Here is a 144,179-nt window from a genome sequence, read left to right on the forward strand (position 1 = left end):
CCTGCAATTGTGAGGGATGCTGGCCCTGAGTATCTCCCTAAAACACTTGCCAGTTCTATTTGAAAGAAAAGCAAGCAGTTGATATCTGCCCAGCAGAATAGCAAAAGTGCTTTCACCAGGGCCAAACCAAGAAGACAAAAGAAGAAGCAATTAAACAGAATCCTAAACAGAATCACTGGCATCTTTTGCTCTTCTTATGGGTGAGGGAAATAGAAACTATAGCAAGCAGTTACCATGAGCTGTGTGACTGGTTTACTGAACCTGTGTGTCCTGCAGAACTTGTCTAGGCATCTTGTGACAGCTCTTGTTTCATTCCAGTGCACTGTTCAGTTGTCTGTAGAAAACATAAAAGGTTCACAATATCTCATAAATGGAGGAGATGAGATTTGAGGCCTTCACTCTCACTGTTCCATCGACAAAGTAATAAAGTGTGTGCAATCTAAGACTTTGCTTTTTTTTTAATTTTTATTATTGATAAAAGGAGAATAAAGAAAAGAAAAAAAAAAACAAATTTCCACCTCCTCCCAGCCTCCCATTTCCCTCCCCCTCCTCCCACTCTTCTCCCCCTCCTCCCACTCTTCTCCCCCTCCTCCCACCCCTCTCCCCTTCCCCCCACTCCTCTCCCCCTCCCTCTCCAGTCCAAAGAGCAGTCAGGGTTCCCTGCCCTGTGTTAAGTCCTAGGTCCTCCCCCCTCCGTCCATATCTAGGAAGGTGAACATCCAGACTGGCTAGGCTCCCACCAAGCCAGCACATTGCGTAGGATCAAAACCGCGTGCCATTGTCCTTGGCGTCTCATCAGCTCTCATTGTTCGCCATGTTCCGAGAGTCCAGTTTTATCCCATGCTTTTTTGGTAACAGTCCAGCTTGTTTGAAATCCTGTTGAGGAGTCTCTAAGCATATCACAGTGACACCTGGAGGGCAGGTTGTGAAATTCCCATAGTTGATAAGGGTCTATGGACACCTTGACTATTTTTTTTAACTTTCTATTTATTCTTTGTGTCTTTCACATGGTGCCTCCTAACCCTATCCATCTCCCTACCACCCCCAATAAAACAAAATAAAATTTAAAAGAAATAAGAAAAAAAGGAAGAAGGGAAAATCTTGTAATGGAAGCTGCAGTGAAATACAGTGAGTCATGCAATAACCCCCTGCAGGTGTTTGTTGTAAAGAATTACTGGTCTCCTTCGAGGTCCCTGGTCTCTGCTACTCTATTGATGCTGGTACCTCACTGGGACTCTTTCTGGGCATCCTGCTATTGCCCTGCTTGATACGACTTTAAATGCTCAGATATTTATGGGTTTTGCACTAAAGCAAGTACAAGGCTTGGCTCTCGTGGCACAAGCATCTCTTTGATTTGCATTCAGTTTTCCCCCTTAATACAGGAATAATCATTTATTGAAATCTCGGATATCAGAGCACTAAGAGTAATTCCTCTCTATGCATCAGGGCATGCACGTAGACCAATGTCAGGTGTTTTCTTGGAAAAACATTCTTTGGGTCCCATTTTCAGCTTTCCTGATCTCCAATACGTCATTGTGTTACATAATGAACGCATCTTTCTCTAGCCATCTTCATAGCTCCATTTTCAAAGACAATGAAGGGAAGTCATTGCTTATTATCCAGATAGAGTTGGTGGTTTTCTGTTCATTGTGAATCATGTTGGCCTAAATTGGTACATAATCAGTTTCCATTCTGCTAAGGTCATCAATCGGCTCTTCTGAGAATAGCTTTTAATTTTGTTTTGGCAGTTAGTGAATAGATTCTCAAAGGTCAGATTACCTTGCTTATCTAAAACTGGAATTTCTGGGTGCAGAGTTATGTGGTAATGTTTAGGCATTATTATTTGGAAAAAAATAATAGTAACATTTGAATGTGGCATGCCTGCCTCTGTATTGCTCTGATCAAGGAAGGTAATGCATAAAAAGATATTGCTAAAACAGAGTTATGCAACATGGCATTTCAACTTCTAAGGTTGAATTGTAGTGATTAGAATTGAATTACTGGAACTACATTTAAAAGTGGGTTTCAAGACACAGTTTATACTTGAGACAAGTTGTTTTTCAGCTTCATTTTATTGAAGAAAGAAAATTTCCATTCAGTAACATAAACACAAAAACAGACCAATTTATCAGGAGAATGCAGAAGATATTTTGTCAAACACTGATAGTTTGCAAAGATATACATTTTCTCTTACTTATCTTAGACAACAGAATAAATGTAATGTATTCTTAGTTGAACAGTCTGGGAAACATTTTTGCCTTACATATATTATACCTGCATTCAGTGTTATTATCAGGCTAGAGAATTTTAAATTGGAAAGGAACAATAAAATCATCTAACTGAATGCCATAACTTCACAAGTAAAAAAGGCATGGCTGGGAGATACAAAATGACTTCACTTAATAGTAGAGCAGGTAAGAAAAGCATAACTAATATCTGATCTCTTGACTACTATTAATGCAATTTCTACCACATACTTAAAACTATCTCTGTTTTGTAAGGATGTAATTATAATATTTTATTTACTACATTTATCTGTGCCTTTGCATTGCCCAAGAGAGCTGGCATATTCTCTAAGTAAAGACAAATGGTACTGTTTATTAATGCAACAAAGATCTATCACATCCCTGGGGGATGAAGAATAAACTTTAAAGAACTTCTTTACACGGGGAGACATTATTTTTCTAAATAAAAAGGAAGAAAGTAGGCAATTACTCATGAGCATGGTAAGTGATAAAATGTAAGGACGATGATTTGGTTAGGGACTAAGGGAATGATTGAAGCTTGCACACGGCAGGTGAGTCACATAATGGTTTTGTCTTTAAGTTGATTCTTACATGGTTTGGGGTTGTTACCACAATGAAAGAGGCCAGAAATGTGTTCTAGGATTAGACAGCAGAGTGTGCAAAGGCTCAGAAGCAAGACATGGTGGTCATACTAGGTATTGCTCTTTTTGCTGTGACAAAATACTCAACAGAACAATTTAAGAAAGGAGACAGGAATCTAGACTCGCTGTTGGAGGATGCAGTTTATCATATCAGGGAAGGCGTGGTAGCTGGAGGATGAAGCAGCTGATCACATCCTGTATGCAGTTGGGGAGCAGAGGCAGATAGATGATGGCTGCTAGCTACTCAGTTCATTTTCTCTTCTTTATTCATCCCACGATCCCAGTCCTGGCCTCTGCAGACAATGAGATTGAGTCTTCCCACCTCACCTGACCTAACCTTAGAATTCCCTCTCAATGTGGCTAGGGGTTTGTTTCCACGGTGATTTTAAATTCTACCATGTTGACAGCCATCATCTCTCCCAGGCCTACCATGCCCATATGAGGGTCATGTAGTCCTTGTTCTGCCGCTGTGTGGTCACCTACCTGTCTGGACAGATGATGCAGTCCTAGCTTTCACTGTGAGTTTAATGTTGCTAATAACCTGTTTGTCACATTTCCCCTTCTGCTTTCATTTCTGCTCTTAACAAAACAGGTCTCATTGTTCACTGCTAAAGATGAGTGCTATTTAGTATTATGTCTTCCATTCTGCAGCAGACCAGCAAACAGACCTTTCTGCTGGGCTCGCCAGATAAAATAAAGCACCTTAAGTTAAAATTTAAATTTTAAGCTTTTTTTTTTAATGGGGTTTCGCTGTGTAGCATTGGCTGTCCTGAAATGCACTCTGTAGACCAGGCTGGCCTGGACTCACAGATATTAGACTGGCCTGGAACTCACAGATATTAGGCTGTCCTGGACTCACAGATATTAGGCTGGCCTGGACTCACAGATATTAGGCTGGCCTGGACTCACAGAGATCCGCCTGCCTCTGCCTCCTGAGCTCTGGGATTACAGGTGTGTGCCACCACTACCCCACTAAGATTTGAATTGAAAGTGAGAAAATCTCATGGAAATTGCATGCACTGTACTTGTAATGTGTAATCTTGAAAGTCAGCCTGATAAGAGTTATCCTAATTACGTTGATCAAAGTGGAAAGACTAACTTTCTTTGCTAGATACCATTGCCTGAGTTTGGGTCCTGGACTCTAAAAATGAGACAGCGAGCCAAGGACAGTCATATGCTATTCTTTGCTCCTTAATTGTAGGAGGAACATGAAAAGCAATAACGATCATTTTGCTGTGACTTCCCAGTCATGATGGCATGTAACACTGAACTGTGAGCCAAAGTACACCCTGTTCTCCTTACCTTGCTTTTATTAATTGCAGGAAAACAAACAAAACAATCACCAAAGACAATACTCTTCCTAAACTTCTGTGCATGAATTTGTATTTGAAACAGAATCTTACTATGTAGTCCATGATGGCCTTGAATTAAAAATCTTTCTGATTTAGTCTCCCATGTGCTGAGATTACACATGTGTCACATGTTCAGTTTATTTTGATTTCTTTATTATTTCTCTGAAAGCAAAATGCCATCTTTTGGTCCTTCTAACCACATCATTTTACTTTTGATTTGTTTTAGATAGCAAAAACCCTATGTGACCAGTGAGGTTTTGCCTCCTATTAGTCAGATTGTTGTGAAGTTTGCAGTGCTTTCTGCTGGAAAGCCAAATAGCAAGGGTGCCTGTAGCAGGACGCCAGGGTTGAGAGTAAAGTAAGGGGTAGCACTTGGAGAAAGGATGTGGTGCTGATAGGAACAAGAGGACCTCATTTCATGAGGCTGGGGATGCAGGCAAGTTTTGACTTGGAAAGCCTTTTTTCTCTATAATTTTATCATTGAAGAATCATCATAGCCTAATAAGGGCATTACACTTTGATTAATTTTATTTCTTCTATTCTCCAATGAATACAAATCGACCTCTTCTCCCACTTCTCTATGACTTGCATTCCGGCTCTTTACAGCTGCCTGGAGGATTAGGGGATTAGAAGATCAAGTAGGATATGATTTTCAGTGATTAATGTTCTACCACTAAAAAACTCCAGAGCTCTAGTTGGAGACAACTGCTACAAAGAGTTTAATTTTATTTTCTTATTGGATTTTTCTCTCACATTGAGCATAATGTGGACTTTTCTCTTAAGAGGCATATGTCATAATGTAGCTCAGTCACGGAGAGTTATATGTGGGGAATATGTCTTTTAACCTTTTCCACAAAGGAGTATGAGAATGGTAGCTAGCTTGATAAAACCGACTTCTGCTTTTACAGATACAGTACATAATACATATAATGTATATATGAATGGTTTCCAACTTAGTCACAAACAGTAGGCTCCACACAGGTTCTTGAATCATGAAGAGGAAGCTGTGATATACAGAGGATGAAAACTGGATGCTTATTCTGGCTTGACTGTACATTTCTTCACATTGCAATGTTTGTTGACTTGTGAACATTGATGAATAATGAAAGATATACAGAGATGCTTCTAGAATCTATTTGCCTATGTGGGATGGGGGAGGTGAGGCTTTTTTTATTGCAATATCAGAAGAGAGATCATGAGTTTAGCCACATTAGGTTTTAGGTTGTGACTGCATGTCCAAGTATGGAAGACGCAGCATCTAGTACCTGGACCCGTACATTCAGAAGCCAGGGAGTTGATGCTTAGCTTCTAAAGGTAACTTATGGTTGTTTACAGAAAAAAAATTAAAGGCCTAATTGAGTGAAGATTAAAACAGATTGTAGCTTCTTTATCAATGACTTAAGAGCTAACATCCATATATAAGTAAGTGAATTCCACATTTGTCTTTCTGTGTCTGAGTTACTTCACTCGGGGTGTTTTTTTCTAATTACATGTTTTTATCTGTAAATTTTATGATTTCACAAATTTTAAAGTTGAGCAATATTCCATTGTATAAATACACCGTATTTTCTTTATTCATTCATCTGTTGACAGACATCTAGATTGTTTCCATTTTTGGCTATCATGAATAGAGGTGTAATGAACATGGCTGAGCAAGTGTCTTTGTACTAGTATTAAGTGTCATTTTTAGGTATATGCCCAAGGGTGGCATATTAAAGTAGATCATTTCCCATCTTTCTAATAAACTTCCCTATAGATTTCCATAGTGACTGTAAAAGTTCACACTCCTACCAGAAATGGACGAGGGTTATTCTTACTCCACACCCTCCTGAGCATAGACTGTCCCTTGTTTTTTGTTTGTTTGTTTGGTTGGTTTTTGTTTTTGTTTTTTTTTGTTTGTTTTTTTGTTTTTTGTTTTTGGATCTTGGCCATTCTGACTGATGTAAGATGAATTTTCACTGTAGGTTTAATTTGCATTTCTCTAATGACTAAGGATACTGAACTCTTTCTCAGATATTTGAGCTTTCTATTTTAAAGATTATCTGTTTATATCTGTACCTCCTTTTTAATTGGGTTAAGATTTCTTGATTTCTTTACTTCTGTTGGACTTGTAGTTGGTAAAAATCTTTTCCCATTCTGAAAGTTTTACATTAAATGATGATGTCCTTTGCAGAGAAAAAAACTTTTGTTTCATGAGGTCCCATTAACTAATTGTTGATCTTATTGCCTGTGATAATGGTGTTCTATTCAGAAACATTTTTATGTCACTGACTTCAACACTATCCCCCTGCCCCACTTTTTGTTCTATAAGATTCCATGCTGAGGTCTTTGATCCATATGGAGTTGAATTTTGTTTAGGGTGAAATTAAGCGCTATTTCTATTCTTTTACAAACAACCAATTGATTTGATCAGCATCATTTGTTGATGATGCTGTCTTTTTTCTAGTGTGTATTTTTGGCTTCTCAATCAAAAAATGTGTGTGAACTTATATTGAGATCTTCAGTTCTATCCCATTGATCAACAAGTCTGTTTTTATGGCACTACCAAGCTGTTTTTATTACTATAGCTCTATGGTATAATTTAAGATAGGGAATGGGAATACTTTTAACTGTTATCATTCAGAAGGTTTCTTTTTTTATCCTAATTTTATTGTGTTTCCATATGAGGCTGAAAATTGTTCTTTCAAGCACTGTAAAGAAGTGTGTTGGAATTTTGATAGAGGTTATAGTCAATCTGTAGATTGTATTTGGTAGGATGACCATCTTTGGCTAGGTTAATCCCGTGTTCATGAATGTGGGAGATCTTTCCATCTTTTTTATATAATTTTCAATTTCTTTTTTCAATGGCTTGAAGGTTTTTTTTTTAATCATAAGCCTTTTATTTGTTTGCTTGGCTAGAGTTACCCCCAGGATATTTTAAAGTATTTGAGGCTATTGTGGAAGGTGCTGTTTACCTGATTCCTTTCTCAGTCACTTTGTCATTAGTACATCGAAGGGATAGTGGGTTTTATGAGTTAATTTTGTAACCAGCCAGTTTGCTGAAAGTGTTTATCAGCTGTACCAGTCTCCTAGTGGAATTTTTAGGGTTACGTATATATACTATCATATCATCTGCAAACAGCAATACTTTGATTTCTTTATTTACAATCTGTATCCTCTTGATCTCCTTCAGTTGTCTTATTACTCTAGCTAAGACTTCAAGCACTATATTGAATAGGTATGGAGAAAATGAGCAACTTTGTATTGTTCCTGATTTTAGTGGAATTGCTTTGAGTTTCTCTCCATTTAAATTGATGTTGGCTGTGGCTTCATTATAAACTGCTTATATTATATTGAGAGATGTTACTTGGATATCCCTAATTTCTCCAGGACTTTTATCATGAAGTGCTTTTAGATTTGTCAAAGGCATTTTCTTCATCGAATGAGAAGATCATGTGATTTGCTTTCTTTCAGTATATATGGCAGATTATATTTATTGATTTTCATATATTGAATCATCACTGCATCTCTGGGACAATGCCTAATTGATAAGCTGGATGACTTTTTGGTATTCTTGGATTTGGGTTACAAGTATTTTATTGAGAAATTTTATATCCATGTTTGAGGCTGCACAATAGCACGAGCACAAGCAAGCTCATGCAAACTCACAGTGAATAAGCAAAATCAACCAAAACAACCTGTCAGCAGACCAAAAGCACAGTAAGTAATTATGCACACTCCTAGCCAACACAACACGCCTGCAGCATTGGCCAGTTTCAAAAGGACCAGCTGAAAAGGTTACTGCAGTAGCTTAATTTCCCTAACTCCATAAAAAAAAACCCCACAATTTTATAATGAAGAGCTTCTGTATTGAATCTCTCAGAGTCTGTGTTGATGCCTCCACATCTTCTCACTCCCGACTTTACGTACCCACACCCCCCCAACCCCCCATAAACAGGGATTCCACAACAGTCAGCAACAAGAAGCCAGCAACACATGTTGATGAGGGAGATTGATCTGAAATTTTCTTTGATGGGTCTTTATGCAATTTGACTATCAGAGTAGCTGTGGTGTTGTAGAAAGATTTGGGAAATGTTCCTTCATGTTCCTTCTGTTTCTATTTTGTGGAATGATTGTGGAGTGTTCACATTAATTCTTCTTTGAACGTTTGGTAGAATTCTGTGCTAAAACCATCTGGCCCTGGGTTTTTTGGTCAGAATACTTTTATTTATTACTTCTATTTTACTAGGGTTTGTAGGTTTATAGATAGTTAATTCCTTATCTAATCTTGATTTAACTTTAGTAAGTGCCGTATGTCTTGAAAATTATCTTTTTATTTGAGCTTTTCTAATTTGTTGGAGTGTACATTATTAAAATCCTTAAAATTCTTTGCATTTCCTCACGGTCTGTTGTTATGCCTCTCTCCCCATTTCCATTTCTGATTTTGCTAATTTGGATTTAAGTTTATTTGGATAAGGTTTTGTCAATCTTATTGGTATTCTCAAAGAACCAACTCTTAGTTTCATTGATTCCTTTTTGTTTGTTTGTTTGAGATGGGGTTTTTCTATAGCTTTGGAGACTGTCCTGGAACTCACTCTGTAGACCAAACTGGCTTCGAACTCACAGATATCCACCTGTCTCTGCCTCCAGTTTGCTGGGGTTAAAGGATTGCATCACCACCATCTGGCATTTAACTGATTCTTTGTACTATTTTTGTTTGTTTCTATTTTATTGATTTCAGTCCTGCATACATTATTTCATTCCTTTTTTTATTTTTTAATTTATTTATTTATTAAGGATTTCTGCCTCCTCCCCGCCACCGCCTCCCATTTCCCTCCCCCTCCCCCGATCAAGTCACCCTCCCTCATCTGCTCGAAGAGCAATCCCTGACCTGTGGGAAGCCCAAGGACCGCCCACCTCAATAGCCAGAACCTGGAAACAACCTAGGTGCCCTTCAACGGAAGAATGGATGAAGAAAGTATGGAATATATACATATTAGAGTATTACTCAGCAGTAAAAAACAAGGACTTCTTTAATTTTGCATACAAATGGATGGAAATAGAAAACACTATCCTGAGTGAGGTAAGCCAGACGCAAAAAGAGGAACATGGGATGTACTCACTCATTATTTCATTCTTTTTGGGTTTTATTTCTTCTGTTTTGTTCTAAAGCTTTCTGTCGTGCTAAGTCAGTCATATAAGATTGCTCCTTCTCTCACCCTCCCTCTCTAAATGTAGGAACTTAGTGGTAAAGACTTTAGAACCACTTTCTCTGTGTCCCATAAGTTTGAATATGTTGTATTTTAATTTTCTTTCAATTTTAAAAATTTTGATTCCTTTCTAAATTTCTGTCTTTACCCATTTTTTTTCATCCTATAACAAACTGCTAAGTTTCTATGAGTTTGTAAACTTTCTGTTCTTTCTATTTTGGTTGATACTTACTTAGCTTTAAATCTATAATCGTCAGATAGGATTAGGATGGTATTTTAATATATCTCTTGGGATTTGCTCTGTGTTTATATATGTGGTCAATTTTACAGGAAGTTCCGTGAGGTCTTGAGAAGAAGGTGTATTCTTTTATGTTTGAAATATTCTGAAAATATTTGTTAGGTCTATTTGGTTTATGATGTCATTTATCTGTATCATTTTACTGTTTAGTTTTGTATGGATGACATGTTCATTGTCAAGAATGGGTTTTTGAACTATTCATCATCACAGTTTGAGGGTCAGTATGTGATTTTAGCTGCGGTAATGCTTCTTTAATTAATTAGGGTGTCCTTGTATTTGGTATATTAAATATTTAGAATTTCACCATCTTTTTGATGGATGTTTCAATTGATGATTATGTAGGGACCTTCCTTATTTCATCTGATGAATTTACTTTGAAATTTATTTTGTCAGATATTTAAATGATTATATTGACTAGCTTCTTAGGTCAATTTCTTTGAAATATTTTTTCTATGCTTTTACCCTGAGGTGATGTCTCTCCATAACATTAAGGTGTGTTTCTTGGTTGCAGCAAAAAGATGGCTCCTTCTTTGTATCCAGTCTGTTAGTCTGAGTCTTTTTATTAGAGAATTGAGACAAAGAGATGTTGAGAGTTATTAACAAGCATGTTTGTTCCTATTTTTTGTTGTTTGTGTGTGTGTGTGTGTTTCTCTCTTACTTTGCTCTCCTGGCCTGATATTTATTTCTTATGTTTTCTTGGGTGTGGTTAACCTTCCCTTGTTGAAGTTTGTCTTCTATGGGTTTGGATTTGCAGAAAGACACTGCTTACATTTGATTTTATTATGGTTGTTGAGGGAGGGAGGCTGTAAGAGAAGACCTAAGTGATCTGCTAGAGATGGGGGCAGAAAGGAAGGAGAGACTGCTGTGGGTGATTGGTTCAGAGCTAAAGATGAGACTGTGGAACTGGATTTTGAGGTGAGAAGAAGAGATAGAAATTCTGAGGACTGCCTACCTATTTCTCTGATTGGCTTTTCTAGCTGGTGTGAGTTTTGGGTTTGTTTTTTTTTTTCCTTGAATTTTACTTTTCTTTACTCCCTCTCTGGAGACGTTTTTGATTAACACAAGGTAATAATTAGTGCTATAAGACAGGGGAAAAGTACGTATGGCTTGCATGAACTTGTGATAGAAAATTAATTCCAGCCACTTGTAAAGTTTAGCAAATAATGTTTCACTGAACAATTTGGGTTCCGTTAGGAGATTACTAACATAGATGATGCAATAATAAGATTGCTGGTGCTTTTGAGAACAGAATCTCTTCTGAGGAAATGAAATAAATTTGAATTTGAACAGTTGGTATGAAAATATGTTACAGCTGAAGTTATATGCTTCAAAACATGAGCAATGAGGCAGAATTGAATTTGCTCTCTTCTGCCGACAAGATATCACTAACAGGGTGACAGTCACAAGCACGTTTATTGCCCTCACTTAAGAAATGTCAAATCTGGCATATTCAGCAAAGTAGCAGTTTTCTTTATGTTTAGCTACTGAGATCTCTTACCAAAGACATATTCGTTTTAACAGGTTAATGCTGATTTTTTTTCCAAGTTGCTAATGGAAGGAGCCCATTGCTGCTGGTGTGTTTAGAATGCTTAAAGCTTGTGTGTGCATTCCTTCAACTCTACATACAATGTTCACATTTGTGAACATACACTCTCTTGTAATAAGCCGCTTGTTGGTTCCTGGCTGCCCAGAACTGAAATAATCACACAGAAACCATATTATTTAAATCTCTGCTTGGACCATTAGCTTTAGCTTCCTATTGGCTAACTCTTACATCTTAATTTAACCCATCTCCATTAACCTGTGCATCACCACAAGGCCCTGGCCTACCAGCAAAGTTTTTAGCAAGTCTCTGGCAGCAGCTCCATGGCTTCTCTCTCACTTCACCTCCTTTCTCCAGCATTCAGCATAGTTTTCCCCACCTAGCTAAGTTCTGCCTTGCTAGATCCAAAGCAGTTGATTTATTTATTAATGATAATCACAGCATACACACTCCCTTTGAAATGTTTAGCTAATTTCACCTGAATAACTATGTGTGTTGTGTAGTAAAAGGAGCAGCAGGCTGCATCCTGCCACTCCACTCCCAGCCACCCCGAAATAATCACACAGAAACTGTAGTCCTTTAAACACTGCCTGGCCCATTAGTTCTAGCCTCTTCTTCTCACACCTTGATTCAACCCATTTCTATTAAATCTGTGTATCACCACGAGCTCGTGGCTTACCGGGAAAGATTCAGCATGTCTGACCTGGCAGTTTCATGGCAGGCGGCTCTTTGCCTGCCTCCTTCCTCCCAGCATCCAGTTCTCTTTTTCCCACCTATCTAAGTTTTGCCCTATCAAAAAGCCAAGGCAGTTTTCTTTATTCAACCAATGAAAGAAACACATAGAAAGAAGAACCTCCTACATAGAAAGAAGAACCTCCTACACCATTGTTGAAAAAACTGACACAGAAACGTAAATGATTCAAGAAAACAAAACAACCCCTCCAACCTAAACATTAATCTATCTTCTTAGGAGAACCTTTATAAAAGTAAAATTTGACATGATAAAATAAATGAAAAATGATGAAAGGTAACATATCTATGAAATAAAATATTAATAAAATATTTGCATATGGTATGTGTTGTAGTATGCCAGTTTAAAACTTCTGAAATCAACAAGATTTAATATTATAACTTTCATAACTACATTAATGTCTCAGAAGGGAAGAACAGTGTTATAGTCATCACTATAGCCTCTGGCCTTTCTGGGAAGGAACTGCATCACAAGATGGGAGACCGGATGGATTCCCCATTCCCAGCTGCTGGGAGGTGTGTTGTGATTGGTCACAGAACTGAGATGAAACCAAGATTCACTGGCTGCATCTTCAACCCCAATGAAGATAATGGAGAGACAAGAAAGGTCTCCAAGTTCTGATTTCAGTGTATTTAGTGCTTTCTTGTATTAGGGTAGGTTTCTAAGATTCGATCTCTGGGAAAATGTGGGCAGAGAGTACATGATAAGTTTTGTATTATCCCTTAGACTTAACGTGATTCTACAATTATCTTAAAATAAAGAGAGTTTAATAAAAATTCTCAATTTAAAAGTTTTAAGTATATGTTAAGCCTGCAAACTTCCCTCTATACTTTTGGGATTAGGTTATCACTTGTCCAATGTGTGAAACTTGCACATGGAGTATTAGAAAATAAACACAGCAGGAGGAATGTAGAAATAGATGTGGGTTTTGCGCTTTGTGTTGCTGTTATTGTTCCTCTGCCTGCTTGTGAGCCCCTGGTTCCTTATGGTGTAACAGTTCTATATTTCCCTTAATTACAGGTATATAAAGAAAGAGACAGGATACAACCTAATGCTCTGCTCTCTGACATTGAAGTGTCCATGAGTAATTTAAGTTAGAAATTAATTTATTTTATAATCTCTCTTTAAAAGACTTATTTCTGTTGATTTGGTGATCAATTCACCTGCTGAGGATGCTTAGAAGTGACAAAAATAAAAAGTAAAAACCACCTGAGCATATTGATCAGAAGCAAATAGACGTGAGGGAAGATCAGAGGAGATGAGCCAGTATTCATCACCATGTTTCTATGGGAGTGCTATCGTGGTTTTTAAAAATGAAAATACAGCTATATGCCTGACAGGAAAACCAGTACTTTTGTTCTTTTCAACATTTCAGAAGGTCGAGGAGATGGGTTTAGAGTTAAGGGCACACCAAGAGGAACGGATTTGAAATAAAACATTTGAGAAGTACTTTAAATCCTTTGTACTGCTCTAACAAACACGCTGAGCTGTGAAGGTTATTAAGGGTAGAAACCCATTTGTCACAGTCTAGATGTGAGAAGTGCAAGGTCAAGGCAGATAAAACTTACAAGTGTCTGCTTTCTGGACCACTGATGGGTGTCTTTGTGCTAAAAGTTCAAATGTTTTCTGTGAGGACCCACGCATGTGAGCCCGTTCCACCTTTGGCGTTTAGTTTTGCTCTTTCAAAGTTGTTGACAGCAGATATGGCTACAAACAAGAGATTCTGACCTAGGGTGTGGGTAATTAGCATTTTAGGCATAGAGGTGGATCCACTCCACCTGGACGAAAGGTCGGAGAATTCAAGTCTATTCCTTATATCGTGTTATGAAATCTGTTGCCTTCTCCTCCCACTTTGAGGTGAAGTATATAAGCAGGTGGACAATGAACGAGGAAAGATTCAGCATTCAATGAAAGTCCCTCCCGATGCTGTTCTGTGTTTCTGTCTCTTATATCTCTTATATCTCTGTTCCTTTTGCTTAATAATTCTAATCCTCATGCTCCTACCCTGGAACATATGGTTTTCTAGGTTAAAAAGTTTATAAAATAATGTTGCGGTAGACCAAGGTTAAACTGCAGTAATATCTGCTTTTGATAAAGGAAGCGTCATCTATGTGAAGTGTTCAAGGAGTCTGCAGCAGTGAAGTAATGGCCTAGGTCTGAACTTTGTCCTTTTCATTCAATTTCCAGGGGAACTTTCAGAATCTTAGTACATAATGTCACTTAATTTTACAGGTATAATCATTTAATTTAATAAAAATATTAAAGTTTTGCATGTTTGCATGCCTTTTCTATGTTTAGACATACACATGTGAGCACTGTTGTGCTATACTTGGCCATGCTATGCAGTGTCATAATATGTTTGTGACTATAATCAATAAGCTATGCTATAGAGGCAGCATGTGTAATGTCATGTATTGTCGAAGTTTATATATTATGTTGACATATGTCAGCACCGCCTCACAGAAAAGTTGTCAGAATTTTTCTCTGTGATTAAATGGCACATGACTATAATAAAATAATAGACACACAAGGAAAGAATATAGTATATATATAATATTATAGATGGTACCACAATATTTATTCAGACATTTGAGTAGGGAAAATTATGGTTTTACATATGAATAGATTGAAAAACTGTAATCAATATTGACAGTATTACTGGCATATCTCTGTGTATGTGTCTGTATATATTTAGAAGAAATTCTCGAAAGAGTAAACATGATTTATTGAAGAATTTAATAAAGTGAGAGTGAAAGAAGATTAGAAAATGAAGTAAATTAGAATGAATGAATAATTATTTAACACACTCAGGATGATTATAAAAAAAACTTAGAGATGGGAAGAAAAATGATATCTAAAATGAAAGCATGGCAACTTATGCTTTTTTTTTAATCACCTGGAAGACAGAGTCCAGTGGATCTTCATGAAACCGAGGCTAGCCTTGCTTCTATAGAGAATACCAAGCCAGCCAGAGCTGGATAGTAAGACTATGACAAGAAAGAGGAAATAAGTAAAAAGATATAACCTTTGTATACCTGGAATTTGAAAGACAGAGAAAAAATGGAGCATAAAGAATACTTGGAGACAGTAAGACTTGCATCACTTCAGAGGCTGGGAGTGTGTAGCATGGGGGAAAAGGCCCCAGTGCTCCAAACAGAATTTTTAAAAAGTAAAAGGTTGCAAAAGATTTAAAGAATATTAATAAAAATTGGTGTAAAATGACTGAAATTTAAATATGACTAGACAAAATAGAGTCAGTTAGAAAAATACCATGATTACTTTCAAAAGAACAGCGAAAATGTTGTGAGTTTGCAACAGAAATAAAAGAGGATCCAGGGAAAATGAAATAAGTACTTGAAGCATTTAAAGAAAATTGTCATCAATCTAGAATCCAACAGTTATCACAATACTGTCTAAAAGTGGATGCAAATGAGATGACTCGGGTACACAGGCAAGTAATTTATGACCCTCCTATATATACTGAAGAATGTGCTAAAAGGTGTTCTTCAGGTAAAAAGTAAAACAAAGTAAATTCTATACTGAATCTCAGAGATTTGAAGAGGAACAATGAAAAGTATGAGATAGATAAATATGAGCATTGATTTCAAAATCATTGAAAGGGCTAGTCCCCAAAATTTGTAAGTTCCTATGTCTCATAAGGCTTTCCCAATCAGTAGATTAGATTTTGTATTTTTTTTTTTGCATTGAAATTTACGTTTTGACCAAGTTTCCAGGTGTTTACCAATGCTACTGCTGGGGCCCCTATGAGAAACATTGAGAAATCTTGAGCATATCAAAGGCTGTAGGGTTAAAATTTTATGTTAAATTAAAATCTAGGCATATATGAACAGTTATTTTGTGAAAATAGGTATCATATCTCTCTCACAGGGCAGGGAAGATAGTCTTCTCAATACATGATGTCTATACATGATGTAGAATCAACTGGATATTCTAGGAAAAAAAAAACATTTGTTTCTTTTCTCATGTCATTCACTATACATATTAGCAAGTGGACTGGAATTCTACATGTTAAAAGAAAGGATAAAACTTGTAGGTGTATTGGAGAAATTAAGTTAACTCATAAATCTAATCTACATTTAGCCATGCCTTGGTACCTTTATTAGCATAGCACGTTCATCTCGTGCACCCTCTTCACCTGACTGGAGACTCCTGACTCCTTCCCTTCTTCTTCCCATAATCTTTAGTTTGGTCACCCCACATATATTTCCTGCCTGGCTACTGGACAATCAGCATTTTATTAAAGCAATTTGAGTGGCAAATCTTTATAGTGTACAAGAGGATTATTCCACAACATCTACCATTCTGATAATCAATAAAACACTACCAGAGAAAGAAGAGTCAAGACAAAGAGTGGGAAATTCAAATCAAGGGTGCTTTGAGATTTCATCTCACACCTGTCAGAATGGCTAAGATCTCTTAGACAAGTGACAGCTCATGCTGGGGAGGATGTGGAGTAAGAGGAACACTCATCCATTGCTGGTGGGAGTGTAACCTCACACAGGCACTATGAAAATCAGTGTTGTGTTTCCTTAGGAGATGGGAATTGATCTACCTCAAGATCCAGCTATCCCATTTTTTGGGGAGGCATTTACATAAAGGAAGCTTCATTCTATCAGAAAGGCACCAGCTCAGCTATATTCACTGCTGCTCTATTCACAATAGTCAGAAATTGGAAACAAAACCTAGATGCCCCTCAGCAGAAAAATAGATAGAGAAAATGTGGCACAGTTACACATTGCACTATTACTCAGTCATTAAAAAACAGCAAGATCATGAAATTTCCAGGCAAATGAATGGCACTGACAAAATCATGCTGAATGAGGCAACCCAGACTCAGTCAGAAAGATGAGTATGGTATGTATTTGCTTATATGTGGCTATTAACTGGGAAGTCCATGGTAACAAAACTATAAATAGAACCAGAGAGGCTAGATATAGAGTCAGGGACTAGAGAGAACAGACATATATTACTAGCCAAGTGAAGCAGAAAGATAGTTTTGTATGGATGGACAGGGTGAGAATTACATCTAATGAAGTTGTGGACTGAAGGGTTCCCATGAAAATCCTCAAACAACCTAGCTATTGACAAGACAACATGGGTTATGCTCCACAAACTGACAGCAATGCCCCATTACTGCATGCACAAGGCCTGCGTGGGTCTGCACCAAGTCCTCTGAATATATATTATTGTTCCCAGTGTAGTGTGTTTAGGGATTCCCGCATTTGGGAACAAATGTGTTTCTGATTCTTGTGCCTTCTCTTTAGCTCATTTCCTTCCGTGGATTGTTTTGTCCAACTTTTATGTGATTATTTTTGTTTTATCTTAGTGTATTTAATTTTGTTTTATTAAAAAAAACAAGAATGGATGAATGAAAACCTAGCTGAAAGGGTAAAGGTCAACGAATGAACTTTTGTTTATACCTGCTGGGAGAGGGAAAATCATTTCAGTGACACTGGGTAGATGAACCACTCCAGGACAGGCTTCATGCTCAGGAGTAGTTGGCCAACATGTAATGGACTCCAATTTTTTTTTTGTCCTTTTATTTGCTTACAGTTTGGTGCTTTTGCTTTGTTTTGTTTTGATTTTTTTTGGACATGGTTTTATTGGTTTTGGGAATTTTGTTCTTGTATTATGTTTTTGTTTTTCAGAGGAAACTTAAAGTTGGATGTTGGGGGAGTGGTGGAAAGGATCTGGAATGACTTGAGGGGGAAAAGAATACGATCAAAATACATTTAAACTTAAAATTTGTTTTAAATAATAAAAATACCATGAAAAAAGTCTTGAGATATGTCTCAGTGGTAAGTAGAGTGCTTGTTAGCAGGCTTAAAGCTTTTGGTTCCAACACCAGCACTCCAAGGAACAACATTAGCAATAGAATTTCTATGTATCTATCTATCATCTATCTATCTATCTATCTATCTATCTATCTATCTATCTCCTATCTATCTATAATCTATTTATCTATTTAATTTAGTCAAATAGTTCTATCATAGGGAATGATATTAGAAAGCCTTTAAAATTGACCAAGAAATCCATGTTTTAATTCTTTAAGGTTACAAGTAAATTATCCATAGTTTCAGGGACGCCATTGGCAAATATGATAAATACTCCTGGGTTATTAACCCAGCACGCTATATGAGCATCCTCATGTCAGACTTTGGGTCCTTAGCTTCATCTCTACAGAGTTAAGAAAAAAGAGTCAGGTGATATTTGTACATCCAGGATGCACTTTTGGAGCAGTGTTCTCTAAATTCAGAGTATTTACAGAAGCTTGCTTGCCTTTTGCTCAATGCAGACACATTATAGACCCATGGCCATATATAGGCTCACCTTTATTGCAAATGGGGGTACTATTGTCTCCATCTTTCAAGACCCCTCCAAGGTGACTTCTATATAAACATCTGGGGAAAGTTAGTCTGCAAAATAGACAATATTCTTTTTTTTTTTTTTTTGGAAAACAGAATTGTAGCTGGTGATAGCTCAAACCTGTTTGTAAGTTGCTGAGGCAGTAATTTCTTCCACCTTTTAGATATTATCTAAAGCAAATTTACATAGATATATTAAAATAGTCATATCTGTGGTTTCTGTACCTTAAATATAGGCAGTCTTTTTCACCATTATTCTCTAAAGAATACAGCATGACAACTATTTACACAGCATTTGGATTTCATTATCTTAAGTAATATAGAGATGATTTAAAGTACATGGAAGATGTGTGTAGAATATATATAAATACAGTAGCATTCTATATATGTAAGCTTCTGCAGAGTTTGTTATCTACAGGGTGTGCGAATCAGTTTCCCATGGATCCTAAGGGATGTACAGGGACATGTAAACTATATACCACAGACACACACCAGGTACATGCATAAACATACACACAACTATTTATATGAGTAGTTTCTCATCTCTTGCATTTAAAATACTATTCAGGCTGTGTGTATATATGGTTTATTCCCCTCTTTCTGGTCCCTAAGTGATTTTGCAAGAATTCAATTAACAAATGGTGTAACATGCCATACCACACTCCTTTCTTTTTATCAATACAGTGCTCAAGCAAACAAAAATAATGTATAATTTGTGAGTCTAACAGTTCTAAAGTGCAGTAGCTTCCAGACCACCTCCTATCTGCAGATTTTAGAACATTGCCCCAAACTGAGTGCAGTAAAGAGTTGCTGCATCGGGTTTTTAAACTCAGGACCCTTTCTTACAGTTTGAATAACACACATGGCGCTTTGAAAATTGAAAACGTTTCTTCTTCCTTTTTAAAATACGTTTCCGGACACCATAAGCTCAAGGGCTCTTTTTATTTATGGTAATTCGAGTATAAAGATGCATCACAAGCGAAAAAGCATGTCTCTAAAAGTAACTGACAATAAAATTTATTAGGAGTCAAGTGCCTCCCCTTCACCCCAACACATCCTTTGACAATTGTCTTATTCTTGTGGGTATTGTTCATTTTGCCCTGTCATTTCCATTCACTTCAACAGGAATTTAGTGGGGAGCCTTTACAGCCCCAAACTAATCCCTGTAAGTTCCCTCAGGGGAGTAAACACCAGTAATGTGTTGAAACCTCTGTGGTCGTCCTTAAAATTAAATAGCTCTGTGTACAACTCAAGCAGAAATTACAAAATGTTTCTGTACTCCTTCTGCGTCAAAAATCACTCCCCACAGTGACCAGAAAAAAGATTTGTCAACCTCATTTACTGATCAAGAACAAGGGCTACTCTACCAGCACTCAAGGGTCAAACACACAAAGGGTGGGCGAGGGGTGTGGGGAGGTTGTGAGGTAGTAGCTGTCCCTCCCGGTCAGTTGAAGCCCGCCAGAATCGGGATCTGGGGACCTGAGGCAGGCTAAACTTGAGGATCGGGATAGATATTTGAATGCCTCCCAAATTGCGGTCCTACCCCTCAGAGGCAGGGAGAGGAGCAGAGTGCGTGCGCGAGCGCTTACGTCGCCTGAGCTCTGTGCTGGGATAATCAGGAGTTGGGCTGAGCGAAGTCCTCTTTTAGCAGCAGCAGACACAGGAGTGGCAGCAGCAGCCCCAGGGACGCGCGGGACCCAGCGGCTCTGAGCGCACAGGGGACAGCTGGTGCTGGCCGTGGCGTACCACCGCTTGGGCGCACAAAGGTAAAGGCGGCCTCAGCCCTTGTGGCCTGCCTAGTCCCGGCGTTCCGGTCCTCTTCCTCCTTCCTCTCCCGAAGGCGAAAATGGATGGGCCGGGCGAGGACCTGGGAAAGAAGTGGTCCTAGCTCAGCCGGTCCCCACCCTTCCTGCTGATAGAGGCAGCGGGCTGTCCTTGGATGAGGAGGTCCAGGCTGCTGCTTCCTGGCGAATCCTCAGCCCGGTCACCGCCACGGGCTCTTTCTCTGCTTGCTCCATCCCTCTGAGAGGAGTTGATGCTGGCATCACCCCCGCCGCCACCACCACCTCCGCGGAAGCCAGTGCTGATGGATGCTGGGGAGTGCCGCATTGCTTAGCGTCCCCGCCTCCGGGTTTGCTGGTAGGAGCTGGCTGCTCTTTCTTCTTTCTGGCTTTGGGGGCGGCTGGGGTGGGGTGGGGGGTTATAGCAAAGATAGAGGCATTTTTTTTTTAAATTTCATTTTCTACAACTCCATACATCCACCCTGGTTTTGACATGTATGCTTCCAGAGAGGTCTCCTTCAGTTCTTATCCTCACCCTCCACTCCCTTGGCAAGTCCTCTGAAATAAAGGGCTAGACTAGGCAGAAGTTGGGGGCGGGGGTGGGGGAGCCCACGCCCGTGTCAGCGGTACCCAAAACCAAGCTGGAGCCTTATGAGATCACGGTGTGTGGACGAGGGGCTGAGGGAAGGGTGCACACTATCTGCAGTCTCCCCTAATTGGACCACAATAACCTAAAGTAAAAATCGCACAAAGATAGCCTGTAAAAATAGCATCTCTGAATAAGCAGAAGGAGAAATGAGCTCCCTTCTCCTCCTTTCTCTCCTTTTCTTTCTGCCAAAGACTCTCCCTCCCCGCCCTGGAGCTTAGAGCTGTAGAGCCACCTTATTATTAATCAGAATTCCCGTCTTTATCCCTGGCAGGCACATCCTTCAGCAGGGACCGCAGCAGCATCACGGTGCTGGGGCTGAGATGTGCGTGGGGGTTGTTTTCCTTACATCGTACAAGACACGAGAAGAAGACAGACTCAAGACCCGAAGCTCCGATGCTAAGTGGAATTAGGGGTTCTCTTTTTCTTTTATTCCCTCCCCCCTTTCTTTTTATTCGGAGAGATAAAGGGCAAGAGGCAGGCTGGCAGGGCCTGCCCAGCGGCCCACTTCTAATGGGAGGCGTTGTTTTTTAGGGGGACTGGGGTTAGAAGTTTAAGTACTCTCCAGAAAAGCTGTGTGTGTGTGTGTGTGTGTGTGTGTGTGTGTTGGGGGGGAAACAGGAGCAACAGGGTACTTGACTGAACACGAAGAGGAACCATTTCCTGTACAGGAAAGGAAGCAGACAGCAGCTAGAACTGGGGGCTGGAGTGTGGTGTGGAGGTGGCAAAGGCCAGGTGCTTGTTGGACATACAAGGAGAGCTTCAGAGAGCACAGCTTGGGAGCAGGGGAACAATGACTCATTTGCAAGCTGGTCTCTCTCCTGAGACCCTGGAGAAAGCTCGCCTGGAACTCAATGAGAACCCAGACACTCTGCACCAGGACATCCAGGAGGTGAGGGACATGGTCATCACTAGGCCAGACATTGGCTTTCTGCGCACGGATGACGCTTTCATCTTACGCTTCTTGCGGGCCAGGAAGTTTCATCACTTCGAGGCTTTCCGCCTTTTGGCCCAGTACTTTGAGTATCGGCAGCAGAACCTGGATATGTTCAAAAGCTTCAAGGCTACTGACCCTGGCATCAAGCAGGCACTGAAGGACGGCTTTCCTGGAGGCCTGGCCAATCTGGACCACTATGGGAGGAAAATTCTAGTCCTGTTTGCTGCCAACTGGGACCAGAGCAGGTAAATCCTAAAGCCAAAATCTCATTTATGATCTTCTAATTTTTAGAGTCTACTCCGAGGAGTTTTGGAGTGGTGCAGCTTCAATGCTTTTGATGGTTTGGCTGGCGGCAAAGGGAAAATGGGACTGAGAAATGAGCTTTAGGTCGGGTCTCTGGGAAGGGCTTGTATTTTTTGCTTTTAAAACTTCCTACGCTGACACAATTCCTACTGTAGCTCTATGTGTTCCCCAAAGTATATTATTATGCTGAGAACTAATTAGCTACTGAATAGCGTTTGGCTTCTAAATCCTGATGTTTAATAACGGGGAGGGAATAGAGCCAACTTTTCCTTCTTCTTCCTCAAGAAATTCTTCAATTCATCATTGGCATTTTTGCCTTTGTTGCTCCCTCGTACTGGCATTTTATCTCACCCAAACAGGCTCCTGCTTAACCACAAACAGGCAGCTTTCTTGCTTGGGAACTTTTCTGCTTGGTGATGTGTAGATGAAGGCATCATGTGATCTGTGTCACTTCAATGAGAAGGAAGAGTTGTCCCCTCTGTCGCGGAGCATCCTCAGCGACACTGAAAATAAAGGCTGACTGGTGTTCATGGTCGACACCTGTCACTAATCTGAAGGGTATGCTTCCTGTCTGATGTGATTGCGCATCCTTTTGAAGTGGGAAACTTTAAGATACATGGGCTAGAAGGCTCTGTGAGCTCAGGTGCTGTTTAGTGGAAGAGAAATAATGCTCTTACTTCCTCTACTGTAGAAAAAGACTAACAGTGACGTTTCTATGTTTATCACAACTATTTTCTCAGACTAGAAGACATAAAACTTATATAAAAGGTTCTTTAAAAGGGCAAGGTAGTTTCTGCCAATTACAAAGTTGAACGTGTCTCATCAGATTTATGAAACCAGTTGTTAAAACATTTGGTCTCTTCAGTCCTGTGAGTAGTGTCTTTGGATGCATCTGGTTAGTTTAACCTATTTCTGGAGCAATGTAAATGATTCTGCAGTTAAAGAGAGATACAATAGCTCTAACAGATTCCCCGACAGACTTCTGAGAGTGTGTTTAGGAGCTCAAGACAAGATTAACCATAAAATGGGATGGAGTTCCCTTGCTATGAATCTTACATTGATTTTTATTTGAGGGGGGAGTCGGTAGGAGATTTTAAAAGACTATGAAATCACACCCATTAACTACATGTTTTCTTTGAGTCTTTTTCTCTGTTAATGTGAGAAGTTCACTATAGAATTATGCAAACTATTTTCTCTACCAAAATATAAAAACAAAATGGCACAGAATATCATATTCCTTATATCAGCTAGGCTGGAAAGGTATTCATTAAGTTATGATGTTATGCTATATTGGACCATGGTGATATGAAGACATTTTATATTTAAATATGCCTTGAATCTGTTTTAAGTCTTTAGAAAGGCAGGTTTCACACACACACACACACACACACACACACACACACACACACACACACATTTTTCTCTAAGTGTGCAAACAGTCACAATTTAAAAACCACACCAAAATGATTGTTCTTACAGTTCTTAGGTAAGAAGAGTATTTTGGATATAGAAAATAGAATGTGTTTTAGTTGCTTACTGCATGCATTAATATAAAAGACAGGCTATTAATCATCAAGACTCTCCTTGGAAATCTATAGTGGGAGGGAATTTATTGATTGGCATGTAGAATTATTTTCAATAAGCCAATATAAGATGATAAGCAATAATAAATGCATGTGTAGTTAAAATTAAAAATGAGAAGCCACCTTTTATGGACATGGACTCTCAGGGTCTATGCCTAGGGTATCATTTCTGTCTCAGGGTCTACACCTAGGGTATCATTTCTGTGGTTGAGGGGGCACTTCTCTCCTAGAAGGCATAGAACATCAACAGGAAAAGGACAAACCTGGTTTAGAGCTTTTCTAAATTCCAGGTATTTCCTCCTTCTTTATTCATAGACTACTCATAAAATCATTCCTTCTCTTTTCTTACCTATGCCGCCTTTCAAATCAACATGTACTGATGGACAGGGACAGAGATAAAGAGTTCTGAACCTTGGCGTTCTCTGAAAGCCTTCATCGTCAGATATGTGCTGAAATAATGTGATGTTTTCCCTAAAATGAAAGGAAAGCGGTCTCTCCCAGGGCCAGAGCCGCCCCAGTTCATTTCAATCTGGATTTCCTTTTTCTGTTCGAAGTCTTGTGGCTTATCTTACTTGATTCCAGCAGAAATCTCTGGGCACTTCTCTATATGACACTTGGTAATAATGCTCCGTTAGGTGCACATATCACAAGCTACGTTCTCCTGTTCCCCAGCCCTCTCCTGCTGTGTGATTCAGTCACTCTTTCCTTTTGTCATTTTGACAGTCCCAAATCACCTGAGTTCAATAAGACTGCATGTCTGAACTTAACTCTGACCACAACCCTTGCATTGAATAGCTATTGTTAAAAGTAATGTTCTTTTCAGGAAAGAACATGGGGAGTGTAACCCATTATACAGGGAAATTTCAGAAATTCAGAAAATTCTCCAATCAACATGATTTAAGGGAAAAAGACTTATGTACAATTTTCCAAGTACAGAGGTAAGAGGAAAATGTATGAATTAAAAAAAAAAACCAAGTCCACAGAAAGTTAATCTGGTGAGAGAAGCTAAGAGACTCAGAAAGAAGCAGAGTTGAAATAAAAGTTACAGCGTTTATACCAAAATTTCTAGGTGAGTTTTCTCCTGTACTGAATAAGGAAGAAAAGTTTTGATGTTCCCCAGGACACTGGACATTTAGGTGTATGTGAGAGGAAAGCATAAATAGAATAGTGACCTTTTCTATGGAAATATAGTACAACTTAGTTTGGATTCATTATGAAGAACTACAGAAGCATTTCCAAAAACTTTCTGAGACATAGAGTCATCAATAAGATTATGCGGGTCTCAGTATTTGCAGTGTAACCACTCTATAAGAAATCGAATGCAACTGAAGAGTCTAAAATATCAAGTGACTTTTGCTTTCATCTGTGGTTCTTTTAGAAAGGACTGATAGGCTCAGATGACGTGCATTTCATCGATCAGGCTATACCTTGGAAGAGTCACACAAATTTGTCTTCTTCCTTTCAGATTGCCTTACATAATTTTTGAAAATAGAAGTAAACACAAGGAAATTAAAAGCAATTTGATAGTCACGCTGCACCATCTGAATGTCACAGTTGTTCCTGGACCCCAGACATCACATGCCTCATTTGCCTCCTCAGTGATAGTGCCTTACTTGGGACTAGATAAATTCAATTTTTCCAGCCAATTTTGTCAAAAGTCTGGGGATAATGGTCCGTGAAGCTAAAAGAGATAGCTTCGAGTGGAAAGGAGGCTTAGAATCAAAAGGGAAAACATTCTAGACCTTAGATTGTAAGAACAAATATCTGAGAAATTGGAATCCATACATAACAGCTGTGGAGGTAGCTCAATGTGGAAAAGCACTAGTCACAAAAGCATGGTAACTTAAGCTCAAATTCTGGAATCCATGAGAAGGCTAGACATGGTGCCTGTGCCTCTGTAACCCCAGTGCTCTCATTTGCAAGAATATGACACAGGAGAATTCTTAGAATCTCGTAGATCAGCTTATTTTACACAGTGGCAAAACTGCCGAAACCTTCTTTCAAAGGAGATGGAAGATGAGGATTGACAGCACCAAAGGTTGTCAACTCTGGCCTTTACTTGTGTCTGTACATCACACATTTCACAGACATATACCCAGAAGGGAGGGCACTCAATTGATGGACAGTAATATTTACTGGAGATATTCATGAATGAGACTTTGCCATATGAAACGTAAGATGACATTTTTAGAGTTGGATTGTTTATTGTCAGTTAGCCCACTACTAACACATTTGTAGATAGCAGTGGTCTTATAGAACTGTTCATTGCATGCCAAACAGTCATTTATCTGGAAATTGGCTGATAGTCACTAGAAAATAATTAAATGTAACTATAGTTAAAACAATTTTTTAATAGTGATAATTCAGAGTGTGCAGCCATCCTGTCCCTGTCTTGTCACAAGGACTGACTATCACATACCTCTGGAAGAGGTAGGAAGCACACTGTCCAGATATGGCTGTGATCCTCTAAATTATCCAGAAATTTGCTTATTACTCTTGCATATTTGTTGGTATTGTGCAACTTTTTATTAGAAAAGAAACCATGCAAATAGACAACTATTTATGGCTTCTTTTCAAATTATGACCATGTACCTGTTTCTCCAAAGAGTGTAGTCAGCATTCAAAAGAAATACAGATTGTTCAGCCACCTAATGACTTAAAAACAGCCATAGAACACAGAACTTGATATATTCCAGGGGCAAAGATTTAGTCTTCCTTAAAGTGCTCTAAAAGATGTAAACTGAAGTAAAAAAGCAACTGAGTATAGATTGAAATAGTCATGGGCAATTAGCCAGAGAAGTTGGGAGACACACTGTTAACAATCCTTAAAAATGCTCAATTGTTTGGACTGATTTTTAAAAAGCTTCCTTTCTCAGCTTATTGAAATAGTTCTTAGCTGAACCATTATTGTTATGTGCAGTGCAGACCCGGCACCTTCACAAACTCGAGGGCACTGTTGTGTGGTGTTATGGGTTGGTTTTGAATAGGTTGAAACTATCAATGGGTGATGGGCATTTCATGGGACTTCTGTCTGGGAAGAATTTCCATAATTGTAAGGAAGTTTTCTCAACAATGTTCTGGAAGCAGCAACTGATGCCAAACGAAGGTACAGACCATAGAGAGACTGAAGGTGATATAAAAAGCTGTCTTGGGAAGTGGTAAAGAGATAAAGTGACAGATTCCTGAAAAAAAAAAATAGGACAGTCTCTTAAAACTGGGTCAATTATGCCGCAACTAGTGGAATAGTACTAAAATAGCAGCAAAGATGAGAGAAACAACTCTAGCTAGCATGCTGACTAGGTTTGGTCCAGGCTCTTCCCATGTTACAACTAAGCAGTATTAAACAAGGTTGAAGAGTAGCAAAGGACTTGCCTTACTACAGGATGACTCAAATGAGATGTTTAACAGTGTACCAACACAGGAGTCAACACTTAGTAGCTCGGCAGGTTATCTTTAGTAACTGGATGAGTTTCTTCCATTTGAGAAAACAAAGACTGAGCTTTTTTAATGTTGTCCAAAGGAGATACATAATTGTTATTATAGTGAGCGGAGTTAACAGCAGGAGGAAAATCTATTCTGGTGTGTTATGCCCTGATGATAGTAAGCAACAAAATGAGTTATTAACATTTCATTCAATTTGATTTAAAAATAATTTTTGTCAGTGATTTTTTTTATCTAAAGATGTTTAAGTATTAAGGATGAGCATAACACGTATCATCTGCTTTGTAATGTTAAGCGATATATAACTTTTCTGGAGAAAATGTGAAAGACCAAAGAACTAACAACCAGTTGGGCCCCAATTTATTTGTTGAAGATACTATAGATGATGCTAGAATTTGGGGCATCAGAGCAGCTATTACTCAGTTTGTGTAAGGAGCATATTGTCTATTTAGCTAAGTAAATTTAGTCTTACTGTTCGATTTCCTCCCTCCCTCCCTCCCTTCCTCCCTCCCTCCCTCCTTCCCTCCCTCCTTTTATCTATCTATTTATCCAAAACCACTTCTGCATCGTTTGTCAACTAGATTATGGACATCCCTGGCTTCCATTGACTACTAAGTGAATTAGTGATTTCCGTTTGTGAACAGATAGCTGCCAACCTGAATCAGCCTTAATATTAATTTTTAAAAAATCCATTTGTGATTTTAAAAAAATCTTGCTCAATCTTAAGAATATAGAGAAAAAGGGGGGCACAAAATGTTAAGGTGAAAAAAGTGTTCTGAGAGCAAACACTGTTTGTAGCAAGTGACATTTGCTTAGAGTAGCTAGTCCTGGAATTTTGGCTTCCTGATGTGCTTTTGTGTTGTCTGGAAGGAATCTTTTTTATTTTAGGTTGTGGATTTTTTTGCCTTTTTTTTTGTCCATAGAATGAATTTTTTTTTATGGATGTCACATCTCTGTGGTTCTCTTGTACAGTTAATTTGTACTCAGAGACCGAAGTCAGACATGACTTCTTTCATATTTCATCTAAGGCATGTAGACTTAGCCACTTCATCCTGCCTCCATTGAATGTGCTACTGGTTTTCCTCTATAAAATCTTTTACTCTGGCTAGGTTGGAGAGTGCCTGGCTCAATAGGAAGGTGCCATGTTGTATTGACTTTCCAATTTCCTATGTTCTGACATGTACATGCCAATAAGGCACACAAATGCAGATAAACTTCATTAAACTGTGTTCTAGGTATAAGACACTAAAGGAAGTGGAAACAGCCTTCTTCTAAATGGTGACAAAAAGACACTGACTTCTAATATACACTCACCTCATTCTTCCCACGAAGATTCTGTGAAAACTTAAGTTCTCCGAGACCCATACAAAATAATAGGCTCAAACCTGTACTGAGACTTCGTTATTATGTCAAGATTAAATAATATATTTGATATTGCTTTGAAAGTTTTAACTATTACCCAGATAGAAGTATTATTAGTAATCATTATTGTCACCATATTAATATAAAACCTCTAGATGGGTTCATCAGCTTTAGTACTAATGATATATTGCAGCATCAGTAAAGCAATTCTTTGTCTTTGTTTCAACCTCAAGTGCATTTCCAATAGGAAATACTTCTGACATTAGAAAAATGTGGTTTAATGAAAACTGGGGGTGGGGTGGGGGGTGGACTATCCTTAATGAAGAGTTTTATAATGGTTAATTGATTTAATGACAAAGGGAAAATGTTAGCTGTTGTGCTGTTCAGTGTGATACCGGGATGCTAGCTCATATTTTCCCCGTGATACTGAAAAGGTTGGAAAGAAGAGGACACAACCTATTTTGCATTTTAGTTGGTCCTTTTGCACTAAAAGCAGGGATGCTATAGACTCTGGGAGGGAAACATGGTCCAGGGAAAATACCAAAAATTGCTTGGCTAGAAGCAAAAGAAGAACCTTGCCTGGTCACCTTGAGTGTTTTTGAGAAGCACATTTTGTAATTCACTTCTTGTAATTCATTTCTTTAATTAAAAAAAAATCAAAGTTTAATTTTTCTTCCCTACTAAGCACTATTATTATATAACTCTTTCTGTCCTATATAGGTAACATTTCATATTGTTCTTTGGAGGGAGAGGGAAGTTTGAAGTGAATGACATAATCCACATCTTCACAACAAGTGATGGTACCTTGTTTTCTTCTGTGTGGGGGAATAAACAATATGCTTGGTATCCTCTGGAAATAATTTGACTTTTTGCCTATCATATTAGAGAACTGGGTGTGCAGGGCCTGTGTGAAAACACACCCGTAAAGGTAAGGTTAGACGTATGAGGTCAAAACACAAGCAGAGATTTCCTGTGAGATATATAGGTTTGTAGTGGAAAACAGTGCCAAAGTCTCCAATAAGTGGAGACAACCTCACATATCAGAACATACTGGAGGAGAGAAGGGTAAAACTTAGGGAAAATGAGAAGCAGTGGCAAATTCAATAGACTGAGGAAAAGGAAGGGGAGAGAAATATACCAGTGTTTTGGGAGGATTGCCATGTGACAAAATCTCAATGTCTGGAGTGAGCTTGTTGGATGTGAGTTTGTAAGGTAAGAAGCAAGACTTTTAAGGAAATGGTGGGATTTGGGAAGAGCCATGGATGACTAGTGCTATAGTCAGTTGGCAAGAAGAATAGATTCACACAAGAGAGTAGGTAAGATGTCTGGAAAGACAAAGAGAGGTGACAAAGAGAAAGAGGCACAGTGCCATTAGACAATGGAGATAGGACTCTGGTGGAAAGGAGTCATTGGATACCAAAGGTACATGAATATAAGGAAAAAAAAGAGATAGTTGAGTTTTGGTGACTAAATGTAGAGGTAAAAGGAAATTTAATGAAATATTATTCATTAAGTGCTCAGTGCAGGCAATCCCAGAGGAAAAGCTGGTTTGGGTAACACTGAAATAAGTTACATTAGTACCAAATATCTCAGTTAACAAGGGATACTGAAGTGTTTCTATTTACATAGCAACTGGGAGGATGAGGCACGCCTCAGGAGTGACACTGGCTCCGATTCCACCAATCTGGCTTTACCCAGTACCATGGTCAAAGGTTCAGACACATGACTCTGGAAGTCTGTGAGTTACCCCATGAAAAAGCTGGAGACCGAGTTCTATTTCTACATTTGGGAGACTGGAGGAAGAAGTGGAAGGGGAAAAGAAGTAGTTTAGTGTAATAATGCAGGACAAGGTAGTCTCAGCAGCAAAGATGATTGCAAATACTCCTCTTGTTTTCGTTACAGACCCAGCACCACTAATTGCCTGTTTACACTTCCCTTATTTCATTTTTATCCTTATAAAAATTTTGTGAAACTAAGACTATATACTCGGAAGGTCCAAATCCTGCGTGTAGAATAAGTGAGTTTAGAAAGAGAAGATGCCTGCAGGAATCCGAGAACGGCACACCTGAGTACTGATTCTGGTAGGCACAGAGCCGCACATCTTACAGTCTGTCCTACGGGGTCAATGGTATTATCTCAGACTTTTCAAAAGGAAATGAAAACTTAATGACATTTAACAGCTTCTTTAGTGCACAAAAGGAAGCTGGGATTAGAGAAATAAATAGTAGTCTGTGCTTTTATCTTGCATTTTGTATGGCTGTAAGTTTTACATTAAGGTTTTAAGTTAAATAAAAATGACCCCAACTTATGAATTCAGGGATGTATTATAGTCTGCAAGGAAGACTGACTTTTCTAACTGATGGGCTCCAGGAGAGGTTCAATGCTTTCTTACTACACAGTGAGTAAGGAGCTATGACTGTCATTGACTTTTTTTTTCTTTGAAAAAATTATTATAGGAGGTTTAATTTCCTTTGAGAGCAATGGTTTGCATGGTATGCTGCCCTTTGTTAGAAGTGTGATTTCCTCTTATTATGTGTTCTGCATCTTTCAACTGATTCAAGCTTTGGTTCCTGCTATTTTGGGAAGCACAGTTGGTAGTCAGGAGCTGCAACAATGTGCTAGTTTTTATTCATGACTCTTCCCTGGTAGGCAAGAGATGAACAGCAATGGCCGAACTCACACAGTTGAGGTCTATACCCCAAATGTGGACATGTAAAATATTCCATTGTGGTGGACTTTAATTTAAAAATGTCATCTGAAAATAATTTTAAAAAGAAAATGATGGGATGATACCTGAGGAAATGATTTTTTTTTAGTAGATGTTGTGTCTCTGTGGAGGGTATTTTCCAGGCAGTGGCGGGAGCCTGAGTAATAATGTTCTGTAAAGCAAGCACCTGCTGGGTTGCTAATGGGGAGAATATGACATGTTTGACAACAGAGGGCCAGAGGAAGTCGAGAGTGCTGTGGCTTGCCCTCCAAATGAGCTTAGCTTGGAACCTTTTAATGCTTCTGTTCTCGAACTTAAACATTAAAATGATTTGTTTATATCAGGCCGCTTAGTTCCCTTTTTGAAGTAAGACATTGAATGTCTTTTAAAAGGTTAGACTTTCTCTTGAAAATTTTGAGTGTCTGAGTCTTTCCCTCATTTACGCTGTGATTTGCCTTGTTTTGCTCCCTTAGGAATAATGATATGCATACATCTCTTGACTTTGATACAGGTTTGAGGGACCATACTCCAAGTGTGTTTCTTGAAACAGATTGTCTCTTGGTTCATCCTCACTGGAGCCATGATTGATTTTCACAACATACAATTTCATCACCCCTTTGAAGCATATTTCAAATTCAAATTACATTTTATAATGTTTTCCTATCAATAAAATTTGAGAATCTTATGGATAATGCAAGGATAAATCATCCTCATGAGGGAATATCCAAATTAGGCCTTTGCAAATGAAAATTTCTTTCTTCAACATAGTTTTATTGTGAATTTCAGAAACTAAAAATGAGTTTTTGAATAGGTGCCCAATTTTAGCTTAAAACAAATTCCTTCTGCTCAAACTTGCTGTGTCTGCAGGCTTACAAACTCCAGTTCAGAACACGTTCAGAACATTGTGTTTACAGTGAATGTGGGTCAGCCACAGAGTGGGATCCAAACCTACCAGGCACATTACACAGATTCCAGGCAGATGAGCTGCAGAAGTCTGCAGCTCTCCCCAAAAGTTTTCTGATATTGGGGACTGGCAAGATGGGTCAAGGTACAAGGGCACTTACCACTCAACCTGACATTTGATTTTAACCCCTGGGACCCTGTTGGTGGAAGGAAAGAACTGGCTTCCAAAGGTTGTTCTCTGCTCTGCACCTAAACTCTAGCATGTACACAGCTGTACCCACCCTGGCCCAGACAAATAAATAAGAATAATATAAATTTTGAGTAGTTTTATTATTTTACATATTCAAGGGCTATCTTTAGATTTTTTTACACTGAGACCTGTAGTAATCTGGATATATTCTAGGTAGTTGAAAATAATTTTGATGCTTACTTCTTTTTTTATTTTTTATTTTTTAAATTTATTTATTTATTAAGGATTTCTGCCTCCTCTCCACCACTGCCTCCCATTTCCCTCCCCCTCCCCCGATCAAGTCCCTCTTACTCATCAGCTCGAAGAGCAATCAGGGTTCCCTGACCTGTGGGAAGTCCAAGGACCGCCCACCTCCATCCAGGTTTAGTAAGTTGAGCATCCAAACTGCCTAGGCTTTCCCAAAACAGTATGTGCAGTAGGATCAAAAACTCATTGCCATTGTTCTTGAGTTCTCAGTACCCAAGAAAGGCCCTATCATACAACAAAAGTATATACTCAACTATGTTCATAGCAGCATTGTTTGTAATAGCCAGAACCTAGAAACAACCTAGATGCCCTTCAATGGAAGAATGGATGAAGAAAGTATGGAATATATACATATTAGAGTATTACTCAGCAGTAAAAAACAAGGACTTCTTGAATTTTGCATACAAATGGATGGAAATAGAAAACACTGTCCTAAGTGAGGTAAGCCAGACCCAAAAAGAGGAACATGGGATGCTTACTTCTTTTTAAAGTAGATAGTCTAACTTAAGATCATTCTTTTTAGTGTTTTCCCAACATATGTATAACACATTTTCTTTATGCTCACTTCCTTCCTCTTTTTATTTCCCTCCTGTCTCTATCAAATTAGAGAGTGAGTGGTTGACTATCTCCATAGCAGTCATGCATACCACTAGTGCACAGGAGTGCTTATCTTACCTTGTAGGTTGGCATTGTATATTAAGACTGTTGATAACTTTTCTCCTCTGGTACCCTGGATGGTGCCTTCTGGAACTATGAAAGCTAGCCACCAGGGAGGAGACTTCTAGCTCAGTCTGACATCTATATATCTTGAAATCAAGGTTTGTGGTGTCTTCAGCAACTGGCTCTTATTGAGTTCTGGTGTGGCAAGTAAGTGGAATAGCAAGAACTGTCAATTATTTTGCTGTTCTTTGGGGGTGGGTGGGTGATTAAGAACTCATAAAGAACATTTCAAACCTGACAGTGGGATTACATTTAATAATAGTCTGTAGCTTCTAGGAGCAACATTGTCCCTTCATGCAAGACATGTCCTTTCAAATTCATTTTAAAATTTGTACTTTTTAATTGGTTTTCAAGATAATCAATTTCCATATGATCATTTTATACAACTTTTGATTTAGTCAGCCCTCTCTCCCCACCCCTGGTTTTTTTTTTTTTTTAGTCAGCATTCCCCCCTGGTATTACCATTGTTCTATTATCTCCCCTACACCCCACCCCTGCAAATGTCTTCTTTCTAGCTTCCAGGTTTCTGTGGGCACTTCAAGTTGAACACTCAAAATTGGAAAGTTGAAGCTAAGATCTACATGTGAGAGTGAAATGTAGTGCTTGTCTCTCAGGGTCTGGGTTATTTCACTCAGTATAAGTTTTACAGTTGCATCAATTGGACCTCAAATTCCATAATGTCATTTTCCTGTACAGTTGAATAAAATCTTCATTGTATAGGTATTACATTTTCTTTGCCTATTCGTTAGTTGATGGGGCATCTAGGCTGATTCCACTTCCTAGCTGTTGCAAACAGTGAAAATAATGGTTATGGGTGAGCAGCCATCTCTGCAGTAGAGTCCTTTGGGTATACGCCCAGGAGTTGAAAAGCTATGTCTCATATGGCTACATTTCTACTCCATGTTGATTTCCATAGTGGATACACTAGTGTACACTCCCACCAACAGTGAGCAAGTGCTCTTTTTCCACACCTTCTCGGGTCTTGGTTGTCATTTGACTTCTTAATAATAGTTGTTCTGTAATGAGAGAGGTAAAAAGTCAGAGCAATTTTAGTTAGAATTCCCTTGACAGTCAAGGATTTAATGTTTTCAAAATGGGTATTAGCTATTTGTATCTCATTTCTTTGGGTCTCTTTCCTCAGATTTACAGCCTGATTTTGACTTGATTGCTTATTTTCTTGATGTTTTATGTTTCATTTTTGTGATTTTTTTCAGTAGTATCAATTCTCTGTCCAAGGGTACATGGGAAAATTTTTCTTTCCTTCTGTAAGCTGTTTTCCCACTCAGTTGACTCTTTTCTTTACTGTATAGAAGCTGAATTGGAGTTAGTTTTTATGGAAGGTGAGAGATGAAGGTCCAGTTTAATTCTTACACATGTAGATACCATCCATTTCCCCAACATTGTTGATGACACTGTATTTTCTCCAATCTGTATTTTTGGCTTCCTTGTAAAAAAAAATCAGTGGATGGGTGATCTTAGTTATAAATTTTCTACTCTATTTCATTAATATATGTATCTATTTTATGAGATCATCATACTGCTTTTATTATTATTTTGTGTTTCACTCTCAAGATTGGATATTATAATGCTTACAGCATTATTTTTTCCCAGGGTTACATTTGATGTACAGGTATTTTGTGTTTATATATGAATTTGAAGATTTTTTTTCTAGTTCTGTTAAAAATGGAAAGGATATTTTGTTTGGTATTGCATTGAATCTGTACATTGCTGATCGTCTTTATAATGTCAGTTCTTCTACTCTGTCAGTATAGAAGGTTTTTGCATCTTTAGGGCTAACTTAATTTCTTTCAAATATTTAAAATTTTTCTTGTTTTAGTTTTACTTCAAGTTCTTTCCTTTTTATTAAAAATACATATTTTTTCATACACTGTACTATGATTACAGTTTCTTTTCTTCCTACTCCTCCCAATTCCTCCCTACCACTCCCCCCATCCAGAGCCAGAAGGATGGAGAACACCAAGGAAATAAAGCCTTCTAAACACACCCTCAATGATGCACACACGTACTCAGAGAGACTAGGACAGCATGCACAGAACCTGTAGGAGTCTGCACCAGATGGGGTCCAGCCACAGAAAGAAGTGAATACACGCCCCTGTCTCTAATCCAAAAACCTATATCCAAATGATAACCACTTGCAAATAAAAACATTAGTTTTATCTAAGTGAGTCTTAGGGAAATAAACTATTCTTAAGGGCAGGTTTCATGCCAGACACAGATGGCCAACACAAAACCAACTCCACATCATTATTAGAAGTTCTTTGTCTCATATATATTGTATTTTCAGGTTTTGTGTTTTCCTCAGATTCCTGTGTTCAAATGTGTGTGCTTATGTATATATATATATATATATATATATATATATATATATATATATATATATTTCTTGTGCTTTTACTTTGTGTATGTTCATTTGTTTGTTTCATATTGTTTTTCTATTATGAATGAGAGCAATTCCCCAGTTTCTCATTTAATATATTTGGTCTTGGTATGTGGAATGGCTACTAATTTTTGTTTTAATTTTGCATCCAGCTACTTTGCTGAAAGTTTAAGGACTTCAAGAAGTTTTTGGTGAATTCATCTCATATTTTATTTACAGAAACAAATTACTGGCAGACGGAGAGCAGTACTTGGTTTCCTATTTGTATCCTTTTTAAATTCTTTGCAATCGTTTGCTTGAACTAAGACTTTTCACATTCTATTGAACAGGGGGGCAGCAGTGAGAATAAAGTCCCTTTCCATTCCTCATCTAAATGGACTGCATCAACTATGGTAGTGTGGGCTTTATCACGTTTATTTTGTTGTGGTATGGTTTATCTGAAGCTATCCTCTCTATGACTTTTATTGTGAAATGATGCTGGATTTTGTCAAAAGTCCTTTTGTGCATTTGTTAAAATAAGCATGTGATTTCTGTTCTTAAGTTCACTTATATTATTTATTACACTTATTTGTTTGCCGATCTGTGAGATAAAAGCAGAGTGATCATTTTGTTTTTGCAGTCTCAGCCCCAGTGATATACATAGTTACTACTATTTTTCTCAGATACAGGAAGTGCACCTCAGAATTATAAACCAGCGCTACATTGAGGACCACACAGATCAACTTACCATAGGTGTGGCAGAGATTCCATCTTGGAATTTTCTGAGATTGTGGCTTTGCTCTGACAGTTTTAGAATAGTAAGGCTGAGTCTGGTTCAGAGTCTTAGCTTTACAGGTAGGGAATGGGATCTCAAGAGGGTAAGAAATTGCTTGAAGATGCAGTGTTAACTATTTTTTCCTTCTAAACTAATATACTTTCTCTATTAGCCTCCAAATATTTTTTACAAGTAAAGAGAGAATGACTCCCTTTTAAGTGTACACGGTCATCCTGGCAATCCCTTCTCTTTCACTGAGTGATGACAGTTTCGACAGTTTCTTTCTTTCTTTTTTTTTTTTTTTTTTTTTTTTTTTTGGTTTTTTCGAGACAGGGTTTCTCTGTAGCTTTGGAGCCTGTCCTGGAACTCCCCCTGTAGACCAGGCTGGCCTCGTACTCACAGAGATCCGCCTGCCTCTGCCTCCCGAGTGCTGGGATTACAGGCGTGTGCCACCACCACCCGGCCAACAGTTTCTACTCCTAATTTACTCACTCTCCATTTTCTTCTTTGCCCCAAGTTCCCGGTTTCTTCATAGCTTTCACTGAAACTCTCCAGGTGAATTTATCTAGATAAAAGACTCAAAATCAAATACTACTGCTTAACAATTAACCTGCCAACATTGCTCATACATTTTCTGACTCATTTTAAAGTATGCAATTCCTAGCAATTACTTCCTTAGACTAATTTTTAGTGTTGTCTTATCCCTTAACTTATTTGATTATAGGGTCTATTTGCTTCTGATTCCAGTATTTTTAACTCTGAGCGCTTTCCTGAGTTTAGGATATACTTTCTCAAGTGCTTCTCCAATGTACCTTTCTGGGTACACCGTGTTTATCAACTACAACAGATTGTCTTCAAAAATTCTTTTCAAACCACCCCCTTGCTTTATTTATCTACACTGTTGGTTTTTTAGTAAAGATCTTTACTTCTTCTCGGTGACTGAAGCTATACTCTTCATGTCATCGTTTATTTTCTTCACTCTACCAACTTTTCATAAGACTACCTCTAAGAATCATAAGATCACCTCTAAAAATACCTGTCAAATTAGCCACATATTTCCTTCTTTTACTTTCCTCACTGAGGCCATGTCTCAACCTATAATCTAGTGTCCTTGCACTCACGTTTGATGTTTTACAGGAGAGTGTGTGCACCTATTGAGTTTCTAAATTGTGTGAAGGCACAATGCCAAGTATAAGGCAGTAAAACTGAAGATACTAATCCTTAAATTTGGACAGCTTAGTATATAATAGAGTTATGGATTTATTTAGCTTTTTCCTTTTGTTTTTATTTATTGTTTCTAATTCCATTCCTCCTGTCTTCTATTTTTCATATTTATGAGAGAAACACAGTAGAAGCATTAAGGACTTGTGATTTTTATACATAGCTCTCACATAGTGTTCTTGTTTTTTTGGATGAGAATCTGAAACTTCTCGTGTTTTCTCAAGTTTAGGTGTCTCTCCCAGTGTCTTTGGGCATTGGTTTCAGCATTTTACATAGGCACCCAAAATTTGAACATGCTTAAGTCTTTTGCTAAAATGCCAGTGTATTTTAGGTGATTTCTAAGCCTCTAATCTATATCTTAGTATACTATTTAAGTATCCCTTGATGATTTATAATGTCTAATTAAGTAAAAAAAGCTATGCAAATAGTTGTATTTATTGGATAATTAAGAGTGCCCATATATGTTCATGGTTGTAGACAGACTGTGCTTTCATTTCCCGGCCACCCAGACCCAAATAATCACACAGAAGATATATTAATTGCAACACTGTTCAGTGGAAGGTTCAGGTGTGTTTCTAGCTAGCTCTGGCTTAAGCTAACCCATTTCTATTTGTCAATATTTAGCCACGTGGCTTGGTACCTTTTATCTGTGCAGCATTTTCATCTTATTTCCACTGCATCTGGGTGGCAACTGACTCTCTGCCTTTCCTCTTCCCAGAATTCTCTTAGTCTGGTTGCCCCGCCTATACTTCCTATGTGGCTACTGGCCAATCAGCATTTTATTAAACCAATACAAGTGGCAAATCTTTACAGTGTACAAAGGAATTATCCCACAGCACATGGTTTAAACAGTAACAAAATGTATTTGATCCTCGGTTGAATGCTCAGATCCATGGACGGCCTAGAAGAAAATAAAAATACTACAAAATTTTAAATAAGCTGTACTGTTAAAAAGAACAACATTGCTATTTGTTAGGGTAGAATATATGCTTCTTTCTCAAAGTTTTTTATTATTTTAAAATATGTATGGGGCAGCATGTGCACATTTGTGCAGGTGCCATCAGAGACAAGAAGCATTGGGTCTCTCTTGAAATGAATTTACAAAAGGTTGTGAGCCACTGGATATGGGTGCTGGCAACTGAACTTGCCCGTTGTGCAAGCAAAATGCATGCTCATAACCCTCTTAACTGTTGAGCCACGGCTGCCAATTTCTACTTTGTTCTCATGGCTCATTTCAAGTCACTCTCTTCTTAAAACCATGCACAAAAAATCTTTTCATGGAAAATTTTGAGGGCTTTTAAAGAGAATCCTCCGTTTGCTAAAGAAAAAAGAAATTGGTCAATCAAACAAATAGACAACACATGCTCCAAACTCCACACAGATATAAAACCTCAATGATTTATACCCACGCAGCTATGAAAAGTGACTGGTAGCTTTAACTCAGTCCTTCTCTGTTGCTGATAGGTACACACTGGTGGATATTTTGCGTGCCATCTTACTTTCTTTAGAAGCCATGATTGAAGATCCCGAGCTGCAAGTAAATGGATTTGTTTTGATCATAGACTGGAGTAACTTTACCTTCAAGCAAGCCTCCAAGCTCACACCAAGCATGCTGCGACTTGCCATTGAAGGCCTTCAGGTAAGGGTATGCTGATATCATTTCCTTGTCTCCTGTATTTTACTTGTCTAATATGTTAGGATATTGGATGTCCTATGAAATAATGAACAAAAAGCAAAGGGGTATAGTTTTTTGGTTTTTTGCACAAATCTTAAGGACAATACTGGAACAAAAGATTGAACAAGGAAAGTACAAGAGCCTTCTAAGAGATCACCTGCTCTGATTCTACACATAAGCACTAGGGTTGAATGAAGGTTTTTGTGGTGACAGCCAGAACATGTAACTTTATATCTTTAGTTTTGGTGTATTAGTTTTTAGCCTTGCTTTTTGCTTCATTTCATTTTCTGTGATGTGAGCAAATTAATAAAACTTTACTTAATGACTTTATAAACTAGTGAACTTGAAACTGAATTATGCTCTCTTGTTTATAATTAATAATCAATGACTTTACAGCTCCTTAAGGTATAGTAATCCGTTTTGAAATATTTCTTCAGATGTAATTGGAGTTATTGTTTTCTTTGTCAGTAGAAGTGGTGGTAATATGTAAGTTATGCAGCAATAGTGAGTCTTTCTAAGGAATAGTATTTAACTTGTACAGAATCATAAAGTGGGAAATGAGTCCTTATGTGTGCCATTCATAATCCTGCTATTGGTAAACTCTTGCTAACTTTTAGGATACTCTTTGAGGAGGCTCAAAAATGTGAATCTATTTTCACCTTGTCTGAAGGTCAGAGAGTTTTAGCTTGTTTGAAGTTTTTAACATCAAGTGTAGCTACATACTCTGACCTAAGTTGTGGTCACTTGGTGTTTTGGACATTAAGATGGCCTCTACAGGTAGATCCACTCCATCCTGACCAAAGGTCAGAGAATTCAAGCATACTTCTGTTCCTTCTTTTGAATGAAGAGGTTTGACTTAAGGAGTTGTTGTCTTCAAGGTACTTGTTCTGAAGTGGGGATTCACTACCTAAACAATAGAATGCTTTTCTCATGAATTAATGGCTTGATGTCTCAAAGTATTGAAGCAAGTAATTGTTCTAGATGTCCTATGTATTATGCTAGACCAGTATTTTGCCTTTTCCCCCATTGTGTTGGGGTATAAATGTATAGACAAAATTAAAGGCTATAGCTTTTCAATAATTAGTGGAACTCCCTTCCAGTACTAGCCTATGCTTCTGTTTTATTATTTTCACTCACATCTTCATTCTCTCCACTTATTTTTCTAATCCCATGCCTCTAAATTGGCAAGTGGTATCTTTGTTGAAGCTGGTCTCTGTTTTCTCTCTGTGTCCTGTGTGTCTCTCTGTGTCCTGAATTCCACTTGTTTAATTTTTGGAACTAGTTTAGAGCTCCTAGAAGTTCACTAAAATGATATTATTTAGTATTTGTTGTATTCCCAAAACATATTCTAGAAGTATGTAGGTTATCATTTTTCTCAATCAGAATATCTCTTATTTTAAAATGACAAATTATATATTTAATGTTCCCTTAGGAAAAATACTGCACTTTCTTTAGATGATAAATAAACCAAAACAATATTTATCTCACTCTATCTTTGTTAGTTTCTGCAGGCAACTTAATCGATAACCACTGACATCTTAACAATGGTGTTTCCTCGAGGCTGCAGGATATATTAACCAAATTTAGTTCACAGTTTTTGACCTGTCATTGTCCTGAATCAGACACACTGATCTCCACATAGGTTTTTCATGAAGCAAGCGTCCTGACTTGCTCTTGGTGAGTCAGCTTTGCTGCTGACTTATTCTTTTATAACTTCATAGAGACACGTAATAAGAACAGAGAGAGGGCAAAGATAATGCATATTGTACAATGTGCATATCATGCATTCTGCCCCTTTCTGGCAAGCCATAAAGTGGATTATTGTGTGAAAAAATTATCACCAGCAACCACTTAGTACAGAATGGTCACCTCAGCCAATTATTGTCTCTATTTAGCATGAGTCTCATTTTTATTTATATAGAAGCTGAGCTAGGCTTTCTGTTATAGGGAAGAGGGAAAACTCATGTACATCCAACACGTACTGAATGAGATACCCTTTAATAACTTCACTAAGTCATTGATAGAAAAAAGCTTAGGGATTTAAAGTAAGTTCTTGTTGTGATGACTGTCAGAGTTTTAACTGGTTGGTGTGAACCTCACATGAGCTACACTCAGTCACATTAAAGCTTCATTTGTGTCTAGAATGGAAATGTTTTCTATTTTCCTGTACAGGCTTTATTGTACATATTCTTTCTCTTTATTCTGCATAAATTACTCAAGCACCTATTTTGTCCAAAATGAACATGTGGTAAACAGGCCTAAAACATTTATAAGAACAACCAGGAAATGTTTTAAAAAAAAGAAGGTCTTCCTAAGAATGTATTTTACACAATGTATTAGTTATTGTTCTGCTGCTGAGAAAAAGCACCATGACCAAGGCACATATTGGAGAAAGAATTTAGATGGATTTATAGTTCCCAGCTTACAGTTAGCCTCATAGTGAAGTAAGAAAACGGAGTTTTCAAATTAAGCCTTTAATTTTGCTTGCATTTACTATGTGGAGAAAAAAACTATTACTGAGCTCTGTTTCATATTTCAATCAGGATATAAAATTAGCTGCTTTTCAAGATAAACATGAGTCAAAACATGTTAAATAAAGACACACAATTTTAGATACCTCCCCCTAAAGTTATTTGAACCAAGACTACCACCACTGCCACAGTGTAATTCCCCTCCCCCAACTAAATCAATCAGGGAAATTAAGAAATCTTTTTTTTTAATCGAGAAAAGGAGGGGAAAAAAAGCAAGTTTCCACCTCCTCCCAGCCTCCCATTTCCCTCCCGCTCCTCCCACCCTTCTCCCCCTCCTCCCACCCTTCTCCCCCTCCCCCCACTCCTCTCCCCCTCCCTCTCCAGTCCAAAGAGCAGTCAGGGTTCCCTGCCCTGTGGTAAGTCCTAGGTCCTTTCCCCTCCGTCCATATCTAGGAAGGTGAACATCCAAACTGGCTAGGCTCCCACAAAGCCAGCACATTAAGTAGGACCAAAACCCCGTGCCATTGTCCTTGGCTTCTCATCAGCCCTCATTGTTCGCCATGTTCAGAGAGTCCGGTTTTATCCCATGCTTTTTCAGTCACAGTCCAGCTGGCCTTGGTGAGCTCCCAATAGATCAGCTCCACTTAAGGTTTTGGGAAGTTTATTTTAATGAGGTCTTTTATGAATGCATGTTATTACTTTGAAGAGGTCCTATCTCTCTTCTTGATTCATCTATGTAATTTGTCTTATATAATTACCCCTCGTTTTTCAGGAAGAAAATTATTTTGAATGACTTGGATAGAGTTAGGATATCATCCCCACATTATACAGATAGATGAGAAGTACTGTAGGTCCACCTGTGATCCCAGTACAAGGTCGCCTGAGAGACCATATGCAAGGATGGGTGCAGAATATGCTCAGGAGCCAAGCAGATCTAGATCCAGATGGCAGCCCTGCTGCACGTCAAGTACTTGTGAAATTGCATACCTTTCCTGAATCTCATTCTAGGTCTTTACCCTAATTTAAAGTGTCATTATGAATAATACATCTTGCACCTTGCAGGTGATATCTTAAGCTAAAGTTGGTGAGGATCAGATGATTTTCAGGTAACATTTTCTTTCTTTTTTTTTTAGTTATAAGGAGAGATTGTTTCCTTTTTGAGAAATTTAGGAATTGAGAAAATTAGCAATTTCTCAATCTGAGATGTAATTGATTGTCTTTGGAAATTTAGTCTCTTTTTTTCTCTTGGTTCTCATGTTGTATATAAATAACTAAATTTTTAAATATTTGTTCCCTGTAGTTAAATAACCTCTATATACTTCACAATGGATATAAAACAAAATATTCTTTCAATTGAGAAGTCAGGGAAAAAAAAGAGCAATTTAAAATTCTCTTGGAGCAATTTAGCATTTAGTTCTTTAATGAAACAATCCTGCCATAGCTGTAAAGGTGCTGTTTGTGTAGATAGTGTTGGCTTTGAATGTTGTACAAAAGTTTGTTAAGGGGACAAGAAGGAGATTAAGGCAAGGGGACTTTGAACAACTCAACTCAGAACTAGAGAGAGTTGGAAACACATAATGAATCCATTTCTGTGACTACAGGAAGGAATAAAATAAGGAAGATGAACTTGGGGAGGCAGGCCATCATCTGGATCACTGGGATAGAAGATTCCAATCTATGTCATTTGGCCAGTGCTTTCTAGGCAGGAGAATTGGGGGTGGGGAAATGTCTTGATCACTTTTCTGCTTTGCAAAGATTTTCTGAGTAGAAGAAGAAATGGGCAAAAGAATAAAAAACTGCATCTTGAGAACCCCCAAATTATCCCTAAGTTAATTAAGCTCATTTACAGAGTTGGAAGTGAAAGTTCAACTTAAGGCACTTAGCCAAATTTTCTCAGTGGATACTTAGTATTGAGTCCATAGTACCTGCGTCTGGACATCAATGCCTCTCCGTAGTCTCGGGTTCCCAGTGATTTCTGTTGTTATTGTTGATTCCTGGCTTAAAACAAAGAAATATTAGGTGGCATCAGCTTAAAGTGACTCCAAGCCCTCACATTTAAATACAGGCGAAAGGTCCATAATATGGAAGTTTCCTTCTAGTGAAAGAAGTCACAAATGACTGTCCTGCTTTTTGTACTTGGTAGACACTCCCCAGATTCATAATCTGTTCTCTGGTGAATAGCCTCCTTGACTGCCTACTGACTCAGTTCTCTGAGGGAGAAGATAAAGACAGGTTTTGTTAGCATCCAGGAGATCTTTTATGAATATCAGTATACATTGACAAGGTATTTAGTTTGAAACAAAGGGGGTTTTGTATGTTTTGTTTGTAAAGAATATCAAACATTTTCAAAATATAAAAGGCATCAAATGTTTTCATCAACATAGTACGTTTTCTTGATAAATATGGTCAATATTAGCTCTGCTTGAAGGAAGAATATATTTAAGCTTCTTTGGAGAGAAAGAAAAGAAAATGTCTTGCCACTTACAAAAAGTTAATTAATTAGTGTAGTCATGGAAACAGGAAGTTTCATTTAAAATCAATATAAGATTTAATGAATGTGACCTATAGATGGAAGGCTCCTTCCTGGGAATCCCATTAAAGCAAGAAAAGTTTGGAAATACCTGGGACAGATCAGTCTTTGAGTTTGGAGTGAAATGAGGATATACTTTTTGAATGTCTTTTATTTCTCTTGATCTATTAATTTCTTTTTTTTAGCAATTTATAAACATTTTAAAATGTGCTCTCCTCCCCCCAGCGTTCTTTGCTGCCTCTCAGATATGCATTTCTGCTATTCTCCTTGGTGCTATCCTGCTGAGTCTCTGTGGTTTTGCTTTCACAGTTGCCCTGGAATCCCCTAATTCCATCTGCATAATGTATCCAAGACGTGCTTGCCAGCAAGGGGGTTGGCTGTGACAAGGGGCTGAATAGGTCTTTGATTGCTACATAAAACACAGATGTAGGACCATTGTAAAGTACCTAACACGGTGCCAGCTACTCCAAGATTCCTTATTAAGTAGGACTTGAGAAAGAATAAAGAATATGTTGTCAATTCACTGGCTCTTTCATTTGACTCAAGGACCTTGCTAATGCGGAGAGCTCTGATAATTCATGCAGAAGGCAGAAAGTGCTGCCACTACACATTCTGATTCTGACTCTTGGGAAGGCCAGTTACACACGGGGAATCTTGCCAAAGTCATAGTACATGCTAACAACTTGGAACATACCTGTTGAAGGCGAGTGAGTAAGGAGCTCCATTAACATCAGTGTAGCCTTAGTGTATTTAACCTTGCAAATTCTACCTGTTAATGTGGGTACTATGAAGCCGTATGTGTGCATGCACATGTGTGAGGAGCCTAATCAAGAATAAGAAAAGAAATTTTGATGGACTTAGAGTTTCATAGGAAACCTAGATTCTGCTCTTTGTGGTGCTTGCTAGTAGTTTTCAGGCACACAGCATTTGGACAATAGAAGACACTGCTTGTTTGCAAATGACCTTTGAATTATAAGGCAGGATTGACTAGATGGTGTTGAAATGATACCTAGCTTGAAAAGGAACACACAGTCTCAGTATCTGTATTCATTCAGAAAGCCTGAGGGAGCAGTGTTTACTTCCACGTTTTGTATGCACAGACAGAACCGTAGTGAGAAACAGTGACGCGGGCAGTTTGGGGAAAAAAAAAGTCACATTTTTCTTATCACATGCATAGCTGTCTGAGTTAAGTATGCTTCCTTTCAGGAAGTTGTTACTGAGCCTGAAACAAGTGAGTGAAAATACTGAAATCGCTTGATTTTGTGCTGTGAGAATGTTGTGGCTGAGAGGTTTAATTCATAGAAGTAGGGCACTGCTTCCCTTAAAACCTGACATTAGGTATATAAAAGTTATATATAAATTCAGTTCAGTGATCTGGTCAAGACATTGATAATAGTATACACTAGTGTTTCATATATAGACTCACACATAAACAAGTATATATATAATATATATTTATACACATAACACATACACATATATAGGATCTACATTTTTAATAGATCAGACTGCTATTCATTTCCTTTGTTTTACAGCAAAGTGTGCTCAAAATACCTAATCGTGAGGAACTGGGTGTTAAATTTGAACAAATGCAAAGATTTCTGTGCTGTACAGTTATTTAACACATATTTTCTGACTCAAAAAGCAGTAGTAATATGTGTCCTCTTTGAACTACTGACAAAGAGGCTTATTATCATTTACCTTCAAGTATTTGAACCAATGAAACTACAAAAAGGAAAGAAAGAAATTACACCTATTTTTTGTCTGTGCCATTGAAATTTCAATGAATGAAAAGGAAACAATTATCAAGAAAACTCAAGGATATAATAAAGTATTCTTAATTTCATTTCTTAACTCAGTTTCGATGTATCTTCAACCAGAAGATAGAGATGAATGAATATAGCTTTTCTCTCTTATAGAGGCAACATAAATACATCATGCATTCATTCCTCTTAGCAGAACCTCATTTTAATCAGTATCTTCAAATTAAGGTTGCAAAATGGTTGGGCTGGGGAGATGGCTCCCAGGGCAAAGTGCTTTCCGCACAAGCCTGAGGAACTGAATGGGAAGAATTCACAGAACCCACTTAATAGCTAGAAGAACAGCATGAGTACTGCACTCCTAGCATCCTTGAGACTTTGGACGTAAACCAGAGAGTCCCCAGTCCACTAGGTGAAAACAGCAGAGTCACTGTCACCAACATGGTATAAGACTGACACCCGAGGTTGTCCTCTACCTCCACACTCTGTGGCTCCTGTGTGCCTGCATTCTCATCCATGAACACACAAGAGATATGCATGTACATACATACATGCCAAATGTAAACATCTACTTACATTTTATATATTTGTTTATTACTTGAGTTGCTTTGGGTCTATATAAAGGTAGTATATATTATACTTACACACTTAGCCTTCAAATTTATACTCAGCTCTCCTTTAGAATTTTTAATCCTCTGCACTTAATTAAAATCTTTTGAAATATCAATGAAAATGTTATTTTGTTTTTCTTATATTTAAAATTCTGCTATTGTGTTATCTCATTGGTGAATAAAACTCTGATTCTATTCTCTTAATGTTGTTCTGGAAATGAAAATACTCTCCATCTCTAATTGTCATTCTTCTGAGAGTCATTTCCTGCCCGAATGTGCCTACTTTTCTTTCTGCAACTGAAGAAGCCATAATAAAGGTATAAGAGGAATTCCTCCTTGGAGTATTTCCAGAGAAATCTTTGATGCCCAGCTAATAGTGTGGTGTTTCTGTAGCCTGAAGTGGACTGCATTTGAAACCCCACAATCAAATGAGATGATAAAATGTGAGAAAGGTACTTAAGTGAATGCTGTCTTCTATAACTGACAAGCCAGAGTATATACCTCAGCTCAGCCATCTCTTACATGAATTCTGTAGGCATCTGCCATCAGCAGCTGGTGCTACTCCTGACTCAGTGGTCTGGCTTTCTTCCTCCTCATTGCCTGCTGTCTTCTGCATGTGCTTCCCAGTGCCTCTGCTCACTCTCATTCACTGACCTTGCACTGAGAAATCACTGTCACAGATCCCACAAGCCAGGTTTGCAAGTAGTTCCCATATTGCCTTTGGCATTCCTTTGCTATAACTGAAGTAGTGAATGCCCACTGTTGCAAAGGAAGAAGCAAAGCATCCCTGTGATACCAGGGAGAAGAGGGATCCATGCTGACCAATGAAGTATCTTTGATGACTCTTCAATCAGCTCTTTAAGGAATGTTTTGCTTATTCCATGAAAGGAAGAGATAGCAATTAGATTGTCTTTCAAGGAACTCCAGTTTCTATGTTCAAATCCAAAGGAATAAATGCATCATTCCTACACTCCATCCCAAGTTCTGAATACCATTTCTTGCCTAGCTTGTACAATTTGCAGGCAATCTCTACCTTCCTATATTAGTACAGTATGTCTCTCCAACAGAAATGATGTAATAAATTCTGTATTCCAAAAGTTACTTTGGTTCTGCAAATGATAAGAATCTCCTAACCTTTTGGATTTAAAAGGAGAAAAGTAAATCCTCTAAATTCTCTCCCCATGCTCTAGTGCACATATATGTTAATGTGGGTGTGTGTAATAATGGAGATCAAAGGTTGATGGTGGTGTCTTTTCCCACTGGGTCAGTCTCTCTCCACTTCATTCTTTGAGACAGGCTGTCTAGTTGAAACTGGAGGATATCAATTCTGGTAGGCTGGTTAGCTGGTGAAATTCAAGGATGGGCCTGTTCCTTCACTCTCAGAGCTAAAGTGTAATTTATTCATTTATTTTTTTAGCATAATTCTCTATTGCTTCTTTGGGTATTTTGCAACCTGTACCATAGTTCCACCCACCTCTCAGTCCCTCCACATCCTCCCCTTACTCCTACATCATAATTCCCAAAATCCCTCCCCCCTTAAAATCAAAATGAAACACACTCGAATAAACCACCTCACTTCTTTGTCTTCCCAACAACTTTTCATTCATCCTAGGGACACTGGGTGCTGTGTCAGGCAGTAGATGCTTTTGTCCAATCAGCCCCACTCACAAAATGTCCATTGCAATGACTCATTGGCCTGGTTCAAGTCCTCTAGCCTCTTGCACACCATCATCACTGGACTCTCACTGAAACTCCTCTTGGACTTCCTGCTATTGCTCCAAGTCAATTACTCTTCCACAGGACCAGACACCTCAGGCGCTTCAGCAGGCCATAGATGTGTGAGATGTTATTGTGGCCCAGTCGAAGGCCCAGGATGTTGGTCTGTGTGATAGTTAAGCTGGTCAGTTCTGGTCACTGGGACCACACCCTCAGGAGAGTTGTGGAGCCAGCTCTTGTAGACTTATATCATAGGGGCTAACCTTCCCATGCCCAGGGTATGAATGGGGCAGGATCATCTCTCCTGAGTGTGGAGCCAGCTATTCCATGGGGATCAGGGCTAGCTTGCCTGCTGTAGTGTCCACTGAGGGCAGAGTCAGTCATCTGAGGGATAGTGAGGGATGGAGTTAGCTCAGCATAGCCCTTGGATTCAACATACATTGTTTCTATGCCCCCGCTCCCCCCTGTGGAAACATGGGCCATTGATATCATCAACGACCTCAGGTTCAGTTGACAATGAAGCCAGACATGATCCTCAGTGGTCCTACCACAGCCAGTGTATGTATTGATGTTCATATCCACAGTGACACCAAAGACCACATGAATACCTGCAATCTAGGTCAGGCCATGTTGTTGTCTCAGAACTGTGACACCACGTGGCAATGCCAACCTGGGTTGCTGGCACTGCGCACTGAGCCATGGTGGTATCCAGGTCTGTGCTGCTGCCTAGGGCCATGTCTAGGTTCTTGTCCCAGCAAGCGATGGATGTGGCTCCTATTGCGATCGAGGTCTATACAGATGCTCAGGGTCTGTCTGGACCTGAGATCAGCCACCTAAGACCCTGTTGGTGTTTGATGGCCTGGCTGCTACTGGAGCCATAATGGTCTGGGTAACCTGTGTAGCCACTGAGACCTTGGATCAAAAAATAAGGTGGTATGGGCTTGAGTTATGATTCAAGGTGTAAAACAACTCACTACTCATGAATGAGAATGTGAGTTAATATCTCTAGCACCCATGCAAAAGTGAGGCATGTCTATACATACCTATAATATTAGTGCTGTGAGAGAGGGGATTAGGAGAAAGTAGAAACAAGAGACTCTCTTGTGCTTGCTGACCAGCAGCTTTGCCAAGAAAATAACAAGTTCCAGGTCAACGAGAGATCCTTGATAGAATAAGGAAAAGAGTTACAGAGAAATACACCCAACGACCTTCTCTGATATGCGAAGATTTATGCACATGCATGATGTGGGATTCCCTTCTGTATGCTGTGAATGCCATTGATTGGTAAAGAAGCTGGTTTGGCCTGATAGGGTAGAGTAAAGTTAGGCAGGGAAAAACTAATCTAAATGCTGGAAAAAAGAGGGTGGAGTCAGGAGAAGCCATGGTGCTTCCGCCGGAGACAGACACACCAGAACCTTGCTGGTAGGCAAGCCTCATGGTAAAATATAAAACAATAAAAATGGGTTAAATTAAGATGTAAAAGCTAGCCAATAATAGGCTAATAGGCCAAGCAGTGGTTTAATTAATATAGTTTCTGTGTGGTTATTTCTGGAGTCGGGGCAGCCGGGAAATGAACAAGTGACCCCCTATACAACACATGCACATATACGCTCACACAGATGTTCATGTATACACATACATTAAGTCACACAATAAAGTGGAAACCAACTGAGAAAGGCATGCTGGTGAATTCTGGCTTCCACACACATACAAGCACACACGTGTATCTCCACACATGCACACACAGAAACACTTGTATGTATACAAACACACACAGAGATTTCAGTCCAGTGCTCCAATGTGGGTCTCTGTCTCTGTCTCCTTTCATCGCCTGATGAAGGTTAATATTCAGGAGGATGCCTATGTGCTTCTCTTTGGATTCACCTTCTTATTTAGCTTCTCTAGGATCGCGAATTATAGGCTCAATGTCCTTTATTTATGGCTAGAAAGAGCACGAGCAAGGAACTCAGGACCGCGAGGGGTGCACCCACACACTGAGACAATGGGGATGTTCTATCGGGAACCCTCTAAGGCCAGCTGGCCTGGGTCTGAAAAAGCATGGGGTAAAACCGGACTTGCTGAACATAGCGGACAGTGAGGACTACTGAGAACTCAAGAACAATGGCAATGGGTTTTTGATCCTACTGCACGTACTGCCTAGGCAGTTTGGATGCTCACCTTACTAGACCTGGATGGAGGTGGGTGGTCCTTGGTCTTCCCACAGGTCAGGGAACCCTGATTGCTCTTCGAGCTGATGAGGGAGGGGGATTTGATTGGGGGAGGAGGAGGGAAATGGGAGGGAAAGTGGCGGGAAGGAGGCAGAAACCTTTAATAAATAAATAACTTAAAAAAACAAACACACACAGATAGACACATAAGGAAATATAGACGAGAGGACAATAAATGTTCCATTTTAAATATTCAATAAAATGAAATGAACGGGGTGAGGATAGTGAGTCCAATAAATTTCAAATATCATTCCTAGTTCCTAACCTGGACCAGTTTTCAGACTCCAAGTTCATGAAGTAAAGAATGTAAATTTACACACAGAAGAACACGTATCTTAAGATAATTTTTTCATTACTTTTTATTTCTTTTTTATTTTTGAGAGGATTTCATGTAGCCTAGGCTGGCCACAAGCTTGTTCTATAACCAAGAGTGGTTTCTGGTCCTCCTGTCTTTTTGTCCTGTGTTGGGACTGAAGGGTATACATAATCATATCCAATTTATATGGTTTTGGGAAGAAAACTTTTGGCCTTATACAGGCCAGACACACACTTTACAAACTAATTTGTACCTCCATTTCCAGTTAGATCCACAGCTATTTATTTGGATCAGAGCACATTGGAATAAGGGAGTTACACAGCCATTTCAAGGGCAATTGAACACAGGAACCAAGGTGTCATTCATATCTGGTGACATGAAACACCTTAAATAAAATACTCTCTCTACATTGAAGTGGAATTTACAGGGATGGATGAAAGTTTACACATAGTATGTCCTCTTGATCCATAGCATCATATCAGGCTTGTCTCACTCCTTTTTGGAAAAAAATGCATTGCAGGGAGGAAAGCCTTTGAGACCAATAGTTTTAGTGAAAACTGTGTTATATATAACTTTTTTCTTTTTATAATTCCAATGTAAAACAAACTCAACAGGACACTGGGGTTGCTCTTATGAAAGGTATGAGCTTGTTATATGAAGCAAGTGCAGGCGCATAACATGAAGGGGTTGATATATGTAGGGTGTTGCTCAGACTTCTCTCTAGAATCCAGGGAGTTGTTTTTCCAGGGACTAGATGCTGGTCGGTTAATCTAGTGTCTTAGCTATTGTTTTATCTCTGTGAAGAGACACCATGACCACAGAAACTTTTATAACAGAAAACATTGAGCCTGGATCAGAACATTGGGTCAGAGGTTTAGTCCATTGTCATCATGGCAGGGAGCAGGAAAGCAAGCAGGCTGACATGGTGCTGGAGAGTTAGCTGAGAGTTCTACATCTGGATCTGCAGGCAATGGAAAGAGACAGTGAGCAACTAGACCTGGCTTGAGTTTCTGAAGCCTCAAATTCATACTCCCAAAAAGGCTACACCTCTGATTAGTACCATTCTCTATTGGTCTAACAGGGCCATTTTTATTCAAACTACCACACTTGGGTTTTGTTTTTGTTTATATAAGTAATGTATAGAAGGAACTACTTTCTCAGAGTTTATTTCTCTAAGCGGTCTACAAGTACAAGTAATCATAGGACTTTATAAATACAAATACATTGTCTTCTTTCCTCCATTCTGAGTAGTGCTGCAGGAGCCCACACCAGAGCATTTCGTGGGATAAGCCTAGGCCTTTGTTATAGCAGTTGGATGTCTCTTTCTCCTTAGCTCTGCTTCCCTGGATTCTGATGAGATTTGTTCTTGAGCTATGGTAGATGTTCCTTTTATGTCAGAGATAATTCTTGATTGCAGAATTTATAAATAATACTGGAAATGTTACATATAGTGTTAAGTGGAATATGACATACGCGCCATAAATTAATGTAAAACATTGCCATATTTATGTTGCTAATATATTCAATGAGGGAGAGGAAAAAATACATTTGAGTAGAAAAAGTGATGCGCCCAAGTGGCAAAAGGAGGATGAAATCTTATCTTTTCTGCTCTGTCTTTCCAGGCATCGCCATTTTGGAATATAGTATTTCTACTCATAGAGATAGTTTATTTCAAAGAGTTGTGATGCACAGTACAAAAGTACAAAATAAAAAGTCATTTAACAAATAACTATGCAATGTGCCGTGTTTGAAAGATAGTTTCTATTTAAAAATAATAGCACAATTTGATGAGTTAATGAATAAAATGAAGACAGTTGCAGCTGTTCATTTTAGACAGCTTTGCCGTGCTTGGACAAGTCATTGTTAGCATCCCGATGGCTCATGTCTGGGTTCATAGCCCCCAAAAAGGTTACGTCAAGACCCAGGGAAACATGATCAAAAGAAATCCAAACATATATTGGTGAAAAAAAATCACACATCCTTTAGAAAGCTTGTTTTTGAAGCCACCAGACACATATAAAATGCCAAATATAGTGCTAATATTAAACTCAGCATATGCTAAGCAGTTTTTGGTTGGAGGAAGGAAGTTGAATTTAGTCCAGTAACCATCAGTAGCAGAACAATATAGCTGTGAATGAAATAAGTTAATATTGATAAAGATCATCTTATTAAGACATACATGCTTTTACAGTATATGTTGTTATTGTTTATAGATTGCAATCTTATATTATTAAAATTATTTCATAGCACAAAAATGCATTTTGTAGATAGTTTTGTAGATAGGAATTACTTAAGAATGTTGCTTAAAATGCACTGATGAAAATGCTAGAGAGGGTTTATGAAGCCTTTTAAAATTGAGATAAATCTCTAAATATGGGCACAATGGCTCTATGGAGAGACAAAGGGTGAATATTTATTTGTTTTTATGTATATTTAGTAATAGTGGTTACAGAAGAAGAGGCCCCATGACTTTGGGATGGAGTGAGGGTAAGTAAGAGAGATAGGAAGGAAGGAGGGAATTATATATTTATATTTTAATTAAATAAAAATTCATGGAACGTATTTTGGACATAATGAGTCTTGGAAATCTCAGGTGAACTGCTGTTCTAGAGGGTCAAGAAAGAGAAGATGTAGAAATCTGATTGATGAAGAAAAATAGGACCTTCTTTGAACTTAAACAATATACTATCATGTCTGGTGCCAAATGGTCAGCCCTAGAAACAAACACACATGTAACACTATATGGACTAGGTAGATTATATTTAAGAATATATATGTATATGCACACACACACACACATACACATTCAATAGCAATTAATGAAAAAAAGAGACCATGAATTTGAAGGAGAGTAGGGAGGGGCATTGGGTGGTGTTGGAAGAGAGAAAAGGGAAGCAAGAAATGTAGTAAGTATAATATCAAAGATAAAAAAACATCAAAAAATAAAAACTTATTGTGTCATTTTTCCTATCATTGTACTCATCAGGTGGTATACTTTTAAGAACTGAAAAATTATTTTTTCTATGAATATGTATTTGTGTATGAGTGTATGCACATGAGTGCACATGCTCACTCTTGCCAGAACAGGGCATAATATCCCCTACAGCTAGAGTTACAGGCAGTTGTGCGTCTCCCATCATGAATTCTGTGAGACAAGATCAGTTCCTTTGCAAGGACAGTACATGCTCTCAACCACTGAACCAATTTCCAGCCCAAGCTCAGAGATGTGAAATAGCCTACCATAGGGATGATGGAGGGTCATATAGTCACACAGTCCTGGTCATGTAATAATGTACAGAATGAGAGGACACCTTTTTTAAAATTGATTCCTATCTATTTTTCTCTTGTCCTTACTTTATCCCTTGTCACACACCACTTCAACTTTTTCTTTGGAAAGAGAGATTTGTCAAATGCCTGTCACTGCTCCATACCTGAACATACTGATCACATTTGTTTTCCCAACCACAGGTTTTCTCAGTAGATACCCACCCATTCTTTTGCAGAAAGGAGAAGCGAGGACTTACCAGAGTGTTTGTACTCAGAGCTCATCTGGCTAAAGAGATGCTAGGATAAACTAGATGTTTAGACGAAACAATGGTTTGAGAACAAATTTAGAATGTATTGAAAGAATAATGGCTTGTCTAAGTTAAATTCTCTTGTGGAAAATATTTGCAGAAAAAGGTTTGCCTTTGCACTTGCTTAGACTCAAGTGATAAATTCTGTTTACCTTATGAGTGTACTGCACATTTTTAGAGAAGTAAATTTATGAGAATATCAGGAAGTCTGCTGTGACACAGTTTTTCTTAGAAATGGCTGTAAAAACAAGACTGAAATTATGGCATTATTGCTGGCATGTTAACATGGAAGACAGGAAATTTCATGGTTCCACCCCAATACAATGAACTAGAGGCAAGTAATAACTGCTGGGGGAAAGCAATTGATCCTTTCCAGGGATGAGCATCCTTGTTGATTGCCCAATGCAGGATTGTCAGCTTTGGAACTGTATACACATCATCAACACAATGAACTCAGCATTTTGCTTTTATATATTTTTGCATGCACATACATACCTATATATGTCACAGTAATAATCAAAGAAAAAACCCTATCAAGTTGAGAGTGTGGCCATGAATAGAGGGAATTAGAGGGAGACGAGCTAGGGGGGAGGAAAGGGAGGGTAAGGTGATGCAATTCTTTCAATTAAAAACATTAAAAAACAAAAACAGCCATTCATTTTTTCTAAAATATGATCAAATATTAATAAGTCAAAATTAACTATTGTATGTTTTTATTCCCTATGATTTTTTGGATTAATATTTAGTCCTCTATAACTATAGATTTTAATATTAAAATTTCAGACCCCAACATAATCTTCCTCAATTAATAGTAATGACATGACATCTCTTTTATCTTTTTTTTGTGATATATGTGTGTTTGTGTGTGCTATGTGCACATGTATGTCTGTTTACACGTATACATTCATTTGAGAGGGCAGGCCTCCTTGTGACACAGTGCAAGTGTGAACTTCAAAGGATAATTTTAAGTGTTGATCCTTACTTTTCTTTTACTCTCTTTGCGACAGGTTTTCTGCTAGCTGGGCCCTAAGATCGCAGGGTTTCTTCTATCCATCTTTACCTAGATGCATTAACATTATAGATGTGTGCTACTGCATTGAGCTTTCCATGGTTCTGGAGATCTGCATTCAGTCCTCATGCTTCTGTGACAAGTTCTTCACCCATTAACCAGTCTCCCCATCCCATGAATGCTGTTTATTAATGTATTATGATTATATAGGGAATGTCTGATTGGACAAATAGTTCTAAATCACTGTGAGCAGATCCACACTGCAGATGCACATGCTGTGTCAGACTGTATAACGGAAAACTTAGTGAAGAGGAAAAGTTGAGAATCTTAGACTCACATCACGTGGGCCACTCTAATGGAAGATTATTTCTACAGTTTTAAGATATCGCTTCTTCTTGTACAGGGAATACTAAATCACTTCCTAAAGCAACGTTTTTCATCTCTAAGAGTTTGGCAACAAGAATGTTTTGGATTTCAGCTAAAGTATGCCCAAGGACCTTCATTGTATAGCAGCTGTTGAACATAGGATTAATGTTCTCTTCTTAATGTACTGCTACATATATAAGCACTTTTTCAAAGACATAGAAGGTCCCTTCCTTTAGAAACTTGAAGCTATTCATTGCTGTTTAAAGAAATGTATTCGTGTGTCCAGTTGACAATCGGCTGTGATAGTTAATCTTGATTGCAGTATCAATTGGATAGGGAAATATTTATGGGGTGACTAAAACACACCTGAGGGTACCTCATGAGGGAGGTTATGGAAAGAAATAATCTCTGCGGAGAATTCCCTGAATGTGAGTGGCAAGATTGCATAGGCTGAGTACATGAATAGAATCCATATGGGGGAAAAGACAGACAGCTAGCGTGTATATGATATTATCTCTGCTTCTTTGTCTCCATAATCTGAGCTGCTGTTTTCTGCCTCCTTACCCTTGCCAGGGTGAAGTGAAACCTCTTAAACTGTTAGCCCAAATAATTCTTCTCATCAGTTGGTTCTCTCATGTATGTGACACAGGTATAAGAAGTCTGATTGGGGCCGGGCGGTGGTGGCGCACGCCTTTAATCCCAGCACTCGGGAGGCAGAGGCAGGCGGATCTCTGTGACTTCGAGGCCAGCCTGGTCTACAAGAGCTAGTTCCGGGATGGGCACCAAAGCTAGAGAAACCCTGTCTCCAAAAAAAAAAAAAAAAAAAAAACAAAACCCCAAAAAAGAAGTCTGATTGATCAGTGTCCTCCCCGTTACATTCCATTTATATATTTTGCCTTGCGTCTCCATTCTTTCATCTTATGAATTGTTTTTTAAAGAATGCAGATTTCTCATACTGTCTACAAAAATTCATGTTCGTTAGCTTATCTTCAAGGAAATGGAGTGGACGTTTGTATCCTTTTGAAGTTAACACGAGGAGAGGTCCTTCACTGTGGGATTGTGCTCCAGCAAAAGATACTTAGGAGAACTTGCATCCTCAGTTTGTCACTTTATGCTAGCTATATGAAAAGATATTGAAGCCAGCCTTCACCTGATGCTAACTGCTTTTGTCTTGGCCTTCTACATCCTCATAACCATGAGAATTGAGTGGTGTTTAAGACAAGTAATGTGTATTATTTTTGTTATGGTACCCAAAGTAAAATAGTAAGGAAGGAAAGATAATAATGCATATATATACATACATACATACATACATATATATGTATATAGATGGATCTTATACAGTATAGCAATATTCATCATTAGAAATATATGCAATTATATTTTCAAGGGTTATGTTAATTTAAATTGTAAAATGTTTAGCAAAAATGCTAATAATTTGGCAATAGGTCTGAAAGGAAAAGGCAATTAGAACTTTGTTAGGAAAAGAGCCCAAGAAATGTGACTAAAGGACTTTTAAAATGATTACAAATGAAAGGCAATGTACAAAGTGACATATCTGGACATCAGAAACCACTAATTCAGTCATACCTTAGCCTCTGTTGGTTGTCCAATGACAAATGGTCACCTCTGAAAAGATTCAAGCAGTCTTATATGGACTCCCTAGGTTACGTTTGGGAAAAATGTATGCAAGTACATGCATGGATACAATAATAATTAATGAAAAAGGAGACTCTAAGTTTGAAGGAGGGTGGGGAGGGATACACAGCAGGACTTAGACGGATGAGAGGGAAGGGAGAAATTTTGGAATGAAAACACACTTTCAAAAATAAATTAAAAAGGAAAAAAAAACAGGGGACAAAGTTTTCAATTTCAGTGGAGGTGGAAGAGTAGAAGGCTGATGTCTTCCTCTTCCTGCTGCTGGGATAAAATACACTGATTAGAGCGACTAACAAGTGTTCCTTCTGGCTCCCAGTTGAAAGGTGCAACACCTATGATGGCACAGGCATTAGTGTAGCAGGGACTCAAAGCAATCACATCACCTACCACCAAGAGACAGAATAATAAAGTTATGTGGCTCCTCAGATTCCTTTCTCTGTGGATATAGTCCAGGATTCCATTGGGAAAGGTACCCCCAAAAGTCAGTGGATGGTCCCATCTCAATTAAAGTAATCAAGCTATCTCTAACAAGCATGCCCAGAGCCCATCTCTCAGGTGAATTTTAAATTTTGTCATTTTTGACAATTAACAATAAATACTGTAATAAATACTGTGCTTAAAATTCTAAAATAATGCTTTCTCAAGGGTAAGTTTTGACTTGGCAAAATAAGTGTATTTTAATAGCTGAAGCTGATAATCCTGTGATAAAAGATGAAATAATGAGAAATGAGAAATATAGTTAACAGCTGCAATATGCTGGCAATCCATTTTGAGTACATCATAAACCACGTATTTAACAAATACAGCCTGATGATGGAATGCATGGGCACCAAGAAGCTCATGTATAAAAATTTCTAAAGCACAATGTGCCCAGAGCTCTTGAATCATTTGCTCTGATAGTTCTCAACCTGTGGACTGCAACCCCTTTGGGGGGTTAGCAACCCTTTCACTGGAGTCACATATCAGATATTTACATTATGATTCATAACATTAACACAATCACAGTTATTAAGTAGTGACAAAAAATAATTGTATGGTTGGAGGTCACCACAACATGAAGAACTGCATTAAAGAGTTGCAGCATTAGGAAGGTTGAGGACACAGAGAATGGCTGTTAGACCTGGAGAAATATTGCCTTACCTTAGTGAAGGGTTTGCAACCTTTGCATGGTTTTAGCAAGTCACAGAGATCACAGTAAGAGCTGTATAAATGTCCTTGAAAAGGGTGCATAGTTTATCACTAACCCTGCTCTGTCTCGTCATATCTTAATATCATTTTCCCCATTCCTTTGAAATAGACTTTTAAGTGGGCTGTTAAAAAAAGGGTGTGCAAATTTAGATCTTTTCTTGTTCAGCACCATGCCTGGTCTTTGATTTTTATCTCTGGCCCTTTGCAGCTATTATAAGAGACAGATAAGAGACTGGGTTCTTGAGTTCACTGAGGAATATTTAATCTTCAGTGGAGTTCCAGTTACCTAAGAACCTTTTCTAGCATTCTGCTTTAATGCTCTTGGTGCCTTGGCAGTGTGAGGCAGGGATGAGTCATTTCGAGTCAAGCTCTCTGCCAGCTCACACTCTGTTGTTTAGACTCCTATGTGATCATCTGCTTGGAGAATTGCTCTGTCCCTGCTGGTGAAACATAAAGGTCAGTTTGACCTTTGGTCACCCTCTCTCCAGACCCACTTCTCTTTGCCACTCTCCACTGCTGTAAAGCAATCTCAAAGTCCAGCTAATATCTGAGTGACATGAACTCTGAGCAGATCCCCATGAAAGCACATCTTTCTTCTGTGTTCACATCTGAGACTAAAACTAACTCAGCTAAACTAATAAAGTAAGTCCCTGGGTCTCAAAAAAAAAAAAAAAAAAGAAAAAAGAAAAAAAAAACGGTGTTAGCTAGCTGTAGAATGGCCTTGGACAATATCACAGGAAAGATCATAATCCTCTCTTAATGTTTGTTACTGGGATCTTTATAGAGTGTAGGAAAGAGGATCACTGTTGTCTGAGGGGTCTCTATGAGGATAGTTCCCACAAGAAAGTGACAATATAGGCTCTGGCTCACATATCAGCTAAAAAAGGCAGAACTGAGGGCAGGTTGATTAAATGACAAAAAGTTAACTTATCGAAGGTGAGTCTCCTCTAGGGATGTATCATTCAGCAGTATGACTAGAGGGAATGATGCCATATGTATGAAATGTATGCTTGAAATTTCCTAAAAGAGTAGACTTACGTGCTGTCCCCTCTCTGTCTCTCTCACATAGGCACACACACAAACATGCAGAGACATCCCATCCACACACAGCTATGGGAGGTTACGGCTATATTATTAGCTTTATTCTTATTTTACATTATAAATATATTAAAACACTATTTTGTACCATATTTATGATAATTCATATACATATGCAGAGAGAGGGGGATCTTAATATGTAGCTGTAGATGATGTGGAACTCATTATGTAAACTAGCCTGGCCTCTCGGATTCATTTACCTCTCTCTATATATACATTTTAATGACCAGTTTGTATCTTCAAAGGAACAAAAGAAAAAAATTGTATGATCTTTCACATGCCCCCCCTCAGAAGACTCTAAGGGAGTAAAACTCCAAATTCTGCTACTAAAGCAGATAACAATGCATGGAATGTCTTCCCATTAAAGTATATTTGAAGAAGCACACTGGCCTGCCTCACCAGGGAAGCTCTTGACCTTATTTTTCCTTCTTCCACACTTGACTTAGTATTATAGTATTTTATTTATTTATTTATTTATTTATTTATTTATTTATTTATTTATTTATTTATTTAAGATTTCTGCCTCCTCCCAGCCACTGCCTCCCATTTCCCTCCTCCTCCCCCAATCAAGTCCCCCTCCCTCATCAGCCCAAAGAGCAATCAGGGTTCCCTGCCCTGTGGGAAGTCCAAGGACCACCCACCTCCATCCAGGTCTAGTAAGGTGAGCATCCAAACTGCCTAGGCTCCCACAAAGCCAGTACGTGCAGTAGGATCAAAAACCCATTGCCATTGTTCTTGAGTTCTCAGTAGTATTAAGCAAGAATGTATCTCTAAAATAATAAAACGCATGGGCTTGTAATTAGAGACACTTCTGCAGGGCTATGGACTGAATACACAATTCTCCCCCATAGACTCATGACTTAAGGTTTTGGTCACAGATAGTCATCCTGTTTTAGGATGCTGTGAAATGAGGGAGTGACTGGGGTTGGGCTTTGGGGACTCATCATATCTTACAATTTCTCGATTTTTTCTCTGATTTATGTCCAAATGATGTGAAGGGCTGTCTTATATCACATATTTCAACACTAATGAGTCCTCTGAAAATGTAAGCCCAGAAAATCTTTAATCTTTTCAATTGCTTCTCCCAGATATTAGCTTAAAATAACAAAATCCTGATGAACATACCTATGATCTATTATCATTGTTTTATAGTCAGTCACCTTTTATAAAAATTATTTGGGATTTTATTATGTTTCCGTCTCAAAACCATTTTTCGGTGACCCACATGTTATTTCTGAGTTATATGGCTGTTCTCTATTCTGGTTGCATGGCTTCCACTCTGAGTTGTTTTTCATTTAACTCCTGCTTTAAATCTACTAATCCATGTTCAAAATCTCTGCTACTCCTCTGCTCCCAGCGTTCTATGTTTATGTTGTTTCTGCTTTGTCTATTGGCCACTTATCTACTTTTACTATTTTAAAACATATTCAGAGTAATTGAAGTGTTGAAGTTATCCTTCAGTTCTGCAACTGTTTGTGGTTTTACTGATTTTAAAGTATTTCTTGTACTTAGGAGAAGTGTAAGTGGTTAAATTCCTTCTTTTGTAAGCATAAAGATCATCATCATTAATTTCTTTTGGATACCTTTAAAAACGTATTACAACCAAACAATAAGCAAATCATTAAAACAGACGAAGGAAGATTTCACCAAAGTGGGCCTGCAGATGGCAAAGAAACATATGAGATGATGTACAGTATCTTTGGCATAAGAGAAGGGAAATTCAAACCTCACTGACATGTCCCCCATCTAGGAAACTGGATTGATGAAAGAAAATACTAAATTCTGAAGAAATCAGATTGCTTAGACAATGGGTCCCTCTTTATTATGAATATTATTGTGGTTACACCCAACAAAATAAATGATAAATTTACATGGAAGTACACACATACACACATGCACACACACACAGTCCCACTATAATATTTTTAACTTTGGAAAATATGTATGTGTATTTTATTCGGCAGTGATTTGTTTGGTTGGAATTTTATATAGAGCATGGCTAAGATTTTGGAAGGCAAGGTTACAAATGTCTGTGCACAGGAATATAAACATGGTTATATGTCTCGATATCCTTGCTACCAAATGTCTAATGCCACCCTCCAGTTCTCATCATGATAATTAAGAGTGAGTGATGACTCTGAATCCAGAGCAATGCTATGGTGGACATACAAGCTAATTACTGACGTATTGACACTAGTATGGTGCCCCATTGTTTAACAGTTTGATAAGTTTTCTGTTCTGTAAAGTTCTGTTTGTAGGAAGAGGTTAGCTATTGGAAGAAAACTAAGAATACTTTAGGGTGGCTATTACATGCCAGTAAAACCACAGGGCCTTAAGCGAAAGACAGAAAAGTCCTGATTGGGACAAATCAATTTTCTGGTGGCTTAATTAAAATCTTAATCAAAGTTGTTGAGTATCTACAAGATTTGAAAGGAAATGCAAGAAAAGCACAGTAAAACCTTTGGAGCATTGAATTAAGTTATTATAAAATCATATTTAAGATACAGCCAGTGTTTCTGAATTTTGAAAGGGGGTAAGGATACCCAGATGAACCCCGTTGTCTTTTGGTTGCTGTAAAACTAACCCCATTGTTTTTTTTTTTTTTGGTTGCTGTAAAACTAACAGGTAACAGAAATTCTCATAATAGACAAAATGACCCCTACCATCTTTATCACCCCCAACCTTGCAACAAATGTTTGGAGACTGAATGGGAAGTCCTCAGTAGCTAGATCATGAAAAGCAGCAGCTGCCTTCAGCCTGAGCCACATCCTGTTGTTCGTATGAGCCTCCTTGAAAAACATGTGTCTTAGATTCTCTCAAGCTATCTTTATAGTCCCCTGCTTCACAACCCATATGGACACCACAGAAATCTTGGAAAGTGGTGTAGAGCTAAAAGAGTCCTTGCAAATTATTGGAAATCATGAGTCTGGCTTCAAGCAACCTATTTCCTACAATTCTGTACTCTGACCAATTTCATGACAATGGCTAATATATTCAATTAGGGGAAACCACATAATAATACCAAGATAATTATTATTTGATAATTATTATCAGTTATTAAAATATTTTAATAATAATATTTTTGTTCAGGTATATATATTTAATACTATTAAAGATGTTTTTATGTACATCAATGGATCAATTCCTGCATTTTAAAGTACATAGCAGATTTAAAGTATTTTGGTATCATCTTTATATAAGCAATCTACTGATACTTGAAATTTAATATTTTCCCTTAAACACTATCCTTTTCATATTCTAGTTTCTAATATTATTGAGATATCTCAGTTAACCAAGACTGAACTGAACAGTATGCTCTTCTATGTCTCTTCTGCATCCTCCAGTCATTTGTAAAGTTATATAGCCTCTGCCTCCTCCTATTTCCAACTTGCATGCCTTGTGTCCCTTTCAGAGTTTATACAATGATGTAATTTAAGACTCAGGCTTTAACAGCCTGTGTGGTACTACTAATATTGACTCACATCTTTTTTTAAAAAAAACTTTCATCACTGCATTTTATTTCGCCTTGGAATTAAATCAAGGAAAAATTTCTATTCATCTCCCTCCAACAGACTAAGCAGGTCAAAAAACAAAATCACATCTTGCTTGTTTTTTCAACAGATTTGCACCAGAGACAACTCATTCTCATCTCTATTGTCTCTTAGGTCTCACTTCAGTCTAACTTACTCCTAACACTCACTGTCTCATATTTGTTGCCCATGGTGACCAGGAATGGATTTAAGAGGGTCATTTGTATTTAGCTCCTTGTCTTACATGTTAGTTGGACACCAAACAAATTAGGGAACTAAAACTTGACATACTTCTTTTATTTTTATATCTTGGAATTAGCTGTCTCCACACTTGTTGCACTTACATATGAATGTTAAGACATTAAGTTTCTATTCTAGGTTACACACTCTTGCTAAGGTAATGATCCTACAATGCCATTCCTGCATGCCACTCTCTTCTCACAGAGTTAGACAATTCTCACTGTCAAGGAGGCTCAAAAATGCCTTCTTTGACGCACTGCCAGGCCTTTGTGAACACATTTTTAAGCTACCAACAGACACCTCTAGCAATTGTGTGCTAAGGAGACCCGGGTGTTACCATTTTTCTTAGTTCTCCCCCCCCCCCCGGGACACTCTACAAATTCTAAATGACGTCTCTCAAACACTGCCTCTTTTGGGACCTCTTTCCCCATATTTCTAAATCTTCTCCTCATTAATCCATCCTTTGTAGGTTTTTTTTTCTCTTTCTTATTTGGGGACTTGCCACCAAGCTCCCAAACACGGAGAATTATTTTTACTTATGATTGTCCTACCTTAGCTTCTAGCCAGCTATTCTTAACTAAAGTTATCCTGTTTAGTTTTTGCCTCTGGGCTTTTACCTCTCAGTAGTCTATATAATTCTTTTTCCTTCTTACTTTGGGTGACTGGCCCCTGGAATCCTCCTTTCCTTCTCCTTTCCTTGTTCTTCCCTCCTTTTTTGTCTCCTTCTATTTATTCTTTCTGCCTAGCAGCCCTGTCTATTTTTCTCTCCCGCATAGATTTTGGCCGTTCAGCTCTTTCTTACTCCAATCAGATGTTCTAGGCAGGCAAAGTAACACAGCTTCACTGGGTTAAACAAATGCAGCATAAAAGAATGCGATGCATCTTTGTATTATTAACCAAATATTCCACTACATAAACAAATGTAACAACTTAATCTAATATTCCACAACAATCCTTTCTCTTCCTTAAACTTTATGACAACTTGAAGCAGTAATCTTTCCTTCTTCAGTTTTTTCGCTCTTCCTACTAGAACATCATCTATTCTGTGGTAAGAAGAATACTTCATTCCCATTCCTCTTACCTTTCTCAGCATTGAGATTTAGCTAATATTTATTATTAAATTTCTTTGATGCTTGAAAAACTAAATACCATTATTATTGCCCCTGTACTAACATTATAGAATTATGTAATCTTTTACTTTTATATATACTTATGAAGGCATATAGAGATACATGTAAGATGTATGAAGTATGTAGTCATTTCCGAACATTTGAAGCACATAAAATGTACAGAGGAAAAGGAAAAAGTTATTTGTTGTTCTACAAAATGAAATTAACTAGGATGTATTTTAGATGTATTTTCAGTGCTTACTGTTCTTTTGAAAAGTAAGTTTTCATGTGATTTCTTGACTGTTTTACAAATAGGAATTGTTTGAAAATATTATTAACTGGTTCTTTAATATCTCAACTTCCAAATGCATTATTCATTTATTCTTTCTTCTGTTGAAGTAACTTAAAATTGATTCCAATATATTACTAGTTACCAAATTTAAAAGTCAAGTAAGCATAAACTTTTGCTTCAGTTAGTTTTTTTGTAATTGATGACAAGAAACAACATGAGAAGGCATGAGTAATAGATCGTTTAAGTTTTTTTCAGGAGTTATTTTATGTCTAGGCACCTTTAGCAGATATGACTATTCATTCCTGTTTTCCAAACCCATTAGCACTGTTTGATCACCTAGAACAATGCTGACTCTAGTTTCACATTTGATAGAAGAGTCAACAGGGTCCCCAAATATCCATTTATGGCCATTTGTCCTATTTTACTTTAATTCACTAGTTTCAATTCTTCTAGGATATTCTGATATGCAACTCACGTTTTGGCAAGTTTGGATGTGGGAACAGCAGCTCTGGGTGCACATTATTTAAAAAACTTAAAAGTCAGGTGGGAAATCAGATCCATTATTGATATGAAGGTCAGTGTAAGAGCAAGGCATTCCTACTACCAGCTGATATGTGGATGGGAGCTAAAAATTTGGTAAGAACCTGACTTAGCAACCTGTGGTGTGACATTTGTTAGAAGGTGGGTAATTTTACTATGAGTTCTCCTCTGCTATTAGTGGATTGTGAGATATGTGAACATAGCTTTTGTCATGATTTTAGGGATCCCTCAGTGTTGAATTGCATCAGGCACATAGTAACAATCAAAGACAGAAGACAATCTGTGCTTCATGTTGGGTCTGGTGGTTGGGATTCCCTTTAATGTATAATCAGCCTTCTTTGACATAGGAACAGCTGAGAGAATAACACTCCTGTCTTGCACAGAAAAGGAGGCTTTCTGCCCATTCAGTTACACATGAGTCAGTATGTTATAAGTAAACTGTCTTCACTATCTCTATTTTGGGAAATAGTGGATTTATTATTAGAATTTATAAGTCAAGAATGCTGCATATTATAAATATACATACATACATATGTTCAATATGCATCAAAAGGAAGGAAAGAATAGGGTAACAATGTGGGTATTTTTCCATAAATATTAAATAGTTCATTCCTGTTTACACATGATAATTCAGTGGTGAAAGGTGAGATGGGGTTTTTCATTATAAATTCAAACAAAACAACTCTGCTAGCATTATTTTTCAGACTTAAAAAATAAAATAAAAATTGGAAATGATAGCCTGTCTTATGATACAATAATGGCCAGAATATATAAAAACCCTCATTTTAACATGGTCAAGTGGAAATAATCTTCAGTCTTTGATAAGTAGAATGGGATGCCATGTTCCTCTCTGGGTGATATCATAAAAAGGTAGATTATTGAATTTACTCTGAAAAGAAAAAGGGAATGAGATAGATATGCTTAGTTGAAAAAGTAGATTATTGAATATAATTTTAACGAGCAACTACTAGTTTTACGTGTTTTATACTGGATTGTTCTTTTGTGTATTGTATACAAATTTGGTATATTGAGATTAATTTTGTTAGAACATACTGTAAATACATTTATACTCTTGTTCAAGGTATTGTACCTATATAACTCATTTAACAATGTAATGAAAATTTGTAGTCTTTGAAAATTATTATTACCAACTGCTTAGGATAATAAGGAAATGCAGGTTAGTAGTTCCAAAACAAATAGCTAGTTAACTATACAGGGACAAACCTTAAAAGTCAGCCTTCTGATTAAACCTGAACCTCAAATGTTATCTGAATATTTGGGTATATTTGTATTAAGATTAAATTGCTGGCAATATGAAATCATTTCAAAATAGACTGATATTTCAAAAGGTTAAAAATAAAAAAAATGATTTGAAAATCAGCAATTAAAACTCCTGCTCAGTTTCTTGTAAAAAAAGAAAATCAACAAAATTATACCTAGAAAGTCCCATAAAAAACAAAACTTAAGCCACTCTTTTTGTTTGTTTTGTTTTTTCAGGGAAGGGATTGGCTGTGTAGCCTGGTTATCATGGTAGACAACCCTTGGTAGACCAGGTTGACCTTAAACTCATAGAGATCTGCCTGCCTCTGCCTTCTGAGTGCTGAGATTAAAGGTGTGTGCCACAACCAAATAGCTTAAGTCATTCTTTTCTTAACAATTTTTAATGTCCATTGGGGCAAATCCATATTATTTTCTTAAGACACTTAAACTCGCACACATTTGTTTAGATAAATGGCGAGAATATAAATTTGTGGTTTGCATACATTTTGTTTCAGAGATTAGAATGACTCACCATGTGTTTAGTCTGAAACACCGGGCTACTTATCTTTGAAGGTTGACTTGGGTCTTGTAAGAGGAATTGACTTTTCAAAAACCACAGAGAAACCCTGTCTTGAAAAAACAAAAACAAAAACAAAAACAAAAAGAATATCATTATTGTCTTCTTCTTGTCTGTGATAAAGAAACTACCAAGGGTTAAATAGCCTCTTTATGGTATGTGTAATTCATCATTTTCCTTTCTGGTCAGAGCAATATCTTTGCTTATTGCTGAAATATTGTCTCTATACAATGCTTTGAATCAAGTCAAGTTCATTGTTTGTCTTCATGGGTAGCATGATGTGTTAAGGATGAGTTAGCAGTTACAAGAGAGATAAAGAGCCCTGTAGCAAGAGTACAATTTTAAGATAAATCCACATATATATATATATATGTCCTATAAGAATCAAACCCTTTCCTTTCCAAACTATTATTCACATTCATTTAAATATGGTCACTACTACTTGTAAGACCGGCACAGAAAAAGACATTCTTATTAGTTGGAAATTAAATAGTTTCTTGGTGTTGTCCCCTAAATTTTGCAGAATACATACAAGTTGGGATGTTTTTGCTAATCTACATGGGAAGTAGAAAAAGACAAGATCTCCTGAGTAAATTGGGGGCATGGCGACCTTGGGAGAGGGTTGAAGGGGAGGGGAGAGACAGGAAGGGGAGCAGAGGAAAATGTAGAGCTCAATAAAATCAATAAAAAAAACTTTGTTTTTGTGATGGAAGTGAAAAAATAACTTTCCTGAATTCTCCATCCAGAAACAATGACACCGGGAATGTAAGGAACAACTATAATCTACCTCTTTTCTGTTCCAAATGTTAGCAGTAGGAGCTGAGCTAGGGTTTTAAACAAGTACCATCTTGACCTCTTTTAGGAATCTGACCTTTCTGGAGATGAGATGCAAATACTTAGTAAAACAATGAAGAATGAGTGTGCTATTTTTAAATGTTATCTAAATATCCAGAAGTGGTATCCTCAAAAGATGTATTAAGGGAAACAGTGTGGTTAGCATGTCAAACCACAACAATTGCAGTAGGTATAAACACAGAGGAGGAAGACAAACAGTGACGCTAAGACAGACCAGCTGCACCAGCTGCTAGAGCAATCACTTTGCTTCCTGTTCTACAACACACAGAGTAATGTTGTGTGTGTGGCATGTATCTACAAATGGCTAATACCACAGTTACAAGCTTTGTTATTGAGTTCCATGTCATCTGTACAAAGCTTAAGTGAATCAGATTGGAGTCTTAGACCAAGATGCATATAATACTCTCTTGTTTTCGATTGGCAACAACACTAGTTAAAAAACTTTAATAGTATTTTTCAATAGTTAACTCTTGCTTATAAACAGGTTTTATTTTATAACAAAAGAGCCATAAAGTAAGGACATAATAATTTGTGTCCTAGTGACATTTTAAGAGTAGATTTGTGGTCCAGTCATCTTGGTGCATGCTGTAATCAAACTGTGTGGCAGTCTGATTCAAGATTATAAATCTTGTAATCCAAGGTCTTTCTGGATTACAGAGTGAGTATCAAAGCCAAATTAGGCAATGTAATCAGACTTTTTCTCAAAATTAAAGAAAACACAATGAATCAGAGAGACAGCAGGTGGGGAAGTATGTGGAAGGTGTTATAGGGAGGAAAGGAAGGAGGAATATAATTCTATTTTAATTAAAAAATTTTTTAGAAGGTCAGTGGTAGAATGCTTGCTTAGCCAGTATGACTCTGTACTTTCAATCCTCAGGGCTACAAAAATAAAGTAGATTAATAGTAGGAAGGATGTATCCCTGAATGCTGATTGCTACAATCTACAATTATATGTGATGCACCAGTGAATCCATTTGGCTTAGGAAACCTAGACAGTAACACTTTTGAAATGGTTCCACAACTATAGATTCCATTATTATAAAGTGGTTCATTTCTCTTTCATTTATAGCTTAAAAGCAATACCCTAACAACATCAGAATTATATTATTGCTTCCCATTTGGCAGGAATACCAACTAATAATATTATCACAGTTTTTATATTTTAGAAAATTAATTTACAATTTTTAATAACATGCTAGTAGTTCAAAATCCTTATCTGAGGCACACATTTTTTTTTGTGAGAAAAATAAGAGCAATTCATACGACAAACTCACTGATATTCATGTGTATTAGATATATATATTCTCATTCACGCTGTCTGGAGAGCTGGATAAAAAACAGAGGCTTGGCTTGTGACCCATTCTCATCTTGAGTTTGCAGTAGTATCCACTATAGAGGGAAGTCATGCTGTATGCTGGAGCTACTTTTAAATCCAATGTTTTCTAAAGATGGATATTTTGTAGAGTGTCATTACAGCACAGGCTTAGAGAAATGCAGATGTTGGTGGGTTGTTGGTGGCCCACTCTCTGTTCTCTACAGCTCAGAGGCAATGCAGTCTGTGTATCAAACTAGTCCCTCTGAATGTGGTTGGCAGTCGGGGCAGACTGAGGGGCCAATGACAATAGCACTGGGATTTGTCTCTACTGCATGTACTGGCTTTTGGGGATTCTATTCTCTTTGGATGTATACCTTGCTCAACTTGGATGCAGTAGGGAGGGCCTTGGACTTTCCACAGGCCAGGGTGCTTTGCCTTCTCTTAAGGTTGGAGGGGGTGGGGAGAGGGTGTATGAAGGGAGTGGGAGGAGGGGAGAAAGTGGGAATTTGGATCGGTATTTTTTTAAAAGTAATAAAACAACAAAAACAACAACAGCAACAACAACAATAATAATTAAAAAGAATGAATGGAAACAATGGAGCCAACAGAAACTCTTGGAAGGTAGAACACATTTGCATTTTCTTCACCCAGTCCGGCCACCCTATCCCTAATTGCAGGGCATTCCTTAAATTCTTGGTTGTTGGGTAGAACTGTGCTGTAGGCAACGTCAATGATAGGCACCTTGTGTGTTTTTCTCTTGTATTCTACAGTGAGTGCTATTTTGGGCCAAAGGACTGCCTTTATATCACATGATAAAATACCTTCAGGATTTTTTTCTCTTTTACACAGTGGACTGATGGTGGGTGTGCGAGCCCTGTTTCTACAAGATATGCTCAGCAAGTAATGGAAATTTGAAATTAGCATTCATATGCTCCTTACAGAAGAGGAAACCCAGCTTAGAGAAGACAAATAATTTAAATAGTTTATTTAAGTTGTAAATACCAGAGTGTCGTTTATGTGATCAAATTTGCCTATCTCTGTTCTGCAATGCATTTGTAATTTCAAGGAACATAAACGCGAATATGGCATGGTTGGACTCAGTTTCATGCACAAAGCATCTTCCTGTGTAGTTCAAGAAAATGTAGATTTATTTACATGGTACAAGTGCTTAAAGTTTAATGGAAAACCAAAGCAATGGTGTTCCTGGAGGATTGCCACAAAGCTCTGGGTTTGAGTTCACATCTCTACAGCTGTGATTCAGAGGCCTGCTGTGTTCATATTTATTGCTATTGCTCTCAAGGCGTCTTGTCTTCTAAATGTCATCTACAAAGTGGAAGGGGGAACTAGAGCCTAATTGCAACAGTGACCTCTCTGAGAGCTAGTGCAGTACTTGTCACCAGAGCGGGAAGGTCCCTATTATTGCCTTTGGTCCTTCAGACTTGAAGATCATCTCATTGGCAGAAATCTTTCATTCATAATTTCACTAAAGATCCATATTTGGCTTTCCATGCCCTGCCTCTAGGGTCAGGTGTGATCCTTCTAGGGTGTTTAGAACTCACAATGTCTACTCAAAGAGTTCACAATTCATTGTCAAAGACAGACAACAAAAAGATTATCATGGCCTAGGAAAATGGCTGTCAGTAAAATGCTTGCTGCATTCTTATGAGGACATGAGTTTTGCACTCACTGCTCATATGACAAGTTAGATGTAATGGCACACATATATAATCTCAGTCCTGGGGAAAGAGAGAGAAAGACAGGAGGATTTCTAGGGTTTACTGACTAACCAAATTAACTTAACTGACAAGACCCAGGTCCCTGTAAGAGATTACAAAATGATTAGATATCAAAATGACAGATGAAGAACTACATCTGAGGTTGATTAGGGATTCTTTTTAAAATTGATTTTATTGTGCTATATATTTTTTTTTTCTCTGCTCCCCTCCCGGCCTCTCCCCTTCCCTCCTACCTTCTCCCATGGTCCTTATGCTCCCAATTTGCTCAGGAGATCTTGTCTTTTACTACGTTCAATGTCAATCAGATCCATGTATGTCTCTTTTAGGGTCCTCATTGTTGTCTAGGTCCTCTGGGATTGTGATTTGTGGGCTGGGTTTTTTTATGTTTAAAAAACACTTATGAGTGAGTACATGTGTGTGATAATTGTCTTTCTGTGTCTGGGTTACCTCCCTCAAAATGATGTTTTCTAGGTCCATCCATTTTCTTGCAAAATTTAAGATGTCGTTATTTTTCTCTGCTGTGTACATGTACCACATTTTTCTTATCCATTCTAGGTGTACACGCACACATATCCATAAACACCTACACACATGTGTGCAAAATCATACACATTCACACATATAAAGGCAAGAAGAAGGTATGAAATGAGTGCAGTGATGGATTTTGGTGTTGCTGGTAGAGAGAGAAGGCTTTTGTGAATGAGCACTCTGATGAGAAATGAGAAAAAGAACCAAAATGAGCATTGTGTAAATGATGTTGACTGAGTTAAGCACAAGGGCTTAGTAAGAGTAGAAAATATGTCAGGGGATTGAGGAAACCATTCTGGGTGTGGGGAGACAACAGTCCATAGTCATGACACAGATAGTCACCACGGTGGGGAAACATGAAGGAAAGTAATGTACTGAGTTTGTGGTTTGGAAACATCAGATTGACCTTGTACTGCTTGGGCACATGAAACTTCAAGAATCTTGGAGTTCAAGGATGTTAATACTATAGCACTTGGTGGATGCTTAGAGGAAGATCAGAGTGAAGGAGAAGGAATTCATAATCATGCCTTGGACTTCTACACATGATTTGAGTCAGAACTCTGAGCTAGATAAACCTAATAGGAAAGTGGAGAGTTTTTCTGTTATTTCTCTTTGACTTAACTGTAATTTGGTATGATCCAGTGTTGTATGGAGAGCGGCAGGCTATGTTCCCACCTGGATCCCATATGGCTAGCTTAGCCCCGGAAATAATTACATGGAAACTGTATTCTTTTGAACACTGCCTGGCCCATTAGTTTCAGCCTCTTATTGGCTAGCTCTTATATATTGATCTAACCCATTTCTAATAATCTGTGTAGCCCATGAGGTGGCTTACCAGGGAAGATCTTAACCTGCGTCTGTGTTGGGTGGGAGAATCATGGCGACTGCCTGACTCAGCTTCTTTCTCCCAGCATTCTGTTCAGTCTTCTCCGCCTATCTAATTTTCTGTCCTATCAGGGCCTAGCAGTTTTCTTTATTAATTAACCAATGAAAGCAACAGATAAATACAAGACCCACCTCCATCAATCCAGTTGTATATTTAAAAAGATCTTTGTATGCAAGTGTTGTTTGTTTTCAAGAGAGAGAAGGCAGTGACTTCCCTGAAAATGTAAAATATTTGATTATCCTGATTTAAAACTTGTAGTGTCATATCCTTATGACTGATGCTCATTCAGCTTTGTTGTAGATGTCAGAGCCTTATATTTCAAACACACAGTAAAGAGTTTTATTCCAGACAGTGCAGCCTGTTTCCTATCCTTGAAACATCTTTTTGTCATGAAGGAGATGAGTGTTGAATTTATTACAGCGTAAATAATTCTGGATGCATTGTTGAACTCTTAGGAATGGAAGACAAACACAGACAATACTCTACAATGACACCCATGAGAATAGCTGAGGTCCAGGCAGTTCTGGAGTAAAACACTAACCCAAGAACCCAGAGTTGTAGAGGATCATGGGTACTCAGGCATGGGTGTGCTTGCACATGCTGATGGCAAGTAGGTGACTGGATGTGATGCTGTTTTTTTGAAATAAAGCTTCAGCTGGCCAGGAAAGCATCAAGAAAATTTCTCTGCCATTTCTATACCTTGCTGAAAAGTAACCATATCAATAGTCATAATGACGATGTTAATAACCTTCTCATCTGCCCAGGATCTTGATTATTTCAAGAGTGTCTGAAATCTGCATATATGCTGGAGTCAGGGTAATCTTAGCATGGGTAATCTACTTGAAGTCATATGAGTGGACTAGCATCTCATACCTGTTAAAAACTGAAGCAGAATTTATGTACAGAAAAGGCATCCCCAAACCAGTTTCGTCTATATGCTTGATAATTATGGTTACCCAAAGTTGAGTTAACCACAAACAGGATCCCATAGAAAATTCAGTAGAGAGCATACAATTCACACTCTCAAGAACACAAAATGCAATTTTGTGCTCACAACATTTATTACTAATGGTGAAAATAACAAATATGTACAGAGACCAAGAATCTAGCAAACAAAGTTTGTGGGAAAATTTCATTTTATTTCTAGCAGATTCATAAAATTTGAAGGTGGTAATATACCAGCTATGCAAACTAAATGGAACTGGCATGCGGTACAAGGGGACGGAGGAGTGTAAATTGATTCAGTCACTCTTGCTGGTTTTGTCAACTTGAGTAGCATTTGCTCCAGGAAGCAGCATCAATGCTGAGAGAAATGTGTTACTACACCCTTGAATGTGCACGTGAAAGATGTCTTGAGGGCGGCAATGTGGGCCATGACAAACATACAAAAGATCTGAAAAATGGTGTGCATGAATAAGTGAAGATAAGTCAGTTACCATATACCATACCACAGTCATAGTATTCATGGATTACATTGGATTACAGTGACATTAAGCATGTGTAGTCACCCTCAAATGTGCTGAACATCAGAAATGATGCTATGTGACATATATACATACATATATATATATATATATATACAATTATATATGCCCATATACCAAACACACACACTCACACATACTCAAGTTATATACTTATAAAGTATCCCAATTAAAAACAGCTTATTTTCTTACACTGACACATGTTTTGGATCAGAAAATCTTATTCAAAAGTACACTTAAATAAAAAAAATACATTAGCCTTTCCTTTCCCATGACCCTTATCTTTTATTCATTCGTATTTATGCTCTGCACAAGAATATACCCATTACTTATGGTGCTACTTGAAAGACAAGATTAGTTAGAGGAGTTTATTTTGTTGCTTTCACTCATTTGTTTATGAGGGCCAGTGATGCTGATTCTTGTGGACTTGACAAACTGGGGGATAGAAGAGTCAGGGCTTTTGGAGAAGAGTCCTCAGCATATCCAATCAGGTGTCAAGGTTGTGAGTCATGTGGCTTGGGTATCGCTTTATGCTAGGCACTGAGCCACAGGTGCACATTCCTACCCACAGGTAGGCAGAGCAGACTTGTTTCATCACTCTGGTCTTGAGCTTACCCAGGTACATTTTGGTAAAGAGAAAGTAGGTTCTAACTGAGTTCCTTTTTTCTCCACTGGAGTGAACTCAGAGCATTTTTGATCCTCATTTAACCCACTGAATGTATCCTGAAGTTTCTTGTTCTACAACTCTGGGTTTTCATCTTACTTAAGCATGATTCCTTTTTACTCTTTGAAGTATGGAAAGGTAGACATTTATAATAAAGCCTAGAAATGATGTAAAGAGAATAAGGATGTTTTAATGTACCTTAGTTTGCATTTTAATTTAATTTTTAAATTTTGGCATGCAGAGGAGCATAAGCTATGTGTGGAGGTCAGAGAACATCTTATAAGAGGCCTTCCCTCCTTCCTTCCTTCCTCCTTCCTTCCCTCCTTCTTTCCTTCCCTCCTTCCCTCCCTCCCTCCCTCCCTCCCTCCCTCCCTCCCTCCCTCCCTCCCTCCCTCCCTCCCTCCCTCCTTTCTTTCTTTCTTTCTTTCTTTCTTTCTTTCTTTCTTTCTTCAATGCAAGTTCCCAGGCTTGAACTCAGGTTGTCAAGTGCCCTTAACCACATCCACTGAGTCTCTTTTTGACTTATTTATTTATTGTGTGGTCAGGGATAGGTGGGTTAACCAGAGTGCACATTTGGAGGTCAGAGGATAACCTGCAGATTTTTTCCTTTCACCGTATGAGTCCCAGGGATTGTACTCAGATCTTGAGGCTTGGCAGCAAGCATTTTTTTTTGCAGAGCCATCACATGGGTTACAAAATACATTTTATATAATGCATTACAAATGATTACTGAAGTCAATAAAATATCTAAACTTAAATATATCTTATTATAAGTATAAATAATTCAAATAAAGCAACTATTCTATCTGAATCTGGTATTTGATACCTTTTCCTAATCTGTTTATTGTGTTTCTGTTATGCTGATAACTGTTAGAAGTTAGCAGGCTTAAATTTCAGTCTGAAAGATGTTGAAGTTTCTTTTGCTAATCTGTTTTTGAGAAGGATTCACTTTATTACATACCGTTGGACTTTCTTCAGAGATTCTCACTGTGACAAGGCCTGTTCCTTTTTCTTTAGTGTATAGATTCACATAATGAAGTAACATGCAATGTTTCCTGGACCATTCCAGTGTAGAAGAGTCTGTACTGATTTCTCTACCTTTGTGTTGCTTTAGGACAGCTTCCCAGCAAGATTTGGAGGAATTCATTTCGTCAACCAACCTTGGTATATCCATGCCCTGTACACTGTGATCCGGCCTTTCCTGAAGGAGAAGACTCGGAAAAGGGTACCTTTGCTTTTTTTTGTTTTAAAAGTTGATCTCTGTTCCTCCACATTCAATGAGTTATGATGCACATATTGACTATTGATGTCAGCCACGCTAGAATCTCTTCAGTTTTGTCATGTTAATATTCTGCATAGCAGATGTGGACAGATTTTTAGAGAGCTCATAAGCTTTCTAAATTCTCAACAGTGTTTCATGAATGGGATATTTGAAAATAAACTTTCCTACAGTTTAACCAAATAATGAAGTATATTAGTACCTTCATATCACAATCTCACTATAAACCTCCATTTTTGTTGGCACAATTAATTTCATGTAAGCTCTAGACACAAGTTATTATTTTATTTACTGACAAATGAGTGTGGTTATTTCACAATATTTACTGAACTAAGTGAATCTTGTAGAATCTGATATATCTGTGTAGTGACTGTCATGATCCATCAGAGGTTTCGATAACATTGCTGATGTGTTGAAGTTTTAATATTTCTCTAAATAGGCCGGGCTGTGGTAGCACACACCTTTAATCCTAGCACTCGGGAGGCAGAGGCAGGCGGATCTCTGTGAGTTCGAGGTCAGCCTGGTCTACAAGAGCTAGTTCCAGGACAGGAACCAAAAGCTACGAAGAAACACTGTTTCGAAAATCCAAAAAAAAAAAAAAAGCATGTTATATGATTTTCCTAAGATTGAGTTTTATCATATGAGGATGGTAATAAATATACATAAAAGAAAATCATGACTTTTCTGGAACTATAATAATTATTTGGATCATTTAGTGCTAGCACCATAGTACATAGTAAATTGAATAGGCATGTTGACTGAACAGATTTTTTAAAAATATTTTTATTTTTTCATTTAACAGCTCTGTAAGGAATATTTAAAGTATTTTTCAGCTATTTATTTATTTAAACATATATGCATTTTGAGCAGTTCAGAAAAAGGTATCTTCTTTTAAAAATAATGAGTCTTTGTGATGAAAACATTCCAAATATTGTAGCTTAAAAAGCTGGACAGTGACTATAATTATCAAGAGTCATCGTACATATTTTTTTTATCCACCAGAGCTTGAATAACTTGTACCCACAGACCAACCTATTCCTAGCTCTTCTTTGTCAGTCTCTGATTACTGATTTTATGCTGAACTCTGAAAAGTAAATTTAGTAAACATGGTCTCCTATTTCTAAGCTTAAAAAAGGAAGTCTGAGGATGGATAAGCAACTTGCTTCCCCACAGATGCAGTTGGGAAGTTGTAGAGCCAGTAAATGCCCTCAAAGCATCCAGTTCTGTTTATCTCTGTGTCCTCGTCACCATCCAATGATTAGTGACACTCTGAAATATACTTACTTCTAAACTTATGCGAATGACAATAGCGTTGTGAATCTCAGTGATTAAGCCCTTCGTGTCTTCCGGTACTGCAAAGTCCTCATTCTATGCATGAAAGCTCAGTAATTATGTGTTCACATCAAGCATTAGGGAGCAGGAGTTGACTGTGTATGAATTTGTTAAAAATATTCCAGTAGTTCAGGAGGAAGTACTCTGCAAACAACTGTAATTTATACTAAGAGTTGTTTCTACTGCTAAGCATGAAACCATGCATATTTTGGAGTGTTTAAATATATAACGAAGTGCTTCACAAATGCACCTTCAAGTTGTGTTCCACGAAGTGGTAATCAGGTTATTCAAAACATCTGCTGGGGATTTTAGCACAAATCCCACTTCTATTTGTCCCCTCCTGCTGCATGCTGTTCTAAGGGCATTATGTGTGTTTCATTTAATACTTAACAATGCTTTTAGAGAAAGTCATATTTTTCATTTTATATGTAGAGAATGAGACTTAGTAGGTTAAACAAATCTGCTATATATTGCTGTTAGTAGATAGAAGAGCTAGAGGTTAAGGCTTATTTGGAAAATTCCATAGAGGGGAGTAACAAAGGCACAAGTCTTAGGTGTGTATGCGTCTAAGATATTTAACAAAAGCAAAGAGAGCAGAAAATCTGGAGAATGAACTAGGTGTGGAGGTAGTAAGTTAGAAGGAAATTTGGTTCATTAGATCTTATGTGGTTTTGACAGGCATTGCAAATGCTTTGATGTTCAGTCAGTCTTATTGTGACTTGATCCTTCTCTCTTGAAAGCATTCCTAGCCAGATGGAAGCAAGGCAACTGAATTCTACATTTTTCTGCATTGTTTTTATTTTCACATACCAACACCAGTTCCTCATCCCTCTCCTTCTCCCTCTCACCCCCACTTTCCCGCTCCTTGCTCCCCATCCACTCCTCAGAGGGGGTAGGGCCTCAACTGGGAAGTCAACGAAGTCTGGCATATCAAGTTGAGGAAGGAACAAGCCCTCGACCCCATGTCAAGGCTGAGTAAGATACCCTACCATAGGGAATGGGCTCTAAAAAGCTAGTTCATGCAGCCGGGATAAGTCCTGGTACAGATCAAGCTGCATAATTGTTACCCAAATTCAGAGGACTTAGTTCTGTCCCATGGAGATTCCCCAGCTGCCATTCCAGAGTTGGTGAGTTCCCACTAGCTTGGGTCAACTCTCTGTGGTATTCCTCATGATGATCTTGACCTTCCTTGTTGATATGATCCTTCCTCCCTCTCTTTAACTAAACTCCAAGAGTTCAGCCCAGTGTTTGGCTGTTGGTCACTGCATCTACTTCCATTAGTTAATGGATATAGTTTCTATGATGACAATTTGTGTAGTTACTAATCTGATTATAGGGTAAGGCTTGTGCGGGTACCATCTCCACTATAGCTGGGAATCTTTGCTGTGGTCATCCTTGTGGGTTCTTGGAAATTTCCCTAGCACCAGGTTTCTCCCCAACCTTATAATGGCTCCCTCTATCAAGATATCTCTTTCACTGCTGTCCCTTTCTGTCTCTCCCCCAACTGAGCCTCTTGATCCCTTATGTTCCCATGCCTTCCCTTTTAACCGTCCCCATTCCAGCTTTTTCAGAGAATCTTAACTATTTCCCCTTCCTGGGGCCCTCCAAATGTGTCCTTCTTAGGGTCCTCCTTTTTTACCTAGCTTCTCGAGGTTGTGGCTTATAGCTTGGTTATCCTTCATTTATGTCAAATATCCACTTTTGAGTGAGTATATATCATGTTTGCCTTTCTGGATCTGGGTTACCTCACACCCCACTCAGGATGGTTTTATTTAGTACCATCCATTTGCCTGCAAATTTCAAGATGTCATTTTTTTTTCACTGCTGAATAATACTCCATTGTGTAAATGTACCACATTTTCTTTATCCATTTGTTGGTTGAGGGACATCTAGATTGTTTCCACATTCTGCCTATTACAAATAGTGCTGCTATAAACATAGTTGAGCAAATGTCTTTGTGGTATGATTGTACATCCTTTGAGTAGATGCCCAAGAGTTGCATTGCTGGGTCTTGAGGCAGACTGATTAGCAATTTTCTGAAGAAACCACCATGCTGATTTCCAAAGTGGCTGTACAAGCTCCACCAGCAATGGAGGAATGTTCTTACTTCACATCTTCTCTAGCATAAGTAGTCATCAGCGTATTTGATCTTAGTCATTCTAAATAGGTATAAGATGGCATCTCAGAGTCATTTTTATTTGCAATTTTCTGATGGCTAAGGATGTTGAGCAATTTTTTAAATATCCTATTGCTCTACTTATAATTTAGAGTACTATATTGCATTGACATTGAGAGAGTGGACAGCCTCGTCTTGTTCCTGATTTTGGTATGATTGCTTTGGAACTCCACAATTTTAATAAAAGTTACATGACTTGAAGATTTTCATGTACAATAATTAAAGGTTAAATTCTTTTAATTTTTACTTATATGATTAACTCATGTGGCAAAGGTATTTTATTCTTACTGGCATCAAAGTTATACCCAGTTATTATTCAAGTACCTCATATTGCTGACGTTATAAATACATGTTCTGAAAAATATACTAAAAGAAAAACTTAAGGAGATTGGGAGACCTTCCTCTACAGATCGAGGAGTACAAGAAATAGCTACAACTTCATTTTCCTAAATAAGTTAAATGTCAACATAACAGAATGGTGAAGATTTCTCTGTTCAATATTATGAATTCCCTTCTCATAATTTCATCAATGCCTGGAATTTTCATACCAAGCTTTTTCCCATCCACCAGAGCCAATGCTTAATGTTCCCATGGTTCAATGCAGTGTTAATTCCTGGAGTTAAGGTATTCTTTTCTTTTTTTTTTCCACCTATTTTCCTCCTACGTTGCCAGTCAAATGAAGGCGTTGCTGCTGACTCTGGAAAGGAGGGGCTCAGGTTCAATTCATCACCCTACTTTGACCTTGAACAAGTCTCTGCTTATGGCTTTGCCATCCTGTGAATAAAGGTTGGCAAGGGTTCTCCATTAACTAGCACAGAGTTTTTTTCTTGTCCTCAACACAGTGGGCTCCGAATTCTAAACTTTACTGATTCTCAGATTTATGTCATTTTCTAAACCCTTTCTCTTTCCAGTCTCTTGATGTAGTTTATTTGATGGCATAAATGGCACAGGAAAATGAATTAAAAGCAACATAAACAGTTTTCAGGGTAATTCTTAGTGTTGTGAAGCAAAGGAACCCATAAAGATCAGACATCTTTCATATCAGAAGATCAAAACAAAACAAAACAAAAAAAACAAAAGAAAAGAAGTCAATAATAAAACTTCAATAGATACTCTTAACATAAAACTATTCAGGAGCCCCCCCCCCAAAAAAAAAAGAAAAAGAAAACCTCTAAGAGCAAACATTTCCCTGTTGAGCAGTCATGATGCATTCCTGATGCCAAAATCAGAAGATCACTTTACACTTAAAGTTATGAAGGAGTATCTTTTTAGGATATTAATAAACTATGGGTTTTGAGAAACGGTAGTGATTATTTGTAAATTTTAAAAGCTGTATGTATATATCTCAAATCTAAGTAAATTAAGTGTTATGATAGCAGGTGATTGTTTAAAACACATGATACATAAAACATTGATACTTTTTTACCTGTGGGCAGGAACAGATAGTTAGTAGAAAGTGTTCCCCATTGAATGGCTTCACACCAAGGGTATTTATGAACAAAGACTACAGAATAGTGACTCATTATTGGGGACCTCTGGGTGCCAGTCTCAGTGTTCCCTTCAGGGCTCAGAAAACTCACAACAAGCACAGGACTTAGTTCTGAGGGTGAAATGAATTCTCCACTATGGACTTTTCTGCATCAGTTTCTTTAATCTTCTCTTGCTGTTCTCCTCTCATTCTGTAAAGTTTTTAGTTTATAGACACATGTAAAGCAATGATGGAGGAAGGTCATTGGTTAAGTAATAAAGAAACTGCTTGGCCTCATAGGTTAAAACATAGGTGGGTGGAGTAAACAGAACAGAATGCTGGGAGGAAGAGGAAGTGAGCTCAGACTCGACAGCTCTGCTCTCTGGAGCAGAGGCCATGCTCCCCTCTCCCAGGCAGATGCCATGAACCAAGCCGCCAGGTCAGACATTCTGAATCTTTCCCGGTAAGACTGGTGCTACACAGTTTATTAAAGATGGGTTAATCGGGATATCAGAATTAGCCAGTAAGGGCTAGAGCTAATGGGCCAAGCAGTGTTTAAATGAATACAGTTTGTGTGTTGTTATTTTGGGTAAAGCTAGCCCGTGGCGGGAGCTGGGCAGGACGAAAAGCAGGCCCGCAGCTCCTATTACTACAAAGCAAAGGCAGTTTTCTGAGATTGGTTGCCCCTTTATATTTGAAGATACCAAATGTGATCTATATGAAAGAGTCCTTCCATGACTACATGTCCTGACAAATGAAAAAAAAGTCGCAGAAAGGTGGATTCTAACGTATCTCAAGGAACAGAGTGGAGATTAAACTGTGGGAACCAAGGTTATTGACCATGTGACTAAATTTCCCACTGACGGTCTCACAAAGGGTGGGGGAATGACCAAATATACCAGTACATGGAAAAGAATTGTGCCCAATAATCCATACTCTGCTGAATCTTGCACCAAGGAAAAGTGCTTATGGCTTCACAAGATATCCATTACAAACTGGGTTTATCTCCATCAGAATGCATTCATTCTACTCTACCAGCTGAAATGTCACTGTATGATTTCTACAGACCACAGGAGTTCATAAATGGATTGAGGCAGAAATATTCAAGAAGAAGGAAAAAGCACTACAAATACTCTAAAGCAGCAGTGGGAGATGGATTAAAAAGAATAGATCTTGTAGGAAACATGGGGCTACACAGGGTTTACTTATTGCAGGGAATAGAGTAGTCAGTGATGGATTGTGGGCAGAGTGATGTAATCTGGTATATGTATTGTCATGGCCATTCCGGCTGCCATCTCAAGAGCATTCTGAAGGAGAGTGGCAGCGGGATCACCCAGAAGATCTGAGGTGTGGTATAATACAGTGGAAGGTGACTTTAGTAGTGGGGTTATAGCTACTTTGAGTGATATCACCAATTTTTTTTTTTTTTACAATTTGGGTGATGTAATAAGTGAAATATGATTCATTTGTATTGGTTTGAGAAACAGGAAAGATAACCAAATATTTACTGAGGCTAAGAATAAGGAGAAACAGTTTGGGGGTAATATTTTTTAGTTCAGTTTGTACCTTTTAAATTTAAGACATCCATTGAACAGTGAAGTGAAAATATCAAAGAGAGAGAGAGAGAGAGAGAGAGAGAGAGAGAGAGAGAGAGAGAGAGGGGTATTCAAATATAGAGTTCAAGCATAAGTCTGGATTCAAGACACTGGTTTTTAGAGTATACTTAGTATTATAAATCTGCATATTGAACAGAATCAACAAAGATGGTAGTTTAAAAATAATAAATCTGGTTTAAAAGTAGAGTCTACCTGGGCATGATAGTACATGCCTTTAATCCCAGCACTTGAGAGGCCATGGAAGGTGGATCTCTGTGAGTTCATGGGCAGTCTGGTATACCCAATGAGCATAACGGATTCCCTGACAACGGGGCTATGTAGTGAGACTTTGTCTTTAAAAAAGTCATCAGCAAAGGAGATTAAAGAAGAATGTAGTTTTGCTAAGGGTTGTGTATAAATGACATGAAAATTGGACATTGAATTCATCAGGGAGAGCGATATGAACAAAAGGTAGTGTTAAGAGATTGGACAGACATGGACTAGGCTTATAAAATGTTAGAGGAGTATTTAGACAATGCATATAAACAACTTCCCTTGTGAGTTCTGCTGTTAATAAAGAATTGGAGCTAAGATAAGAAACAAAGAGCCAAGAGAGTTTTTATGCATCTGTTTGCAAGGTATTGAAGACAGCAAACTTTTTTTTTTCCTCCTCAGATGGGAGAGATTGATGTTTTAATATGGGAAAAACATGGGTAATTGTTGGGAAATAAAATTGGGTTGAGAAAAGAGAATAGATCTTGTTTTGCTCGTGTAATGGTTGGTCTTTGTGGGAATTATGCTGTCTCTATTCTAGTGGTGAGGCAGAACACATGGGCACAGATGCTGGTGGGTGGATTGCAGCTGAGTGCCCTATTTCCTCAGTGAGAGTGGAATCAAGGCCAATGCTGAAAGCAATGCTTAGGGAGGAGGCAGCAGAGAGTTGCAGAATTTACTGCTCTAAGGGTTGTTTTTAACCACAACACCTTCCTTCATGACTCGATGGAGGATTCTGTTATGATGAAACACATCTGATGTTTTCAGAGTTAGAGAGCTGCTATAACAAGGGTTTAGAAACTTAGATTCTTTTAGGGGAAATAATTTCAACTGAAGAATATTGGTATGTCTGTGTGTATTCCATACATCATACATGCATGTATGCATAAATACATATATACATATACACATATATGCATGCACATGTATGTAAGAATGCACGCATGCACACACACACATGCACACACACACACACACACACAGGCTGTGTGGTCTTAAATTGCAGTGGGAAGATGTTATGCTTTCAATTAACTTGGTTTATGGGTGGTGCAGCTGGCATCTTCCAACACTGCAATTGCTTGTTAAAGAATCTGATTGTTTTGTACACTGGCCAATGTTTGGCTGACTCCTGTTTCTAATATTCCATAATTTGTTAAAAATAATAGCTGATTGGTAATTGCAATTTCTCAAAGCTTTCCTGATGTTAAACATATATTTTCCTATATATTTACATGTGTGGAATCTAAAGATACAGAGAAAAAATATGAATGTGCTTGTTAACCTATTCATCTTGGACCCAAAATGTGAAATTAAGTTACCTGTAAACTATACTTTCAAAATAAATATTACAGAAATTTGCATGGGATGGTGATGTGAGATTACCCTCTGTATGAAATGAATATGTTTTATTGCCATTGGTAAATAAAAAAGCTGCTTTCAGCCAATGACTGAACAGATATAGCCAGGCTGGATAAGATATATAGAGAGAGTAGGCAGGGTCAAAGAGACGCCATGTAGCTGTCAGATGAGGAAGATGCCCATGTGCTGGGACAGTATACCATGAGCCTCGTGGTAAAATATAAAATAATAGAAATGGGTTAATTTAAGATGCAAGAGCTAGCTAGAAATATGCCTAATCTAATAGGTCAAGAAGTGTTTTAATTAATACAGTTTCTGTGTGATTATTTGGGGTCTTGGCTGCTGGGAACAAACAAGCAGCCTTCATCAACAGGATGTTAGTGATGATTTTTGATCAATTTATAATTTAGTGATGATGGAATGAAAATGAAGTAAAAGCAAGTTACAATTTAAAAATCTCTTGTTCTCTGATGGGAATAGAGGGCCCATAGCTGATGATGAAAGCTTGATTACAAAGGAAGACTTGAGAGTAACATACATTTTTTTTAACTTTTTAAAATTTAATTTTTGACAATTTCATGTTTGTGCACATAGACATAAGATATATATATATATATGCACATATATGACATATATGTATATACAGTGTATTCTGATTTCTGTCACCCATCGTCTTTTTTCTGTTTTCACCTCATTACCCACAGGTACATCTCTCTATTCACTGAGTTAAACTAGGGCCTTCTTTGGGACCATGGGTTTGGAGTTATCCATTGCAGCGTTGTCATTTCATAAGTGGACACACAATTAATTGCAGAAGATATTGATCCTTGTTCCAGAACCTATCACTTTCCAATAATTCAGCAAGGAATGAAAGAGTCTTGTGAGCGTCCATGATTACTGTTGGCAGGCCCCTATCTACTGCAATATAATTGCAGCAGTAGATAGGGAGATCTACTGTCCCCTAGGAGTAGTAGGAGATCATGACTGTATTGACTGTGCAAAGTCCAGAAGAAATTATTTCTCTGGCTATTCCAATATTTCTGCCCTCTTTTCCACAATGTTCCCCAAACCTTAGGTGGAATAGAATAAATTGTCTTGGTTAGGGCTGAGCCCTCAACATCCATTCTCAGTATCCGAAGCAACATTGTGTCCCTATATTCACTATCACGCAAGGCAAAGAGGAGTTTATCTGGTTAAAAACTGAGAGCGGCATTTATCTACAGCTAAAACATACACATTTGTATATGAATATAAACATAAATCATTAGAAGGCAGTTGGGCTCTGTGTCATGTCAAAAAATGCTAAGAAAAGCATACACAGAACCCTCTGAAACTATGAAAGCTAGTCAACAGGTAGGAAGCATTCAGCTCAGTTCTAACTTGCTTTGTCTATATCTTGAAACCTCAGTGTGTCATGTCTTCTTTAAAAGCCTTATTAATAGTGATGCAAATTGGCTACTAACTACTGAAAATAAGTTTTTATTCACGGATAAAATCTTATTTTAGTCAAAGGGTTGTTATATAACATGTGAATGAATAGTGTTCTAATATTTGTATTGTTGAAAACATTTAAAATAAAATAATTTAAATGATTCTTAATTAAAATGTAGAAAGGGTAGCAACTGGTGGAGGTAGCAAGTAATTCAAACTTGAATTCATCTTCAGATTATAAAAACCCTATGTAGACAATAATACCAATAATTTAAATATACTTATGATGTTGCCCTTTCATTTCACTGTTCTATTTTCATTTGGACAATGAATATGGAGATCTCTAGGACAGAGGATTTTAGCAATAATGCAGATCATGTGTCCTTTGAGATGCGGGCCTCACTCAGCCATTACTTATGAGGATGCTAATCAACTTTTCCCTTATAGTATTCACTTCAAATTATAAAGCTACAGTAGAATAGTTATAGTAATTTTATTTTCATTGACAATAATGAGAAATGGATATGGAGGCAGGCTTTTGGTCTGGATAATTTGGACAGTTGTGGAATTAAAGAATCCCTCGTGAGAAAAAGTTGATTGAATAGCATCATTACGTATATCACCAGATTTGCACAGCTAACATGAAGGTGATGTGGAGCTTAGAATATTCTGCTCATAGTTCTTATAAAGAACCAGAAAATCAAACTTGTGATTCTAGGTCTTTAGCCCAATAGCTATCTGACCTTCCAGAAACTAATATTCCTGCTCCGCAGGATTTTTATATAAAATATTAGATAATCATACAATCTTGTCTACTTCATAGAGTAGAGAAGAAACTTACATGTTGTAAGAGACACATAAACCTTCTATGTTTGCTTTTCTGGCCTCTCCCCTTCCCACCAGCCTTTGTGTGGTATTTAGTTTTCTCTATGTGTTTTTTTTTCACATCTGTCACCTTGCATTTATAGATATTCTTGCACGGTAACAACCTAAACAGTCTACACCAACTAATCCATCCTGAGATCCTGCCTTCTGAGTTTGGAGGGATGTTGCCCCCATATGACATGGGGACGTGGGCCAGAACCCTGCTAGACCATGAGTACGATGATGACAGCGAGTACAACGTGGACTCCTATAGCATGCCTGTGAAGGAAGTAGAAAAGGAACTCTCTCCCAAATCCATGAAGAGGTATGTTTCAATCGACTGGGAAGTCGGTAAAGCTCCCAGGGGGAAGGGACACTGAGTTTGACCTCTTCATTTTCATGTGTGTGTGTGTTATTTCCTTTCTAATAGAATTTTAAAGTCTTGCTGTGACAATGACTTTTTCTAAGTACATAAAGTCCACTTGATCATTTAGAAAAAAAGTTTTATGGGTCATGTAGACACATACAAGACACATGAACACACACACACACTTTGAAATACTACAATCAAGCTTGTGTTACCTGCTTAATCTCTCTCTTCAGTCTTTGTCTAAAGGTAGCCATTTCTGTCCCAAACACTATATCCTTACAGGTTTAATCATCATAAGGTTCTTTATTGTGTTACAGTCCCTCTTCCTGTTTTGACTCATAATGTTTTATGCTGTTTCTTTCAGTTAGTTCGTGGGGGAATTGCAGATGCATGCTTGCATAATTGGCTTTGCCTCTGAATCCTGTAGCAAACAATATGACTTTGATTCTCAGACTTCCCTGGCCCCAGCAGAGTGCAGCTTAATGATGCTAACAGATAAGACAAGTCTAATCACTATCGACAGAAGTATGTGGTGTTCTGCTACCTCTCCGAAGATGCAGTCATTTAACTTGTCATGCAAAACCTTATCTTGTATCTTTTTTTTTATGGAGATTTTATGGTTCTTTGGTTAAAGAATTGATTCAGGTAGTGTCAAACATGATCCTAAAAAGTGAGTCTCCTTCTTCCTTCCTCTCTTTCTCTCTTGCCCTTCTTCTTTTTCTGCCTCTTTGTCTCTTTGTCTCTGCTTTTCTCTAGGTCTCTGCATTCTCTCTCTGTCTCATGTGCGTATGAACATGTACATGTCTTTGTACATGATGTTTGTAAATAATGTTTGCTCACTACAGGCTGCTGTGCACCTTCTAGAAGTAAAAGAAAGGACTGGGGAATTTTCCCCTGCTACCTATCATTTCCTTACTTGTTAGCAAATTTGTTTTAAAGCTGACGTTATGTTTCTTAGCTCCCTTCACTTGGCAGCCTTATCAGCAAACCTGTGGGTTCATTAACCTCCTGAAGTGATTGTTGATAGGTTGCTGAGGATTCTCTTTGGTACTGAGTTGCCTTCAAAGTCTGCATGTGTGTAATTAAATGGGTATGTGTGTGTGTGTATTTACACAGTGTTTCTCCAACTCTAAAAGGGTTCCTAAAACAAGAATGCTGAAAAAGTAAATGTCTCTGGATAACAAAAGTAATTCTACTAACAATTGTTATTATATTATAAAACACTTATTACATATTTATCATAAACTGGCACTTAATGTTCTGCCTTTGAGTTCTCACAGAAAACTTGTTAAAATAATGTATTCTCAGTGTTTTCCCATTCCCCGTGTGTGTGTGTGTGTGTGTGTGTATGTTGAACAAGGCTCATCTGGAGACTTTCAGATTGTTGACAAAAAGCCGTTCCACTCTTTTATGACAGTGTGACAGTAGTGGCCTCTCTGGACGTGAACGTTATAAAGCTTAAGAGACAGATGTCTCTAATGGCCCCTAGTTTCTGCTATTAACAATGCCCTTTCCCTTGATTTTTCCTCCTGTGACAGTTTTGTTCACACATTCCATCACGTCCCATGAATGCATTTCTCTCTTCAGTCCAGCACCTCTGTCACTCACAGTTTGTCTTTTCCCTGCTCAAGAATTTTCAAGTTGCATTCATAAATTCCATTGTTACCTGATTCCCTTTCCCTTGTTTATAATCTGCATGGAAATACAAGCATCCTTTATTTCATACACAACTCCCATTTAAATTGCAGGTGACTGATAATTCTATCAGGAATAACAGCACTTTAAGTCACTGTATCATCTAGGCCTGCTGTATTTCTCCACTATGTTATTACAGCAACTTCCTCCCCTACTTTTAGATGCAGCAACCTTCTCTCTGCTCATCAGCTTCTCCAGTTAGTCACTCTCTAAAGCTTTTACTTGACATCTCTGGCTTGAGCTCCTTTTCTGTGTATCTTGAAGTGGCTGGTACCCAGCGCAGGACCTCCTCAAAAGGGTCTATGCTCCCCTTTTCAACCACCCAGTCTTAATCATTTCTAAGTGCTACTCATTCCAGTCATTCCACATCAATCAGTGTTCTTCTAAATTCTTCTTCCTATCATTTACCAATGCAATGACTGGGGCTAGTTTGATATTCACTCTATAGTATGAACTTTGTGGAGACGATGGTGGCTGTATTTTTTTTGCTCTCTGAATTCCGTGTTCCTAGAGGAAGTCTTCTCCCATGGTGGCCCACCACATGCCAGTTGAGTGAAAGAGTGTGTTGTTTTCTGTCTTTCAATGGCTGCCTAAGGTCAGTATTCATAACTAATAGGCAACAGCTGAATCTACTGTGACTAGTGGTGTCTACGTGTCTTGTCTTTCTTAGCTTTTATTCTGGTTATCAGTAGTTGCTATGTAAGAAATCAAAACACATTGCTGGCTCCCACTGAGCACCTTAAACTGTCCACTATTAGCCCATGACCCCCTAATTGTATACTCTGCTTTTAGCCTTGTCACGGGAACATGCTTTGGATGGAGTAACATCTCCTTGTTAGATAAGCTGTGTAGCCCTAATTTGAAGTCAGTTCGGATTCTGTTTCTTTACTCCAATACAGTGGGGCATTTTCTTCCTTGAAGAGCAGGCTTTCTAGCTCATCCACCATGCCAGTTGTTTGTTTTGCTTCTGATGGGAGCTGATCAGAACTTTTTATTTATTTATTTATTTGTTTGTTTGTTTGTTTATTTATTTATTTATTAAAGATTTCTGCCTCTTTCCCGCCACCGCCTCCCATTTCCCTCCCCCTCCCCCGGTCAAGTCCACCTCCCTCATCTGCTTGAAGAGCAATCAGGGTTCCCTGACCTGTGGGAAGTTCAAGGACCACCCACCTCCATCCAGTTCTAGTAAGGTGAGCATCCAAACTGCCTAGGCTCCCACAAAGCCAGTATGTGCAGTAAGATCAAAAACCCATTGCCATTGTTCTTGAGTTCTCAGTAGTCCTCATTGTCCACTATGTTCAGCAAGTCCAGTTTTATCCCATGCTTTTTCAGACCCAGGCCAGTTGGCCTTAGTGAGTTCCCGATAGAACATCCCCATTGTCTCAGTGTGTGGGTGCACCCCTTAGGGTCCTGAGTTTCTTGCTCGTGCTCTCTCTCCTTCTGCTCCTGATTTGGACCTTGAGATTTCAGTCCGGTGTTCCAATGTGGGTCTCTGTCTCTGTCTCCTTTCATTGCCTGATGAAGGTTAATATTCAGGAGGATGCCTATATGTTTGTCTTTGGATTCGCCTTCCTATTTAGCAAGGATTGCAAATTGTAGGCTCAATGTCCTTTATTTATTGCTAGAAACCAAATATGAGTGAGTACATCCCATGTTCCTCTTTTTGGGTCTGGCTTACCTCACTCAGGATAGTGTTTTCTATTTCCATCCATTTGTATGCAAAATTCAAGAAGTCCTTGTTTTTTACTGCTGAGTAGTACTCTAATATTCCATACTTTCTTCATCCATTCTTCCATCAAAGGGCATCTAGGTTGTTTCCAGGATCAGAACTTTAAAGGTTCTTGTTCGTTAGTGTGTGCTTATAGCATTTGAAGGTTTTGCAATCCTATTGGGGTTTTCTTGGTGTGTAAATTTGTTGGGAAGAGAAGAACATGATCAGCTGAAAAGATGCAAATTTCACTAGAGCATGCCTGTCTTCAGTGCTGGGAATGTTTTGTATCTTATGCCTCTAGGCCCTAGGCTAGTACCTGAAAACATGCAGCAAGACTAATGCTACAGTTTTGTCGAAACATAAGTAATCTCTCAGGGATGATATTTGAAGGCATAAGTCACAAAACAATCCCACACCAATTTGGAATTATGATTAATAAAAGGGTTATTTATTTAAAGGAAAAACTTACAAATCACCGTCCTTGACAACAGTCTAGTAGCTGGAAGCAGAGTCTGAAGCAAGAGAGGTAGTGCACGGCTACCACTGCTTTTTAAAGCAAAAGAGATCACGCCCAAGTGGGCTGGTATCTTAAAGGCTATTGGCTAACGGAGCAGAAGGAGCTCCCGCAGCAGATATTCCAAAGAAAATGGACTCTCCCTCCTCTATAAGTCATCAATTGTCAATAGTATCTCAGTGAGTGGTGGAACTTCATGAGTTGCCCCAATCCCAACTCCTACAGCTCATCATGCAGAGACTTTGCCTGGCCTATTGTTATCTAGGTTTTGTGCATACAGCCACCACCACTGTGAATTCATATGACCCGAACAGCTGTTTTGCTGCAGATAATCATTTTGCTGAAAGGTATGAACACTTCCTACTATGTGTCAATCTGTATTCTACTGACTTGCAGAAATTCATATTCTTCTTGCAATTAACTGACAAGATAGTACTTGTCTGATCTTATTGATAAGAAGAGTAAGAGACAAGAAGGAGAGTGAATTCCAATTCTAATTTCAGTGAACAAATAATCGTATTCAGTGAGCTACTTCCTTAGCCCTTTCTGTTTGTCACATGTGTGAGGTTTAGGTATGTATTATTATATTTTATCTTCACTATGTTAATGTAAAGAAGAGGTTCTCCCCCAGTTTTACATATAAAAGAATATAATCTTAGGCCTTTTAATAGCCTTCCTGTGGTTAAAAGGTAAGCAAATTAACTATATAAGCAACTGCAATTGAAATACTTGTTTCTGAAGTCTAGGTGTAAAAGATTTTATTGCATCCCGTTATAGCTGCATAATTGCTGCATACATAAATATTGACAAATTTAACTTTGTTTTTGTGTTGTATATGCTTGTGTATGTACTGTGTGTATGTGTATGGGTACTTGTGTAGGTGTATGTTGGTAAATATATATAAGTATGGAGGCCAGAGGTCAATGTCAGGTGTCTTTCTTGACAGCTCTTACCTTAGTGTTTGAAACATGGTCTTTCATTGGCTCTGGAGATCACCAATTTTACTACCCTGGCTGGCCATTGAGTTTCAATAATCCTCTTATCTCTGAATCCCCAGTTGGAGTGAGAAATACTGGCAAATTTTCAGCTTGTCCTTGGGTGATGAGGATCCAAACTCTGGTCCTCATATATATGGCAAGTATTTTACAAACAGTGTCACTTCCCCAGACCCTATTTTTTTTTCTGAAATAAAACATCTAGATATACACAGCAAGTTTATGTTAGACAGTTTCCTACATCATTGCTGGAATAAAATTCTTAGGAAGAATTGTGATTGTACACAGTTCTCTCAAGAGAGAATTCCACCCTCTCCCTCACAGAAGAGGGTAAGAATAAACCCCAGACTAAATAGTAGTACAACTGGGAAGCTAAGTGTCAAAGACAACATTATTTTTTGAGTGTAGTTTTTTTTTTCTCTTGTGAAATTGCTGTGCAAATGGGGCCAACATTTACCCACCAACAGTTCTGAAAATTGTAATGCCCAAGAAAATAAAGTAGCAATTTAATTCTAATTCAGACAATATATTTTATATTAATAAAATGTCATATTCCATTTAAACTGATAATAATGTAGGTGTATATCTGGGAGTGTGTTTTAACAGAATATTATGGTAAACACAGCTTTGGATTTCACCTATTGGAGATGATTAAGACAGTTCAGAGTCTGAATAGTAGATACAGACTGATGATATTTTGTATTTTCCTAATTAATTTTCTATATTTCTTCCTGCTTTTCACTTTCAAGGCTTAATATCATTATTTTTGCATGAAAAATCATTAGAAATTGAGACAGCAAAGTCTCACTATGCATCTAACCCTGTGATCCTCTACTCTGCCTCTCCCCTTTTCTCTCTGTCTTCTTTTCCTCCTGTTCTCTTCTTTGTTCATCGTCCCTTTCTCATGAAAACACACAGAGAAACACAGAAAAGTTTAATCAGTCTGTTTTGCAAAATCTGGTGTCTATTTAATATTTAGAGAAAAGAAAATTTATCTAAGAAACGGACCATCTTCTTACTTGAAAAAAAAAACTTCTTTTTCTTTTCTGAAACAGGATTGTTTATTTAAATAAATGGAGCATTTGTTGGTGAATCTTGTGCTTCTTGAAAACATAATTAGTTCCATTGCACTCTTTTTATTAGCATGTGCAATTGTAATTTAGCTGAGAGTCTTCCTTTTTGGGAGTTAATGAAGTCTGCTAAGAGGCACATTGCTACAGCGAAAGGCAATTGGCTCGAGTGCATCAGTGTGGAAGAATCCATTACCAGCGAGGGCTCTAGAAGGGCAGCTCCTTCTTAATGCCATAGCCATTGAAAGGGCATCTTCCCGCCACAATATTAGCATGTGTCATTGTTCTCTCTTCTTCCCATTCTCATGCAGTTTCCTAATGATGAACGTGTATAGAATTCCACCTTGCTATCAAAAGAATTTATATATGGGGGGTTTTGAAATTGTGTGCTTTCTTATTTATAGAATCTTCCTGCCCAAATAAGCATCTTTATTTTAAACATCTTTAAATGTTTTTTGAAGTGTTCAAATATATGTTTTATTTTATTTGGATTTTTCTAGTGGGAAACTTAATTACATTCAAATTCTGATTTTTTTTTTGTTTGGGTGGTGATGTAATAATTGAAAATGAGAGATGATTATGATAAAGAAATGAGTTACAGTTATTTTGGATTTGTTTTATGGGTTATTTTAAGGCAGGAATTCAGCCTCATACTGATGTTGAAATCAACATCGAAAGCACCTATCTATTTCTTTTTCTAGTTGGAAATTTTTTATTAGAAAGTATTAGAAAATTTCAGTGTAGTAGAGAGAATACGCTTGCTCAGCTGTCAGGACAACATTACTCCTATTATTTTCTGCTCAGAACCTCTTGCCGCTCACAACCCAGGAAGCCAGAGGGAATTGTTTGCTCACTCTGATGCCATACTCTAAATGTGTGGTATCCACAGTTCATAAATCCCTTGATGAGACTTCCTGGTCCTGAGAGAAGCAGTGGGGGAAAGCTGGTGCCATGCGGTTAATTCTGGGAGCTAACTCCTTGCCCCTGGCTTCATTCTTTCTAGATCACAGTCGGTGGTGGATCCCACAGCCCTGAAGCGCATGGATAAAAACGAAGAAGAAAACAGGCAGCCTTTACTTTCCCTGGACTAAGAACTTCTCCACTTCTACCCCCACGGATTAGAAATGGGAGGTATTGGCTTTCAACAACAGGGACAGCACTGTGGCATCTACCTGCTGGAAAACCTTATTCATGTTAATGTAGCATAATGCATAAGGCATCTGGCTTCCACATTTGCCTAAACCATGGGTGCCCCGGGCTAGATTTTAAAAAGTCAATAATTTATTCTGTAAGTGCCAAGTTCTTTGTAAATACAATATAGTCGTCACATCAAGTTTGTAAATTTTGGTAGTAAAGTAATTTGAGAAAGATTGACTCACAAGTTTGAGCCAGTGAAATGGACTATAAAAAGAAGCATAAAGACACATACACTATGAAATTTAATTAAATGTATCCCTGTTTCCTATGAAGCCATATTTCTGCTATCATAGTGAATTGTTTCATCGTCTTTCTCTGAAACACTGTCAATATTTAAACATACTTTGGGCACAGCAATTCCAGGAAATTGTTATGATTAATGTTTTCCTGTTTAGTGTTTTTTTTTTTCAGAGGAAGTATTATATGACCATCCCTGACTGCATTCTGAAGAAAAATAGTGGATGAGGAGCTGGTGAATGAAAAACCTAGATGTTTCTCTGTTGTTTGATTCACAGAGTCTTGTAGGAAAATGCTTTTCCCCACTCAAGACACAGCATTCTGATAGAGAATGGATATTTGTCTAAACTGTTGTTTTCACAATGTCCTCTTTACTTAAGAGTCCCATTGTAATCCTTGTCTGGTGTACTTTAGAATATTTTCATCCAAAATTTGACTAGGAAAAGATGAACTAGTTCCTGAATAATTTTAACATTCAGCGTTGAACATAAAGTTTATCCCTTACAAATAGGGGCCTAATTTCAAATCATTGTGTACTTGTTAAAAATATCAATATTCACATAACATATATTTTCACTGAGTTTCAATAAGTTCTTGATATGATAGGCATTGAGATATCATGGAAGATGACTTTCAGTGAAGTAAAGAAAAAGGAAAACATGAGACAGACCTCAGGATACCTATTCAAAGGATTTCATATATCAGAAAATGAAATCTGGACTATGTGGCACCTTAACGAGTGTGTTTTGCCCCTTTAAAGACACAGTGAATCTCCATATAGATAGTAGGCAATAAAAAGCAAAAGAGGTTTTTTGTTTTAAAAAAATATTTAAGTTAGCATGTTCTTTTATGCTCCCATTTTTTTTTTTGAGAAAAGATTAAAAGTACATGATATTTGACAGATACTTTGAGAATATTGGAGGGCATCTAAGACAGTATATAGCAGCTTAAGTCTAGACTCAAATTTGTGTATGATTTAAAATTTTATTTCATAAATTATATAATTATAGCCTATGTTAAACATCTTAATTTAAATTTCAAATTCCTGTGTAAAAAGGCAAGATTGTTATCACTTTCCTGGCATGGTGGATTTTGAGATTGAGAATTTACCATTTTTATTTAAAAAAAATTATCTTCAAGAACTTTTGGAAACTAGTACAAATAAAGTCATATAGGAGCCTTGATACACACATATGCCATTTCAAAAATCCAGTTACAATCATGCTGCTCAAAATCTCAAAGTTGAATCAACACACCAGTCTGAAGCTACATGGGCTGTCTAATGATTATAAAATTGTAAAGATTATGAGTTTTTGAAATACACTTTAAAGATATTTTAAGAATGGCAACCTTCAGCTGAATTTAGAATAATAGTGACGATCTGGGTATTCTGTCTATCCTTGTAGCTGAGACTGAAATGAAATGGGAATTAAATGCCAGGGCAATTCTACTAGGTAATAACTGATGCACCAATAACTGATGTTTGTTTTTCCTTGTCTACCTGACATATATTCTATAATCCTGGACTTTTCTCGTGTTATAGACACGCATCAGGCAGAAGTCATTGAAATAAAAGAAGAAGAACGTACGCATAGACTGTCGATATCATTCTCTTGACACTCACTGTTTGTTGACAGTTTTCAGAGTTCTACCAGCTTCAGATGTCATCCAGCATGGCCAGCATCCTTCTCCAACTCTAAAGTTACTGTCACATAAAAATAACTGGGATCATCCACACTCTCTCCCGATCCATATTTGGAAAACTCTCATTGGCATTGCCAAGCGTCTGCTCCTCTTTAAATGAGCAACTGAAAGTTGGCTAGATGGTGTGCAATATTTTAAAAAAAATGAATGAACAAATTAAAACAATGATGTCTTTTGATTTTCTAGCAATGGTTTTGAAGCTGCTTAGTCAAGGGATATTTATTCAAATTCATGAATTTTCCCCTCAGCATCAGCTAAAGCACGATTTAGGTAACTGTTCCTTATTGTAATGTTTTACATCATGTAGCAGTGTTTATGGTACATTATCTAGTATATATAAGCATGCCAGTGTTCTTTCATACTAGATGGTTCTAATGGCTGCTCCTCTTTCCTTTGAGTCCTATATTCTGCCATTTAAATGGTCTCATTACCTTGACATTTATGAACTTTTACGAGATACCACATCAATTTGGAATAGTTCACTGCTTTTTTTTAAAAATGGTGCTGGGCATGGAACCCAGACCTGAGCATGCAGGCAGGTACTCTACCTTTGAGCTCTATGTCAAATTTCCATTTTTTAATATTTTTTCACTGTGTCTGTCAAATATTTTCTTTCTTTCAGTTGTTTCAAGATTGACTGCTTCCGAAATTGGCTTAAAAATAAAGAACTCTTCTTCTCATGTTCTCAGCAACATAGTTTGTTGGCTACTATATAAGATAATATGACAACATGTACTCTAAAGAATATGAAGAAGTGCCTCTTTAAAAGTAGAACAAAGCATCGGTAACAACTTACTCAGTTTATTTGCACACTCTTCTAACAAAACCAACATATTCCTCAGTATCGTAAGGGTAACATGTAGATATTTTTGAAGAAGAATATCTAAGGGTGTTGCTTAAGAATGTTCATACAGTATTTGTTGTGCAAGATAAATGCAGTAACTTCATTCCAAATGCGATTTAACATAGAGTACTATGTTAAAACAGGATAAAGGCATTAAGTAGAGTTTTTCAAGCAAGGTGTTGACATGGGCATGCATGATATTATTTTGGCAATAGTTTGCATTTGTGTAGGCAGGAGCATTCCATAAGCCATTTCATAGAAAATGCTTATTTACACTATTAAAATTTCCATATCCCTAAGAAAGAAAAACATGTAAGATGTCCTCTTTAGTATATGTCTGCAGGTCACATACTTAAACCAAGCATTTAAGGTTTCTGCAGCATTCTTAAGGGAACAGAATGGACTGTATAGTACCATGAAAAGGAGAATCATTTTAGGCCTCATGTTAGAAGGAAACCTTTATAGACATGGCAGGCTGTTTCTATTTCTACACAGAAATTCAAGTTTATAGCCAGACTTATGGTCAGTCCTTTAAGAACATTTTATTAAGGAAATCTGATGAGAGACTTAATACTTCTGATGCTTTATTAAAACTGCCTGGTTGGGTTAGTTCATATTGTTCCTTTGCTTCTGTCATTCACTGCATATTTATTAATGATTCCTTAAAATGCTACCCTGAGCCATGATGGCATTCCAGAAAGATTCTCAACATACACAGTCAAGTGACCCAAGGCCCAGCATGTGCTATTTCAGTTTTTAGGTGACATCAGTAGGCCACAGGCAGATATTCCAGGTTAGACCTGCTGTGTGCACAGGTAGCCAGAAATAGCTGTGTGCTCATCAAACCTTTGAGGCTGCCACTGGAATGGGTACACATGTTCTCTTGTTTTTAATTGAGAAAATAGTTTTCTGTATATTACTATAGTGATTGGTCACTGTTCAGCATTTTAAGCTGCCACTGAAAGAGGCACATATCAGGGAAAAATGGATTTTTCTTGTTTTCAGTTGAGAAAAATGAGCGTCCTATAGACTACTGTAATGATTGATCACTGCTTAGCACTTTAGATTGGGAAAACAGAAATACAAACAGGTCTGAAGTATGAAATTATTAACTCACTGCCTTTGAAGTCTGAAGAAGAGCTTTCATACATTCAAGATTTTAGCTTATAAAAAATACTAGAGGTTAGTTAGTGCCACACATAATGCTCTGAAGCTTGTTATTTGAGAAATAAATCCACCTAACTGTAGGAAAATCATAAAACCGCATTTTTTTGTAGTGAAATGCTCAAATTGGACCTTTTTGTTTAGAGGAGTACAACGTTATTGTAAAAATGAAGATCATTTAGAAACCAAATAGTTGTGGCTACGATAACTGCACTTTACGGCAAGAGGTGGGAAGTGTTGACAGTGTTGGTGTTTGTCAGGGTTTGACATAGTTTCAGATCACCATGCAAATATTTCTGATTATGTAAACATTTTTTTTTGTGAATATATTGGACCTACAGAAGACATAATGAAATTTTAACATGTTTAGCATGGACAAGTCCCAACCTATTTTGAAAAATCCCAATGATCTATACATAAATGATTTGCATATCACAGGTTCAAGCCATTGTCTTATTTCTGATCTAGTTTTGTTTTACATTTTTGTGTCATTGCATGATGTTTTTAGTTGCAATTTTTATAATAAACAAAATAAATTTTAAAAATTAAAAAATAAATAAAGCTCAAAATATACGTTTTGTCTCCAAAGTTCCACTCATATCTAAGACAAAATTATCCAAGTGTTTCAAAAGTACCAAACACTGTATTATTGACTTAGATGTAATAACTGTTGCTATTATACATTGTTTGTGTTGCACTACACATTATTTACTATTTGATCTCTTGAGAGAGTTCTTTCTGGCAAAGCATTATGATAAAACATATCTCATAGATTCTAAGAGACAGGAATTCTTGCCAGACTTCACAAAGTTTATCATATACCTTGACGTTACTGAAGATTTAAGACTGCTCTCCTACTGTGTGCTCAGCCTGCTTGTGTCATTGTCTTTTAAGAGAACAATGTAACAATCAACCTTACTTGTCTTGGATTTCCCATGGAATCAACTTGTCCTACCTAAGATAACGCATGGCCACAATCTTAAGTTATGTACTCTTCCATCCCTCCGACTAGAGCAATGCATTTGTATCGTGATCATTTGCTGACAGCAACAACTACAGAGATTGAAAACAATCTTCTAAAATTAATACCCATCATAAATTTGAATATTTTTTTGAGAAACAATGATGTTCATGGTACTGTTTGTTATCTGATCAGCTGGGGTACAATTCTGTTGAAGATTTCTGAAAAATGTCCTTCATTGCTTCTCCATTAGGTGTTGTCTACACTGTTCAGAAAAGCTAGAGGAACACCTTTTGTTACAGACAGAGACAGTCACACAAATAGACCCACAGCATAGTCTCAAGATACTCTTTAGTCAGAGACAAATTCAGATTCACACAAGAGACAGGCAAAAGGAAGAAGACACAAGGAGTAGAAAGAGAATTCAAATTTGAACTCACTCTTATTTAAATTACTCCAAGGAGAAACGTTTTTTTTTTCTTAATGCATGATGAATGCACTATTAGTACCCTGATATTAATCATTAATGCAGCTAAACAAATCAGTTATTTATTCCAACAGAATTAAAAATTGCAAAGCAATGTTTTGTTTGTTTGTTTTAGTTTGGATTTACTTTTGGTAAGTATAAGTTCTGTTTATGATACTTGTTTTACATATGACAGAGTTGAGTTTGTAGGTGCTGAATGGGCTACATCTAAAAATATAGTGGAACATATAAAAATAAATGGAAATTTTGTTTGTAGAGATTACTGCTGGCTCTTGAGCAGTAATGCCTTAATTATTCTAATATTTGACTGTTTAAAACAGAGGTAAATATGTAATTCCATAATTCACTTCACTAAAGTGAATCTTAGCAGTTGATCACTTCATAACTGTTCAACAGAGTATGAAGAAGCAGACTCCTAAGTTGGGTACCGTGGAAAATAACCTTAAACACAATGTGATTTTCATGTCTTCACATAAAGCAACTGGATTAGGTAAGAGTTTAAATTCAGACATTAGAATTACAGTGCCATTCATATTTATTTAAGTGAATCTCATTGAATATAATTTCAGGAGAAAACATTAAGTAAAATGAAAATATTCATCTTGGCTGGAGTTAATTCAACTTTTAATTTCCCTGTACTCACCATTTTTTATTTTGTGTGTATGTGGTCAATGATCACCTTACTGTTTCCTTTTCTTCTCTCATATAGCTTAAGATATGCAGTTACTAAATTAGTAAATAAGCACCAAATTTCTTATTTAGTGGATAGTTTCTTCAAAATAAAAACTACATTAAATTCTATACTTTCTTCATCCATTCTTCCATTGAAGAGCATCTAGGTTGTTTCCAGGTTCTGGCTATTACAAACAATGCTGCTATGAATATAGTTGAGCATATACTTTTGTTCTATGATAGGGAATCTCTTGGGTATATTCCCAAGAGTGGTATTGCTGGGTCCAGGGGTAGGTTGATCCAAATTTCCTGAGAAACCACCACACTGCTTTCCAAAGTGGTTTCACAAGTTTGCATTCCCACCAGCAATGAATGAGTATACCTCTTTCTCCACAACCTCTCCAGCAAAGGCTATCATTAGTGTTTTTTTTTTTTATTTTAGCCATTCTGACAGGTGTAAGATGGTATCTTAAAGTTGTCTTGATTTGCATTTCCCTGATCGCTAAGGAAGTTGAGCATGACCTTAAGTGGGAACTCACCAAGGCCAGCTGGCCTGGGTCTGAAAAAGCCTGGGATAAAACTGGACTCGCGGACAATGAGGAATACTGAGAACTCAAGAACAATGGCAGTGGGTTTTTGATCCTACTGCACGTACTGGCTTTGTGGGAGCCTAGGCAGTTTGGATGCTCACCTTACTAGACCTGGATGGAGGTGGGTGGTCCTTGGATTTCCCACAGGGCAGGGAACCCTGATTGCTCTTCAGGCTGACGAGGGAGGGGGACTTGATTGGGAGGGGGGGGAAATGGGGGGCGGTGGTGGGGAAGAGACAGAAATCTTTAATAAGTAAAAAAAACTACATTAAAATAAGAAGATGAAGACAAGGCCATCAAATATTGAGCAGAGGACACAGTATTGGTTGAGAGAAGACTAATTCTGTACATATAGATGCACATGTGTGTGTATTTTTTACTTTCATTTTTATTGAAAACATTTTTCGTAATATATTCTGATAATAATTTTCTTTCCCCCAAGATCTTCCCCACTTCACCTACCATCTAAATCTATTTTTTGTCTCTACTTAGACAAAAATCAGGTAGCTAAAAGATAAGATAAAACAAAAACAAACAATTTGGAATTGAACTAAACAAACAGAAGAAAAAGCATAGGAAACACATATAGATGCAGAGATTCATATGGTTGCATCTTAAATATTTTATATCTGAAATCATTGGATATAACATTTTCTCTGAGTGAGTTACACAATTCTTCTATCTTGTCTACAATCCTTCTTTTTGTGCTTTAGTCATACTGTGTTTCTCAGGGCTACTGTTAGGGTTGCTAGGATCTATTGGCAACATACTGTCTTGACTGTTATTGATTGTGTTTTTACATGTGTATCTAAGCATCTGTGTTTTTGAATGATTCTTAGTGCTAATATTTGGTAGATTCACTGATCATTCTAGTTAACTGTATTATCTATCTATCTATCTATCTATCTATCTATCTATCTATCATCATCATCATCATCATCATCATTATCTATCTATCTATCTATCTATCTATCTATCTATCTATCTATCTATCTATCTATCTATCATCATCATCATCATCATTATCTATCTATCTATCTATCTATTTATCTATCTATCTATCTATCTATCTATCTATCTATCTATCTATCTATCTATCTATCTTCTATTCATTTATATTTTCACATACTGAAAGCCAGGTTAGAAGAGTGTGCTTCAAAAAAATACCTATAGAGTTCTTTTTAGCTTATAGGAGAAGGCAGAGCTATAACAAGAAGAAAGTAATATAAATGAAGATACAGTTTAATTATTTAAAGATCTATCCATGATATGGAAATTAGACACTACAGCCATATATTCTGCAAGCCCATCTGACAGAAGCCTTGTAACAGCTGGGTTTTATATTTATGTCTTTATGTTTGATTTTGAGGTTTTGTAGCTCTGACACATGATAAGAGCCATGGATCATGTAGTATAATTAGCTTTCCATGGCTCTTGTTTCTTTTTCTATTTTAATTCTTACTTTGTTTAAAGAACCTTACACACTTACTGGGTGTCCTTAGTTATCTCTGTATTTTTAATTTTTTTTGTGTGTGTTTCAAGACAGAGTTTCTCTGTAGCTTTGGAGCCTGTCCTGGAGCTAGTTCTTATAGACCAGACTGGCCTTGAGCTCACAGAGATTTGCCTGCCTCTGCCTCCTGAGTGCTGAGATTAAAGGCATGTGCCACCATCACCAGGCTCTATATTTTTAATTTTTAACTATTTGCACTGAATTTTTAATTTCAGCAATGAGATATTCTAGATAACACCTCTATGTGATGTGTTTCTAATTTTTGTTCTGTTTTAATTTTTAATTCTTGCCCACCTTGTTATTTCATTTCCTCAGCGATACTGTTGTGCCTTTCCTAACACTGCAATCACTCAAACCTCCATTTTCTTGATTTCCTACTAGCTATTCTATTAACAAAGCACCGAGGAGAAGGAGCTGAGATTGGTAGGTGATATTGATGAATGACATATAGCTGAAGAATAGCATAGATATTTGCATACATTTCAAAAGTCAGTCATTTGGTGGCTTTAAATTTAGGGTCTATGTTTCTCCTTGTATATACTGTAGGATATTGTTGATCAATGAAGAGTCATGTCTTCTGTCAGCTTGCAAACACATTATAGGGACAGGAGAAAACATTTTTAGAGAAAAGAATAAAGGTTCTTTTTCAAGAACAAGGTGACATTTCCTTGTTCTAGACAACTGTACAGTAGATTCCAGTTGTTTCTGTAATGTATATTTTTGGCAGTTTTACTAATGTACTTAGTGTCTCTCAGAAGTGGAGTTTAAGCTCGAGTATGCACAGATCCCAGAAGGTATCACAGTTTGTTCTCCCTTTTACTGAATTCTGCAGATTTTTCAATATAATTAACTTTGTGGCTGATGCTAAAAATCTGCCCCCAAAGAAATTTAGTTATATACACATTGAAAAGTATTTAGAAAGTTTTACAAACAGATTACTGTTTTATATTTTTTAAACCACAAGATTGACGTTTTAAATTTTTTTTAAAAAGGAACTATGCCATCGTTTTTATTGTTGATAACCAATAAAACTCTGTTAAACACAATTTCACAAAAATGAAATCCTAGATCCATAAATATGAATATGCATCCACTCTCTCAGCTACTTTTATCATAAACTAAGGTTCTATAAATTCAAAACCAAGCAAAACAGATCAGATAAAAGCAAAATTGCTACTGCAACTGCCATTAATATTTGGGGGGAGAAATACCTTTACAACTACGTTTTTGCAAACATGTTGTAATGTCACAATGTTGTTTTAAACATTCATTTGATAAATTTTATATACGCTTCAAATCTTAAAAACAAAAACTAAAATTTCTGGATCTCTAGGACGATAAGATGCAGAAGACCGTGCCATGTAGGTCCCCTCTAAGAGCAATGGTGGGAGGACACATTCCAATCACTTTATATTAGTAAGCTTATAGAGCTCTTAACTGCACCCGAATGCCTCCAGGCACTGAGGAAATAAAAGTAAGAGCAAATTTCTCACAATTATGAAAGTTTTGTCCCAATGCAAGACATCTGAAAAGAGAAAATGTCTTGGATCTTGTCCTGGAGACATGCTAATTCAATTATGTAAATTTAAGCACACTACGGTTCCATTGCAAAAATGGGACAGTAACAGTACCGCTACTGGGAAACTGATCTTGTTATTTGTCCATTTGACACCCTGGATAATTATTTTGCAAAAAAAAGATCCAATGTAATCTCCCCTTACACATGCTGTTTCGAGGGGCCTTCTTACTTTCCATGTTTCCTCTGTGTATGCTTAGAGCTTTTGGTGGTTTTTTGAAGATGCCTGAGTATGTCAAATCACTATGATAGTCAGTTCCCTTGACACCATTCTTCTATGATATATTGATTTTATGCCTTATTTCATAACCCTGCAATAAATTTCTACCAGAAAAACAAAAACATTTATAACTCTGATTCAGTCTTTCCATTTAATCTGTTGTTTCCCCTGACCAGAGCATTTCCAGTGTCTGAGATTTAATGAGAATTTTTGCTTTCTGTTAAGTGATTATATCATGAAATATGCCCAAGAAACTCATTGTAGGAAAGCCTGAAAGCATGGGCAGAATAGAATTCCAGGAATGTAGACAAATAACACCTCAGAGGAGCCGTGAGGAAATAACGACGGAAAAGAAAACCAATAAACAATAATAGCCTGGAGGAAAAATTTATCTCTGTCAGAGAGGAGATCACCGAGAAAGAAGTTGTATTATGAGGTGAATACCATGCTAACTAATGAGCCAATGAGACTACCGCTTCTCTCTTTTATTTTTTCCATGCAAATGGTGTATGTGTATGTGTAGTCTGTGGATGTGTGTTCACATGCGTGTGGATGCGTTTGCATGTCTGGGTGCTTGGGGTTAGAGGCTGAATTCCAGTACCTTCCTCAGTTCTCCACTGTTTTTGACTGAAGCAGAGTCTTTCACTAAACATTGGGCTTGCAATCCACTAGGCAGTCCAGTTAGTCAGCTTGCACGAAGATCCTCTCTCCACCCCCAGCCAGCTGCCTAGGTGGCTATTACACCTGCCCGACTTTTCTATGACTTTACTGCAGCTCTGCTCTGCAATCCTCATATCGTATGACAAGTTCTTTATTTCCCAAGAAACTTTCAAATCCCAAGATTCCTCTTGATTAAAAACCATAACAGTGTCAAAAGCATGCAAAATGAAAATTGTGCCAACCTACAACGTCATGTAAGAATCAATCAATTATTAAAAAAATCACTCAAAAGTTATTATTTTTCAAATATTGGTATTCATAAAGAAAAGGTAAAGGACAGCACCATTTTTTCATAAACTTTACTAACATGGCAAATACATGTTATAGTCATAATGAAGCATTTCGTGTCAGCAAGCAGGAAGACATTGGCTTTTTAATTGAATTTATATCTTAATATTTACATATATATAACCTATATGATTAAATATTGAACATTTAAACTAGTTTCTACAATATGTATTATGACTGCACATAACTTAATTATTAAAAAGTACGCAATAGAGTTTTCTGTGGCAAAGCACTTAAAAACGTTATTGCAGTTGGTTTCTGTCATTTAGTTATTTAAATATGTCTAAACAGATTTTCTTAAAGTAGTAAAACATTAGATATAATCGAATGTGTTTAAGGGAGTACAAACATTTAAGTGTGTACTTTTAAAATTTAGATTTGGTAGTCATCCAATATCTTTGATTAATTGAAAATGCCAAGGAGGTAATTATCAGCATCTCTAAAAATAAGAAGAAGAATGCTGTGTGTGTCTTCACAGCAATCAACAAGTATCTCTCTTCTCATTTTCTGTGCAATAATAGATGCTTCTGCTGAAAATCTGCTAAATATGAAGTAATACAATCATGAGTATTACTACCTTATTTGGAAATGATTCAAGCCTGACTCACTGGAAAAGTTAAGTAGTGAGTGAAAGAGAATGTAGAAGAGCCTGGACCTCAACAGTCCAATGATGCGCTGTTTATACTTATTTCTCTTTGACTCACCTAACTTAGAAATTAAATTTTGCTCTATCTGCACAGGGCTTCATTTAATTTATTGAACTGGTCTCACTGTAAAACCATTGTCTCCCACAATCTTATATAGCCTGGAAATACAGCATATATACAAAGTTTCTAGTATGGACATAACACAGTTTCTAATGTGCACATTAACATAGTTTCTAGTGTGCACATTAACATAGTTTCTAGTATAGAGATTAATATAGTTTCTAGTGTGAACATTAACTTAATTTCTAGTGCTAAGAATAGCAGTTTCTAGTGTTGACATTAGCATAGTTTCTTCTGTGGTATCCTAACATAGGCTCATACTTACTTCTGCTCTTTATATATGCCAGGTGTTGGCAGATTTCATCAGGCTTATGTTAAAATAATAATAGCAAAAATAATTAAAAAAACTCTTGGTGAAACCAATTATTCTGTTTCAAAACATGTACTTCCCATTCTTGGGAAGGAAACTTTGATCTATGTTCCTTTTGTTTTGTTCTATCAAATAGCTTCCATTGGTCAGTCGAAAACACAGCAGCAAATGAAAACTACTCTGTTTAACTCTTAATTTTCTTCTCTATATTTATCAATGGTTCTATTGATAAATATAGAGATATTTTCTGTAGTTGCAGTTGTAATGTAACTTTAAAGATCACTGGATGATTCAGGAATCATCATTAATTAATTACTATTTATTAATTATTATATCAGAAAGGACATATTATATTCATCATTATATATGTTATTGTTATATATTTATCACATATTATTTTATTACTATATATTATATGTTATATAATATAGTATTATATAAAATGTATGTTAATGATATAATATAATCCCATACCATATAATATTAATTATTAATCATAGAATAATTCAGAAATTATTTTCCTACCTCTACTAACTGACAACATGCTTTCTTATAAGATCGATGACTGGGGGCTGAGGATATAGCTCAATCTGTAAAGTGTTTGCCAAACAAACATGATAGCCTGAGTTTGACTTGCAGAACCCAAATAAAAAAGTCTAACTTGGACCTGAAGTCTCACCGGAGATATGCAGCAGAGATGGAGGACTCCCCGTGCTTGCTGGCAACCCATCCTGAGCAACTCTGAAGTTCTGTGAAAGACTGTCTCAAAAAGTAAGGTGGAGGGTGACGTTAGAAGACATTGACCTCTGACCTCCACATGAATACTGCAAGCAACTATACACCTTCTCTCTCTCACACACACAGACCCACACACTCACACACACACATACACACAGAGAGAGACAGAGACAGGGAGACAATTGGGAGAGAGATTATTACTGAAACTTCATGGACTAAAATTTAACAAATTAGATTTTCTTAAATTTTAAAGAAAAAGAAAACCATAAGAAGTTAGCTCATTATCACCAGTTCTTGAGTTTACTGAGACTGACAATGAAACTTTTTGACCACTAACATGTAGACAACTAACTGCTTTTTGTGGTTTTAAAAGGAGGTTGTGTAATTGCATTGACTCTGTGATAAGGATGCAAATGTTACATAGAGTCATGCTCTTTTAATATAGTGCTTTTGGGAACATTTGCAGTTGACTTTGGTACAGTGAGTGCATTTGATCCATTTTCTCTCTCTCTCTCTCTCTCTCTCTCTCTCTCTCTCTCTCTCTCTCTCTCTCTCTCTCTCTCTCGTTAGTTAGTTAGTTAGTTTTTTGAGACAGGGTTTCTCTGTGTTGCTTTGTTGCCTGACCTGGAACTAGCTTTTTAAACCAGACTGTCCTCAAACTCACAGAGATCCTACTGCCTCTGCCTCTCAAGTGCTGGGATTAAAGGCATGCACCACCACCAAATGTACTGAAGAAAACTGAACAATTGATTGACATGTGTTAGTTAAGTTTCCAAATACCTTTTCTGCATCACGAAATATGCATAGTACTTTTATCGTGATGTGATGTGGGTAGTTACATGATCTAGGTTCAGAAGATTATACAAGAGGAAATTATAATAAAAGGGGTATTTTTAAAGTTTATGATTCCAAGGTAAACTGAGAGTAATAAATTTTAAATATTATCACTCTGAGAGAAAAAAAATCATGACTGATAGCAGCTTAACCATAAATATCATAGCATATTACTTATTACATAAATGTTATAGTGTATTACATTTTATTCACAATGTAGTTAAAAATTCAAATAAAGAGGAAATGAATCAAACTATCAGTGTTATGAATGAATATCATTATCTTCCTGTAATAGAAACATCTATTCAAATTTGAATATCAATTATTCTGCATAAAATCATTAGATAATCTAAAAGACACCTAGAAAGGTATAAAAATAAATAATTTGCATCAGAGATTTAAAATATTTAATGTATTTAGGGCTTTGCCTTTAATTCAAAATTTTCACACATCAACATACACACGCACATATATATACACATATAATATTTTTAACAATGAAATATCTTAGAATCTTAAACTGTTTGAAAAAACAAGATAATCCCCTCAAAAGGACACTATACACTTCTATAATATTTTAAGTTATATAACCCTGCAAGTGTATATTATACAAAAATAAAAAATGATTAAATCATATGTATTAAAATAAGAAAAAGAACTCCAAGTTATATTATTCATCAAATTAGAGTAGGAATATTATATTTAATATGCTATGCCGTGTCAAAATTAGAGCAAAAGGAATACAAACTCATAATTTTGTAGAAACTCTAAAGAACATTCAGAATCCATGAAGCTATTCAGAGCTTCAGTTGTTTGTTGCAGGAATTAGACGCTAAGGTTTAAAAATGTTCCCATTTCTATCTTGTTAATATAATTAACAATTGAAAAAATAGGCTTAACAATGTTTCTTGTTTTACATTATTGTTATATTGTTACATTATTTTGATAGGTAATGCTCATATCTCTTTCTCTTTCTTCTCTAAAAGAAGAAATACTGAGGCAACACCAATCAGTTTAAAGATGCAGAGCATTAGAAACTTTTTTGCTTGCATGTCCTTACCCAATGTCATTTGATTTCTGTGTCACAGAAAATAAAATTATTCCCAGCTTATCACCTATATGTGCACCTTTACTCATGCATATGCAAGCTTGACCTAAATGCCAACATACTGTATGCACACTCTGTGACTTAAGATATTCACCCAAAGGTATGTTTTTGAGCATCCTTCATGTTGTGTTGACAGTCATTTTTGGCACCCGTATTTTGTTGATCAGAAATAATTCATGTGATATTACAAATATGTCTTTGCTTGACAGAACTCTGAATTCTCTGAAACTAGAATTTTCCTTCTGGAAATATTTGAACTCTTAATTCCTTACCCTCAATGATTTTAGAATGATCCTGGATTTCAGTGTCTAGCTGAATCAGTTTTCATCAGTTGTTTCTTTTTCTAGGAATTTGGTGAGTTTTTCACTGAGTTTTTCAAAAATTATTTGTATAAACTTTATAATATTCTCTGTTTCAATGGTATGATGCTGTTTTTGTCTTTGTCCCTTTTTCTGTCCCCCCGTATTATGATGTTTTATTAGTATTTCCATATTCTTCTTATATAGTCTAATTGAAGCTCTATTCTTCCTTTGTTTCCCATTTTACCAATTCTACTATAATTTTTATTGCTTGCTTCATTCTTTTTTCTTTAATTTTTCTTAGAACTTTCTAATTTTGTTCTAAACCATTAATTTCTCTATAATATCTCTTACTATTAATATATTAAGTGATTGATTTTCTTTTAGGAAAAGATCTCCTACTCCAAATATTTATACTTCTGCTTTTACCACTTGACACTTGATATGTGTATAATTGGTGTGTTTATGGATCAAATAATATAAAGCCAATACTTTCCTCCCTTTCAAGCCATTCCATGTAGCTTAAGTCTTCAGTCACTGATCTGTGTTTCAATTTTTCCAATTTGTTTAGGGCTGTGGGCTTTATCCTGTGCTTTTACCAACCATTTTAACGCAAATTTCCTTTGAAACACAATTAGTGAAAAATTTAGGTTTTTCATTGCTCTGATATACATACCCGTTTTTATGTTTATTATCTGAGGACTTTTACTTTGTTCCTAGTTTAGCAACAATAAGTTCAACTTTACTGTGGTTTTTAAGTGACTCACTATAACTATCTCACTATAGTGTGAGATGATTTGGATCATCAAATTAACTGGACTGAAAATCATGAAAAGGCATACCTTTGGGAAATACCCATGAGGGGCTTTCCAGCAGGGTGTAATTGAGAAAGGAAGATTCACCCTGAATATGGGCAACAGTATGATATGGGACAATAGTCTAAATTCTGTCAATTATATTTTAAATAAATGCTGATTGGTCAGTAGCCAGGCAGGAAGTATAGGTGGGACAACCAGTCAGGAAGTAGAGGCGGGTCAATGAGGAGAATTCTAGGAAGAGGAAAGCTTGGTTCGCACGCAGTCCATACCTAGCCACAGAAGAAGCAAGATGTGACTGCCTTACTGAATAAGGTACTGAACCACGTAGCTAGCATAGACAAGAAGAATGGGCTAATATAAGTTATTAGAGTTAATAAGAAGCTTGAGCTAATGGGCCAATCAGTTTATAGTTAATGTAGACCTCTGTGTGATTTCTTTGAGACTTAACGACTGTAGGAACTGGGCAGGACAGAAAACAACAGTATCTCATGGGCTTGGTCTCCAGATTGAATAAAAAAAACAAGACAGCACCAGACTCTCTTTCTTTGTTTCCTGTGCGGATGCCATATGAGCAGTCACCAAAATCTTCCCACCATGATGGTCCATATTTTGCCAAAAATTTTACTGTCAGCCAAAGTCAGTATTTCTTTATTTTATTTCCTTCTTGCCAGATATTTTCTTACATTAGAGAGGAAAGCATATGAGCCCTAGTGGATAACTTTTAAAAATATCTACCTACAAACAGTACAACATCTTTCAAATTGATTTCCATTGTAAGATTTTTTTTTATTGCGGTAGAACAAGAGTTTTGGAATAAGCTTACTATTTTTTTTCTAAGAAATGTACATGAAAGTCTCTGTGCACCCAACGATTTTATAACTAATGTTTGGACATGGGCCTTACTGCATTTTGTCCTGATATTGTACATTAAAGAGAAAAAAGAAGAAAATACTCTAAGTTTGGAAGTTACATGGCTATTGTTTTAAGAATAAATATGTGGGCGAGGGTATTAGGAGATGGCTCAGCTATAAAGATCAATTGTCCTTTCAGAGGTCCAGAGTTAGTTCCAAGAAGTCACTATGGCTGACTCTTAACCACCTATAACTCTAGCTCCGGCATCTGATGTCCTCATCTGACCTCCCTGGGAACTTGTGGCATGTGCATGCACATAAAACAATCACACACACAAATAAATAATAATAAAAGGAATCTTAGATCTTAGGGATTGTTGGTGCACATTGAACAATCCCATATTGGTTGGGGTTTCCTGTAAGTTTTTGATGGAATTACAAGAGGTTGGTTCTTTATTTTTCTCCTATAATAACTTATGTATTTTTCTAGGCAAAACACATGGTCATATATCACCTACTGTCTACGCTTCCAGAATATCAGTCAAGATTTTCGAAGAACCTGAGTACACTGATACCATTAAAGAAAAGCTCTTCCTTTCATCTTGCTTCCGTCTCTGTCACAATCACAGGGCAGAGAAGGACTGTGTTGGGAAATATATGGGTAGTTATGATGACCAAAATGTTCAAGTAGGATTCTTTGGCTTATGTGTTTTAGTGTTGAGATTATCCACTTTGTTTTTAAAAAAATCATAGCTCTCACATGGGCTTTCCACTGTTACAAAATCCTTTTAGATTTCCCTTTCACAGGATTCCCAGTGCTATCTTAAATATATTTATCATTTGTGGAAAAAGAAAGCCATAATTAGTGACTCGGAGTCAGAAGTAAGTTATATTCCAAACTAGTCCCCTAAAATTGCCTGAATAAAAAGAACCCACACATTCTAATGATCTGTTTGTCTATCTATCTATCTATCTATCTATCTATCTATCTATCTATCTATCTATCTATCTATCTATCTATCTGAAAATGTATGCTTATTTGAAACACTGGAGACAAACAAACCCAAAATCAACATTCTGTTCTCACATGACCACACGTGCTAGAATGCTGGTCATAATTGTGGGTCCTTAGGTCAGAACCTGAGTTTGCATTTTGTATTATTTTCTTCTTGTGCCCATGAGAAAAAAACTGTAGGCTGAGTGACTTAACAGAAATGAATGTTCTCACAGTTCTGGAGTGGGGAGAGAAGGGTATGTGTCAGAGGGGGTGGTACTGAAGGGAGTGGGGGATGTAATGTATCAGAAAAGAAAAAGAAAACTGACATCAAAGTGATAGCAAGTTAGGTTTCTTCTGGCTTCAGGCAATTGTTTGAAGTGGCGCAGTTGTCATTGTATTCCTGGGATTATCCATGTGCTAAAATTTGCTTTACTTATAAGGACATTCATCAGAATGAATTGTGCACCACCTTAAAGGCTTGCTTCTAAGTTAATTATACATTAACAATCCTGCCACTAAATGCAGTAATGTATGACATGCAAGGTCCAGGGTTTAGTATATGAATCTTGGGGAAGGGGAGCATAATATAGGGCAAATCAATCCCTTTTATCACCCAGAAATATCAGTCTTGTTTTGATGGAGGAAGGTCATTGGCTAATAAAGGAACTGCCTTGGCCCATTTCATTGGTTAGAAGATAGGTGGGAGGAGTAGACAGAACAAAACGCTGGGAGGAAGAGGAAGTGAGCTCAGACTCGACAGCTCTCCTCTCCGGAGCAGACGCCTCAGAGAGACGCCATGCTCCCCGCTCCAGGGAAGATGCACGCTATGAAGCTCCGACCCAGGATGGACTTAGGCTAGAATCTTCCCAGTAAGACCGGTGCTATACAGATGATAAGAAATGGGCTAGTCCAGGTGAGAGAGTTAGCCTAGAAGAGGCTAGGTAGAAATGAGCCAAGCAGTGTTTAAATGAATACAGTTTGTGTGTTGTTATTTCGGGGCAAAAGCTAGCCGAGCAGGCGGCTGGGGTGTTGGGGACGCAGCCCTGCCGCCGCTCATATTACTACATTGTTTTGGTTGTTACTGTGTGTGTGTGTGTGTTCTTGTTTTACCTACTTTTATTTCTCAAGTTGTTATAGTTGTAATAATTAAAGGCTAAATCACACATAAAGCACTTAGGACAATGCTTAAGAAATAACAAATGTTAATATTGGACCAGAAGTAAAGTGCTTGCTGCATAACCGTAAAGAATTCCAAAGTTAAAAACAGCAGCAACCTGGTGTATGTGTTTGTAATCCCACTACTGGGGACACAGAGACATTTGAAATCTTAAGGCTCATTGCTTGTTAGCCTTAACGCCAGTGAGAGAAACTGGTAAGGCTTGCTCCAGAAAAATGACATCCGACCTCACATGCACATACATAGGTATATAAAATGATAAATATCAATGTTAGTATGTATTAGAATGTCTATATTTTATATTTATGGTAGTACAATGTTAATATGAAGCAAAATAAGCATAACTTAGGTCATAAACTTAAGTGTTTCTCTATAAACGTCTTTGTCATTTAATTTACCAATGTAATAAACACTTCAAAGGTTCTGGGATCATGTGTGAAGACAGAAAGAAATCATAACAGTGTTGTGTTTTGTATCATTTCTCTTACCTTATCCATTCCTATCTGCTTTGGCTACTGCCTAATTTACATGCCAACAACTAGAGATTACAGCTTTCAAAGAATGAACGGGACTGGAAAATGCCAAAAGCCATAGGAAATAAGAAATTTTTCTTTTAGATATCTGCTAATATGCAAAATTGAGATCAATGGCAAAGAAAAGTTTCAGAATGATGAATTCTGAAATAGTATATTACTGTTATTGGTAGCATAGATAATATGAAAGGCCTATGAACAGATTTGCAGAGGCGATTCAGGTCAGAAATGGATAATGGCTTCAAGACCCTAGAGAACCATCATTGTGAAATTGTTTTGAGTATTTTGTGATAGCAGAGTACCAACATGTCATGTGTTTACATATAGAGGTCTATAAAGAATTTCTGTCAAGCGCAATAAATTTATAAAAGCAGAAATTTGCTCATAGACAAGTGTGATCCACATGATCTTCATTGCATGACAACTAGGGACCCAAGAGGTCTCTCTTGCTGTGCTTCCTTGGTACTGGCATTCTAAAGAAAAATAGAAAATGAGGCTTGGCATGAGGGGCATGCAAGCAAGTGTCCTCATCCTCACCTCTTCAGTTTTAGAAAGACTGTAGAGTCAGATCCTGTCACAATACTAATTCTGCCAGATGACAGAGTAAAAGAGACAGGGGAAGCTCCAAGAATACTAACACAATTGTAGTAATAGGAGCAGCAGGGCTGCGTCCCCAGCACTCTGCCACCCGCACGGCTAGCTTTACCAGAAATAATTACACAGAAACTATATTCTTTTAAACACTGTGTGGCCCATTATATCTAGCCTTTTCTCGGCTAACTCTCGCACCTGGACTAGCCCATTTCTTATAATCTGTGTAGCCCATGAGCTGGCTTACCAGGAATGATCTTAACCTGCGTGTGCCTGGAGTGGGAGAATCATGGCGACTCCTTGACCCAGCTTCTTTCTCCCAGCATTCTGTTCTGTTTACTCCACCCACCTATGTTTTAACCTATGAGGGCCAAAGCAGTTTCTTTATTGCTTAACCAATGAAATCAACAGATTTCATTGACAGTCACAATCAATGAAGAATTGCAAAAACTTTAATGATTTTCTTTTTATAGAAAATTAATCTAAAAATTTAAATTTTAAGTTCACATGTAATTCCTGACTGAAAGAGTCATAGAAATGTTGACACTCCCACATCACACAATAGATCTTCCACTTGGTGGATTAGCCTAACTGAAGGCCTCCCAGAAGAATCTCATGGGGAAATAGCAACACACATTTTTAAATGATTAAAGAACTCAGTAAGACAACTAAATAGACAAAAGAACTTGCCAACTAGACTCCTGAAAATCGTCCTTCGTCTTTCACAAACATGCCAAAACACACATGTGCATACTATTACAAACTCACACACACACTAAATACAGGTTATGGATTTTTAAAAATAATTAAAAGAACAGGGAGGAAGAAATATTCAAAATATATTTTTGTTGACTAATTTATTTTTCTGGGTAAAGCATGTTAAATTGGAAATTGAGAACTTATATAAATTGAATCACTTGATTCTGTATAGAGGTAGGTAAAATATTAAGAATAGAACATATACCTGATTAGAGAAAAACACTTTATGAACTTAAAAACATTATTGGTATAACTTGGAGAAATTAAAATTGGCACTGCTCTCTCTCTCAAGAGACAGAAATAGAAAATATTTCTTAATATTCTTATAATTTTACCTGGGTGTTTTTGCAGCTTTCATGACAGAAGAAATTTGACAGTCACAATCAATGAAGAATTGCAAAAACTTTAATGATTTTCTTTTTATAGAAAATTAATCTAAAAATTTAAATTTTAAGTTCACATGTAATTCCTGACTGAAAGAGTCATAGAAATGTTGGAAGCTATAACAAAGGCACTTTAAAAATTGATCTTACACCATAAAGTCTATAAACCAAAGTAAACTGTGTCAGTAAAATAAATGAATTGATATATAATATTTAATAATAACAAAATAATGCATAAATGACACAGTTCAAACAAACAACACACCTAGAACCAGCCCAAGGTGTTTTAATACTTTGAAATAGCTAAGCAAAAAAAAATATAAGAATATAACACCAAAGACTTTTTGGAAGAGTCCTATGAAAATCTACTTCAGAAGTTTCCTAGGATGTACGTATATGAAGAGGTTAAGTGGAGTTACCCTGTAATGAGCAACAGTGTTTCTATTGGACACTGTAGTGAACAAATAAAAAGTCCAGTAGGAGATAAGTTACCTCTTTTTAAATTGTTTGCCAATGAGTTTCCATAGACCCCCAAATATTAGGCTTTTGTTAATATTCTTGGCTGCCCTCTAAAACTCGATAAAGTCCTATTGCTGAACACACCAATATTGTCCTCAATATTGTTCAGTTGTGAACCCTGAGAGTTACAAAAATGAGCACCTTAGGAAGATATGTCCAATTGTACAGTAATGATACAGATGTCATGGAAGGAACCAAACACTGATGGGATTTAAGGTCTGCTCAACAAGGTAGACCCAGTTTCTGACACTGTTATCAGGACCAAAAACCTATGGCTAGACATGGTGTGAGGACGTATAGGAGAACCTACCACTATTACTCTGCTAAATGGACATAGTGTCAAACTAACTCAATGACTTATTGTTAAGTCCATAGATCAATACATCTCTCAAGCCTTATCAGAGAAGCTTCTGCTTGCAGTGGATGAAGATTAATGCAGAGAAATGCATTGCTTAATATTCTGACAGAAAGAGACTGGGGAATGCTCAGTCTTAAATAAGACATTTGTATCCTGACTCCTCACATGGCTCAGAAATCCTTATTGGGGAGAGGAAGCAGAAAGATTGTAAGAACCAGAAGTGATATATGACTACAACATCCAATGTTTTATGGACACAACAAAGCAGTTGCACTTATTAGTTCAAATCATATGTGACTGTATATACAAACCAAAGTTCTAGTCTGACAAAATCCTAGCATGGAGGGGCTGCTGAATATTAATTCTTACCCCTAGCAGAGATGTTATTGATAGCTACAGGAGATGGAGTCATTTTCAAGAGTGTATTTCTTGCCAGGTTGATCATCGTCCATGTGTGAAAGGTCACAAACCAAAAAAAAAAGAAAAAAAGAAAAAAATTACAGAGAACATGAATTGAACACAAAATTGATTATGGAAAGAGAGAGTGTGTTTGGAGGGATAATGTTTATAATTAAAACACAATATAAGAAATTATCAAAGAAGTAATAAAATAATAAAAATATAAAGTTGTTCACCATTTGAGTTATAATGAATATGATTTTTTTAAATATTGGAATGAAAGCCAATGGATTAAGGAAGTTGTTAACCAGTTTTGTTTAAATTTCTAAAGCTTCCTGAGGGCTTGCATTATACTGTGGGACCAAGCAGGACTTATAGTTCACTAAAGAGGACAATATCAAGGCTAACACTTCTTTTTTCTTCTTTTTATTACTTTTTCTTTTTTTCTTCTTCTAATAATTTTTATTACTTTATAAAAAATACCATTCAAAATTTCCACATTCTTCCCTCCTTTCACTTCTCTCCCACTCCCCCGCCCCCTCCAGTCCTAAGAGAGGGCAGGGTATGCTCCCCCGTGGGAAGTCCAAGGCCCTCCCCCTTCCATCCAGACTCAGGAAGGTATGATCCAAATAGAATAGGATCCCAAAATTGATTTTCTTGAGCTATACATTTTCTGCATACCTATTTTATAACCTTGGTAATTAACAGAATATCCTCTCTGTATTTTTTCAGAAGCAATTTATAATTCCTATTTTGGCAAAACTTTCTTTACTTCTTCAAATATTCTATCTAAAGTATCTACATTTGAATCAGATAGCAAAATATCATCCTTGTAATGGTATTTATAGACTTAGGAAATTGCATACATATTATTTCCAATGGCTGACTTACAAAGTATTGGCACAAAGTGAGGCTATTGAACATTCCATGTGTGAGGATAGTCGACTGATATCTCTTAGTAGGCTGAGAATTATTATAAATAGGCACTGAGAAGGCAAATTTTTCTCTATCCTTTTCTTGTAAATGTATAGTGAAGAAACAATCTTTCAAATCAATAACTATAAGAGGCTATCCTTTTGTAATAGATAGACAAGGCAGAGGTATTCCAGATTGTAGAGGGCCTCTAGGTGGAATTACCTTATTGGCTGTTCTTAGATCTATCACCATTCTCTATTTACCAAATTTCTTTCTTAACAACAAATACATGAGAATTCCAGGGGCTGGGTGATTATTCAATATGGTGAGCATCTAGTTGCTCTTGTACCAGCTGTTCTAAAGTCTGAAACTTTTCTTCAGCTAGAGGTCACTGCTTAACCCATATTTGTTTTTCAGTTAACCATTATAAAGGTAGGAATATTGGTACCTCTAAAAGTTTGCTAGCTTCTTTAGGTTCTTGTACAGACAGAATGGCTGGTGGCCATTGTGTATAGTACCTTATAATATCCATCTCAGAATTATGAGTTCCTGGGACTGCAGGAATGTTAATCTGGGTATTCCGTTGCTGCAGCAGGTCATGACCCCATAAATTTACTGCAATATTAGCCACATATGGCCTTAGCTTCCTCTTTGACCTTCTGGCCCTATGCAGTCAGCCTATCTCATGCTTTGTTTAACTTGATATATGATTCCAGTTCCTAGTAATTGAACATCTGCTTCTTGAAGAGACAAATTTGGATGCCTCTGTATCTGGAGTAATGATACTCACATCCACACCTGTGTTTATCAAACCAACAAGTACAATGCCATTTATAAATTGTCTATACACACTCCTAGCTTTTGTCTTTCATCATTTATAGAAGTCTGCCAGAATATACGTTTCATATTTCCTATTGGAATTTTTTACTTATCCTCCACAAATGCAAGCATAAACAACAAAATACAAGAGATAGAAGAGAGAATCTCAAGTGCTGAAGATTCAATAGAGAAAATATACTCATCAAAGAAAGCACAACAGAAAATATCCAGGAAATATAGGACACCATGAAAAGACCAAACCTAAGAATAATAGGTATAGAAGAGGGAGAAGTTCAACTAAAAGCACAGAAAACATATTTAACATAATTATAGAAGAAAACCTTCCCAACCTTATGAAAGATATGTCTATAAAGATACAAGAAGCTTACAGAACACCAAATAGACTGGAACAAAGAAAAGGTCACCTCATCACATCATAATCAAAACACTAAACATACAGAATAAAGAAAGAATACGAAGAGCTGCAAAAGAAAAAGGCCAAGTAACATATAAGGCAACTGACTTCTCAATGGAGTCAATGAAAGCCATAAGGTCCTGGTCAAGTGTTGTGCAGACAGTAAGAGACTACTATACCCAGCAAAACTGCCAATCACATAGGACAAAATGAGATATCCCACAACAAAACCAGATTTAACCAATACATAGCCACAAACCTAGCCCTACATAAAGTACTAGAAGAAAAACTCTATCCCAAGGAATTTGGCTACATCAACAAAAACATAGACAATTGATGATCTCATAGTAGCAAATCCAAAAGAAGAGAAAAACACACAACATAACAGCAGCAACAATGAAAACTAAATTAACAGGTTATAGCAATCACTGGTCATTAATATGCCTTAATATAAATGGATTCAACTCACATATAAAAAGACACTGGCTAATAGATTGAATACAAAAACAGAATCCATCCTTCTGATGCATACAAGAAACACAACTCAACCTCAAAGACAGATGTCATCTCAGAGTATAGGGTTGGGAAAAAAAAAATTTCCAATCAAATGGACCTAAGAAAAAAGTTGGAGTAGTTATCCTAATATCTAACAAAATAGACTTCAAACTAAAATCAATCAAAAGAGACAAAGAAGGACATTTCATATTAGTCACAGGAAAAATCCATTAAGAGGAAATCTCAATACTGAACATCTATGCCCCAAATACAAGGGCGCTCTCATTTGTTAAAAAAAAAAAAACACTTATAAAGTTTAAATCATACATTAAACTCCACACTCTAATAGTGGGTGACTTCAACACTCCACTCTCACCACTGGACAGGTCAGTCAGAATAATTAGCAGAGAAATAGGGAACTAGCTGATGATATGACTCAAATGGACTTAACAGACATTTATACAACATTCCACCCCTTCCAAAAGAATATACCTTCTTTTCAGCATCTCATGGAACCTTCTCAAAAATTGACCACATACTCAGTAACAAAACAAACCTCAACAGATACAAAAAAAAATTGGAATAACCCTATGTAATTTATCGGATCATAATGGCTTAAAATTAGAATTCAATGGCAACACTAATTCCAGAAAGTACACAAACACATGGAAATTAAACAATGTTCACCTGAATCACCAATGGGTTAAGGAAGAAATAAAGGGCAATATTAAAGACTTCCTAAAATTCAATAAAATTGACCACACAACATACCCAAATTTATGGGACACAATAAAAGCAGTATTAAAAAGAAAGTGCATAGCATGAAATGCCTACATAAAGAAGCCGGAAAAATCCCACACTAGTGAGTTAATAGAACACCTGAAAACTCTAGAGCTAAAAGAAGTAAACTCTCCCAGGAGAACTAGATGGCAGGAAATAATGAAATTGAGAGCTAAAATCAACAAAATAGAAACAAAGAAAACAATACAAAGAATCAATGAGACAACTCCTAGATCCGCTCCCACCTCCTTTTTCATTCAACTTCATATTCTTTCTTTTAAAAAACAAAACAAAGCAAAAAAGAATGCAAGAGTGTGCGCACACACACAGACTCAGATACGGACACAGACACAGTCTCGTTTGTTTTGTCTCAATCATGTGACTGCCTTGAAGCATGGTTTTGTTGGTTGATATACATTCCCCAAGCAGGTATCGAGTGCAAAAAGCTTCTTGGTTTTGGGTGGGACTTCGTGTTTACTTGTCTTTCTCCATGCTTGGATTTTGTCTGGCTTGCGTTTGTGCATGTCCTGTGAATGATATTCTCATCCCTGTGCTTTTATATGTGATGTGGTATTTCCCCTCTGTATGCTGTGATTACCATTGATTAATAAATAACTGCTTTGAGCCTATAGCAGGGCTATAGGTTTGGGGGGAACTAAACTGAATGCTGAGAGAAAAAAGGCAGAGCCAGAGAGAAGCCATGTAGTCCCACCAGAGACAGATGCTGAAACTTTACCCAGTAAGCCACAGCCTTGTGGCAATACACAGATTAATAGAAATTGGTTGAATTAAGTTGCAAGAGTTAGCCAACAAGAAGCTAGAGCTAATGGACCAAGCAGTGATTTATTTAATAGTTTCTGTGTGAATATTTTGGGAGTCTGAGTGGCCAGGAAACAAAGAAGCAATCTCCCTACAACACATATGTATATCAATGCTGTCATGCTTAGAAAATACTGACTCCATGTGTCACCACTTCTGGTTCTTAAAATTTTTCTTCTTCCTCATCTGCATAAATCCGTGAGACTTGAGGGAAAAAGTGTGATACAGATATCCTATTTAGAGCTATCTATTTCAAAGTCTCTCATGGTCTACATATTGTTAGCTTTTGGATATCTATGTTAATTACCATCTACTCTAAGAAAAAATCTTATCTGGTAAGTGTTAATGGGTGCAATCCATGAGTATAGTAATATGCCATTAAGAGTCATTTTATTACTGTATTAATTTAGTAGAACAATTGTAGTAGGTTTTCCCCCTAGGGCCTATGACTTATCTAGTTTCAGGAACTTGGCATTCAGGAACAGTGTCAGGTATTGGATTATTTATGAAATGGTCCTTAAATTCAATAAAAAAGTTGTGACTTATTCCTATACCATTCTTCACATAAGGCACAAATATTAAAGCATATTTATACAGTTAGTGCTATGTCTTTAAAAAGTGGTTTTCTTTTTGTATAAAGAAATATTTCAAACATAGGAAAATGAGTATTCATGTATACCATCATTCAATAAACTATATTATGTGTGTGTGGTTAAGCCATTCCACTAGCTTTATAAATATTATGCTAAAGATAGAAATAATTTTGATGAGAGAATGACCTTTTTAATTAATTAATTAAAAAAATGACCTGATTAACTCTTCCCACTCATACTTTCCAGGCCCTATATATTTTGATTACTTTCAGCACAACTTCATAGGAGCATTATATTTCTTGGAATTGGTGCATTATAATGTCAAACTCCATTAGTATTTTACTAAATGGGGTCATGGAGGTTGATGCATTAAACGATGAATCTGCAAATGTGGGATAGACTACATTGTGTTTTGTGAAACCGAATACATTGAACCCCTAACCTCAGTACTACTGTATTTGGTATAGGGCCTCTAAAAAAATTTCAAAGGTTAAATGAGGTCATAAATGTGCTCCGTAATATAATGAAACAGATGTCCTCATAAAAAGAGGAATGGGCCCCAGAGGCATGCACACATACAGAAAATGTCACAGTGACTGTCACTAAAGGGCCTTAGGAGACATCAAAATGCTGTATTTCTGGCTCTCAAATCTATGAAAGACTTCATTTTGTTTCTTGAAATAAAGTCTGGCTTTGCTATTTTGCAATGAGAACCCTCACAAATGAATTCTACTCTTAACTGAACATTAGAAGACATGAAAAAGGACTCCTGGAAACAGATGAAAGACTAGAAATAGAAAATCTATGTGTAAAAATAAGTGTGAAAAGAAGAAACAGTATCTATGCACTGCTGCAGGGTGTGTGAAGAGAGGGCTGTCTTAAAGATGGTTACATTCCTGGTGTAACTGCAAACCAATGGGCAAACATTGTCTCTGTCCACCAGCAGAAATTAAGTTTGTTTCATCTCTTGGGTGTGTATGAACTTGGTTTACTTTGCATTCTATGCCATATACATATTATTTTAATCACAGTACCATATTAATTTTGACTTAGTAGTAAATGCTCCAAGGTTTAGTCTCCATTTTCCTAACAGAAGTCCCCTCTTTATAAGAAGTCATAAATAATAAAAAAAATACAGGCAAAATATCATTACCTAAGGGCTAACTATATTCAGAGAGCATTTTTGAATTTTAGAGTATCTCTCTGATATAGGTAAAATTTCGCCTTGATTCCTTTAAGATTAAAGGATTGTTTTGAGTTGATAAAGAAAATACAAAGAAATTTACTGATGAGATTTAAGTCAATGGCATAACTAAAGATGAATGTATGATGGTATTGACAGCTAAAGACTATTCTATAATTATGGAAGTGAGTCACATCATATAACAATAGCATCTGCCAGTGTGTGAGACCTTAATTGTACCTAGTCTTTGTTACTGGTATTCTTTTTACAAACTGTATTTATTTATTTTATGTATGTGAGTGTGTGTCACATGAATGACTAAGAGTTATGGTTGAGTCACCATGTGGGTGCTAGGAATCAACCTCTGCAGCAGCTACAACTGCTTTACCTCTGAACCATCTCTCTAGGTGCTGTCTTTGGCATTCTTAGATGAATAATGGACATTTCAATTTATGTAGCTTTGTATTTGCTTAATTATTTAGAAATAGGACTCATGTTGCTACATTGGTCTTGAACTCAAGCAACCCAGAATGATATTGAAATTCAAATTTTTCTGTCTCTGCCTCCTTAGTGCTGGGATTACTTGCTTCACCGTACAGTTTACTTTGTCAGCCATATTTAATGCAGTACTAAGAATCAAACCCAGAGATTTATACATGCTAGGCAGATAATCTACCAAAACCAGTCCAACTCATTTATTTTTGATTAACAGCTTTAAATCTTTTAATAGTTTATGTGGGATATTAAAACACAATGTAATAGGCCAAATATTCTATAGACAACAGATAATGATATTCCATAGTTTGAGGTTTGAGAAGTGTGAATTCAAAGAAAAGCATACTTACCCTGAAGAGCAGTCCCCCACACTTAATTTACACACAGACACATTAGAGTCTCTCAAGCTCATTCCCTAATGACACCCATTACATCCAGGAGTACATTCCTGGTATGACCTAGTCACTTCAGGAGGCTCTGTTACCTCCTACCACACCCTTGGGAGTAAAATTTCAACATATGAATTTTGAGAGACATAAACATGCAGACCACTTCAATCGGAAACTGCTACAGTATACTGCTCCATAAAAGACAGATGTTCCTTTTAATGGATTATAAAAGTCAACTGAGCCTTTGTAATCAAAATATTCCATGAATTATCAGCAGTCAAAGAGAACGAAGTTGATGCCTGCTTCTGCTTTACATCATTTCAGGACACCTTGTACTCCAACTCATGTTTGCTAATGACTTAGAATGGCAGACATCCTTACAGAACACCACTTAGAGGGAAAATAAGGCTAACAACTGGCCGTTTGTGGTACTGTAAACCAATCAGATCTGCTCTCAGATGACTCCATAATCAGATTTGGGGAGTTCTGGAAGGAGGCCAGTTTGTTATTTAAGAAGTAGGCTGAGATTCAGATGCAAATGAAAGAGCAAGGCTACAGCCACGTAGCCTGGATTGTTGATTTAGCATAACTGCAGCAGTGATTCATCTCTGAGTTGACAAACATGATTTCCAAAGGAAAAGTCAAGCAGCCTGGATGTATCCCTCAACTAGAAGGGTTTTCTATTGAATGCCTCCGCAAGGAACCACTTGGCCCATGACTGAGTCATACCAGGCATGGATTGGTGCCAAAGGCACAACTTTTTCTTTCAATGAAAGGCAGAAGATAGAAGAATTCTAGAAGTTTATCAGAGCAGTAAGCACTTGGCTTAACTTTTCTTTAGAGTTTATACAGTAACATTTCTCAAGGGTTAATATTAGAGATCACGCCAGTAATAAGTGTAAAAGATGCTCACTGATTCATTGATATGGTCACCACTGAACCTTTAGGAAGCAGGGACCATCTGAAAGGAGGATCTTGCCTTTGGTAGTTACACATTGACCCTGGTTCATGCTCTTCCCTGTGTCCTTGTCTGCCTCTGCTACAAATTACTGTTTCCATGAACATAGCCTCTCCAGATCAGGCCTTCCCCACCATGATAGCAAAATATGAGCCAGAATGAATCTTTCTTCTCTCATTTCTTTCTTGTTAGGTATTTTAGTCATGCATGCACAGAAATCACTAACACAGCCCTCAGTACTCAAGGCTGTGGTGAGAGAGGGTCTTACACGTACAATATGGAAATGTTGGACACTGATTACCTAGGCTGTACATATATGCAGAAATCCGTCATATGACTAACCACTAGAAGCACTGGGAACTACTTAATCTGCTAGTAACAGGACATTTACTCCATTGTTTCTTTTTTATTTACAAATACAGCTCAAATCCATCACTATAGTCATCCTCCCTTGCTTTCCTAGAATTGATTCATAATTAGAAAGGGAGAAAGAATTTAAGCTTACTAGTAAACTAGTAACTGAATTTCAAGTTTTATTTGTAAGGAAACTGTGTTATGAGCTATGTTTCAAAAGAGTTCATTGACATTCAAAATAGCAAATAGTGAAGTCATTTTCAAGAGAAGGTATAATATACACTGAAGAACTCTACAGGGAGCTGATAGTGTTTCAGGGAAATAAATATAGCTAATAATTTTAACCTTTAGAAATTGTGATATGAAATTTTACTCTTGTGCCAAAGCTTCCTTTCTTTATATTACCTGGGGGAATTGGTAGCTCAGCAGGCCACTTATAAGTCAACTAAGCAAATATTCAACTTAATGGTGAAATAAATCCAAATAATATATAAGGTTTGTATTATTGTTATGGGACAAATGATTAGAAAAGATGGCTAGAAAGAATATATTTGATTTGTATTTGTGATGAAAAAGAAATAATGACAAGTCCAGGTATGCAAGTGATCTAAAATGAGCCCTACAAATTAAAATACAGAAAAACCTGCTGGAAGAGAATGACTTGAAGAGGCTGATGGAAGAAAAGAAACTATAGAAAGTCCTGGTTGGTATATAAGAAAGCAGGCTGAGTAAGTCATTAGCACACAATCTATAGCAATGTTCATTCCTCCATGCCTTCAATTTCAGTTTCTGCCTCTAAATTCCTGACTTGAGTTCTTGCCCTAATTTCCCTGCAAGATAAAATAACCCTTTTCCTCTCCACATTGCTTTTATTTGTGCTGTTTACCATAGCAATAAAGAAAAAAGTGGAGTAGACAGTAATAACCTCCCCCAAATGCCCATTATTTATTAGAATAACATCAATTTGTGGGTCACAATTTCAGTGCATGAATTCCAAGATGATATAAATCTTGAAGCCACAGTAGGTAGTCTGAGCATGATCTATCTGAATCATATGTCTGATGTTCATATGACAAATCTAGAAGTAGGGAAAGTGGTTGGAAAGTTGAAACTCTGGAGTCAGAATGAGATAGTAGATGTACACAATTTGAGACTAATTTGTTTCTTGAGATGTCAGGGTCTCAGGTCATGCTTGTATGAACAGGTGCATAAGTGAAGTAGCAGAAATCATTGGGAAGATAAAGATAATAGCAGAAAGTCAAGATGGTTGAGTTATCACATTTGAACACAGGATGATAAAGATGATATCTGAATAGGTGCTAGTCTTCATGGGGACTTGGAGCTTGACAGACCCCTGGCAGAGAGCAAGTAGTGATGCTAGATAATGCAAATCTCACAGCTCTATGGAAAATGAGAACTGCATTATAATTTCTCCTTGGAAAAATTAACGAGTGTCTCTTCACTCAAGATGGGGCATTGAAGACAAACTAAAGAAACAATCTGATGCAAGCAAACGTAGTGAGCCAGTGAGTTTATTTGGGTTACTTCTATGAACATGTGGTGTAGAAGTTCCTTAGTTTGTATGTTGCATTCATTGGTTAATGAATAAAGAAACTGCCTTGGCGTAGTTGATAGGGTGGAACTAGGTAGGCAGGGAAAACAGGACTGAATGCTCGGAGGAAGAAGGGCAGAGTCAGAGAAGCCATGGATCCTCCAACTGCGATGGATGCCGGTTAGAATCTCTGGTAAGCCACTGCCACGTGGTGATACACACATTAATGAAGATGGGTTAAACTAATATGTAAGAGTTAGCCAATAAGAAGTTAGGCTAATGGCCACGCAGTGTTTTAATTAATACAGTTTTTGTGTGGTTATTTTAGGTATAAGCTAGCTGGGTGGCTGGGACAAACAAGTGGCCTGCTTTTTCCAACAAACACAGTTCTTCCAAAGGCAGCTGCACTTCTGAAAATCCCATCTTAGCATGGACGATTTTGTAGATTTAGTGTATCTGTGGTTCTTCATATGGGCACCACAGTCCATTTGAACGCATATATAATGAATACATGGTTATGAAAAATGTGTCAGTGTTGCACTAAAGAAAGAAACCAAAGTATTTAAGTATTTCCCCTTGCTGTCGTTTGACTAAGAACACCTCAGATCTGAGCTTCCTACTTTTCTCTCCTTGTATGATCTGTGGTCCTGATCTATCTGTTTTATGAATCTGAATCTCTGCCTGAATTCTGTCTTGTGAAATGTCTATCCCTAGCTATGTGTCTGTGTGTCTGTCCCTAATGATGGGCTTTACTCTCTCCTAACATCACTTGAACAGAGGAAAGCGGTACTTTACAGAATCTTTAATAGAGTTTTACAAGCGAAAAACCACTGACTCTAAATAATTCTAACTGATCCAGATAACAAATACCATCAAACACTATCCACATTTTGCATACATGTATCATTTATGGTGGGTACTCATTTTTATAAAATAAGGCCTCTTTCAGCCTTTGTTTCTTCTAGCAAATAATAATCATAAAACAAACATTATAACAACCCATGTATCATTTTGTGCCTCTTTGTCCTACAATCCCCTTTCCCCTTCTTTTGCAGGATTCCCTGAGATCTACCTAATGTTTGACTGTGGATCTCTTCATCTGTTTCCATCAGCTTTTGGGTAGAGGCTCTCTGATGACAGTTGGGCTAGGCATCAATCTGGGGTCCCTAGGATCATCCTGGCCTATGGATCAGCCAGAGATGTGGGCCAGGATGGATATGGAACCCAGGGGAGGGAGTTCAGTCTTCCTTTCTTTATTCTTATCACAATTCTTTTTTATTGAGAATATATTTTTATATGATACATCCTGGTTATAGTTTTTCCTCCCCCAACTCCTCCCAGATCCTCCCCACTTCTCCAACCACACAACTCAATACCCTTTCTTTTTTTACTTATTAGAAAACAGGTATCTAAAAGAGAAATAACAATAAAATGAGCTAAAATAAAAAGCAAATGGACAGAAAAAAGTCGCCAAAGATAAAGCACAAGAAACATACATGCCGAGACACATATATTTTCACACACAAAACCCATAAACACAAAATCGTAAATCTCTTAAAAGCCAGTTTAGAAAACAAGATAGGTACACAACAGGATAAGAGTCTAAATGACCACAATAGGATAGGAGTCTTAAGTGAACTCCAGGCGAATTACTAACTTTGACTATAAGGTACAGCAAAAGTTCCTATTTTTTTTTTTAATTCAAGGGATATCAAAATGCGCCTGGGCAGAAAATTACTCACAAAAGTAAAAAAACCTGAATTAACCTGTAATATTTGAAAACAGTTCTACTGCTCTGAAAAATCTTTCCACGACAACTATTATTGCTATGTAATGCTGGAGAAAGGCTTTGTGAATCTTGTAAGTTTCAGGAGCTTCCTGAGACTTATTTTGTTAACTTTCTGAGTCGTAATTGAATGTTTCAATTTGGAGGGTATTAGAAACTGTGATCTTCTCAGCACAAAAATAAATCACTTAAGGCCCAGGAAAGAAAAAAAAAGATTAAAAAGCAAACAAACAAATCTTTAATGGAAACAGGAAATAATATTTTCTAAAATCACTTATGTTTCTTTTAAAGTCATTTTTAAATAACAGATCATAATCACAAAGGTGGAAGCTGGGAGAGACAGCTTACCAGGTAAGATTTTAGTTTGCAACACGTATGTCAGCCTGTGTACAAGCACAGCTGTTACTCTAGCTTCAGGGGATCTCTGGGCTCTGTGAGAGCCTTATGCATGGGGACAAACACACACACACACACACACACACACACACACACACACACACACACACACACATACGCATGACACATGTGCAATAATAAAATAATATACCTCTTCGGTGCCCAGACCACCGAAGAAGCAAGATATGATCTGCCCCAGTAAAAAAGGTACTGAGCCATGTGGCTAACATAGATAAGAATAATGGGTTAATATAAGCTACAAGAGCTAATAACAAGCCTGAGCTAATGGGCCAGTCAGTTTATAATCTTATGGAGACCTCTGTGTGATTTGGGGCTATACAGTTGCAGGAACTGGGCAGGAGAGAAACCCCAACAAGCAGGACCTCATGTTACAGACAGTGATCCTTCAGCTTGAGCAAAATATTTCTTCAATGAACAAAGACTTGGAGTAATATACTGAGTTTAGGATTAAGTGGCATGAATAAGTACTTGCATTGTGTGTGACATAGTATACAGCTAAACTCCCAGGAATGCAATCAGTAAGAGATAGAGGCAGAAAGATTCTAAAATCAAGGCCAGCCTGTAATATCTAACAAAACCCTGTCTTAAAATTTCTTTTTTTGTTATATTGGTTATAAACATATTTATTAACTGTGCATTTATTTATGCACATATTGGAATAAGGAACACGAAGATCTAAAAGCTAGTCTCCTATTACAGCCAAGAAAACTATCTATAAAATTGAGTACAAATTTCAGATGACACTTAAGTAATGTACTGCTTCTTCAAAGCATCATGAGACACAGCAGTACCTCTACTTTTCTAGCTATGGTTTTGTCTTCCACAGCTTTAGTTGTTCCTGATGAGAGAATATTAGAAGTATGTTACCAGAAGTAAACAATTTGTAGGTTCTGAGCAGTGTTCTGAGGCATCATGCTATCCTATGCTGTTCCACTCTCTCATCTGTGTACACACACAGGGCAGACTACTCTCTCCTCCTCATCAGTCACTCCTGCAGTATGTGCAACACACTCATGAGTCATCACAGGTAGTAACCCAACTGTTGAGGTGTGCTACACTGTAGGGTTTGTTCAAGTAACTTTATCTTTAGTTAGGAAAAGCACGGTAAAGGTAATGGCGAATACAAGCTATAACATGCTTCTTTTCAATGAAAGAGTGAAATAAGTTCCTAAATTAGAGCAAGAAAAGATTGTATGCTGAGGTTGCTAAGATCGGCAGGAAGAACAAAATTTAACCCATGAACTTGTGTAGAAGGAAAGTAGATGGTCCTAGCTTTGCTCTCATACCTCAAACTGCAAAATTTACAGTCACCGTGCCCAGTAAGCATTTAGTTAAGGTAGAAAAGACATTAAACTTATATTATATGCACATGCACACATAAGAATACCTGTAGAATATATAGTTTGGTGTTATCGGTATTATCAGGCATCTCTGAAGATGCCTGGGGACATATTCTACACTGGAGGGTGTGAAAACAGTTAACCTTTGTTGTTCATAAGTAAGCCATATGGTTCTGGAAGAATAGAAAATTTCCATGTAGAGTCAAAACACTGCAATATTACACAAAGCTGTTTTAATTTTGGGTAGAGGTATTTTAGGTAGTGTTGCTTGGTACTGAATAGTGTGCCAGTGTGTGCCATGGAGAGTGGTCAGAAATATGGCCGCAGTGAAGTCCTGCACTATAGCACAGGTGAGCACTACAAGAGATTCTTTAGATCAAATTCATGTATTTGACTTGAAAACAAATTTTTGTTGTTTCAGATGAAGAAATATTTCACTATTGATGGATTTTTCATTACCTTCATATTCATTTCAACAACCACATTTTTGCTCAGGGTTCATAGTCTAAGAAGATGAGATGTTAATAATGTGCTTTTTTCCCTATCACCCAACATCTTTCCCACCACTTTATAACCCACAGTAACCATTATTATAAATACAGTTTAGCATTATTAAGTGACATATATTTGTCTTTCTGTGTCTAATTTAGTTCACTCATTTCCCAGAATGACTTTCACAAGAATCAAATTTGCTGTCAGTGACTGGATATCATTCCTTTTACAGCTGAATTATATTCGGGTGTGTCTGTGTAGCTGTGTGTATGGGTTTGTGTATGTATATGTAATGCGATATAATAGATACATAAAATCCTATACTATTTTCTTCATCCATTCATGCTAAATTAGGTCATCAAGAATGATTCCATATCTTAGCTGTTATGATAATATACATTTAGATATCTGGTGAACACATTTGTAAATTTAATTTTGTTGTATTATTTTAATACAACATATGTAGATAAATTTGTCTCTAAGGAAAGAGATATTTAATTTAAATTTAAATTTAAAACACATGGCAATTTAAGGTAAGCTTAGCTGTTATTAAAAGAGTCAGTGTAAAATAGTTTACATGGGAGAAGATACTAGTGGTCGTAGTGAAGAAATTTGAGAAGTTAGGCACAAAATGGAGGAAGGACAGATATGGGAGCAGGGAAGAAGATATCTCAATTAAGGGAGCCATTTTGGGGTTGGCAAGAGGCTTGGCTCTAGAGGGGTACCCAGGTGTCCACGGGGATGTCCCCAGCTAGGACCCTGGGCAGAGGAGGAGATGGTGCCTGAACTGGCCTTGTCCCATAGTCACACTGTTGACATCGTGAATATCACCATAGAATCTTCGTCTGGTGGCAGATGGAGATAGAGACAGAGACCCTCATTGGAGCACTAGACTGAGCTCCAAAGGTCCAGTTGAAGAGCAGAAGAGGGAGAATATGAGCAGGACCATGAGGGGTTGGTCCACCCACTGAGACAGTGTGCCTGAGCTAACGGGAGGTCACCAAATCCAGCTGGACAGGGACTGAAGGAGCAAGGGATCAAACTGGACCCTCTGAATGTGGCTGACAACTGGGGCAGACTGAGAAGCCAATGATAATGGCATCAGGATTTGTGTCTACAGTATGTAGTGACTTTTTAGGATCTTATTCTATTTGGACGCATACCTTCCTAAGCATGGATGGAGGGGGGAGGGCCTTAAAGTCCCCACAAGGCAAGGTAACCTGCCCTCTCTTTGACTGAAGGGTGATGGGGGGGTGTGAATGGGGGAACCCGAGGGAGAGTGAGAAAGGGTGGAAGAGGAAATTTTGATTGGTATTATTTATAAAGTAATAGAAGATAATCTGCTGAAAAAAAAGACACTTCAGAGAAATATTATCAATGAAGTAGGGATATAGGATTGCCACTTCCTTCCCACATCAGACGATTTCCACATACCTTGCTTCGATAAGCATGCTGGTACATACCAGATGATGGTTGCTCCTTGATATAGTTGTTACCTACGTAAGTATCAGCTGTGTGGTAGTCTCCAATAATTGTTTCCAGTGTTTCACCTACCAAAAGGCAACAAGTGCTATCAGCATGTAGAGGGCTATGTCTGAAGTCAGCATCTAGTTTCCTTGAGGTCTCTGCTTTCTTCTATGCTGTGGGATAACCCTTCTATTCACTGTGAATATATGTTGCTCTCATTGGTTGATAATAAAAGCTGCTTTGGCCTATAGCAAGGCAGAATATATCTAAGCAGGAAATCCAAGTGGAGATACAGGGAGAAAGAAGGGTAGAGTCTTGGAAATTACAAGCCAGCCCCCAAAATGAGCAGGACATACAGAAAATGAGCTAACAAGCTATGAGCCTTGTAGTAAAATGAGGATTAATAAAAACTGGTCAATTCAAGATATAAGAGCTAGTCAGTAATAAACCTGAGTTATAGCCAAGCATTTTGTAATTAAAGTTAAGACTCTGAGTAATTATTTAGAAGTAGCTGTGGGATGGGGCAGGACAGAAAACCCTCTGTTTATACTTCTGACTGTCTGTTAAGGAGGATTAGGTCAAATATTAAATCTGTTTCCAGACCTTTTGAACCCAGTCTAGATGACAATCCAGAAGCCTGCTGTGATAAGGGCAGCAGAGGTCTTCAGTAAATATCCCAATTTCACATCTTATTTTATTTAGACAGATAACAAGACTTCCAAATTTGATTAGTTTGAAGAACAGGTGGTATATTTGAGTGGATGGTGGATATCAATATTTTCTTGAGTTTTTTTATAGAATGTGAGATAGAATTTCTATGTGTGTGATGTAAGAAATTTTGTACCTAAAAATTTAACCATGGCAGTAAATTAAATAAAATAGACTCATTAGACATAAAGTTAAATACAAATAAAAACAGATTTTATTTTTGGTAGGGATAAAGTGCAATTTGGAGCAGAAATTTAGTTTTTATTTGGTTCAGTCATTTATAAGATAATAAAGCAATATAAAAAACTTCCATTTTTCTGTTAAAGCATGTTGTAGTGCATAATATGTAAAAGTTCTTTAGCACCATGTTGGACTGATAACAAGCTCCCAGTTATTATGATAACAGACTAACCCTCGAAAATGCTAAGCAAACTCTCAATTAAATGCATTCATTTATAAGAGTTGTCTTGGTCATAAGGCCTCTTCACAGCAACGTAACATTAACAAAGACATATGTGTTAGAATAAATTAGTAGATTTTAATGTAAGTTCTTTTTTTTAATGTAAGTTCTTAATGAATTATTTTAGTAGTATTAGTGTGGATAAAATCTAGATATGACAATATTATCATGTTGTCAATTCTTTTCTTAGAACTGGACTTCTTACTCTGGGGTTCTAAAATATACACATTTCATTCTTACTTCAAAATTTAGTAATTTATATAGTAATTACAGCAATTTAGGTAGCAGTTGTAGAAAGTTCAGAATATCACTGAACTGGAATGCAAACCATTTGCAAGCATCGTGAATAAATCTTGCCCATTATTAAAATGTCAAATGAAGAACCAACTATTTTCATTACACCAAAACATAAGATGTCTTTAAGTGATTTCAAAGAGCAGTTGAATTAACATGAAATAATTTTAAAATGATGTTATTTATTTCTGAATTTCTGACAGTTATCACAGTTTAAAATATGATCTTTTATGTAGGCAGAATTAAAACTCTTGAAAGTCATAGGGCAAATATATGAAAAGGTTGAAATTGTTAAATCAAGTATACTGTAAATGACCAAGAGCTAATTTGAATTAAATTCATAGAAAAAAGTACATTACCTATTTATATAATTTATGTACCTACATAACAAATCTATCATCAGAATAGATACATTTGCACCACATTTGTTATCAGTAAATATTTTGGGGGTTTCACAAAACTATTGACCTTAGCCTCAAAATAAGCTTGATTCTGCAGTATTTGATTTTTTATACAGAAACCTTTAAAAAGTAAGTACCCTCTAAGATGATTTGTTCATATACTTACTCTGCTGCTTGATACCCAGCATTCAACACAGCTTCAGAAATATTGATAATCAAAATTTTATTTCATTTTTCCATTCCAATCTATGTAGTTTATATATTGTTTTTGTATATTTCTGCTTCAACTCCCAACACCATTATATGTCATGAAATTAATTTATAATTATTTTCTATTTCAAATAAAAACAAATAGATAAAAAAGGTAAGGAAAGACTCATACAATTGTGCAACTTAGAGCCTTAAAATCTGAGGTAGACCAGAAATCTAGAAACTAGAGAGGAATTATAGTTTAGATTTGAAGGTGGTACTTGTAGACATTCTGCTTTCCTCTGGGGGATCCCCACCCCCATTTCTCTTTTAAAGCCTTTAGCTGAAGTGAGGAGAAAAAAATATCTGCTTTATTTAAAGTCTTCTTGTATGTATATTCTAAATGTGTTTATGGAAACACATTTAAAATAACATTTGAGCCCAATATCTGGGTAGTATGGTCAAGGAAAGTAGATAGAAATTTATACTTCCTGGTTGAGACGTTCTTGATGACAATTTTCAGTACCTTCTTCCAGCCTGTGAGGACCAGTTATACTTATAGGTGCGCGCGCGCGCGCACACACACACACACACACACACACACACACACACACGTATGCACAAACTAAAAAAAAATGTTCTTCAAAAAGTGGAGATAGTGAAAATTAAGAAAACTTCAAATAAACTTTTTATGGAAGTAAGTATGAGGCTGAAACTAGCAGGAAAGGAATGTAACATCAAGGGCTAATTTGCTTTGTTGATTTCTTTCAAATAGAGAAATAAAAAATGTTGTGTGATACTGTGACTAAATACAGTTAGAGGAAAAGGTGACAATGCCAAAGGGGAAGTGAATACTTTAGGAGTGAAGTCCTCTAGTACCAAGTCTAAAATACACTCAGAACATTGGTTGTCCCTTTTGGAGACACCAGGAGCAAGTGTATCAGGTAGACACATGAATCAGTGTCTACATAGAAATAACACCAACCAGATGCTTATTGCCTGAGTAGGAGTTCTAAATCCAAGCTATCATCCAAAAATATTTTCTATGTAAAACAAGGACTACTATAGATACTATCTGTTTTGTGGCTAAGGGATGGATTTGAACATTTTTTTTTCTTGGTGCAGGTGTCTAGAAATGAAGATTTCTTTTGGAAATGTTATTAACTTGCAAAGATTAGTAAACACTTTGCCTTGTTAACTTGCATACATTATTTTGAAAAAAATATGTATTATGCAAAATAAAGTTCAAGCTTATAAACTATTTATGTCCTAATTCCAAGACTGCCTGACTTATGAAATGTATTTAAAATTATTTTCTAGACCTTTTCCATTGCAATATGATCAAAATACTTAGTTACCTTGAATAAAATAAAAAGCAAGTTTATTTGGCTCTGTTTGACATCTAGATAATTTTGTTTACATATGTATTTAAAGTTTAAAAAATCAGGAGATAACAGTGCAACCCTTTTAATAACTATGGAGATGATGTATATACTAACTCCACAAGTTTTATAACAGTAAATTGGAGATTGGATGGTGTGATTTACTGTTGTACATTGTAACTGTGTATGCATATAGCAGGAAATGCATCTTTGGCTATATCAATATATTTAAAAGGTAGGAATTTAATAAATCCATACTATTAATTACACACTATTAATTAATTAATTAATTACATTAATTAATTCAGCTTCATTTGATTGCATATATCCCCTATGAATTGCTTGGTGAGATAATTCGCTATAGCTATGAATATTTCAGACTAAAAAACCTTATAAGGCACTTCTTTGTAATTTTGAAGTTAAAAATTTAAAACTCTGTACCTTTATAATATATGCTATGCAAAACCAGTCTATTTCTATCCTATTCTGAATACATTTGGAGTGTTCTACTAAAGGCCAGCATTGTAATACTAATTGGATCAAATTCCCTTAAGCACATTGTCATCTTTTCCTGATGTACAACAAAATAAAATAGCTGTCACTATAGATACAAAATCTAAAACTGAAATATAAAAATATCATTGCATATGTCAAAACACTAAGATGATATTTCTGTAGAGTTTTGCTGACTTTCCTTTTCACACATGGATTTGTGCCACCATTTTTACTGAAATATTATTTTAAAGAAAAGTAAAGGAAATTTTTATCAACTTTTAATAATAAAATATAAGCTATTTATATAACTTCTTATAAATAACTTTTATGGACAAAACACAAACCAGAATCTAGAATGTAAAGTTTGTCTACAATGCACAATAAAAATGCCCCTAATTGTTCATGTTTCTTTAAAGAAACACTGAGGAGTGAATTTAGTTTTTATTTCCTTTAAACATATTAATTGCTAATAAAAAGTAGCTCACTTTCAATATTATATTCTGGGGAGGCAGGAAAAGGTTGCATGATATAACATCATTCTGGCCTGTGCTCCTACTCATATGACTTTTTTTTTTTTACCTATTCCTTGCTCTTCCTCTCATGAAACCAAAAAATATGCTTTCTCAGTTTTCTTCCCTTCATCCAAACTAAAACACACAAACTTTGGATAGGGTTCTTGAAATTGGTCAAGTTCATCTACCATTGTATCTTTAAAGTACAAAACTACACAAAGGTTGATTGTAGGATGGTATTTATTTGACTGCTCCCATTCATCAGTGGGAAAACATTTCATAATATACAAGCATCATCTTAAGCATTTTTTTTTCGAGACAGGGTTTCTCTGTGGCTTTGGAGCCTGTCCTGGAACTAGCTCTGTAGACCAGGCTGGTCTCGAACTCACAGAGATCTGCCTGCCTCTGCCTCCCGAGTGCTGGGATTAAAGGCGTGCGCCACCACTGCCTGGCTCATCTTAAGCATTTTTATCTTTATTGTTGTACTTTGACCTCAGAACATTACAATACAATAAACAGGTTATGTATAAGTATATTTTGTTCAGTAAGGCTCACCAATGGTGAACCAATGCCAACAGTCAATTGCTTGTTGGTCAGTGAAGATTTTAAAATGGGTCTCTGTCTTCTAAGAGGGCTAAAAATTTTTATCTTATGTTTCTATCATAAACTACTCTAACTCATAAAATATGTAACTAAATAAAGCACACATGATCCAGGTCCTCATGGACTGTTAAGTCTAGAGAGCTGGAAATATATGTATTAGAAAATAATACTAGCACAAATAATTAGCTAAGATGTTAAATAATTACCTCAAGATAAATCATAACTTAATTAGTAAACTGATTCATTAAGTGTACTGTTGCCCTGAAGAGGATTATATTATTATTTAAATTTAACTTGAAAGTTATAAATCAAGACCTTTCATATTAAATATTGCATTAGTTCGGATTTCTAGGGCAGAATGCTATCAACTGGAGGGTTTACAGAACAGAAATCTCTTTCTCACAGTTTAGCAACTGATCATGATGCTGGCGACTGTGGGATCTGCTGAGAATCTACTTGTCATCTTCTCATAGGTCTAAAGAACAATACACTGAGGTATTTTTAATGAAGGTACTTATTCATTTTATGAGTGTTTTACCCTCATAACCTAGACATCGTAGACAATCTCTCAATACTGTCACATTCAAATGTTCACATATCAAAATACATCAATCTTCAAACACAAAAGTTGAGTATATATTCTTTCTATTTATTCATATATATTCATATATATTCTTTCTATTTATGTATATATGCCCAAGTGTTTTTTTGTTTGTTTGTTTGTTTTTTCTTCTCTAAGAAAGAGAGATTTACAGATTACTGGTTAATTTGAAAGAGAAAATTAGGCATAGTTAGTGTCTGACCAGAAGGTACTGGTTGACTAGACCTGAGGGAAGTTATATTGCTTAGGTGGTCAGCACCCTCTACACCAATGGTTCTTGGCCTGTGGGTCGTTATCTTCTTGTGGGTTGAACAACCAGTTCACCATAACCACAAATCAAATATCCTTTATATTAGACATTTGTATTATGATTCATAACAGCAGAAAAACTATAGTTATGCAGTGGCAATGAAAATAATTTTATGGTTGAGGTTACCACAACATGGGGAACTGATTAAAAACTACATTATTCCTGTGAATCTAAAAGGATGACCCCCCCCCCCAGCACCTTGGGCAATAGAGGAGAGGGGGCCTGATCCTAACTTGCCCTGTAGTCAGACTGATGATTATCTTAAATATCACCATAGAGCCTTCATCCAGCAACTGATGGAGGCAAAGTTAGAGACCCACATTGGAGCACTGGAATGAGCTCCCAAAGTCCAGGTGAAGAGGAGAAGAAATGAGAATATGAGCAAGGAGGTCAAGAAACAGTTTGCTCGAGCTAATGGGAGCTAACAACTCCATCCGTACTGCGAAGGAACAAGCTTAGGACCAAGCTAGTTCCTCTGAATGTGGTTGACAGTTGCATGGCTGGAGCAGACTGAGGGATCACTGGCAGTGGCACCAGGATTTATCCCTACTGCATGTACTGACTTTTTGGGATCCTATTCTCTTTGGATGTATACCTTGCTCGCCCTAGATATAGTAAGGAGGGCCTAGAACCTTCCACAAGGCAAAGTGCCTTACCCTCTCTTACGATTAGCTGGGGGTGGGGTGGGAGGATGTATGGAGGGAATGAGAGAAGAGGAGGGAGTGGGAACTTGGGTTGGTGTTTTATTAAAAATATCTAATAAAAAAGTTGCAGTATTAGGAAGGTTGAGAACCACTGTACTATGCCATCATATTCTTAACTACTTTACTCTTTATTTACTTATGAACAAAACTATCAGATGAAGGTATCTGAGCTTATGTCTGATCTAAGAAAAGTTGTGTAAATGTTGGAATCAGGGATGATCAAGTCAAATGAAATTTCATATCCTGATGAGTTGAACAAAATTCTAAAATGATTTCCAAAGAGTTATATTCAAGAGGTATATCTGTAAAGGTAATCCTCATATCCTAAATTTTATTGTGAGAGAGAATATGGTAAAATGTGACCTCCTCATTACTTTTACTTATTGTAAAAGTAAGACATATGTGAGTTATAATTACTGTCCCTCATTGGTTGATTATAAACTACCACAAAGGATACATTTTCTTAAATGGCTGGATTCAAAACAACCAAACAAAGCATCCTAGTATAGATTCTATATGCACTGAAAAAATTAGTGAGAATTCAAAAGTCCAAGAGGGAATCAAAAGTACTATGTTTATCATTTTAACTAGTGATATGAAACTTGTGAAATGGAAGAGAAGGATGAAACGAACAGTTAAGTTCTTTTCTGTTAAAGTTCCCACAGAAAGACCAAAGCTGATTGTCCACACCAGGGGAGGGCCAAAGAATGAGACTCGCATGCTAAACAGCGTCCAAATTATGCAGCGCATTGTCTGCTGTGAAAAAACCTGGACAGGATCATCATTAAAGCTAGAAAAATAGCAACTCTCAATCCTTTTCCTTAGGTTTGCCTGCTCCAAGGGGCAAGAATGGAGCCATGACCTTTTAACTGCTAAAGATGTAAATTACTCCCTTGATTGCCCATTCTTCCATGTGGAGCTAGAGAACTAAGACGCTTCTGATTAAAATATATCATCTGAAAAACAAATTTTACATAGGAGGAAAATACAAAAATAAATTACTGAAACATAGAATAAAATGATGACAGAATTCTTTCTGCTTCCAGGTTCAAAGCCTCTGTTTCTTTGTCTACCTCTTTGACAGTATAAAACTTATCACCGAATTCTCCTCTCTGGCTTGACAACCTACCCTTTTCCCCCCAGAAACCGATCAGGCCATTTTCTTCCCAGTCATCTTTCTGGTCTCTTCCCACAAGGCTCCAATCTGTGACTCGTTCCAGTGGGTGATACGTTGTAATACATATCACAAACAGGCTGGTTCTCTGTGGTCACTCACTCACTTGTTCTCTCTGGAACTAAGCCTGTAGTTTTCACTAGTCTAACTGGAAAATAATTTATTGCAGATGTCTAACACAAGCACAAGTGTGAGCTCTTAGTCATTGATTTCTGCTTTCTGTAATTCTGTATTTGTTCTCACCTATACGTAAAAAAAAAGTCATTTCATCCGTTTTCTCACTGTGTTTCTCCTCAACTATGCTTTATTCTTTGTTATTTTTATTTGTGTTTATGGAGGGGATGGGGTATAGATGCTCTGTTTAAGGCTGAACACTCAGGTCTTAGCATGTTGGTCAGTCATAAGTCTTTTGGTTTACCATTTCTCAATGTAAACAGAAACTTCTCTGACTGAGGGTGAGATCATACTGAATTATGAATATAAACACAAATAATTAGAGGATGGATTGATACAATGAACATTAAGCAAAATGACAATATTAGACTCTGTATTGATGTCTATGACTTCTCCAGCATATGCTTTGCCTAGGTTTCAGTACCATATGTAAATTTTTTGTAGAGAAGGCCTAAAATCCAATCAGAAGTTAGTTGGTTATCGCTATAATAGTCATGCAGCTATTACCCAAGTGCACATATCTCACCTTACAACTTGATACAATAACTTACAGGGTTAGTTTCTGGATGAGTTTGCTGATGACTTTTCTCTTTCAAAAGCCTGTAAAGCTCTTTCTGGGAGTAAGAAAGCTGGCAGGAAGAAAGAAGCTTCACACTCAGTAATAACTTGATTTTTATCAATCTTGTACCAAAATGTATGCATATTTTGCAACAGGGTTTTATCATCTAACTACGATGGGTAACTTGAAAGACTGTTAGAAATTCTGGATTGTTTGGGGGAATCTGGAATCTTCCTGAAAACCAATTTATAGTAAAGTTTCCTGAACAAGTTTAGACCTATCAACATCTTTCTCCAGGGAGTAGGGAAAGGCTGATGATTGCCCATCTTTTCCTGAGGGGTTACAAGCAGACAATGGTAGCATAAAAAGATGACCTCACCCTTCTTTGAAAATCTATAAACAGTTAAAGGTCACTAAGAGATGTGGAAAACATATTTTCTACAGAGAAACAGCCACTACAGGGAAGATTATATAGGGAGGGGGAAGGACACAGAGGAGAGGAGCAAAGGAGAGCTAAAACTAAGGTCATTTGTGGGGTCATATGGATATATAATACAGTATAAATTTTCCAAATTATATACATGTTTGAAGGTAATCTAAATGAAATTATCCAATAATGGAGGAGATGAAATCCCAACTGGTCATCTTTTACCATGAAATAAAGCCTGTTCTGGGAACAGATTCCACCTATTGGAGTTCTTGGCCAAATGAGCCCCACGGGAAACCTCAAACAATCTATGCTATTTTATTGGTTGGTTTACCACAAACTGATGGTGAGGTTTTATTGCTGAAAACATCTACTCAACTCATTGAGCATAAAGAATTAAAATGGTGCCCACATGGAGCCTTCACCTCTATATAAAGCATGATAAATAAAAGCTCAGAGACAGATATTGGGGCTCAACCTGAAGACCAGAAAAGCAAAGCAGCCAGCCATTGGCTGTTTCCTCTACCTCAGTCTGAAAATGGTGATTCTGCCTCGGGAAACCTCAGAATTAAACTGTGCTTGAGAGCTATCTCTTCCTATAATCCTCTCTGGTTATGGGATTAAGAGTGTGCACCACTACTGCCTGGTTTCTATGACAAATAAGTGTGGCTACTGGTACTAAAGGTGTGTGTTATTGCTGCCTGGTCTGTAAGGCTGACCAGTATGGCTGTTTTACTTTTATGATCTTCAGGCAAACTTTATTAAAATACAAATGAAATACCACTACATTTTCCCTTTTTCTGTAAAATAAAAAAGAAGGTTATAACTAATACAAGGAAAAACTATATACAATAAGTTCAATGACTATGTATAATATGTACAGGCAATGAATATATCAACAATGTCTAGTCCATTTGCATTTGACAAATCCAGAGAAAATATTTCATATCTATCTTATTTTGGTAAGCTTAAAATCTTGTACCTAATTTATTTTCTATCATAAATTGCTTTCTGTGTCAGGTAGACAAAGAAAACTTTATCTAGTCTTCACTCCTTTAGAGACCTAAGAAGGAATTTATAGTAACTGAGTAAGCAAGTGACTTTCAAAAAATGTGAGAAATGACAGAAATAGCTCGCTGTCTGGACACTTACACAAAGTTCCTCTGCAGCATTGGGGAAGCTATCTTTGTATGACTGGCCTAGCGTATCTGATAGACTTTTTTTCTGAAGCAGGATATTCTGAAACGCAGTTCCTCCTTGTCATGAAAATGTTTGGCAATCACTTTCTTTTGTGTTCTTCTCGAATAATTAGTACAGCATATGGTCAGCAGTCAAGGCAAGGGCATTTTCTTGTCCAGTGGCATACTTTTGTTACAAAGAAAGTAAACTACCTGTGAAGTTTCTCTGATGCTCAGTATCTTCTCTAAAGTATAATGGTGTGGCCACGAGCAGACATGCCTTGTTGTTATAAAAAAGAGCCTATGTTATTAAAACATCTTAAGTGCCATATTCTATAGATCTATGAAGTGTTTGAGGATGGCATTGGTTCATCTTTATTGATATTGGTTCAAGTAAATATATCTTGGGTTTGACTTTGAAAACATACCTAATGTGACTACAAGTTTGATTATAATAAGTGACTAATTATTAATCCTGTATTTCCTTAAGTAACCTAAACAGTTGGTAATAATAATTTTCAGGGATTAGAAATTTGCATTATATTGTTAAATGAATTATATATAGGTAAAATTCCTTGAACAAGAGTAGAATTATATGTACAGTGTGTGTTGCTTTTATTGCTTAATGAATAAAAACCTGGCTTGGCAAGATAGTGTGGCTACTGAGACTAAACGTGTTTGTCATTGTTACTAGCCAGTGTGACTATTGTATTTTTCTGATCTTCAGGCAAAGTTTATTTATTAAAATACAAATGAAATTCCACTACACCTATAGACTGATGTTCATAGGATGTTTTATTTAGTTCTGCTATTTCTGTGAAGAGACACCATGACCATAGCAACTTTTATAAAGGAAGACATTTAATTTGGGGCTAGCTTACAATGCAGAGGCTTACTTCATTTTGTAATGGCCGGTAGCCTGTGGGAAAACACCACATTGGAGAAGGAACTGAGAATTTTTCATCTTGATTCACAGGTAGTAAAAGCAACAGTGTGTCAAATTAGTGTATCTTGAAAAAAAATACCTAAAAATCTACCCCATAGTGACTCATTTCCTCCACTAAGGCCATACCTACCCCCTAAAAAGCCACACTTCCTAATATAGCCACTCTTTTTTAGGGAACTATTTTCTTTCAAAGAAGCACATGATACTCCCATTCCACTTAGTGTTCTAAAACTTAGGGAAGAGAGCATAGTGAGGAAATACTTGACCAAAGCAAGACAGAAAACTAGCTTGGAAAACTCCAAACTTTGAATCTCCATGTCTGAAGTCAAAATTCTCTTCAGTTCTCCAACTTCCTTCAGCTTTGTTGACTACAACATACTTTTATCTCATGAGCTCGTTCTATTTCCTGTTAGCAGCTCTCCTTGGTAGATTCCCCATGGATCCAGCATCATCACCAACACCTTGGGGTCTCCAAGGTAACTCCAGGCTTCACTTTCACAGGTTCACACAATGGCCTCTCTAGGCCTCCATTCAGGAACACCTGTGATATATGCCTGGCCCCGGTGACTTTTCATAGTCTCAGGGGGAATTCTCCATAACCCCTTCCTTCTATCCTTGACTCTAAAGCCACTGAAGCTGCCAAGCTTACAGAGGCTTTAACATGACCTTCTCATTTCACTACATATTCATCAGCTTTCTGTTTTCAATTATTAGTTTCAATAACTAAGCTTATCTGCCCTGAAACTTTCTCTGTTGATCAAGATGTCTCGAACTCAGAGTTCTGCTTGTCTCTGCCTCTGGAATGCTGAGATTAAAGACATGCACCACCACACCAAGCTCTAAGATTTTCTTTAATTCCTTTCCACAGATTGGAGGTTTAGCAGAATGAGGTCTTGTCCTGAGGTCACCATTCCCTTTATTCCATTTCTTAATCTGTTCATTTTTTTGGACATGGGATTTAGCTTTATTTCATTTATTAGTGCCCTATTTGTTAATCATTACATTTTGTATTTTTTACTCACTCAGCTTGCTTCTTTTCATTATAAACCTTCATTAGAGTTATCACTCAATTTCATGACAGAGTCAATACTAGGCTTCTTTGAGATTTCCTCTGCTAATATAACTAATACCAATCTCTTTACTTTATCCTCAGGCAAACTCTTCAGACAAGAGC

General features: G+C 37.1%; 1 protein-coding gene across 1 annotated transcript; it reads left to right on the plus strand.

Moving 5' to 3' along the window:
• The first annotated feature begins 19,857 nt into the window (after positions 1–19,857).
• Positions 19,858–98,727, plus strand: Clvs2 (clavesin 2). Its single transcript, XM_075946317.1, has 6 exons — positions 19,858–20,545; positions 21,108–22,015; positions 39,123–39,297; positions 75,991–76,101; positions 86,758–86,978; positions 94,012–98,727. The coding sequence occupies exons 2-6, from the start codon at positions 21,627–21,629 to the stop codon at positions 94,097–94,099; spliced, it is 984 nt and encodes a 327-aa protein (XP_075802432.1). The 5' UTR covers positions 19,858–20,545; positions 21,108–21,626; the 3' UTR covers positions 94,100–98,727.
• The last annotated feature ends 45,452 nt before the right edge of the window (positions 98,728–144,179 follow it).

Source organism: Microtus pennsylvanicus, chromosome 1, assembly GCF_037038515.1.
Source record: "Microtus pennsylvanicus isolate mMicPen1 chromosome 1, mMicPen1.hap1, whole genome shotgun sequence".
Lineage (NCBI taxonomy): Eukaryota > Metazoa > Chordata > Mammalia > Rodentia > Cricetidae > Microtus > Microtus pennsylvanicus.

Excerpts from the sequence above, each read along its gene's own strand:
- Clvs2 (XM_075946317.1), top strand. The coding sequence starts at position 21,627 with ATGACTCATTTGCAAGCTGGTCTCTCTCCTGAGACCCTGGAGAAAGCT. Across the intron at positions 22,016-39,122 it reads GCCAACTGGGACCAGAGCAG|GTACACACTGGTGGATATTT; the intron begins GTAAATCCTAAA and ends TGTTGCTGATAG. Across the intron at positions 76,102-86,757 it reads AGGAGAAGACTCGGAAAAGG|ATATTCTTGCACGGTAACAA; the intron begins GTACCTTTGCTT and ends TTGCATTTATAG.